Consider the following 143,597-nt stretch of genomic DNA (forward strand, 5'->3'; position numbering starts at 1 on the left):
CCTATATGAAGATTTTTGAATTACTATTATGATCTAAATAACATTATTTTTCTTTAACTGATTTTAGTTCGACCGCACTTTTAATTTTCCAAATTATTTTATACATGTGCCGGCCCTACATACTTCGTCTCGCAAAGTGCATGCCTAGACAAAGATAACGATCAGAGGTAGCGGGATCGAATCCGGCATCTCTGACCCAATGATACAGTTATTAGAACCGGAATGAGAAGCTATTTTTAGAACTGAACTTTCGTTACGTAAATTTAGGAAATACGTGAACTTTTGTACTCAACTGTTTGTAGTTCTCTGGGCGTTTCTTCGTTTCTCTTTGAAATAAATTTATTTGATAATAATGACTTGATGCATGGCATTAAGCAAAATGGGCTTAAACTAATATAGTAATTAACTTATGTAATAAACACTGCTTATGAAGTATGTATGTTATTCAATATTCTATCAGAGCCGGAGTGCTAAGTTTTTCTAACACACCTTATTAGTTTAATTCAATTGGTTTATTATACAGGTATATATTATTGTGGAATATTTGCTTTATTGATATAAGAATTTCAATAAAAGAAGGAAGTGCAAGTGCACAAGGCATTTGACACCATATAATCTCACTACCGGTGCTGTGAACATAGTCAACTTTTTTACAAAGCTTAAAACTGACTATAGATATAAATAGCAGCAGTGAGCGACTCTCAACCCTAAGGCCGTAGGTTCTATCCCGGCTGTGCACCAATGGACTTTCTTTCTATGTGCGTATTTAACATTCTCTCGAACGGGGAAGGAAAACATCGTGATTAAACCGGCTCGGCTTAGACCCAAAAAGTTGACGTATGTTTGGCACAGGTCACTGATCACTTACTTTTGCCTCTCAGATTGACAAATGATCATATAACAGATCCTGATATCTGAGGCCCAGACCTAAAAAGGTTATAGCGCCACTGACTTTATTTTATAGATATGTATATTAAAACAATTTATTTTATAAAAGTAAGATACACACTTTCTTATGTTTTGATTTGATAATAAATATCACAAATAAAACATAATAATTTACACATTTTATAAATATACATTATTATTTTCTAGCTTTCCATTTATGTCCCCATCAATGTTAATGTTTGACGAGCTTTTAATTTATTTGAAATATCTCAATAATTACCATTTACACTTTAATTAAAATATTAATTACACGCTTTTAAAAGCTAGCTAGTATTATATATTTAACTCATTTGCATAAATAATGAGTTTCATTAAATGTAATGAGAGCAGTTTTTGCTCACATTTATCGTTTTACAACCTCATTGCTACAAAGATAAACAGATTTTATTAAAGACTACCTACGCCAAGTCGTATTGTATTTTATTTACATACTATGTTTTTCGACTACTTATGTTGCAAATACATATACTTTACTGCCTCATTAAGTGGTATGTCTTTACTACTGCAGGTTCTGAGTGTAGGGTTCATCTGCATGTTATTCTTTGTGGTATACATCAGTTATCAATCGCTTAATCTCATGGTAATTTGGTCTTGTTACGCAAATCGGTCTTCGGACTTTCAGTCCAGTCAGACGAAATGGAAAATACCGGTTATATTAAAAGGCCAGTGCACCTATGTATGTAAACAAAAATAAAATAAATCAGTGGCGCTACAACCTCTTTAGGTCTTGGCCTCAGATATACAGATAATCTGTTTCATGATTATTTTTAAATCTAATAGGCAAGTAGGTGATCAGCCTACAGTGCCTTACACACGCCGTCGACTTTTAGGGTCTAAGACATGTCGGTTTCCTCACGATTTTCCTTCACCGTTCGAGCAAATGTTAAATGCGCACATAGAAAGACAGTCCATTGGTGCACAGCCAGGGATCGAACCTACGACCTCTGGTAAGAAAGTCGCACGCTGAAGCCACTACGTCAACACTGCTCTACTCTACTTTACTGTCTTTTAATACTTAAATAAAATCTCTCGCTTGGTGGTATTCTCAATATAAAGAAACCGCTCTAAATTTCGGTATAGAACTTTAATCATATATTGATTAATGCTATGTTGGTGTCATTAACAAAGCACCAGCGGTCTTCTTTTTAGCATAACATAACTTTTACATATAGTTCGTTTTATAAAGAATATATATAGGTCCTAGGTTATTGCTATTTACTTCCTTCATTATATATATATATATAATACTTTATCAATCTGTGACAAAGGATCAAATGTTACAAGTAATTGAAAATTTGTTTTGCATCAGAAGTCTGAGGATTATATTTAAAAATATGTATAAATTATACGTACTGGTTCTGCTTAACAACAACATTCTTACCTTGGAAACTTATTTAAACCGAAAATCGATACTTTTAATAAACTGTCAATCCAATAAAGGTTATTTTGTTTTCAAGTTTTTAAAATTCCTCGCAAGCCTGTAAAAATACTTATTGTTTTTCATGTATTTTTTATTCCTCAATATGGATAATTTGTCTGATGTTATCCAATGTATACTGATAACAAACGCGCTAAGCTTATGTTCTAATCGTATCTCAAGTCAAAAGCGAGCGCTATCAGTCAAACTTCATATAGACAAAGCTTGACAACTCCTGAAACTAGATTTAAATTTTATTGATGTTCTAGAACCGTCCCTATTATTAAGTATATAACAGTTATATAATCTAATCAATAAACCTACCATAATGATAATAATAAATATATAATAGTCTTTGACCACTAAGTAGAAGCATTTTTAACTATGAGATCGCCGGATAAAAATACCAAAGAAAGACAGTTATAAACACGGATTTTCACATAACAACTACGTAAGCCAGTTTTTATTTGAGGCTTGAGAACAATGTAGATATATAATTATGTATGTGAAACAGGAGCACCGAATAATAACCCGACAACACATAAGCGGAGAGCGGTTTACCATATAATAATAATTATTAACTGAATCTAATAGATAGTAAGATAATATATATCTATTTGAATACAAGATTACTGTGGAAGCTCCAGGGTCTGTAATCTTCAACAAATGGGTCGTAAAACTTGGGCTGTGCAATAATTGACTTTATGTCTATGTGCGCATTAAACCGGCTAGCCTTAGACCCAAAAAGTCAGCATGTGTCAGGCACAGGAGGCTGATCACCTACTTGCCTATCGGATTGACAAATGATCATGAAACAGATACAGAATATCTGACGCCCAGATTAAAAAAGGTTATAGCGCCACAGACTTATTTATTTTGGTTACTTGAAAAGCGATAAACATATTTAAAAAATTTGCTCTTTATCAAAACAAGGTAGAACACGTTTTAATTGTTCTCTGACATTGTAATTGTCTTTATAAAATGGTAAGTATGCGGAAGGCAAAGAAATTCAGGCAAAAAGCAATTGAATATATACTTAGACATGCAAATAATATGCGTCGTTATCAATCAATAATAACGATATGATTAAGTGTTTTAACTCGGTTTGATAACCGGTCCGATTATCCTTTAGCTAACATTATAATAATGGCGCCGTTATAACTTTATAACAATTATTTTTCGTATTTATTTTACTTACGTATCAGTCTGTCAATGAGCAGTGTTGGCCTAATGGATCAACGGGCGACCCCGGGGTCGTAGGTTCGAGCCCCGGCTGTTCACCAATGGACTGTCTCTGCGAATTTAACACTCGCTCGTACGGTAAAGGAAAACATCGTGAGGTAACCAGCTTGCCTTAGACCCAAAAATTCGGTGTGTGTCACGGAACAAATACAGAAATCGGAGGCCCAGACCTAAAAGGTTGTAGCGCCATTGGTATAGGTATGTCCCTATATGTTAATGTAAGGTTTTATATATACACTTGCAAATATACAGGAACACTGTACAATTCAAATAATTAAATAAAAGGGAGGTCCACTGGCGGCCTTCTCGCTTTCGAGCGGTCTCTTCCAGGCAACCACTAATGTATTATCTTAAACATTACCGTAAAAACATTAATTATTTATCAATGTTTTTAACAATATACATTTTAATATGGAAACGTCACGAAACCTCACCCAGCTCATCACTTGCACCAAATAAATAATTGTAAGTTTCGTGTTTCATTAACTGTTAATAACTGTACCGGACTCCGAACTTGCTACACTTTGTGACCTCACTGTTTTCCTTTTAAGACAAGATACAGTTTTGTATTAATAAGACCGAAAATGTTAGCAAAACATTTACAACTAACACACTCGGCGGATAACATAATAATAATAAATAAATCAGTGGCGCTACAACCTCTTTAGGTTAGGGCCTTAGATTCTGAATCTGTTTCATGATCATTTTTCAATCTAATAGGTAAGTAGGTGATTAGCCTCCTGTGCCTGACACACGCCGTCGACTTTTTGGGTCTAAGACATGTCGGTTTCCTCACGTTTTCCTTCACTGTTCGAGCAAATGTTAAATGCGCACATAGAAAGAAAGTCCTTGGGTCTTGGGCAAAGCCGGGGATCGAACCTACGATCTCAGGTATGAGAGTCGCACGCTGAAGCCACAAGGCCAACACTGGACAACCTAGGACAAAAATATGTTTATTAAGGAGACAATGGCCCGTAATTGTCCCTATCATTGTTTTAAGATTAGTTCGGTTAGAGGGTTAACTGCTGACAGAGCCATTTTGGACTGTCTGCAGTCCGCACCATACTATTTATAGGCAAGTAGGTATTTGTCTGTACACTGTGCTCTATTCTCACGATGGTATCCTTCACCGTATGAGGAGGAGGCAAGGGCTTAGGTTCACGCACTGAGCAGTTAATACAAAATTATCCATCTTATATTTCCAGTTGTACAGCATGTCCCACAACTGCAAATCGACATACACAGCCGCGACCACGCGTGACGCGAACAACAACACGCTGTACCATGGAGGACCCACTCCGGGGTTTGGATCCCGAGGTTACACTCCTCCCAGTGTAACCAGTAACGGAAACTATCAGGTAAAATATGAATATTTGTGTAAATAAATAATTATTTCATTTATATTTATTGTTTCGGCTTATGTCTCCTAAGCCTATTGTATTGACTACTCGGAGATACTAGGTTCCATACCCGGTAGGTATAAAAAGTAAAAGTAAGCAGAAACATTATTTGCTTTTGATTTTCTCTTTTTGAAAAAGAAATCAACTTTGACGTGGCTCACACACTGTTTGACTGTATTTTCATCAAGTATTTATATTATAAATAATAAAGTTATATCTATATTTGCAATATTTGTGAATATTTGAGCACCATGTATCTACATAATTATTTAGTTATCTCCTGCATTGTTTATTATACCAGTTTACAATAGTGTTTTTTTTATTGAAGGTGTTTTCATAAAATTTAAGTATTTTAGTAAAGTAAGTATGGAGTTTGTTGCCCATCCTTCTCCATATGAAACTACCATTTGAAAGGGGCAACTAGTCATTTTTTATTATTTTTAACTCGTAATTTTTTTCTTTTTTATTAAAAGGAAAAGATTAGACATATTTGCCTAATTGAATTAATGATTTCACTTTGACTTTGACACACCAAAAATATATGTATTTGCACCATTACTAATCTTAACGGGATATAACCGGGTTTCGAGTCTTCTACTTTGGTAGTAGAATTGTTGAGTGAGACAAAATTATCACTTCTCCTAAAATAAACACATATAAAAACTGGAGAAAAATAAGTGCGCTTATATTATATTTACAGAGATTTTACTATTTATTATCATTTAAATCTATTTTGTTACATGCCAGGAGGCAAACAGGCTAGAGGATCGATATATGTTAAGCGATACCGTTGCTTTTGGACACTCTCAATGCCAGAAGGCTCGAGAGTGCGTTGCCGGCCTATTTAACACTTTTACTATGGAAGACTTAATAACTTTCATTAAGAAGCTGTCTAATATTTTTTTTATAATGAAAAGTGTAACACCTGACAATTCCAATGATTTTCACATAATTTTCTCCTAAAATTTAGAATGAGCAAATAACCCAAGGTAATTTGAGAAAACTCACTCTTTTGAAGGTTTACGAGGTTCGAACGTAGTGCTGTAGCCCTAATGAGCGTCTCAAAGATCTCCTGAACCTTTGCCAACGGTATATGGCCCAATGAATTTTCTTTTATGTCACATGCACAGCAAAAATGTTTTGTTTCGTTAAGCGCTCCGGGCAATTTGGCGAAATGGCGCCGAATGGTTCAGTTGTAAGTAGTTTCGCTACGGGTATATATTGTGACATACTTTGTATTTCATATTGGAATACTCTCTATTTAAGGATTAATAAGGATGTTATATCCATAGATATTTATTTGGATGAGCAGTAATATAGATAAATTTATTAGAATTAAATGTTGTAATGAAAATTCAGATAATACAACTGACTAATGATCATGGATGATGGATCGAAATGACTTTTAGTTACATACAAACATGCAAAGTTAAACGCGTGTAGCCTCAATAGATCACACTCAATAATCGCAAAAATGATTACCTCCATTTTGAAATTCGGTTAAAAAAGATATTTTAATCGAGTTCCGATTAAAAGATATTTTTTTTAACTGATGCGATGTACTATATTTTTTAATTAATATGTCATAAAGCTTTGCGCGATGAGAGAATTTATATATTGAAATTATATATAGATTATTACTATTATTAGTTTATTTATTTATTTAAAGAAGAAGAAAAAAATACAAAAAATATTGTGACGATGCAACATAATAAGTCACAATTTTTCCGTCCACCAAAGCGTCGACATTAATAACAATAATGGTTACAATGTTAAGGTGGTAGGTAACAAGTCCGTATAAATAACCTTATTTTAATAAACGGACGTGAAAGACACTTTAAATTCCAAATATTGTATTTCCCAATTCAAATTCCAATAAAAATCGTGTAAAACCGAAAATTCCTTTCGATCACAGCTTTCTATAATCAATGAAATTGTATCAAAGTGTCGAAATACAAGTAAGTCGGTCATATGATGCCTTAATAGCCTCGACTTTAATACCTTACCGAAGACATTCGTGTACAACACTTACGCAAAAAGCTTTTTATATTAACGATTTTGTATTAATAATGTAACATCTTTGAAAGCTCTTAGAACCCCAACGCTAAGAGAAAGCTCTTTCATAAAGAGAAGCCATTATATGTGTGGCAAAGCACATATTTTAAACATATTTAGATGTCTAAAATTTTGTTTATTTTATTAATAGAACGCCCTTTCATTCAAATAGAAGCTATATGCTATCAAAGTTTTTTTTTATGTCCAGTTGTAGGGTAATTGTTTAATTCCCGTTCTTTAAAAAAATATTGGTTGTTTGTAAAGTAGGTTTACGATCGAGATGTTTACGTGATAACGTCTTATTGGTGATATAAGTTTTTGGGAAGTAAGGAATTAATGAAGATAACAATTTTTTCAAATTTTAAATTACATCTATCGTTTTATTCACACTTAAATTTCGGGTGTAAAATGACAAGTTTACTTATTCGACTATGATATACATTTTTCTTCATACATTCACGGAATGACTGGCAGCGCTCGAGATGAGACGGGAGATCGGTCCGTCTCTCTCTCGTTATACCTGCGATCGCGCTCGTGAGGTTTTGGTGTGACACAAGTTTCTGAACATGTCACCCGACTAAAACGATTTTAAAGACGTTATCACGTCAAAAGCTTATGTTCATCATCATCAGCCTCTTCATTCGGTCTATTCTGGACGTGGTCTTCCTCCATTTTCCTCCAGCACGCCCAGCGCTGGCCTCTCTGTATCCAGTAGGAGACAACCTCCTTGACGATGTCGACGGTCCACCTATTCGGTGGGCGGCCGCGTTTAGTTCTGCCGATGTCATCAGTTTTATTTGTTTTTTTCATTATTACTCTTTAATGTATACGTATAATATTACTACGGTTTGAAATTTGTAAATATGTGAGGCACATGTATGCTAACAATACAATTATTGACCTATACGCTGCATTGCTTAATATGTAAGTAATACTTTGTGCATATTATAGTATATGCCCATTCTTCTCCACATGAAACTACCTTTTGGAAGGGGCAACTAGAATCATCTTTATATTTTATTTAACGTTCAAAAGTGCCATTTTAGGTGGTCTAATTGGAATAAATGAATTGACTATTGAGCCTTAAAAGCTTATGTTACCAAGCTAAAATTAAAAAGTCATGATTTTGAAAAAAAGTATACATATGACGGCCCTTAAAGCTTTTACCGTCGTCTGAACAAAGTGGTGCGCGGGCGTCTGTCAGTCGCTCCACATTCAGTAATTATAACATTGTATCGGCCATTATGTCAAAAATGAGATCAACTTGGATTCAACCGGTTTGACCGCAACCAGGGCGCAAATTAAACATTTTATAGAATGCAGTTGCGTGCTTATGAACGACGAAAAGCTTATCGTTTTATTGATTGCATGCATTAGTTTGCTGTATTATAACATATACGATAAATAGCTTGAAGTATATGACTAAAGACTATTACTTACTTTTGACATATCAAAGTATCCTATTTTCCTACTCTTACTTCCACTAACAAACTATACTTTGACACAAAATCAACGAACATTAAGAAGCTGTGTAAATACACAACACCCAAGCTTCAACTTCAATCCCACACGTAGCCGGCATAACACTAATCATACCTAAAACCAGATCCGATAGGGCGCAAAAATATAACCCATTTCGGAAATAGTAGCAGTGGACCCGTTTCGATTATTGCTAGATTCTAATGGAATAACAGCGTACGACGGTGGTGTGATATATTTTACTTTTTATGATTTTTTTTTCTCATGTATAGATATGTGCTAGTAAATGTAAATCTAGAATCAATTTAACATCAGGTCTGTTGACGTTGATAATAATTAGTGTACTTGGTTACCTATATAAATAAAGGTATTTTGAGTTTGAATTCCGAGTAGAAAATCGTGTTTTGTACTGATTCTCTATCTGTATAATCATATCAAACACATATAATCTTGGCTAAATTTAACGACGAAATGTTTTTCATAATAAATTTCTTTGCTAAACAAATTCAGGCATGTATAAATAGTGATTGGAGTAAATCGCAGCCAATTAGTCTGGGGAGCAAGAAGAATAGTCTCGGTATTGAGAAAAAGTAGGTTTTACACGAAGTTCACTTATTTGCGGTGTGCCAATGCCAGTCCAATTTGTGCCAGCTTTTATTCCAAATAGGTCGGGGTTTATATGCGTATTTTCCTTAATTAATTTTTAATGAGAACTTATATAATAAGGGCTTTATTTTATACAATTGCCTTTGGACGAGAAATTATTTTTAAATCATAAACTTGATCAATAAAAAAACATTGATAAGTATCTGACCGAATCCGCTATTTCACAAGTATTTTTTTGCTTTGATATATATCTAAATTAAAAGGAGTTTTAATTTTTTTGTAAAATTGATGTTTACCGTAGCTTGTAACATATACTGTAGATTACGTATGATATGGTCAACTTTTATAAGTAATAAACCAGGAGTTTTCTCTGATATAATAAGACGAATATACTTAACACAATTAATTGTAAATTTATGGTCGTCAAAATTAATCTAAATTTACATTTATTGCCAAAAATAGGACGTTAGGAGAAATTATACGGGCTAGCTTTGGTACATGTTAACAATAATTAATTAGTCTAAAGTCTACACTATATTTCTTGCTTTTGAGGTTTGGTCACGTGACCGTTACGAGGCTATGCACGCGAAACTGTTAAAGTTCCAAAATCGGCTATTAATGTAACAAAACAAATGAATTACGTTTTTAACTCCGGTGTAGTACGAATAGAAGGTAAAGAATAGTATATATGTATGTGATTTTTTCATTTACGAGAGTAACACTAAGAATCTTAAATCTTAACTAAAGATATTAATCAGTCTTTGTCAATGTCCGCCGCCATTTGGAACATGCACCTCCTGAATGTTTAATGTTCTAACAAGAAGCATGTATTTGCAGCAGGTGACGGCCAAAGTGCTGTTCAGCAGCGTGACAGCGATCAATGACCTTAAACGGCAGGAGAAGACTGGGCGTGAGGAGCGGCGGAACCACTAGCGACATCTAGTGGCAGGTTAGATACAACCAAACTGTATCACTTTTAATAAAATATAATATGCACTATAATACTAAAAACGATTTCTGCGCCTTTGAAAACACAAAATTTTTCGGTAAAACTATCGTCACCGTGAATTTTAATACATAAATTTTTTGGGTATAATATAATACCAAAAATCTTAGGTTCGATTCCCGATGAATAGGTGGATGTAGAAGGTAGATATTGCCTTAAATAATCAATTAACCTCAGAAATATGTGACTATTTAAATTATTTTATTTTTTTACTCAAATGTTTAATAGAATACAATGTGACAGTTTGTTATCAAAATACTGATATTACTGCCATCTTTCGGTTATTTGAAAAACTTTGACAATCTTAGCATCCAATACATCTTTAAACTTACTTTAGTTCACAAATTCTACAAAAGATGGCGCTATTTTAAACAAAATCAAATTTAATAACATTTCAAATTTTCAGATACTCACATGTGATACAAAGATACAATGGAAGCTAAGGATGTGATCTCCGAAAAGAGCTATATTTAAAACTGTTATGTTATTAGAAATTGTTAAGACTAGTTATATTTTGGTAAATTTTAAATATATTTTTGTATTGTTGGTATTAAAAAGTTTGACTATAATTTAATGATAAATAACTAAAGTTGGTTAAAGAGAGAAGTATTTAGAAAGTTAAAAAAAACACATATCTGTATTAATAGCGTTTCTTTAAACAATCAAATTTAACTGGCCTGTAACTGTGTACCTACTCTTCTTGTCAAAATCGTTTTCCTCTGTAACAGTCTTTTAGGTTGTGATTCCTTACTAACCTATCTTCCGTTGTAATGTCGCGTATAGAAAACATGAAAAAAAACAAGTATTTTAGACCAGGAACCAGAGTAGTTCTTACTCGGCCAAAGCTTCAAGCTTAGACGCCAAACATTCCATTTTAATATTATCTGAACACTTTTTATTAAACAAGCCAACGGTTTCGGCTGATATTAATAATTGATACCGCTTCCCATGATTGTGCACTCACAATGCCAGAAAGCTCGCGAGTGCGTTGCCGGCCTTTTATTTTCGTGAAGGACCCTAAATCGAATTGATTGTTCATTGTTGTTGAATCTAATAAGTAAAGTTCCACATAGTGGTAGTGCGCGGCAAAAAGTGCCTCAAAAACGCTGTTATGTAACGACGGACGTCGAGGTCGAATTTCGTATTTTGCCTCGATGTCCGATGGCCAATAGTATAAAAGTTTCTTCATATCGGTTTTTTATTATATCAGTAATCACAAAGATTCTTGAAATAATTACCAAGAACGAGATGAGTAAGAACTATCGTACATACATCATAACGGAAGGCTGAAAAGTTCGTAGGCTGACATATAGATGGCGCTACTAGTATTCAAAATGATATCGAAAAAAATTTAATACTCGTCTGTTATAAGTACATAATATTTCTAATATTTGATGAATTTATTTCAAAAATTTGTTATAAGATTAGAGATAGTTAATTACGAATTTATATATATTTTAACACATTAATATACATTTACATCAATTTACCACCAATTCACGCGAAAAATTTAAGATTTTTATACGAATCCGTGCATATGTCCAAATTACATACTCAAAGAAATATGACAGTAATTTAAAACCCTTGTAAAAAGTATGCGCAATCGCAGACATTTATTATAAAGGAAAAGTAAAATAACCTTTCGAAGTCAAATTTATATGGAGAATGGAGTACTAATTTTTATAATATTAAATATAAGCTTAGTATAGACTTAATAAACCTAACTTTTGTACTTTTATATTAAAGTTATTATAACTATATTTGTTTCATTTCAAACGTATGTATTACAATATTAGTTAATAAATCCACTAGTGGCTTCTTTTGTCCCGTGTGGTTCCATCGAATGCGACGATGTGTGAGAGGAGCGGAGATATAAAAGTATTGGCAACTTTCTACATTAAGCCGTTTTTCATTTTCTAAACATTTTCAGTGTTACCCAGGTTATACAATAGCTCTCCGTTGTTTCTTGTTTAAATAATTTTTGAGAACTAGTACTAAGGTTCGTTTGTAGTTACCCTAAGCAAAGTATATGTTACTTGATACGCTTTCACGTTCATGGTTAGATTATAGGCTGAAAGTGGAAGCGATCTATTATAAAATTATATGTTCCGTTCTTTGTTTACTCAGCCATCACAAAAAATAAACTGGACAGGATTATATTAAAAATAAATAAATCAGTTGCTCTACAACCTTTTACTTCTGGACCTTTAATTAATAAATATGATGTATAATCAGTTCATTGCCTACATATTTATGTGTCTGTTTACATCACTTTTTGGATAAATGCTGTTATTCCTATTTTTTCGTCGTTTGTGACTGTGTTAATTAAAAATAAATCAGTGGGCCACAACCACTTTAGGTCTGGCTCTCAGATTTGTGTATCTGTTTCATGATCATTTGTCAATCTAATAGGCAAGATCAGTCTCCTGTGCCTGACACACGCCGTCGACTTCTAGGCCTAAGGCAGGGTTTCCTCACGATGTTTACCTTCACCATTCGAGCGAATGTTAAATACGCACAATGCACATAGAAAGAAACTCCATTGGTGCACAACCGGGGATCGAACGTACGACCTCAGGCACCTATGTCCAGAGTACATACGGAGGACATGACAAGAACCTTCTGTGCCTTACACATAACATGCCGGCATCACGATGTTTCCGCTAATTCCGCAAAATCCATTGAAATCGTGATTTAAAATTTTATTTTGAAAGTAATACTTTGTGCCTATTATAGTTGTTTTATTCTAGGAGTACATTGTCTTCACATATAATTATTTAAATAATGTATACAAAATATTGTAAACCTTTTTTAAAAAATGTGGAGATTCTTGCCCATTCTTCTCCAACCGAAACTACGTTTTGGAAGGGGCAACCAGAATCATCTTTATAATTTGACGTTCAAAAGTGCCATTTTAGGTGGTCTAATTGAAAAATAAATGATTTGACATTTGAAATGAATGTACTGAGGGTTATCTAAGAATGGCTAACCCCTAAATCAACATATTTTTATAACAAGATTTGATCTCTTAAGCAACTAATTGAATTATTAACAGTGTATTATATAATAGGTCAAATAAGTGGGTTAATATACTTCTAATGGTGTTATCAAGGTGACATTGCTATTCCTACGTGACATCACTATTAACTTTATGGCTAAGTGTCACGCAATCACTGCGTATACGCACTTATACATATCTAAAATGCCTCTAATAGGGTGGCGCAACCGCAGTTCTGAATTTCATTCATTATTTATAACATTCTGCCCACATGACACTGAGCCTTTATTGTTGTTATTATTTGTGAACATTTCACACTCGTGCGGTTAAGGAAAACATCGTGAGGCAGCATGCCTTGGACCGACAAGTCAACGGCGTGTGTGAGGCATATAATGCTCATACATGCCTATTAAAAAAGAAATGATTACGAAACAGGTACAGAAAAGACCAGAACAAGGATTGCAGCAGCGTCACTGATTTAAACAGAACAACAGAACATCAAACAACGGAAAGTTGCGTAGCTAGGCCACTTGTTGCCCTGACAGCTACCTCCTCCTTCTTCCGATTATAATGGGTAAAATTTAAGGATAGGCGTCTTGGATAGAGGAAAAAACATTGACTCGCAGCGATAAGGAGTTGACGGGTATTGCGACTGCGGATGAGTTGCTGCATCTGGCACAGGACAAGACTTAATTAAAAGAATATCGAAATTACTATTTGGTCTCTTTCTATCAAATTGCTTTAACGCTGTGATAAATAGAGACAGATGAGCACATAAACGTATAAATTACGTGAAACTTTTCTAATTACGTTTATTTCTATATATTTATTATTGAAATATATACATTTATTTTAATAAGCCACACTAAGGAAACACATTCAGAGCACAGAACATACAAAAGTACAGTATATGCATGTGCATCAATTACTAGTATGCACAACATTTAAACGGAAACATTACAATGATAAAAGAAAGAAGAAATAAACTAAATTAAGCAATACAAATCAAACTATTAGTATTTTTTCTGATATATTTTAGAAAAGCTTGTAACATATATTGTAGATAAAGCATTATGTTTGATGTGGTGAAAATCAATAAATAAATAAAAATACAGCCTTGCGATTCTGTAACTCACTTTTCGAACTCATTCATTTTATGTTTTGGCATTCTGATAAACAATAAACTAAAAGATCACTCCTTATCAGAATGCCAAATCGTATAAAGACTGCTTCACGACTGATTTGAGCGCGACCGCTACTGCGAAAACCGCTGTGAGAGTTCGAAAAGTGAGTTACAGAATCGCAAGGTAGTTTCTAATAAAATTTATGATATCGCTCTCAATTTGTTAGGATATATACAAGTAAGTCACCTATTTACAACAAGAAAGCTCGGAAGATTTTCACGTCGAATGTGTATAAATTTGATAGGGGTTAACTATGGTAGGATAATGATAAATATTGTTTCTGATTTGTCACGCATTTAAAAATAAGACGACAATATATTTCGCTACTGATTCAGAAATTACGGGTCTTAAAATTCAATTCACTTTCAAGTAACAAAAATTAAATTATTCTTATCATTCCCAATCAATACAAAAGTAGAATATACAGTTTACATATTTTGTTATATACATTTTTTTCTTGTTATCCAAATATCCTAGCTTACAAGACCATCGGAACCCCTTCACGGGTAAAGGCCTCCTCGAGCTATAAGCCCCTATAATCTATCAGCGAAACATAATACCTCGATCAATTGAATGACATAACATTAGCTCAATTACATCAGCACCATATAACACGTAACAAAATTAATTTAAACACGAAAACTAATTTAGCAGACTCACAAAAAACGACGTCATTAAAAACCACTTAAATGACGTCACGCACAAATGACAAATCGAAGCCCGAATCCTGAGGAAAATAAAAATAATTGCGATTGCATTTTTTTCGATACTTTTTTGTCAGAGGTCTTTAACCGACCGTTGAATTATATGCGGCGATATCAAATGATTTAAGATATAGCCGCCTGTTACACCGAAATGTAAAAAAAAATGTTTTTAGTATTTTCCTTTGGATGAAGAATCTTAGACAATTGTATGGTTTGGTCGAAGCATCGAGTCATTGTTTAGAAGCACGGCATCCAAAATTAAAGTAGCCATGTTGATCACCAACCTTTGAAACTAGATGGAACTAAAGGAAGTATTTTCCCTGAGTAGATGGTTATTTTAGCCCCGATGAAATGCGAAAGCGACCCCGGAGCCTGAGTAACGAGGCTGTGTTGGAAATAGTATTTGGGAGCCCTTTTAAGTACAAAATACCGTGTCATGGTTCCCAGGTCTTCCATAACAAACTTATTAGGAAATTCCATAACTATTTTTTTTTTACTGTTTTCAACACGGGTAAGTGAAGTTAGTGTATGGAAGCATGTAAGTGTAGTCTATAAATGTATTCATCAACAAAATATACTATTCTCGATAACGGTGTACCGTGTAACATACGCCCAAGTGTCCATTTTGCTACAAAACAAGCACGCAAAGTCGAGATCATCGTTCCCTCAGAGGTCTCATAACAGTACTTCTTCCATCCACCATTATGTAACCATTAGTCCTATCTCATCGCTCTCCCGGGACTCACATGGGAGTCGAATAAATTCCCAAACGATACCACGTAATATAATAATTCAGGAACAGTTATTATTAATTATAACCAGTTCGATTCGATCAGTGATCCGCAGGTTTCCGGACGAATTGAAGTTGTGTCGTCGCTTAGTGATGTTTTGATTTGATTTCAAATATGGAATTGGTCAGGTTAGTTATTATCTGTTATTGACTTTGACAGGACAAGTTGCGAGATTATCCTCTATTATCTGTGATACGTTACAAAAATTATTAATATAAATAAAATATAAACAATTTTGGAAAAAAAATTATAACGATTCGAAAAAAAATATAAATTCCGTATAAGTAAAAATAGCCTGTACAGAATGAACTCATTACTTCTAAGCAACATATTATACAATATTTGGCTTGTGTGCCCCTTAAATAGACTTCCCTGTTACCATATTAGTTAAGTAAAAACACGTAACTCTGTGCAATTTGTGTTACCTCTTTTTCACTTTCTCATTTCGTACGTATCAATTTAAAAGCCATTTTAAAATAGTACTCATCTGCATCATATTGCAACACCGTTGTAATTTGTATAATAACTACAATTTTCCTTCAATACGTGGAAGAAATCTCGTGATGGCCACTGGCTACAATCATTAGTCATAGTACCTGTACATAGTCTGATTTATTTCATGCTAGCTGTCCTATGCAAGATTTCAGTCGATTATTCCTCAATAGTTTAGATTTATGGATAAAAACAACAGAACTAAAGTACATTTTTATTTTCAGAACATATGTATTTTTAATTACAATATTACTAAGCCTATTTATTTACGGACAAACTAGTGATGCACCTGTTGAAAATACAACACATAATTGTCCCTTTACGAGAATTATAGAAGATATATTTAAAAAACATAATAAAACAAACTCAAATACCAGTCTCAAGGACGACGAATCGGCTAAGCTATTTTTAGAAGTCATTGATAACATTGATGATCATAGCTCAAATAAAATACAGGAAGATATTATCAATAGCATTATAGAATCAATAAAAAGGATAAAAGAAAATATAACAAGAGATACACAAGTTGCGCATTTGAATGAAGCCATAATATTAAATGATGGCAAGACTATTTCAAAAAACAATCATTTGATAACTGTCAACCAAATCAGAAGTGGGATAGAAGAAAAAATTGACGGAGTACCTCCCAAGAAAAGCAATGGTACTAATACGAAAAATGCGTATAATGAAAAACACACGTTTAGTAACAACACATCTGTCGGTTCTCAATACGTAGAAATTTTAACGATTGAACCTAATAATACTTTCGCAGTAAACACATCAAGTAATAATATAATAGAGGTTCTTAAACATATCATGCCTTTATTTAATAGCACTGTTAATAAACAGCTACACAGTATTACGATTATAGAAAAGAATGAAAATAAAAATCACTCCGTAACTGAAACGAAAAACACATCAACTGTCCTTGTAAAATACTGTGATAAAGATAATACAACACATAATACAGAAACAGTGAAAAATCTAAGTGACCGAAATGATTACTTGGAAGCTGATTATTACGATCTACAAGAACATGGACATAATGTGACGACAGAAGGGATAAGAGATATTCTGGAAGCGGCAGAATATGGAATGCAGAAGATGACTGAACTCTACACTGTTGTGGAACCTAAATTATACTCAATGGGTGAGCGTAACTTGACATTTGCTACTATTTTAAATGTTATAATATTCTTTTTTATTTAATTAATTAGAGACTTGGAGAGAAAACTTGACTCTACTTTTATTATTTTATAAATTGTCTAGACAATATAAAGGCAATTTAATTGACTAATTGGCAAGATTCTGAGAAGCATAAATTTATTCATTTATTTTGTCAAAACTTAATAGTTAGTCACTTTCAAGATATAAAAATTTACAAGCCGAAAACATTTTACTAAAAAGGTATTAAGGCAAAATACTTAAATACTCTACTTTTATTTCCATGAAAAACAACCTCAACATGGTAGGATTAGACAGGTGTTTACAAGCATGATACCGTCACCGGCTAGACTGATCCTGACAGTTTTGTGTCACGTAACTGAGACCGATAGAAGTAATATTTTTAATTTTGGACTTTTTGATAAAATAATGGTAAACAAATTATTTTAACCCATAAGTCATAAAAACATTGCTTTCAATAACAGTTTGTTTATACTGACAAAAAGCTTATTTATTAAAATTTAAAAACATTCATTAAATTAAATAACCATCTTAATGTATCAACTTCCACAGACTATACAGACTAAAATACATAATACAATAATAAGAAATAAAATTTCTGTATCGGAAAAAAGTCCCAAATTTTTTATTGAAATTTTATATTTTCTTAGGTTATTGGCTCGATGATAAGAGCCCCGCCCGCTATGTAGCAGCTTTTAATGCCCCATCTGAAGATCTCGAGAAGTACTCCCGATATGGTTATGCATCAGTCTTGGCCGCAGCTAAATTAAAAGAGCTAAGGTAAGCCAAATTGACTACAGTTTTCAAAACTTATTATTAAAGGACTATTTGCAAAACCAACCCAATCATAATCAAAGATTAACGAATTTAATAACGTCATCTAAGTAAAATTTTGATGTAGTTTTTAATACCGTAGTGTATCGCTGATGTCTTGTTACTCAATACGAATATACGCGATAATAACATCACATTAAAGTGTAGCTAGTGAGTCACTCCATTGTTGTGTGTCGAAAAAATAAATAAATGAATAAGCGTTTAACAAATTATCGATTTGATAAACAAATCACCAGGATTCGAATCTAAAGCATTCTAAACTATTCATTCATAAAACACTTTTTATGATTCGACCTTCAATATTTCTACACATAATAATTATTTGAACCTATTTATAACTATTTTGCATTCTAGTCATAAATCTATATTAGCAAACTATAAATCGCACGCTGTCAAATTTATTAACTTAAGACATCCGGATTGTAATGAAATAGCGGATGTAATCTAACTAAATGTTGTGGTCTTAAAGGAAGCGCGTATATATTTTTACCCTCTTTAAACCATTTTTATTAAAAATTACTAATGTTACTTGTGTTCATAGTGGTCAGGTCAGTTGTGACATATTCTGCAAACGTATTTTTCAAACTCAGGTAAATTTACTCAAGTTTATGTTTATATAGGCATTTAAAAAAAATCTCTTGTACAGATAAATATCTGCCTCATACTCCTATGCGAGGTTAGGGGACTTAAATGTTTTTGTTATTTACGTTTTAAACGTCTAATCACTAGTTATTTGTCCTTTTTAAATCTCTCTTAATGAAAACTAGTTATGTTTATAAGTTTAACCCAGATCAACATAATAAAACTCAGATTTCTATCAAATCGTAACCTTTGGATTACGGGTTATAAATGAAATACATATTCATTATTAAATATCACATAAAGGTCAAAAGGATGCGAGGACGAACGGCGGAAAATCATTTGAAATTGTAATTAGAAGTTCAATTATTGTAGGCATAGATTATTACTTCTTCGTCGTGATATCTCCGTTATTATAAAAGTCACTTGAAAAAGTATAAAGTGTATGTTTAAAAAGATTAAACAGGTAAAGGTTTTATTAATAATAATTAAATTCCAATGGTTAATTTTTTTTTTGAAAAAAAAAATATATAAGTCGAGTAATAATATACATGCATAAATATAGGAAACAAGTTGTAGTATTAAATTGTAGTACAACATTTATTTATTTGAAGTGATTTTGTCTTGCTGAGATAATATTACACAAAATGTGTTTCTTACTTATGTATGTGTTATTAGAATATAAACCAACCAACAATCAGTAGCCAACGCATAATAAACTCACTTTCGGATTTATAATATCAGAAATGAATGTGGCAACATTGCACAGGAAATGGCTCATCTGCTGACCGGTATTACCAGATTACTGCATTGATTAGAAGGGAATGCCCTACATGGCGTTTATGAAGTCATTAATGGCATGGTCACTGCCCGGGTTCATAATTAAATACAGTTACGTTCAATACTATTTGCGCATCGGTACAGAATAGGCAAGTGGACTCTCATGTTAGGTATCAGTTAGTACCTGTATGCCTTTTAAAATTAGTACGGACCTTTCTTTTCTCCAATGTAGACATATATATATTTCGACCGGCACTTGAAGTCATAGTGGTGTTCGTTCGATGTTCCTTCACCGTACCAGTGTACGTACGCGAGTGTAAAAATCTACTGCTATAGTCCAATACAGCATAGCCGGGGTTCAAACCTAGGATATCGAAGCCTCTAGGCCAACGATGCTTCGCTGGACGCATATTTTGAATATAGGAACAATACATCAGTCAATTTCACATCAAGTTTAACAAAAGAAAAGATTTAACAAACAGCCTTAGTTTGTCTGTTTTTTATAAAGATTTTATGGCCAGGTTTAATTTAGTAAACTCTAAACATAGATTATTATGATGCTGTTACAGATATAATAGAAAGATAATTATAACAACTATGGTCTAATTACACAATGTATTCAAATTATTTCCCGCGTTAATCCAAGGATACACAAAATTTAATATAATTACTGTCGATCTCTTGATAAAACAACAAAAGACAGTCCCAAGCAATGACATTGACATAACATGACAACAGCTGATTTTTAAAAAGGTAACGATACTGGACAAGATGGCCGTTATCTTATTTATACGCGAGCGTTTTGCGCGGTTATATTCATAATCAATTTTAAAACAACCTTTTGTCCTATTAATTTTAAATCTCTTTGATAAAAAAAGGGTTAAAATGATTGCTTTCTTAACAAGATTTTTTATTTTAATATCTTTTTAATCTTATGGTTCAGTAAAAGAGCTTACCAATTCTTAAAGCGCCTGCAATTGCGAGCCTTTTGGGATTGAGAGAGTCCATGGGCGGTGATATCATTTTATACCTGGAAAGCCTCTTTCCCTTTCCTTCTATAAAAAATATAAATATCTATACTTCATAATTAAGTGGAGGACATTTAAATACTAAGAAAAAACTAAAACTCATGTCAAAAAATATATATTCTATAAATAACAACATTTGTGTCGTTTAGGAATGTACCAATTGTCTAAAGCTAAATAAGCTTTGATTTGGAACTAAATATAAGTATAAACATCATTTAAAGTTTGTCATTTCATTTCTAGCAGTTATTTTGCTAATAAATATAATCGTGATCGATAAAAGTGATCCAATAGTGCAAATTTATGAGCCATGGTCTCAGATTGAAACCATTTGTTTGATCATTTTTATGTCACAGACTGACGCATGTCATCGATTATTTGTATTGAGCTATTCCGATTTCTCACGATGCTTTCCTAAGCCATACATGCGAGTGTAAGATCCATTGCTGCACACCCGGAGGGAACCTACAACCCCAGGGATGCGGGAAGTCAATTTAAATATAGGAACTATTTCAATAAATGTCACACTAGTTTTGGTTCTGACCAAAATCTATTATTCTGTCACTGATATGATAGAAAGAAAAACAAAATTAGTATGCTATAATTACGCAATGTATTAAATATATTTCTCTCGCAAGCCCAAAGATAAAAGATGTATAAATATATACATACTATATTAACTGTTTATACGAATATCGTTTCCTACATCTCGAGTATGAAACGCCTAAAGTCAGTTACGAAACACGACATTGTTGGTTGAAGGAACGATGACTGTACATAAACTTGATACTCACTCGAATACAAATTACTTGAGACCATGGGCTCTGAATTGTCGTGGAATTTGTATGCGCTTAGTTGCTGTGATTGTGAAGACATTCGGTTGTTGAAAGATGATGATGTAGTGTGGTATTAATTTCTCCAAATAGACGCACATTTGGCCCTTGCGTTAAATTAAGCTAATTAGACTAGCCTAGCTTTCCATAAGCTCAGAATCTTTCTGAGCACTGCGCAGGCTTCTCGAAGCGACCTGACTGCTGTGTGTATTTCTGTTCATGTGTCACAAGTACAAGAAATTAACATTTATGATATTAGAGTATTGAAGATCAATATTATTTACCCTAATATATACCCTAGTATGAATAGAACTTATAAAATCCTTTACATACAATATATCTAACTGTAAAACTGATCAGAAACATTCCATGAAAAATAGTTTATTTATTATAATGACAGTTAAATTAAATTAAAAAGCAATCACACAATAAAGCAACAATAATGCCTTATAATAGCTCTCATAATAAAGCCAATTCGACTTAGGGTCCTTCAAGAAAAGAGCGTATCAATTTTTAAAAGGCCTGCAACGCACTTGCGAGCCTTCTGGCAATGTGTTCATAGGGGGCGGTATTACTTAACATCATGTGAGCCTCCTGCCCGTTTGCCCCCTGTTATATAAAAAAGGGATAAGTAATTTACAGGTAATTTATTTATCTGCGTAATAATTCCAAATGTACACAAATGGGTAATTAACACTTACTTGTATGGTGTCAGGCATAAAAAGATGTTCATTTCTTGCCTAGTCAAAAAACACTTGCTATCTCAGAACTTGACCCATATATGGAAGTATGCGCTGCGTTATTCGTAATTCCAATCAAATTTTCATCGCAGTTATCAAATACATCACTCAACAAAAAAAGTATACAACAAAAATCTCACAAGTCTAGATCCGCCCAATTTATTTATCTGTTTCTTATAGTAGTTGTTTTCCTTATTTTTATTTGTTATTTTTTGATTATTATTATTTTGTGTGTTTCGTAAGTAATAAATGTTATGTCTAATGTCTATATCTATAATTTATCAAGACCGGTCATAAAATTTCTTAAAATCTAGTCATTACATATATTTATCATAACTCAAAACGAGTATAACCGCAAGCGCAGTTTCCTGTCGTCGTTACTTCCACTTTCACGGTAGAAAGCCGTGGAAGCAGACTCCACAATACATACAATTATCTAGAATCAATTTGATGTCTCCAAAATTGGAATGTTACGACAATTTGCTACTAACAACTTAGTAAACATTTTTTGTTAATGAATAAGCCGGAACAGAATGTTAAAATTAAATGTTCATATTCATATGACATCAATTATAAATAATAAAAGCCTCCAGCTTTTTTCGAAATATCTCTGCCCATGACTTTCTTTCTCCATTCGCCTCCTGCTAACGCTTCTATTACTTCTATTATGGGCACCCTCTTCTCCTTCTTCCTCTTGGTCTTTTAAATATCCTATTTCTATTTTTATATACTACATTTATTTAAAGAGTGAAAATCTCTTAGCAGAAATAATTATCGCGCGATATATATATAAGCTGATCTTTTTTGTTCTAGACGAGATCTCAAAGAAGATTATTATCTCTTTTTGCTACATAAACTAAGTAAAAATCAAGTTTTTTATAAACATTTACGCCGTCAAGTTTCCAAGAAAGTTGACGTAAGTCCTTATTAGTTATGTGGTATCGAAAGCTATAGAAAGCCACAAGAAATACTGGTTTGCTACGCGGAGTTTACTGATCATAGTAATTGGTGAACTGCAGTTAAGGAGAAAATATTATCGATAGGAATAGTGAAAACGTTATAAAGTATGGAATAGTGCGTAATCAAACGCACAAAATTGCAAGAAAATTCCTAATTAATATACATGTACACTTGCAGTAAATTTTTAGGTATTATTGCCACAAGCGACCCTAGGAGTATCTTCATGCGGTAAGGCTGGATGCTTCCGAGGAGTGTTTAGTGGGTTTACCCGGCTCAATGAGTAGCAGAGAGGATGCTGTAGCTATTTAAGTGGGGGGAATGCGCAAATACCATAGCCATGGTAAAAAAAAGTATTACTGCCAAATATTAAAGGTAAAAAAACAAAAAAAATATTTTGATTTGATGTAATTTTATCTAATATATAAAATTATTCTGTCACAATGTTCGTTTCCATACTCCTCCGAAACTATAAATAGTATATTATAATTTAATAATTTCGCGGGTTTTCTACGTTCTTATTCAATTCTATGATTAATGCCTTCCTTTCAACGTAATGTTAAAATTAATAACGACACTTCCTACACAATTATAAACGTGGATAAAATGTTACAGTAATGAAGCGTAACTGAAGTAGAATTTTGGTTTCATAATTATTTTTGTGATATTCGATTACGATGTTTTTATTGGATAACAGCTATGTTTAATATCGTTACTGAATGAGAAATATAGACTTAATCTATTTTAGTAACGATGATATTTGAAATAATAAATGTTTATTTTCATATGACATTAATAATAAATAATAAAAACCCTCCAGATTTTTCCAAATATCTCTTGACTTTCTTTTTCCAATCGCTTCCTGCTAACGCTTCTACTTCCACCACCACCACCATCCACCTTTTATTGGGGCGTCCTCTTCTACTTCTTCCTCTTGGTACCTTCCATATCCTATTCCTATTTTCATATAAATATTCTAAATTTATTTAAAGAGTGAAAATCTCTCAGCAGAAATAAATATTATACATATTTTATATATAATTATAATATTGTGACAGCGTAACTAAAGTGCAAATTTAATCAATATGTCAATGAATTTTTTATTATCAGAGTAAGATAACATTATTAACACTTATTTAACATAGTAAACTTCAATGCAACCGGAACTCAATTAAGCAGAAAGAGACAAAAGTGTGCTACAGTTACCGTGAAATGGGATTTACTATACTACAAGAAAGATTCGTAGTTTGTTTGTAACTTAAAATTTCCGAAACTACTAAACCAATATCGAATTCCTACATCATTATAATGCACAGATTATTTTTATTCTCCATTACTTAAATATATAGCTTTGTAAACACACCCTGCATTATGTAAATAAAAAGGAAAGTGCGTTGTGAAAGCAGACCTTGCACTTGAAAGGGAAACCGCGAAGCTATCGAACCAATACATTGCGCCTTCCGGTTGATTGTACGATCTTGTGTGTTTCTTATATGTATGTAAATTGTTGAAAAAGGAAGTACTTTTACAACTATACGTTAGATAATACTTTTAAATCGTTCTGGATGTTAAATTAACAGTTGAAAAACAAGACTGCTCTCATTTTGTTTTCTTTATTTATTTATTTCGTTATCCTACAGCTAACATAAATTATACATATTTAAAAACAATTATACTAAATATATAGCCAACGATGGAATGCATATATGCAAAAAGATTCAAACATTTAAAGAAAAAAATCAATTAAAAAATGTAACACCTAATTCGGCTGTGTTGTGTGATGATGTGAAAGTAGTGTCAATGTACGTGATGGTGTGTGTGTGGGGTGTGCTCATGATGCAGGTTTACGCTATGGATACTCTAAATACTCCTTTACAGCATATACAGCTTAAACAAATCAAGCCTTAAATTGCATTGTATGTAATCTTGTCTTTCTATATTTATTTAGTGACAGTAATGTATTACATAGGAATAAAATCTAAATTGATTAAAATTAAATGTTAATACATACATGTTATGAATAAAATAATCATACTATACATACAGGGCAAGATGGAGTATTTAAATATGTATGTATTTATAAATTTAATATAGATCGACTTTTTGCAACATTTCCAAACAGATTTCTCTCTATACCTTATTATATATCGTAAGTCTGATACGTTAATATAAATTCCGAGTCATCCCTTAATGTCAGTTCAACAAAGATGCTTTGTCAACACTTTATGAATGCTATCAGATGGATACACCTTTTTTCGAACGTACAGAGACAGCTCTCCCTATTGTCTCGATAACAATGCTACGTCGCTATTGTAATTAATTTAATCTTTTAGAAAATTATCTTGATATTCCATTCAAATTTTCACGTCTTGCCTAGCTAGCGTTTACATGCTCATATTGTTAGCTCATATTGTCTTAGGGGTATTTTATATACTTATAAAGATTTTTTTAAATTAACAACGCCCCAACCAAAGCAGGTGTAACTAATATTATACTCCTTCGGACTCGGTTTTGACCCACTTTTAACGGACAGATTTAATTCAAACTGCGCACCTGTCAAAGATCGATGACAATGCAATAATCCGAAAAAAAAATGAAAAAAATAAAAAAAAATTAACTAAAAAATAAATAATAGTTTAAAAAAAATTTGTTAAGATTAAAATATCGTAGAAACTAGAACTATTGTGACGCAATATAAGCAGGCAATCAATAATACCAATATCGGAATATAACAAGAAAACGATAATCATGAGAACAAACTACACTTTCCCTGAGTCTCGATATAACCCAACTTCTCACCATTGTGTATTTGAAAAACTCATAATAACCCGGTTATTTAGAAATCTTTTGTTGCTTGGAAATCGATTAATTCAATTTTAAATTACGTATTGTCGCTATTGTGTTGAGAAAAACACATTCTTATAAATAATCGCACTTATTAGGAATTGTAATTGTATTACTAACCTGTAAAGTTGTTTAATGGGAAAATATTTAACGATACATATTATTCATGCATAATAAGAGATCATGTTTTATGAGTATTATCTAATCTACCCGTTTCAGTTGTTATAAGCAATGTTTCAAAGTGTTCTAATTTATTTGCTGCCCCGCTATCTTCGTTCGCCTGAATATGATTTTTTACTTAGCCTACCTTAGTAGTTACATACATATGGAACATTTTCTATAGATACTGTTCGCTATTCCGGAATAAAACTTAAGTACTAAATAGGGCTAAATTTTAGTAAGAATACTCGATTTGATCCAGTTCTCTTCGAGTTTTGCGCATAACATATATTTTGTGATTCATTTTTATTTATATTGATATGTACTTTTACGTATCTAAGACCGAGAATTCCAAACCCGGCTATGCAGTAATGGAACTCCAATTCAACAGTGGTTGAGGAAAACTAACATAACCTCCAAAAATCGGTAGATGACAAATGATTGGACGTACGAAGAATAATGATATCTATGATATGAGGAGGAGGAGAATGATAAAAGGATAATACAGAAATCTAAGGGAAGATCAAAGGTTGTAGCGCAAATCTCAGTCAACAAATACATCCAGATTTAAACTTAAACAGCGTTTAGCGGATTTCGGGATACTATTATTATTATTAAAAAAACAGATTAAAGAAGAGATGCAAATACGCGGGCATATGTTGTATGACATATCTGTGTATAATTTCATCATTATTTTAAATGACAGTGCAAGTGAAATAGTAAATCAATCAAAGCGATGTGCTCATGCGCATCACGTGTAATGAGTTATGACGCGTTACGTCATCGCAGAAGCCGTCATAGAGAAAGGTCGACGTATACTGGGAACAATTTACTTTCATACTTAATTTTTATTAAAAAAATCTTGACTATTTTACTATTAAGAACTTAAAGAAAATTAACTCAAAATTTCTTCTAATAACTTGTACCAATTATTCGATTACTGTTCTCACCTCTGGGCTGGAACTCCTACCTCTTGACGAAGTATAGATTGAAGCGCGATTCGAATCGTCGACGACAGTCGCTTTCCGATCCCTTGGCGTCGCGTTGAGATAGGGGGTCACTCTGTATCTTCTACCACATTTACCATGGAGAGGAGTTGTTCATAATACCTACAGCTGAGTTTCTTAAAGTAGTTTTTGCCGCGCACCACCTCTATGTGGAACCAGCTGCCCACTGAAGTATTTCCGAACCAATTCAACTCAGGGTCCTTCAAATTAAATTATTATTTCCAAAATAATTTGAATAATGTTTAGCCGTACGAAACCGCTACTAATTAAAATTAAATATGTATATTTGTTTTCTATTGTATCTAAAGCCTTAAAGCTGAAAGTGTCGTTACGTTAATTGCTCATTACATCCGGTCGTGCTTTTGTTTAAGGAATAACGACTCATTCATTACAAACAAAATATGCAATCATTAGTATAACGATGGCACATGTGTAACAGCTAAGAAAATTTCTACAAAGAGGATAAGGATTTTTTTTATTTATTTGTTTGGTTAATAGAAGAAGCATAGAATCCTTCACAAGACCTTTCTTTTGCGAACTAGCGAACTGTGGAATCGACTCCCAGTAGGTACCCTCTTATATCTTCCCTGGGAGTTCAATTTTTTAAAGAAAGGTTATACTCCTCAAAAGCCGGAAACGCACCCACTATGGGTGTCCATAGGTTGCGTAGACTGCCGTTTTTGGGCGTTTCGTAGGATTGTTGCTCCCTATTCTATAAAAAATATTTAAAAACATAAAAATAAAATAAAATACGTTTATTATGGAATATAAGATATAGGTATCACTTATTCCACGTTATTAAGATCCCTACTCATCGTGCGTAGAAAACTTTCGGTTATATTAATGCGTATATATATTGTATACAGTATATACTACATTATACTGTATACTGTAAAGTAATCATAATTAATAAGTTTATATACATAAAAATTACAAGAAGACACCTAAAATAACAGAAGAATATAAAAGAACCTATAAGTCAAGTACTAACAGAATGCCCTTCCTATAATCAGATGGCGATCCGAAAAAGTCCGACCGTTCGGGCCCTGTTTTTTTAAATAAAAGCAGCATTATTTCAGTTTTAACTATTTATTCATATAACTTAATCTTGTGTAGAAACGCAATGCAATCATTTCAGGAGCATATCAAACCATTTTCAAAATCGCAACGGCCCGTGAAAGTACAAAAGTCTAGACAAATTACAATTAAGTAGAAAGCACTTAGTGTATGTCGCTTTTACTGATGTCATTCAGATGTTGTCATACTTTGGTATATATTATATTGAAATCAATTCATATAGAAATAACAATATTCTTAATCTACATAATGAATTAATAGAACAAAATATTGGTCCCTATGTACACGCTCGCTGTATTGCGATACTTGTTCGTTGAGCGAGGAAAGGGTTAAAGGTAAAAGGTACTATCTATCAGCACCAACTTAAATCTTTAATTAGCTGTGCACTTGACCCCAAGATCCACTTCTCCAAAAGGAACAAACAGCCTCAGGGGATTTTAGGTCGAAACTTAGCGCGAATCATGACGCCTGTACGTCAAAATTCAGTGCGTTTTTGATATACTTACAAGTGCAAGCGCAATATTATCTACAACGTATCCAAATCGAATTTGGTGGTGTCGGGTAAGTAATAATACCGTAAGACACAAATATATTAACCTTTCCCTTACTGTGTATTATTGAGATGAATACTGTACTTGTGTTGTCTTAAAAATGGAATGCGAAAACTAAATATATTGTATCGTTCCTTAAGCTTACATGCCGTGAGTCAAAAGGTGGACGACCTCTATTCACTTTCGCTGATCAAGTATTTTTGAACATTTACATGATGTGAATGACCTTTGGCTTCTTGAGATACGAAATTTTAACATTTTACTGACATAAGACTCTCTAATGTCTTTTAATCAATATTAAATTAACGCTGAAGCAATTCTCTCAGAAACATTTATCAAAAGTGTTGATGTACGCACTGTTCTCAGAGCGAATTCGCACAATATACACAACAACTGTTAGTTGTTGTGTATATTGTGTTACAAATAAATAAAGTTCTCAATGTATAAACTATAATCAGCCTAGAATACAAATTAATTTAAGATCATATTCGGCAGTTAGTCTTTTTATTAAATATAGGGAATAAATTGCCAGAAATATTGTTCCTGTCAAACTTCGCTAAGTCTGGGTTCTATTGCTTTTGGTATGATATAAAATATAAAATTGTAAGGCAAAAATAAATTCATTCGTTTTTTAATCAACAAAATAGAAGTTCGAAATTGAGAAACCAAACAAAAATTTATTTATTTATCTAGAGTAATATAAAGCTTTATTATTTTCTTATTTACCTATCTGTATTTTTGAAAACATGATTGTGTTTTTAGTGGCGTCGAATTCGTCACTTAGTCTAGTAAATTGGGCTTAGTCACCCAATTTATGTTTCTGACTACAAATATGATAATAGTGTCATAGTTCGTTCGTCTTGTTTCTAAATCTCACCCTTAGTCTTTTGTTTTTGACATGTCTAACGTGTCATTCTGTCAAACGTTTCTGAATTCTCAAATCTTAAGGTAAACTTAAGGTAGCTATATTAAAATGGCTACTCTCCCAAACTGGTTCTATTAAAGATTGAAAAGTATTTTTTCGTAAAGAAACTGGTCTTTTTAGTTATTTGACTTTTCATTATAATTATAACTTAGACGTATCTAGAACTTTTGATCGTCCACTTCGTTATGTTAACGGAAACTTTAAAGCCAGAGAACTTTAATGATGTACGTGGCGTAATTTTATTGTAATGTAATTGTAAGCGTACAAAATCTGATAATAATATTAATAGGAAAAAATTAACTAACAGGCAAAAGTCAATTACACGAAGAAATTCAACATTTCATTCTTGTTGTTGTTCAATGTAACAAGTTAATTTTAAATAATGTCATATAAAGGTATTCTTTGAGCATTTTTTTACAAATACCGAGTATTTTGACAGTACCAGGTTTATTTATCGTAAAAGCAGTTATGGTCCTTTCTGAACTAGCACTCCGGTTGCAAGAGAAAACCCGGTAGACTGAGGCTGCGTTGGTGGGCACAAGATAGATTACGATGGCGAAGTGTACTTGAGGAGGCTAAGGCCCTCAAGGGCTGTATTGATGATGACGATGATGAAAAGCAGTTATGGCTGTAAAAAAGTTTCTAAAACTATTATTATAAAGAAACTTGCATGTATCTACCGAGGGATCATCACGGCTGTGGGTGCATGTTGCATCATGATGTATTTCAAAAATTGTTAAGTACGCCAAACTTTCAAACTTTTTCCACTTTAACCTTCCCAGAAGTTATAGATCACATGCTTTCAAGAGGAAGGTGATTAAATTTTTAAAGGCAAGTTGTTTTTATAATGTCGAGAGTATTCAGACCATAAGTTTTGACAACAATTATAAATAAGTTAATATGACATTTGCATGTTTATTGAAGTGAAACTTCTTTAGGCGTAATTTATGAAATAATTAGTATTTTCTGCCACGTGTTTTTATTGTAAAAATAAATTGAAAAAATTAAATTTATAATTTGTATGAATTTTCGACACTTAATATTTTAATGACAATTAATTCATTAAATTCCTTTTTCCCGCCCACTAAGTCTCGGAAATCTAAAACTTTAGATTTGTATAAATCTGAACAAAACTTAAAAATTAGTTTGCCAAAGAAGTTTCACTTCTGACAAGTGTACTTTTTTATTGCTGATTGTACGGTTTTTTATAACTAATCAACTTGAATGTACCACCTTCTTTGCAAATAAACGATTTATTATAATAAAGAATAAATCCTATTTCTGTAAAGTAGGTGAAAACAAAGGAAATCCTAACAAGCGTGACAGGTCAGTTGCGAACCCACCATAAAAATATAGATTTTATTGTTTTACGTAACTCGCAACAGTTATGGACGAACAAATCGACAGACGTAATACTTGTTGTAGGGTATTGTAACTCTGACGAAAATCTTGATGGATTGCCTTTTTTTGTTACGGATATCAATTTGTCTGTGGTCTACTTAGACCTAAGGAAGCACTCGTAAGCCCTCTGGAATTTTGTGTCCTTGGCCGGCGATTGCATCAGATGAGCCTCCTGTCCGTTTGCCACTGTTCTATAAAAAAATAGTTTAGCATATAAAAATAGGTAAAATAAGTGATTATTTTGCGATTCTCTTAAATTTAACACGGGTGTTTTTAGTCTATAATTAAGAAAATACATTATAAAATCTATGTAGATAAAAATGAAAATGCCTATTTATCAAACTCAACAAAATGCGTTTTTAAACTATTTCACGGCTGTTGAGTTTAACTTTTACAAGGAAATATAACACACGCAAACATGAACATTACCAAGTTCAACAAACCTATTACTGTACAAAACTAGTTTTAATAAACTTTTTAAAATATTAAAGTCAATACATATATTGTTTATTGGTAATCATAACAATAAAATATACAGTATTTATAATTTTCTTAACCTACATAGTAAAAATTTAAATAATTAAAATTTAATAAAATTAAAATTAAAACAAATTTAAAAAGTTTGGTCCCTGTGGCAGTGTACCTTTAACACTGGCAGCATTTCCTCACTGTATTGCGATACTTATCCGTTGAGCCAGGAAAGTGCCAGCTCTGGGGTCACCGCCCACCGGTACTAGGTACTAGGCGCCAACTTAAATCTTTAATTAGCGCCGGTGCACTTGAACCCCACAGCTCAAGCATCTACTCCAAAGGGAAGAAAAGCGAAGTTGAAGGAAAGACTTTTGTGCTTGAGCCGTTTATTATTTTCCGCCTGCTCTGCGGACTGCGGCCGCCCTAATTATTTTGCTTGTCCGAGAATCCCATCCGGCCGCTTGCCATCGTCTCTTGCTAGGAAAAGTTTGCGATCTATAACGATTTTATTTAATACTTGAAGCTTATTGCCTCGCCTCAATAATCTTAAAATTTGTAGCATACAACTAAAGGATAAAAAGCTATCTAAGACATTATCGTTTAATTCTCCAACTGATTTTATTAAAGATCGTAAAAAATAACTAATATATACTATTCTAATCTTTATATAATGTATAAAGATTATACTACAGTAAATATTCAAACAAAAACGGTTTTTAGAAATCGGATGTTTCATAAAATTTAGTTAACGCTGCAAAATATTAGCAATGTTTTCAATTTAATCGTCTCTTCCAATCGATTGAACAAACAATGGGCCAATAATTTCGAAAAACAATTTGTAATAAAAGCTACTTTTGAGTAATAAATAATACGACACTGTTTTTAATACTCTGGTCACTCGTTGACCCGTGACCTTGCAATCTGTAAAGCAGAGACAACATTGGGATAGCTATCAAATTTTTAATTGTAACAAAAATTAAAATGAAACCATAACTTGTATTTAAACTTGTATTATTCCAATATAACACAGAATTTGTAATATTAAGTAAAAAAATCTAAACACAAAAACACTCAATGAAAATGTCAAGCCCATTCAATTTAAATTAATTATCACATATTGCAGTTACATTAATAGATTTAAAGCCCGGTTGTCACCTCTTACGAAACATCTCGTGGAAGTGGCAGTATTTTAGCGCTATGCGATTTTCGCGCCATTGCAGTAACTCGCGCAACATGGCGTCACGCACAGCGCGCGGCAAATTCTGCGCGCCCTAGTCAAAATAAGACTGACGATGACTTGATGACTTATGTGATATCTGTGACTGTGATGACTAAATGACTTTGACTATGACTTACAGTGACCGTTACACTATGACTGGATTGACTAAAGTTACCAAGAGGAAGGTTAGTACTGACTATTGATTTTTATGTAAATACGTTTCCCTTAAAATTTATAATATTTAAATTATAAATATTAGCAATGTTAACTTTCACATTATAAATTTTATATAAAAATTAATTGTGAAATATTGTAATACAGACTTTAAAAAAAGTGGTGTATTAATAAAAATCTAAGAATAATCACAAGAATAATTAAAAATCCTTGAACCACGCATGATCAATTTATAATTATAATATAGCCTTTATATTCCGAAACCCTGTGATGATCTGCGATCTTTAATATATCTTCACTACAGTATATCTCGGAGTTCGGTGTGCCTCTTGGCAAAGTCATTTAACCCGTTCCACTGTTCTCTATCATTTGTGACTCTTCTCCAGGTGTAGCCTGTTAATTTGTGTTTGTCCACCAATCTTTTGCATTGTCGGCCTATTCCTCGTTTTCCGTCTCTAGGGTATCATTCCGTCAATATTTTGCTCCATTTTTAATGGCGGCTCCGTAGAATTTAATCAATTTATGCTTATTTAATTCTTCTAACAGAAATTGGTCTTGGATAAAATATATTATAATATTAACAGCTAAGCTGTTTTAGATATATTTTAACTGTTCAGACTAGCAACTAAATACTCTTTACCTGGAAAAAAGTCATAGTCGACCTAAACTAGTCTAACAAACTTTAAATGTGCTAATAGGGCGATTTTATACCGCCTCAAATTCCAGATTTTTTTTTTAATCAGAAATATTAGTTATTATAACCAAATAGCTTATTAAGAAATAGGTGGTCATAGCACACGTAACATTACCTAACGTTATCCTTAACCACATATCGGGGTCGCTACCCAAGGGACCAGACATAATGCGACCTTAAGCCAATAACCTATGCAATGCCTACAACGGCAGTGAAAGTTACTTTCACTCATGTAAATATAGTGACAGGTGTATTTACGGCTTTTTAAAATAAACGACAGATGAAATGGAAATTTTTTGATAATATCTTCGGTTTTTATAGTATCGTATAGATTGTTGATAAAGATATTTTAACAAATGTTGTATTTTATATTATTTTTTTTTATACGTTCTAAAACAATGTGTATGCGTAATAAATACAAGAAAATATGACATTACAAATTTAACACACATACAAATACAAATCAATTATATTAGAACATAAGCCATATATCAAAGGAAAAAATTTAACAAACAACCACAAAATAAAAACTAAAATCATAAATTGTAATAGAATTTTTAATATCATTGTTATCGTTATTACACATTTTTGTTATTAATGGTTTAGAATCTCTTTGAATCAACCCTCGTAGGGACAAGAAAAAGACGCGCGTAACGGTCAAATGTGACGCGTAACCGAAACATGTGACGCGTAACCGAAAAATGTGACGCGTAACGAAAAAATGTTACACAAAATTTTTTTCCAACCCCGATAAAGAAGTTTCACTTCATTAAAAATAACAATAATCCCCTAAACAAAATAAACCACGAGAGAGATTAAGATCGTGATAAACAAGGTTACGATAACTTGGCAGACTGTTGTAAAACACATCAATATTTTCATCGATGTTAGTAATCATGTTGTAAGAGCGAGATAGATTATAATCGCAATTGTGTAGTATGCCTTTGGATTTGAAACTTGGCTGTATAAAGTTATAACTATGAATTACAACTTGTGTAATGTCCTTGGAAAATAAATCCAAATCAAATTGAATATATTTTTATTTTACTCTTTATGAAAAATAATTTCATACAAATATCCAATATACGTACAACAGATACTTGAAAAATTATAAGTAAAAGTAGGAATAAATAACTTAAAACCAGGCTTAATAATAGACATTTCCTACTTCCACTTCCTCAAACTTTCCCTATCGTTAAAAGCTAATCACAATCAAAACATATATTTATCTAAACACATTCGACATGAAATATGCGCTTTCACTCGCGTTTCGTAACTCATAAAAAATATGACTTGCATATTATTACGTAACTTTAGAAATTTTGTTAAAAGCTATGGTATTTGTTATTAGCGTTTGGTTATGTAATTATGTACATTATGTTAAATATACTTTATATGTAGATATTGATTAATGTGAGACGTCGAGTAAACGCGTATTGAAGTTCGTTGTATGAATAAATAGGATATCAATCTTTTAATTGATTTTAAACATTTCCAATTAATTTTCAAGTTATTTTTCGATACGCGAGTTAAGTTCGGTGGCAGCCCCACAGTCCCCGCGCCAAGCTCGACATCTATGGCGCGGGCCTGCGTAAGCGCATTTTCACCTCAATTAAAAAAAACATAACTCGCGTAATGGGGTTCAAGTAGAACACTCCAGGCCCTCTGCTTCTCAGAGAACCGGGTGAAATAACCCACTAAAACCACCTTGTGTAGTACCAACACAAAGACCGCATCAAAGCGGCATTTGGGATCACTTTCGCATTCTACAAGGATCGAATATAATGTCGACAAAATGTAGACTACATTTAGGTAGGAGACCGGTGAACCTTCTCTCCCTCAACTTCTATCTTTCAAAAGGGTTCTTATACTGCGCGCTCTCTCTTTTTCTGTAAAACAATCGCATTCCAGAATTGGCTAGTATGTTCAAGAAAACTACACATATCAATAAAACTGATTTAAACGCGACATATTAAAACGATGTGATTTTTTTCACAGTGGAGACACCCTGGAGAGTCGCACAGATGAAATCAAATTCCCAACTGCAAGTGCCCTTCGTCAGTCCCCTCTCCTCGAGCAGTGCCCACTACGCGGTCCACCTAAATGTCCACCAGCCTCCAAGAGGTATGTTGACTTTTGAAATTGTATATTAAGGTTTTAGGATCAGTGTCGGCTTCAGCGTCTGACGTTTATCTCTGAGGTAGTTCGATCAGCGGCTGTACATCAATGGACTTTCTGTGTGCATTTAACATTCGCTCGAACAGCGAAGGAAAACATCGTGAGTAAACTGGCTTGCCTTAGCCCCAAAAAGTTGACCTGTGTCAGGCGCAGGAGGCTGATCACCAACTTGTCTATCAGATTGCTAAATGATCGTGAAACAGATACAAAAATCTGAGGCCCAGACAATTTGTTAATATTATATTCTTTTTAATTATTATAAGAAATGTAATTCACCCAATAATATATATACAATAACAAAATAATCTTTGTGTGAAATCGTTCATACTTATCATGAAGGTTTTTAATCATACATTGCCAGAATATCTATAATGTTATATTTTTTCTTCAGGTACCGTACCCACGATGGCACCTGCAACAACTTAAACCGCCCAAGATGGGGCTCAACCATGACTCCAGTCCAGCGTTTCCTCCCACCAGTGTACTCCGACGGCATACAAGCCCCAAGGAGATCTGTCTTCGGCTCCCTCCTACCATCAGCCCGTGAGATCAGTGCGTTAGTGCACGAAGATCAAAACGTAGAAAACCCCGGAATTACACACTTGCTAATGCAATGGGGTCAATTTTTAGACCATGATATGGTATCGTCGTCACAATCAAGAGGGTTTAATGGATCTGTGCCAAGATGCTGCAAAGATGGTGGAAGAGATTTCATTCCTAAGGAATTTTTGGTAAGACCCACAACCTTTTTTTTATTATTGCTAAAACATTACAAAAATGTCACAGTAAGGTGCCTGGTGCCTGAAGGGGTACAAATTTCTTTAAATTCCTTATAAACTAACGTGCTGATTGCTATGCTAAGTGACGAGGCAGTAGTCATATTATAATTCTTCCCGTTTAAAATCGATCGGAACTATAACACCTAGAGTATATGCTATTAGATTCATTAAAGTTCTGTTGCATTTTACTTTAACTTCTACGTTGAACTCAGCGTAATGTAGCTTATATTCAATTCAGCAAGATGTTTATTTTCTTCCCTTTTTTTTCAGCATCCTGAATGCTTTCCTATAGCTGTACCCCTTTCGGATCCCTTTTACGGACCTCGTGGAGTGAGGTGCCTGGATTTCATCAGGTCTTCGCCGGCGCCTCAAGAAGACTGCCGAATTGGCTGGCGTGAGCAGATCAATCAGGTGTCAGCGTACATCGACGGATCTCCGCTATATGCAAGCTCAGCAAGGCAGTCCGACAAACTACGATTGTTTAGGAATGGTACGTTTATATTCACCAATCCGGTCTAGTTATTTAGCCTTCTTCCATAAAATATAAAAAATTAGCTTTATTAAGAGGAAATCCGGGGACTGGCAGCTAAATACAAAGAGCGGTTAAGCTCTCACCCGAACGAACTTGCTCGCCAACTCACCACTAGACAGTATGTGAGTCCACTAAAACGTCACCATATTCTTGAGCTAGAAGACCGGCAGTAAATCTAGGCAGAAGATGAGTAGATGCTTCCAATGGGAAGTCACTCCACAGAACAGCTTCGCTAGCCTCAGGGCTGATTGCAAATATCCGCAGAGAAAAAAAAAGGTTTATTAAGAAATAGCACAGGTAATTTCAAGTATAAAGCCAGTCTCCATCTCTGTAACTCCCAATAGTTATAGTTATTCTTTTTACTCAGTCAGTTCCCTGAAATTAGTTCAAATCCTTAAGTAAAATTGAAAATATGAACCCTAGGTATGCTTCAATACGGGCGAGTACAACAACGGCGCCCTCTACTGCCCACGGAAAGACGGGATGAGTTGTGCAGAGGCGGAGCTCTGTCTGCTGACTGCTTTAAGTCTGGTGACGCGAGGGTCAACGAGCAACCAGGCCTTGTAGCTGCTCACATTCTGTGGTTACGACAACACAACAGGTATAACTATGTTTGCACGAATGTATAATTAAATTAACCAAAACAAACAATTCAACAGTAGTTTTAGAGAGATTAAAATAGTGTTGCAATAAAAGTAATTTTAAACATAATATTTATTCTTTGTAAATGCTAAAAAATATCTTACAAGAAGATTTAATAATAATATTTTTTCAGAATGGCAACAGAACTGGCCCACTTAAATCCGCACTGGAGCGATGAGAAAATATACCAGGAGACAAGAAAAATCATTGGCGCCATGATACAACATATTACTTATCGAGAGTTTTTGCCAATTATATTAGGTATATTGTATAATTTAGTTTAACCTTCTTTAATTTGCAGGTTTCGTAATTCGAAGATAAAAGTGACAAAACGACATCATAACAAAATATGTTTCTAAGGGAATTAAATTTTAATAAATTTATTATTGTTCTAGGTCCGGAGGTGATGAATCTTTTCGAATTAGAGCCCCAGAAGAAAGGCTACTACCGTGGGTACAACCCCAAGATCAATCCAAGTCCAGCGAGTTCGTTTGCATCAGCCGCCTTCCGCTTTGGCCACTCCCTGGTTCAACCTTCCATGATTCGCTTCGACCGCTTCCACAGACCTATGGCAAATAGTATGAGTATTTTGTTTCGTTTCTTAAACGTAAAGCCAGTGGCGTAACTATAGGGTGGCTGGGCTGGCAAAATACCACGGGCCCCCGACCGAAGAGGGCCCCTGCCCAAGAGATATTATGTGAATGTGAAGCCCGATATGCTTTGGGCTAGCGTGGGGACTTCAGGCCATTCCCTCTCGCCTAAATCTCGAAGTTTCTTAAAATTAAACTGAGTAGGGACGATTTTTACTGATAGGGCCCCATCAAAAGAATTGCCACGAAAGAAGATTTGCCATGGGCCCCAGGTGGTATGGCTACGCCACTGTGTAAACCGCCTGTTTCATGGTTTTCTTTTGTTTAAATATGTTTTATTTCATTAAACGAAGTTGAAATCTGATCTAAGTACATTTTTTGGCTCTATAAAAAGAGATTTATTAATACTTGAATTTAAATAACTGCTAATTTATTTCAGATGTATCACTTCACGATGAGCACACAAACCCATCAAACATCTGGAGTATGGGAGCCGTAGACCGTCTGATGCTCGGTATGATGAACCAGCCCATACAGAAACGAGATGAATTCATCACGGAAGAACTAACCAATCACCTATTCCAAACATCACACTTCGACTTCGGTATGGATCTTGCTGCAATCAACATCCAAAGAGGGAGAGACCACGGAGTACCACCATACACGTCTTGGAGGGAGCCCTGTGGTCTATCATCTGTGGAAAACTTCGATGATCTGTCAAGAATAATGCCGGCGAGGGTTGTGCGGAAAATGAAGGCTTTATACAAGTATTTCTTTTTCTATGACACCTAAACACGTAACATAGCGAAGCATACAAATTATAACTTAGGTGATAATTATGTACACCTTTTATTCATCAGGAACGTCGAAGACATTGACCTCTTCACCGGAGGAATGTCTGAACGGCCTGTCATTGGGGGTCTGGTTGGACCAACCTTTGCGTGTATTATCGCTCAACAGTTCTCAAATTTACGTAAAGGTGATCGGTTCTGGTATGTATTTAACAATCATTTATAATATGAATTAGATCAATTATATTGTATATTACCATATAAAATTTCAGGTATGAAAATGGTGGCAGTGAATCGTCATTCACCCCAGCACAATTACAACAAATAAGACGAATGTCACTAGCACAAGTACTATGTCGTACGCTTGACACGATTGACAGCATCCAACCTTTTGTATTCCTTTCTCCTGACAACCCTGACAATAACCGAATTTCCTGCTTCAACAATCACCTGGACAATTTTGACCTCTCCGCGTGGGTAGAAATTAATTCAAATAATGAACTTAGAAAAGCTAACGAAGATCCTTCGACTACCTCTAAGCCAAAACCATCCACCTCAATCCCTATAACGACAACAAAAAAGCAAAAGATTACGCCAAATCATTCTTCTCTTAAAACACATCTGGGAAAAGACGAGACTAAAGTTAAAAAACAGACTCATGTACTTAATTTGACTGACTCAACGACTAATGACACTGATTCCCTTGAAGATGTAACTCTGAAGGGTATTGACGATAAACTTGACTTTAGAAATAAAACTAAAAGATTTAATGACGATGATATCAACACACGACGCAGTCCTAATAAACAATATGGATATAATGATAACGTGCAAACTGCACAATCTGTTGTAATCAATAACTTGCCACAAAGACCAAATAGACCGTACTTATCTGTGACTGAAAACATTGACAAATATACTTACCTCATCAATTATGTCCCAAGAACAACTCAGTCTTGGCGGCAGACGACTAGGCGAAACTATGACAGAGATGTAGTTAAAGTGACTTACCAGACTTATGACGATACTTACAGACGACCTAATAGACCATACTTTAATAGGGGTGACTTAGACCATGACTATGAATCTAGGAATAACGCACGAGTTGTTACTGGAGTTCAATCTTCAGCTAGATCCAATGACGACCTTATTACGACTCGACTAACTGATAGACCTATGACTGTGACTGAAAAAACTCCAAACTTTGACTCAACGACAGAAAACTTATACAAATTACTGACTTTTGGCTATGTAGGATCTTACAGGGGTGACTTGACAGAAAAAAATATAAGAAAGGACTTTAATGATGACAAAGTAAGTAAAGATTTTGCTACTAGTAATGAAAAGCAAGATACGGTGACTGACAATGGTGTGAATGCTGGAAAATTATCAACCTTTTTCCTATATGAATCTGCAACCCGACCCTTTAATTCCCAACGTCCAACAAGACATAACAATGACCAAATGACTCGAAATACTAAAACTAAATACTATTACGTAGACAACGTATTAAAGAAATACTCTGACAATGAAAGCCTCCCAAAAGAAAATGACTTGACTAAAAAAAACGAAACAATCAAAGAAAATATAGAAGAACGCTCCGTCCCAAACAAAATTGCTGCTTTAGATGATAAAAAGACTGACAGACCAAGAGAACGAGAAAAGAAACCGATGAATTCTGCGAAAACTCCTTCCGTGACCTTCGATATAATTCCTAGTGAGAGCAGGTAGGTGCTGCTATTTGTTTTTTATATCAATTGATAGCGGTTAAATAATGTTAGCATATCTTATCAACCTAGCCTATATTTAAATATTAAATTAAGCAGTACATTTTAGTTATCAAACCATTATTTAATATTGTCGTTTTGCGTAAAAACATCTTTTATTTATAGTCCAACCCAATGGGCGGTTTACGAAGAGAAAGAAGAGTTAATAGATCCCCTACATAACTGGATGCCGGCTGTCAAGACGGACCCACTTTCTCTTAGAGAGCTGCCACGCCCTATGGACTTCTCTGGGAAAAGACGTTTAGGAAGACAATAGAATCATTAAATGATATTTACTGAACATATTTGTAGGTATGCACAGTTTAGGTGAATATAAATTAAAGATAATGTAAATTGCGCGGCAAGAGTGTATTGTAAAATACAAGTGCTTTATAATGATGACTGACTGCAGACTGTGACAGATAACTGCAATTTTTGACTGACATGACTTATAATGGGGCTTTTAATTTTATTTGGTATATTTATAAATTTAAAGACCTCAAGTATTCCCAGACCTCTGACAAATACAATATTTTCAACTGGAGTAGGTGACTACTTAATGCTTTGATTGACGACTTATGACTAACCAATTGGGAATATATAATGACGCTTGAAGTCTTGGGAGTTGGGTAATTTGGGAGACTGACTTGACTGATCTGACTCTAATTCGACCTGAATTTTACCATAACTATAGCGACTATTATGGATGACTTACGCGACAAATAAAACTAAGTACTTTAAACCTAGTTTATAGAACAAAGACTAAAAACACTGACTATTTTACTTATGACATTTGATTTCATTTTCTTTAATAGCCTATACATAGTGATCAAACTGACTGAATAATATTAGTACCTAATATTGGAAAATATAATTTATGATTAGTGGTAACTTATACAAAGTTTTAAATTGCAATTAACATGCATTTATGTGTAACAATTACAGACTAGACTATTTGATAATAGAACCACCGAACCAAACTACTATAACTCTTCCCAATATATAAATAGTTTGTATTTAAAAAAAACAAGTTTTTTCAATAATATTTATTGAAAACTAATAATGTGTTAACAATCAGATCATATTAATTTCATTTTAACTACATAGACTTTGATTTATCTAGAACCTTAGACATATAAGTATATTCAATAAATATAATACAATAAATCACTGTATTTTTATTTTATACCTTTGGTAACATAAATATCTTAAATTATCATTAGTGTAAGTACAATTCACATAATTTAAATCTACTTACTATATATTTTGGATCAAATTAGACAAAGTATAAAAAATATTCACATGTTATATCATAGCAATATAAGACAACAAAAACATTTAGAATAAATACAGATCATGTATGTTGTACATTACAATAGATCTTTATGTAATATAAAATATAGTATCAGCCAGATTAATCTCTCTCAGGGTAATACTGCTGTAGAGACTTGCTTAGCTCTTGAGCAAGTTCAGCAGTTGCTGCACATAAAACCCTACGAGACAAAAGGTCTAGAGGTCCTCCTGCTGGATCAATGGAAACTCCACCTGCTTCTCGAACAATAATATCTCCCGCAGCTATGTCCCAAGCATGAATACCAAACTCAAAGTAGGCATCACTCCCTCCTAAAGCCACATTTGCCATATTCATAGCAGCAGAGCCTATTGTTCTGACACCATGTCCCTTCTCAACTAGAGTTCTAAAATTTTCAAACATAACTCTCAATCTTTCAGGATCACGAGAAGTCCCTGCTTCAAATGATATCAATGCTTTACTCAATTCTTTGGTTTGTGATACATGTATAGGCTTGTTATTTAAAAATGCACCATTACCCTTTTTAGCAGTAAATAATAGGTTAAGAACCGGGTTATAAATAATGCCAGCGACACATTCTTTGTTAATAGCTAGACCAACAGAAATACAGCTTTGGGGATAACCATGAATGAAGTTTAGTGTGCCATCTACGGGGTCAATAATCCACGTCGGGTCGTCACTGAGAACACACTGACCGCCTTCAGATACTGTTTCTTCTCCAATAAACTTATGGGTAGGAAAGTTTTTTGACAAACCATCCATTAGAGTCTTTTCTACATTTTTATCTACTTCAGTGACTAAATCGATATCACTGGATTTCTGTTCATAGGCTTTGCAACCATTTCTAAACTCTATTATAAGGTTTCCTGCGGATTTAACTAAATTAAGAGCTACGTCAAAGTATTCATCGATTTGGTCCGACATCGTGAATTAACTAGAAATATGTTTTAGAATACACTCCTGGGAACTCTGGTGAATGTCCTTTATATAGTGTAGTAGTATTCGTGTCAATTTAAAACCGCAAACCAAGCAATTACCGATGACTAAAGACCGCTATCACAAACGATATTTTGTATATATTTATATTTAAAAAAAACCACAATGATAATAAATTTGTAGGATACAGTCTAATATAAATAAACGATTCTTAAAACACAGATATTAAGCGAAAATTATAATAAACTGCGTAAAAACACTAATTTGCATTCTCGATTCTAGTAAAATTAATCAAATCAATCATTACAATTCACAGATTGGCGAATGTCGATTGAATAAAATTTCGATCATTGTAATTGTCAAGACACAAATCTCATTTCTCAATGCGATATGCACTAAAATATTGTGTCAACTGTCATATGTAATTTGACAGAACATAATATAGACTATAGACCAAAGTAGCACTAGGGCCCATTAGAATATCGTCTTGTTTCAGATTACAAAACACTTTATATGAGCACTTTTCTTCTACAAAGTATTTACTGTAATCGAAAACTATTTTAGTGAAAATAAATGGTTATATCGGTAGACAAGTCCTGTATTGATGATAAATCGTTGAAAAGGGATTTAATATAGTATAAGGTTATGGTAGGTCATGGTAGTTTAAATAAAACAAAAATTATTAAAAATCATGAAAAATTGTTTAATTGGCATACCAACCGATAACTTGTTACAACCTATGGCCAATTTTACAATTATCAATATTGTTAATAATTAAATATAATATTTATGTAAAATATGTTTATGCTTCAATGGTTTACTTACATTTAAATTTTATATTAATCAGAAAACTTCATAATAAAAAAGAGGTCAATAAAATTAAGACTCGGGTATAATAACGTATAAAATGCGAAGATACAAAGTTTATCGTTTGTTATACAATATTGGTTAGCGCCCGCCCGTGACGCGGACGCAGCGGCGCCACGTCGAGAACCAAAGGCCACGATATCTTTCTAACTTATCTAAATCTAAATAAAGCAAGCGGTCCTAGCGCACACTTGTAAGTGATAATACCACAATGTATAGAGTCGGCTCCGACGATCGATTCGGTTCGAGCCGATTTCCAAAACGGAAATCCTTTCCCTTAAATAGAATCATAACGCCCATCAGAAATGTTACGGGAGCATAATCCTCATCGATCGCCGAAAGCTGGCCATCGCCGATTATGTACATAGACGACGGATGGCGCCGGACTAAGGAAATTTAAAACCCACCGCGGACGCGTCGGCCGCGGCCTCGAGCCTAGATTATTTTCTAGTAAGTACAAAAGTGTTAAACGTCCACCGACGCGTCCGTTCACACCTTACAACTAGCTTTAATAATTTTATGGCAACTAAGCGCTCAGTGGATGACACTGATACTTATATACACGATGTTAGAGGTGCGTCCTCTGGCTACGATTTCAATGTCAGGTGAATAAAAAACAGTATTGTCGCAACGCCCAGTCTCGACGTCGGTCAGTAAATGCGACGCCGATCCCCTCTGCCGCTAATACTTTTACGACCGAATTATATAAAAAATTTAAACAACCACGAAAATAAGTTACTAATTGGTAACGTGCAGACAGAAATTAGTGAATTTTGTTAGAGTATAAATAAGAGAGGTTTCGATTGAGAAGTAAAACGGTTAGTAACTCAGTTTCGCGGTAAAGCTACAATATCACGCAGTAACAACCAACGCTCGACCGAGTCGAAGCGATGGAACTCGATACTTTAGGAATGTCTCGATATTAATACTGGTAGGGGTGAACCGAATCGGCTAATTTTCAATAGAAATTGTAATAGTCTAAACATTATTCAAAAATACCGTTTCGTCTATGGCAACCCTGAATTACTTCTAAAAGAGATAAAAAATTGAGCACCAGGTCACGATCAAACGAGTTTGGGGTTTACAAAATTTTCAATTCTAACGCAGAGTTGTCAAAACCTCATGTATACACAATTGTCATCGCATTTCATATTAAACAATATACAGAACACAATTTCGCTTGTCTTCAAAACTACTCGATTAAATAGTAATCGGCAAGCGACTGACACGCGACGGGCAATTTCAATCGCAGATACAGAGGCTCCCGGTTTCGCTTAAAGATACGTTTTTGATATAATTTGCATACGGACGAGCGAACAATAAATAATTTCGAAACTAACCTAACATCAAACAGACTACGCTTTTAAGCTTATAACTTTCTCAAAGACCCGGGTCTTTCTCCAAAACGATTAAATTTTAAACAGTAACATAAGGGTAGAGATGCCGCTCGTCCGAGCTCGCTCGTTTACTCGAGACTGTTGGCCGTATCGTTCACGTCGTCGAACGATTCGTCTCCGGAGGCGTGGCCCGGCGCCAGAGAGGACCTCTTCACGCGAGTGGACGAAGATGCGCCCGACAGGCCGATGGCGCCACCGCCTTGCCTTCTGAAATACAAGGAAATCTATTATAAACAAATATTAACATTTCATCGTAAAAAAGAAAGTGTTATATAGTAACAATATTGGAATTTAGTCCAGTGAAGAGTGGAGTGTCTATGAGTATAAAAGAAGTTAAAGATGAATTAGTTTAAATATATGTTCTTGATAAAAATTTATTTACTTCATGTCAATTATGTACTTGTATCATACCTTTAACTATATATATTTATTTATTCACACTTCGTTACAATTATACAAAACAAATAACAGAATACATAAAAATTATAAGGAATGCAACAGCTGCCTTATCGCTAACATCCAGGCAACCCTAGTTAGGGAAACTAAAAAAGAAATATGATGGATAAAGCAAGAAGTGCATAATCAAATTTAAAAAAAAATTATAGAATATTAATATAAGATAATTTTTTTTATTATTATTATTTATATGATTTAGCACATGGGTGCTTATAAGCCAATTCCAACAATATCACAAAACAAACAAACTACTATATCTGAAGATGGCTCAATAAGTAATTGTTATGTGTTACAATAATTATTCAATTTAAATCATAATGCATAGAAAAATGTTAAATTAAATAGGTAAAATACCTAATGTGTATAGCAGAATGAATTTGTTAAGTATATATGTGAGATAAAATGTTATTAACAAATGAATGCCAATTGTATACGAATGTAATTGACACACAATGTGAAACAGCCAATTCGCACCTACCCTTCACGTTTAGATTACATACAAACATATTAATAGCGAGTTTTGTTATTTCGCTTAGAAAGCTGAACCTTCATTCGCACTGATATCATCAAAAAGTAGATGACTTATTTTTTAAATTATTAAAAAAATCAGAAGAGTTAATACTGAATTTATTGTATTATTTTATTATTTCTAATTTTTAAGAAGTGATTCAATAATTCTGTTAGGCATAAGTTAAGAACAGTGCGAATGTTGGTACAATATCGGCTTGTTACCTCTGGGTCGTAGGGAGCTAGTCGCTATCCTCTGGCAACGATGGCCTACACAACATATTCATTTACCTTCTTATTATACATATATAAGAGCTAAAAAATATGCTATATTTTTTTAATATATAAAAAGCTATATTTTTAACGTTAAAATGTTGAAGTATTAGTTTTGTAAGAGTACTCATGTACTTAAAGGAAACATAGAAAAATCAAGATTGAAAAGGTAATGTGTGCCTATACAGTAATTCCCCCCTTATACCGCAATTTCCGTCCTCCATATAACGCGGAGATTAAATTATATTTCTGTATGAAATTTATAATGATTTGTCAAGTCTATAATTAGATTTCGACGGAGAAATTGAGACCACCATCACATAACTTATGAATTTATTTAAATAAATATTGCCACCTGATAGCTTAAAGATTTTGTCCTTACACGTTACGTTAATAGCGTAATAATATATTTGAATAATGTAATGATGTAGTGATACAACAATATAAGAATTGACTATAATGATATGGCTCAATGTAATTTTAACTTCTATTCTACCTTTTAAGATTTGCACGCCATTATGTGTGGCAGAATATGCGAACTTTAGATTGTACCACCATGATATGTTTGTACCATATTCTTGCAAATAAATTATTATTACTACATTTGACAAAACATTATAAACCTACTTGTGGAACAAATTGAATGGGTATTTCCCTACAATAACGTACCTGAGCTTGTTCCGCAGATTGCTGCACTCCCTGGCAATGGTCTCGTGGGTCTCGAGCAGGTCCTCGTACTCGCGCTGAGCTTTTCTTTTGCCGACTTTCTCACGCTGCACCTCCTCTTCGGACTCGTCCAGTTGACGCTTCAGAGCCTTTACGCGGTTGTTCATCTGAAATAATAATGACAATTATGAGAACCATTACAATTAATATTAATTATTTTATATGAAACTAGCTGGCCTGGCGAACATCGTACCGCCTAACAGTCGATTCTTTATTTTTTTTAAATACTTATTCTGCTATTCGGGACACCGATCTAGCTAAGATAAAAAAAAGAAAGTTGATAAGACAACAAATACATTATGTCAAAAAATAAAAACTTACCTTCCCGGAACCCCTCCACTAACACTTGAACTTTATGATATGGTATTAAAGTTCAAATTGCCTTTGAATATTATTACGAATATTTTGTATGGGAATATAGAAAAGTGTTGTTTTTAGACTTTTTCACTAAATTTTTTAAATTTTTCTCTCCGTAAGAACCATCCTCGTACTTCAAAGAATATTATAAAAAAAGAATTGGCCAAATCGGTCAAGCCGTTTCCATGTTATGTCGTGACAACGGAAAACGGGTTTAATTTTTATATATATATATAGATATAGATAATATAGCAACTCTTCAACTATGATGATGGCATTCCTCGCTTATCACGTAACCCAAAGAAACAATTTTTTTAAAGAAGAATACAATTGATTTATCACAAAAACCCAGAATTTCTATACCTTCTCGATCTGCTCCTTGTACTGATCAGCGTGTCTCCTTTCTTCATCCAGCTGCAGCGCCAGCTCCTTCATCTTCTTGTCCAGTTTCCGAGATGCCTTCTGCTGGGCCAATCGTTCGCGACTCTCTGCTTCCAGTTGCTCTTCTAGATTCACCACCTTCAGCTCAAGGGAGGTAATCACGCCCTGTAAAAAAAATATGCAGATTAGATTAAAGCTTCCAAATTCGACAAAAGTATCCTAAGGACAAACAGTTTGTTATTTTTGTCAAATGAGACAATTATTTTTTTAATTTTATTAGGTTGCCAACGTTCAGCACCCTGGTATATAAGAAAAATAAAATACAACATTTAATGTGACAAGCTTATAGGCAAACAAAAAAATTCACTCCTAGAGTGCCGGCAAAAGTGAAAACTTGAATATTAACATTGTGCATTGTTGATATTTTGGAATGGTTAGGGAATAATTTTGCACGAATTGCTTTAATTATCAGTATAAAAGTACTATCATTTATGTGCTAGAATACAATATTTATTTATTGCGCTATCGTACACAAACATGACAATTTATATTACATTAAATACGCCGCGTCAGCTGCTGTCTACTCTACATCGATCAGGTCACGTGTCCTGACGCGATTTTAAAAAATTTTAACCATTCCAAAAAAAGTGTACAACGCCGCTAAAGAAGTTTTTACTTCAAAAATAAAAGATATTACTAACTACAGAAGTAATAATCTAATAATGTATGTTCATACTTTCACATACATTTAGTACAAAATATGCACATTGACTACTGCTATCCCTACAAATTATAATACAATTCAGAGGCTACGTTACCTTAGTCTTGGCGCGTCCAGCAGTCTCGAGTTCGGCCAGCTTGGCCTTGAGCTCCTTGTTTTGCCTCTCCAGCACCAGCTTGCCGCTTTCCAGCTTCTGCGTAGCAGACTTCTCGGTGCCCAGCTCCATCGTCAACTGCTCGATTTGGTTCTGGAATATACGAGGTGCTTTTTAAATCCGAATCGATTAATTTACCGCAAATAATAAGTACTACTGACTTTGTTGTCAAGAATTTAATGATTTTTTGAAGTGAAACTTCTTTAAGGGCATGAAGGTAATTTTTTTACGGAACGTCACGAAGATGTGCAGCGTTATTGTCGAAGAAAAGGGAGAGAGACCGATTGAGAGAGAGAGTGAGAAGCGTGAATTACTTTATAGAAATTCTACTTTAAAACTAAAACATCGAAAAGAGAATTTATGAAATATAAGTATTATATATTTTATGCAAAATAATTTATTAACATCTTAAATCCATTAAATTCCTAACATATCTTCCTTTTCCCTCTCTCTAAGTCTCGGAAATCTAAAGTTTTAGATTTGTATAAATATGAACAAGACTTAAAAATTAGTTTGTCAAAGAAGTTTCTCTTCTGACATGTGTACTTTGTACGCACGCATTTTTAATATAGCTTATGTTTAATTTGCTAAATGCCTAGGTTATCGATGGATGATGATTCCCAGGAAACACTTTTAGTGAACATTTTTCTCGTATTAATAAATTTGGTAATTTTCAAGATATTGGTATGAAATTAAAAAGTTTAAAGTGTGAATCCAAAATAATACCTGTGATTTCCTAAGTCTGTCATTGAGTATCTCGTTGTTGGACTGTTCCTCGTCTAGATCCTCTTCGAGTGCTGCAATTCTGGCTTCGAGACGTTTCTTTTCGTCGACTAGCAGCGTCACCTGGAAAACATTTCAATCAATATTAAGACAATACGAGAATTTTATATACATTTAAAATTTGTCAGAAATGGCGCCCATAAATGAAAACGGAGAAGAAAGTGTTTCTTAATTATTTACATACAAAAAATAAATATGTACTGTGCAGAAAGAGAACTGCCATAGTTATGCGAACTCATTTATTCACAAAAAATATATACTTTTATTTATATAGTAGCTGCCCCTGCGAACTTCGTTTCGCGTTAATATATTTTTTTGTACTCTTTGGATTTGATATTGTACAAAGCTTCATGATTTTAACAAAATCAATTAATTGTTCATCATTTTCGCTCGTCCAAGTCATTGTATTAATTAAATATGCGCACCGCTACAAGCGAATAACGTTGAACTACTGTTTATCACCGCTATGACGGCCGTCATGCAAATGACAGCACCGCTATTGACGTTACGGTGATACTCAACGTTCTCTAGAAAACCTACTCCGACGTTATTTATAGATAACGTATGGGTGACGTTACCCAACGTTACATTACGGCCGTTAGTTAACGGCACCGCTTTTCTAGGAAACCGTAGCTTAACCTTCGTCCACCCTTTACCTTCGCAGCAGCAGCGGTGAGCTCGTCGTCCCGGTCGTCCCTCTCGCACTCGGCATGTCTCCGCGCCCTCTCGGCTGCGGCCAACTCCTCCGCGTGCTGCAGAGCTTCGGCCTCGAGCGCCTTCACTCGTCGCTCGGCCTCGCGCGCCTGACCGGCGCTTTCTTCGCGACCTGCGCGAGCTTCCTCCGCCTCGCGGACGGCTTCCTTGAGCTGGACCGTTAGCTTCTTCGCTTGTTTTACGGCGTCCTCTTTCACCTGCAAGAGATATTTATATCATGCTACTACACGTCACTAGAGAATATATTAATTATATATGTTCGGGGTATTATTCCTAAATTACTATATCTTAAAAAGATGCATAATGCATATACATATTTTGTAGGCTTTTTAAAAGTTACTAATTTCTAATCGCTGATTTGCTATTTCGTTAATTTTGCACGGATAAAAACGATTCTTATGTATCTATTTATCATATATATATAATAAATCATTTTAAATTTACTACCATATATCGTTCAAATATTACGTTTAAATTTATGCTTTTTTAGAAATTTTGTTTCCCCTCTCCCATTCATGTAACGTTTTACAGTAGATCCCCCTCCGCCCTAAAGTGAATCGCTTAAAAAACCTTTGTTATTTTACACGTTGTAAAGAAACGCACAAAATATTAATAACATATACAACATATTATCCCCTAATAAAGATTTTTACCTTGTTAGCCAGATGGAGCGCTTGTTCGGCGTCCTTGAGGTCTCCCTCGAGTTTCTTACGATTCGCAAGCGAAGCGGCCCTTTGCTTCCGTTCCTCTTCGAGCTCAGCTTCCAAATCGCGAAGCTGCTTCACGATGCCCCGACGTTTCTCTTCGCCTTGTTCTTCTTTCGCCTGGCAAGCAATATCAGCAATATTTATACTGCTCAATACGAAATAATTATAACATGAACTAAGCCTCCAAAAATCAGTAATTAACAAAAAATAGCATGGCAATTGCTTTTTGTAAAGCATAATAAGAGAAGAAACTTAAGCCATAATTGCAGGTTTGTTTCAGTACACATAAATGTAGGCAAAGCTGAAATTGTCTTAACAGTAAAATGACTAGAAAATTTACAAAACATAATATATATTGTATATAATTATTAGTTGGCCTTAGTAGATATTTCCGATTCCAACTTATCAGAAAGAATACCAAGCATTTTCTATAGAAAACTCTCCTGCGATCGGTCTCCTTATTTTCAAGTAGAAGATTCTTCTAAGAATATTTGGCGTATTCGTTACAATGAAGAACACAAAAACAGAAGAACAGAAACCCCATGGTCCTTGCTGAACACAACCTGGTGACAAGAGAAAACCGACAGAATCGGTAGACCGAGGCTGCTTTGGTGGGATGGAGTTGTCAAGAACCTCGGAACAATAGAGGTTTAAAAAAAATGTTTATTATGGAACATAAGATACATAATATATCACTTATTCCATGTCATTAAATTTGAATAGGTAGATTCCCTACTCATCGGCAAAGAAGACAGAGGGTGTAGGCCGAGAGAAAAAGCCGGAGTAAAAAACTCTCGGTATTTCCCTTTTAAAATAGCAAATCATCGAATAACACTTATTTTAAAACAAATATCGCAAATTAATTAGAAATAGCCTGTCTAGCATTAGTCCCAAAGTTGGAAGAAGCAAGAAGCAGATAGATTGTGATGGCGAAATATACACAAATGGCTGTACATCCATCGATGATGATGATGAATTATTAGACATAAATTTTCTTTACCTGTAAATCCCTCTCAAACTGCGTTCTCATAGCTTGCATGTTAACTTCTAGACGCAACTTGGCATCTTCTGTGAGTTGCAAATCGTCTTCTATCTCCTCGTTCTGAGCTTTCAGTTCCGCCAGCTGAGACTCCAGCGCACGCTTGGCCTTCTCCAGTTCGTGTACGTTCTTGTCGGCCGTGCCTTGGGTGTTCGCCAGTTCGTCCAACTCAGATTGTAGGAGACGTTTCGAGCGTTCCAACTCTTCAATCTGTAGAAAAATTATTTAAAAATTTAAACCTATCCTATTTTATATGTCAAAATCTACACTTTTTAGTTTTTTATTTTCGAATAATAACGTTAGTAGTAAATATTATTTATTAATCTAATATATAAAAACACCCCTCTATGATCAACCCCTATTTTTTGAATAAAATTTTTTTTTTATAAATAATATACATGGCAAAACGAAGTTTGCCGGGTCAGCTAATAGTTAATACTTCTTATATAATATATAAATAGAAATACCTTCTCGGCAGCATCATCGAGTTCCCTGGTAAGACTAAGCACGCGGGTCTCCTTGTCTCGAGCGTCCCTTTCGGCCGCATCACGCTCCGCTGCGTAACGCTCCGCTACGCTACGCTCTTCCGCCACAACCTGAAAGTAAAAAAAACAATTAGGATATACGTCGAAAGCGTATTAAGACAGAAGACGTTGGAATAATACAAAACTTGTAATTATTGTGTAGTGATTACCAACTTTAGGGCAAATAAATCAATATAAAAAAATTACCTGTATGGGGCTAACAAATATAAAAATAATTGGTCTCGTGACACAAAACGCTCACGGACGTAGAATAACTTGTAATTAATACGGTTAAACCCTAATAATGTCCTGAATTTCGTGCGAGACTATTTTTGATCGAATCATATGTGTGAATGTGTATTTGTGTAATTTATGAATGACATCAAAAGGTCGTCATAAGTACATACGTACGTCATAGGGACTGACAATACAATCTCACCTAGTGAAGCATTTTTGCTGATTAAAAAAATGATATATGTAATTTGAATTATTAAGGAATATTTAACAAAATTAAAATATTATCATAGAGCCCTTCGTCCATATATACAGATCATAGTGTCATAAAAATTAAATTAATCAAAATATAAATGACCTTATCAAAGCTCTTCTGTTTCTTCTCCAGCTCCAGCACCTTGGCTCTTTGCGCCTCAAGATCTATGTTCGTGTCTTCCAACTCAGCTTGGATTTTCTTTTTACCTGATAACACAATATTAAAATAGAATTTTAATTTTGCTTAAACATTTATTCCATTACAGACTGTTCCATGCCTCAGCGTTCAAAACAACTTGACCATGAGACCATGTTTCCTTTTGTAAAACGTTACGATGCGGGGCGGGGATTGAATTACGCGTTATTGTTAATACTATTTTCGACTTTTCAGTACTTTACATAATGGTAGCTTTTAGGTATAAAGAGTCACTAGGTGGTCACGAAACGTTTTACTATTGGGTACAGAAGCGTTACGGCGCGTTACATGGAGAGGGGGGGGGTCCAATAATCTCCGAAAATTGCGTGACGTAATACTTTGGGAGTTAGTTGTAAAAAGGATATGAAACACGTACTCTTGTCCAGCTTGTCGTTGGCCTGTCGCAACTCATCCAGCTGCCTGTGCAGGGCTTCCATGTCCTTGCTGAGCTTCTTGCGCTGCTCCTCGAGTGCCGCCGCCACCTCCGCCTCCTCTTCCGCCTTCTTCTTGGCGTCTGCCACTTGCTGGGTCAACGCTACCACCTGGAAAATTTTAAGTTGACTTTCACCATCATATCTAGATGAATGTGGCATTGCTAAGTGTGTGCAACACCTTTGCACAAAAAAAGCTAACTACAAAATACAGCCTCCTGTGCCTGACACAGCGTGGACTTTTTGGGTCTAAGGCAAGCCGCTTAACTCACGATGGTTTTCTTTATCGGCCGAGTGAATGTTAAATAGAAGATAGTCAATTGGATCGAACCTACGACCTCAAAGTCGCACGCTGAACCCACTAGGCCAACACTGCCATTCGTTAGAGTAGTAAAAGCATTTCCATGATCGTGACAAAATAAAATTACAAACCTGTTTCTCAAAGTTCCTCTTGGCCTCTTCCTCTTCCTCCAGCTGGTCTCTGGCTTGCTCTAGCTGTTGCTCCACGTTGCGCAGACGGGTTTGAAGAGCTAACTTTTGCTTCGTCTCTTCTTCTAAGAGAGCCTGTAAGACAAATTATTTTTGAAATTAAATTATATTATATCGAAAGAAACTCAAACATACATTACATACAAGATTTTTTTTTTAAATTAACATAAATAATAAAACCCGCTATGGTGCAATTTTCCTACAAAACTTGCCCCATGCCCCAACAGTCATACCTGTGCCTCAGCGTGCTGTGCCCCAGCGGTCGCAGCATGTTTAGCAGCGGCCGAAGCCTTCAACTCTGCCTGCTCCAGCTGCTGCAGAGCTTGTTCAGCTTCGCTCTGGAGTCGGATGCATTTCTCTGATACTTCAGACCTGAAAATACAATTCTTGTATTGCAACTTGATATATACTTCTTTGCAGAACTTAATAACCAGTTTACACATAGTCAGAGGCCAGTAGTTCGTCCTAGCTCCAGCTGGATCGACAGCGTAGGGGAGAACTTCCCGCAGCTGAAAGTCGGTGGAACAAGGAGCGCTGGAAGATGCTCATTTCGGAACTCAAGGCAATTTTTGAGTGGGAAATTTCTTATTTTTTACTTTTATTTAACTATTTATATATCAAAAAGATTTATTTCAAAGCTTCATAAGTCCTTTCAATAAATGGATTTTACCCGTCCTAATTATAACTCATCACAACACACAATGTTACACAAACAATACTAACCTAGTCCTCTCGACTTCTTGCAGCTTGGCGACGAGTTCCTGAAGCTGCGCCTCCGTTTGCTTCCTGCGTCTTTCTCCATCTACCCGAGCGGCACTTGCGCTCTTCAGCTCCGTCGCGAGATCTGCGTTCTCGGCTTCCAGCTGCTGCTTGGCTTTCTCGAGAGCTGGAACATTTATTTCAGGATATTTATCACAAATCATCAAAGTATAGATATGTGAAATTGCATACTGAATGATAAAATAAAAAGGTGTTTGTTCACTATAAAAATGCATTACAATGTGTAAGATTTTAAGTAATACAAGTCTTCCATAACAAACTTAATATTTTTATCCAATTACAATTTTGTTTTTAAACTGTTTACAACAAATTCGCAAAAAGCATTGCATGTGTTAGTGTGTGGCTGCATGTGAGTGAGTGTGTGAATGAAGAAAATATTAAGAAACGGAAGAGTGAATTTATTACTAATTAATTATTATATATAACTGACTGATTTTCGTAAATTATTCAATAGTATCAGCCCTGTACAGCATAATCTAATTTAAATATTAGCAACTTATCGCTGTTACCTCCTGTATTAAAGTAAAGAAGGCAAACTAGAATTAAAGGTCGGGTCTCGCAAGCAATTGCTCTCGGGCTCGCCCATGAATATTGTAAATATTACCGATGTAGCCGAGACGAAGCTCGCGAGACGCACAACATTAATGAGTAGGATTTTATTTGATGTATCTTTTTAGTCAAAAATATATTTATGACATGTAAAAAATTCACTGGCCACTATTTGCAGGAGAATAAAAATATAAAATGCCTTCAAAACTATGCTAATACTATGATAAGCAAATAAATAAATATCTACTTTTGCAGATGTTTACGTAAAATATTACAATGTATGGCCAAATCGCTTTTATCAGGAGGCGACTCCCGACACCTATGCTGCCAATAATCCCTCGTCGAAGTGAAAGTCACTTCCTCCCCCGGCCACGACTTCTCCACCTCATAATTATCATCCTTCGAAAGACCGAATGTCACATTTTTCTGTCTACGTTCCGGTTTAGCCATTGTATAAAAAAATTACATTCAAAATTTACAAGATAAATACACATAAAAGACTTTGCATAATTTGTGAAATTGTCACAATGGCGACTGCATTTCGAATAAAGAAGTATTTTGATGGCCAGTGTATACATACAGATAAAGCAAAAAATATATTACCTATGCTATATATGCAATATGCATATATACGATAGTATCTAGAAACTATGTAATATTGAACCTAGGGTTTATACAGGGCCTCCTCAGACCAGGATATCAAGTGAAAGTACTATAAATATCGTAGAAAGAATATTTTGGTGAAAGAAGACTTTATTTGAAAATGTATTACTGCATTCAATCAATTTCTAAACATTACTTGTCTCGTCTGGGAATTGAACCAACTCAAATGTGAAACAAAACACTCCTTATTTTTGTGATGCCAATCATGTGGATGGACAAAAATAATAAATCTTCTTATGTTACATAATATTTTGAAACAAAGGAACAATGGAAAAAGAGTCAAATTTCAAGAAAATTATCAATATTTAAGGTAATTTCCCTTGATATCCCATAGTCTTAGGACGCCCTGTATATGTGTTATTTATGATTAAATCACATGAAATAGTAATGTCCATAGAAAACATACTACACTTGAATAAACTGAGAATAAAGTTTGTAAGTTCAGGTGTTGTAAGAACGTTTGTCTTTTTTGAAGTTATACTTCTTTTGGCGTGTTTGGGAAAAATTATCACAAAAAACCGACACCCAAAATATCTGTTCAAACGTCGGTAACACAGTCTGGGCTGCTAGTTGGTCCTTGCTCTGTTTTATCAACCAGTTGCATTATCTGTCATGGCGCAGTGTTTTTCAGAGTCGTGTTTATTTAAACCAAAATAATGATTTCTATACGAGAAAACCCGTTCCAATGTGATAAAAAAACATAGTGTTTATTGTAAAATATCATGATTTGTACATGTTATACCGTTTTGATTGGAAGTTACCATTAAAATGCACAAGAAAAATGCAATTCAAAGAGGGAAAGATCCCTCTAAAGTGCTCGAAGAAAATTATTACACCAAAGAAGCGCAAAGAAAGCTTCTAACGCGTGTAAAGTACACACACGGGTTTTTTTAGTAGATTTTGATTAGGTTCCGCCTATATAAATATAACTGGCCGTTCTCGTATCTCCCTAGTACAGATGCAGACTTACCAGCTTTGGTCTTCTTCATCTGTTCGTGCTGCTCGTTGAGCAACTGCAGCTCTTGCGAGTGCTTGTGCCTCTGTTCCGCGATGGTCGCTTCGTGAGAAGCAGCCTCTTCTTCTAGGCTTCGCTTCAGAACTGCCACCTCTTGCTCGCGCTTCGAACGGAGCTCTTGTTGGGCTGAAATTAAGCATTATTGTAGACCCGAGATCCATGAACATATATATTTTGTATAGCTTTTATTATATTTATATTTTTTTCTACGCAGCTTAAATATTGCAATGCATACTATTTGATTAAACAATCATACCTAGTAGATTGTGTATATATGCAAAATAAATGAATATATTTAACTTTGACATACTAAGATGTTAGAAATACTTAAACGATTTTAAGGAAACACTTTTTTAACGGATTGAAGCTATGTATTATTATAAACTTATAATTATTTTACATAATTTAATTTTTTCGACGCCTCGCGTTCTTTTCGACATCAACTTCGGGGAAGTAAATACAGGTAATACAAGGTTTTCTACAGGTGTAATACTTTTTGATATTCAATACATTTCGTCTTTAGTCACCGTGACCACGCACGCTGTAAAGCACGCGAAACGTCGGAAAAAATTAAAATTATGTAAAATAATTATAAGTTTATAATAATACATAGCTTCAATTCGTTAAAAATATGTTTTCTCTAAATGTGTAAAAGTTATGTTAATAAAAGACAATATTATAAAATATTTTAATTATATTGAGAAATGTCGCAAACTGATGTGTTATTCTGTAATTCATCTGTCTTCCGGTCCACTTTCATGGGAAATAAAAAAAAATCTCACCAGCAGTCGTATCGAGCGAGTCCAACAGCTCGCTCTTAAGCGCTTCCAGCTCCTCGTTGAGGTCCCTTCGCAACTTCTCCGCCTTAGTTCGTGCATTCCTCTCCGCTTCCAGGTCGTCGTGGGCCTCCGCGAGGGCAGCCTCGGCTTCCCTCGCCCCTTTCTGCGCAGACGCACGCAGGGCGCTCTCCTCATCTGCGCGACTAATGGCCGCTGCTAGTTCCTCTTCGCGTTTTGCTAAAAATCAATATACAACATTCGTAACATAGTCCAAAATAATATACAAGTTAACTATAAATTTAAAAGTAAACTACGCTACATAATGAACCTTTAAAATTTGTTTAAATTAATGCTTTAATTTTCGTTTTATATTATTCGTTTTTTTATATTAAAACCAATATATTAAAAGATATGGATTACATATTATGTTAAAAGAGTACTAGACTGTCTATGTTTCACTTCCCCTACAGCATATATAAATATGAGAAATTTTTTGAACATATGTATATTATTGAATATTGCATAGTCCCTTTTAAAAAATACAAAATTTCTACTCACTGAGTACAATCTGCAACTCTTCAATCTGCGCCTTCTTTTCAACCAGCTGCTCCTTCACATCTTGCAACTCAGTCTCTATCTTCCGCTTGGCTCTCTCTACTTCTTGTCTCATTTGATGATCCTTTAACATAAAGTAATTCAAATTCAAAGTATTTTCAGTAATAAAATATTTAACCACTCAGTTATTTAAAAAAAACAATCCTGTCCTAACAGGTTGACCGTAAATCAACAAGAATGCATAAAACCAAATACAAATTAATGAGAAAAAATAAATTAATGTAATAAAAAATAACTTCTATACACTAACAATTAATATAACTTTAGTCAGTTCACTCAACGAAAAATGAAAAAGGTCCATTAACCTATGTATATTTTAACTAATGTAATACAGCAAATCGTATTTGCCCTTTTAAGAAGGTTAGTCTTAGCTGTGGGCACATGAAGTAACCGTCTGACACACCCAAGTCAAAATTTCAATATACCTTAAGAAGTTTCTCTTCTAATTCAGCGATGGCCGACTCTTGTTTCGTCTTCAATTTGCTCAAATGTTTCGCCTTCTCCTCTTCCTCTGCTAAGGCTTGAGACAGGTCGTTGGCACGCTCTTCCAGTAACTGAAAATCATATTATAAAATTAGAACACTACCTAACTAAATATCTTGAAATACATTATTTGCTATAAAATCATTATTTCTCTAATAAGATAAATTTTATTTGGATTTAGTCAAACAAAATTGTAAATAAATTGATATTAAGGCGTAAAATTTGCATTTTAAAATTCGGTGTCTGAATACCTTCTTTTCCTTGGAGAGTTTCTGGTTAGTGTCCTCAGTGAGAGCGAGTTCCTCTTCCAACTTCTTAAGTTTGGCATCACACTGCACTCGCTCCAATTGCAATTTCTGACGAGCGCCTTCTTCTTCTTCTAACTGCTCCTCCAGATCCTGAAAGAGCATTAAAATATGATAAGTTACTGAAAAATAATCATTATATTATAAAATTGTACATAAAAGAATTTATTTACAACTTCGTATATATTATTAAATTAACAAAGAGATGAGACAGAGCAACTCACCTGTATATTAAGCTGCAACCGCTTCTTCTCCTGCTGAAGAGCGTTACACCGCTCCTCCTCCTCCTCGATCCGGCCTTCCAAATCGTGCAGCAGCTCTTCCAACTCCTGTTTTCTGGCCGCGGCACGCGCTCGACTTTCTTCGGCCTCAGCACATAGTTCTAATTCCGCCTGAAATTCACATTTTTTATGGATATGTAAAATTAAAATAAACACGATTTTAATATTTAAAGTATTTTTATCAGAAAATTCAATTAAATTTGAGAAATGATGCTGTTATAAGATTTGTTGGTATTTTAACTTCTCTTTTGGTATCAGGTTCAGGTGTTCAGACTTCTGCTTAACTGTTACTAAACATAGTTAAAACTGACCTGCAGTTGTTCTGCAAGTTGGGTCTTCTCGGCGCTGGCCTGTTGGAACTTGGCCTCATATTCTTGACACCGAGCCATCTGGAATTCCATCTTGTCACGAATCTGACGGAGCTCGTCTTCTTTCTGGGTCAACTTCTCCTCTTGCTTCGTAACTTCCAGCAGTGGTTTGACCTGTAAATACATAACATTGATTAAAGCTATTAATTACTGGTCTGCAAAGTTTCCATTACTAGATCATTCACTAAAATACTTGCCTTTATATACAATCTCCACCATTGCCAATTTCTCAACTTCAAATATGCCGCACAATTCCTCTGGATGATTCGAATGGCGTTGAGCTGCTGCAGTCTCTTTTGGTAGTTTCTTCTCGCCAAGAATCCTCTGCAGAAAGCCTGGAAGTTCACTATTAAGTCGGTGATCTTGTAGTCCCTCTCCTCTTCCAGATGCGCAAGGACACCCGCTCTGAAGAATATCTTGGATTGTCCGACGCGGTACAGATTGTGATCGAGTTCGAGAGCTTCGATCATACGTTCGCATGCTTTCTTTCCGTCCATGAATCCCTTGGGAATGATGTTCGGGGTCAGTAGTTCGTATCGCTGACGGAATTCCTGGAACGGTATTCTGTTAGGGAAGCCCTGTCTGCAAATTCTAATTCCCTCCAACACACCGTTGCACCTGAGCTGGTCTAGAACCAGGGTTGCCTCGATTTTGCCGGCTTTCTTCTCGTGATTCGGTATGATACATCTGACGAAGTTCGGGTTGGTGTTTCGCAGCGTCGCCATAAGTTTCGTCAGTTGCTCTTTGTACAACTGGGAAACCGTTCTGAACATTCCCTTTCTCGTTCTAGCACCGAATTGCGTGTCGGTCATCGCTTGTTGCGCCATGCCCACTATTTCAGCGTCCTTCCAAATGTGGCACACGAACGGATCTTGTGATGCTTGCAACAGCGACACGACGTTTTCGTTCAAAGGATCCATGTTCTTCATCAACCATTTCGTTGCTGAATAATCGACTTTGCCAGCGTAATGAATGATCGCAAAGTCTGCGACGCCCCGGAAGTCGGTCTTCATAAACTTCGGGTGCACCGAGTGAGCAGAGACTAATTTCTCAACGAAGGTCTTGTCTGTCGCTTTCGGGAACCAACACTCTTCATCGAGAAGAGCCATTATTCCCATGGGCTTATCGATCAGGTCGATTGTCGGCTGCAAGTCGAGCCCAAAGTCGATGAATTTCCATTCAATACCTTCTCTCTGGTACTCTTCCTGTTCCAAGATGAACATAGTGTGGTTGAAGAGCTGTTGTAGCTTTTCATTTGTGTAGTTGATGCACAACTGTTCGAATGAGTTGAGTTCGAATATTTCGAAACCAGCCATATCGAGGATGCCGATGAAGGAGGCTCCTTGTCTCTTCGTCCTGTCGAGAGATCTGTTAATTCTATTGACCAGCCATCTGAACAGTCTTTCGTAGCACGCTTTACTGATGGCCTCAACAGAAAACTCCACCTGTTCTTTTGTCTGCGCTTTCGTTACAAAATCGCGACCGACTTTGATCCTCGGTTTCAGGAAAGCCTTTGTCATATCCGTGACGGATAAACCTAAAAAAAAAAGAAAGTTTTTATTATCTATTTAAAAATTAGATTATAATAAATAACGATAAATGATTACCAAGCAAATGTGCAATCTTTTGCGCAACAGTGTTATCTGGCAGTGTGGCTTGATCCGAGTTTCTTTCTTGCTTGAATTGCATCGAACCGAAAAGAAGAACGGCCGACACGATTCTAAATATCGAATTGAAGTCTTCCATGTTCATTCCCATAATGTTCATGGACTTAATAGTCGCCTGGAATTCAGCCGAATCGTCGATACCCGGTACGGGCAGAGCTCCATTTGTTAGGAAGAAGTAGCTTTTGGGGTCTTCTAGGATATATTCAGCCCGCTGCTCGGGAGTTGCTCCCGATAGGAGCTGATAGAAAATATGGAATGTTCTTTCATCTTTCGCTTGTCTGATCGCTCTCGATTTCTCTAATAAATACGTTTCTATATTCGCTCCAGCTATGTACCCTGACGCGTCAAAGTTAATTCTAATGAATTTACCCTGTAAATAAATATTTCATTAAAATTATGTTTTTAATTAACTATTTATTTATTACTATTACGATACTTACAAAACGCGATGAGTTATCGTTTTTGACTGTTTTGGCGTTACCGAAGGCTTCTAGTATAGGGTTGGCCTGTAGCAACTGTTGCTCCAATTCGCCCTGCAAAACAAAATGATGTTAGGAAATTATGATAAAATCATTAAAATTTATCAAAACCTTGTTAGACAAAATATTTAGCACACCAAGCAAAATGCATTATTATTTACGCGACACCCAAGTAATTACATTATATGATTGTACTGCGGTGTATTTACCTCAAAGGTCGGTCCATTGCTCTAAGCAGCGTGAAATTATGATAGAGGTAATGTTAAATGGTATGACGATTAGCAAGTGCCTTATGTATTTAGCCAATCTATTTTATACTCCGCCTTTAAGATCTAGCTCATGAGAAGTATACGGTTTTTTTGCAGATATAAAACAAGTTACAATATTGGAAAAACATAAATTTAAAGAAAAAACTAAAATTAATATATTCATATAGGTAACACTATGTTGGACTGTGAATTAAACTGTGCTTTTTGCAGTTAGGCCGATATTTACATTAAATAAATAAAGACAAACATAATTCATTTTATTTTTCTCCATTTCGTGTTTTGTTTGCGTGTTGTTCCGACAAGAATGTAAGTGCGTGTTCCTATTTCACCATGCCTCCTGCTGATAGAGGACAAATCTTTGTTTTTAATTTATTTCATTATTATTTATTACTTAAGATGTCATGTGGAACATGGTGCAATGGTTGCAGCTCCTTACAAACGTTGTGTAAAACAAAAAACTTGGCGATTAAAAATAGTGGCCGAGAGTTTATTCCCAGTTCTTCTCTTTCGTTCTACGCCCTTGATTTGAGAACTGGCAGTAAATGTAAAATTAGAAGTATTTAATGTATATTTCTTTTTTGGCGTTCATAAGTGTCCATTGTGTTACCTATATGAATATATGATTTTGACTTTTTGTTATTGTAATGTAAATAAAGTGTTTATTATGTTCCTTTCAATACAGCCCAGAGCCACAAAAACAAAATAGACTTTATATTAAATTTTACACATACGAAGCTATCAGATAACAGAAATTATACTTCCTCATGCATTATAGATATCCATTAAATCTACAACTATAGAAAATAGTTGTACAAAGTGAAACACGAAGCCTCTTAGCGATCGTCATCGATAAAGACCACTTCAATGAGTCAAGAACTCAAGAGACTCAACGATGCCATTGATAAATTATCGCGAGCTTAGACATACATTGTTCCCTTCTAATTAAAAAAAAACAGGAGTGTTGGCCTAGTGGCTTTAGCGTGCGATCCCAGAGGTCCTAGGTTCGATCCCCGGATGTGCACCAATGGTCTATGTGCACATTCGCTCAAACGATAAAGAAAAAAATCGTGAGAAAACCGAGTTGCCTTAGACCCAAAAAGTCGACGGAGTGTATCAGGCACGGGAGGGTGCCCATTAGATTAACAAATGATCATGAAACAGATACAGAAATTTGAGGACCAGACCTAAAAAGGTTATAGCGCCACAGATTTTTTTATATCGATTGAACGCTGTATGGAAATTAATTTAGATACATTAAAAACTGTTTTATATAATTGTATTAATAAATGTTGCGATATAATAAAACTAGCAAATTAAAATTAACATATCGAATACCATTGATTATCTGTATCATGCATAGTGGCAAACCACAATAAGCCTTAACCTTATATAATATATCGTGCACAAATAATAGAGTATAATACACAAAAGATTCTATATTGTCTATGAAAAATAGTGTTACTTACTATAATCAACTGTGGCGTCGGGACCTGAAGATCGGTTGGCAGTCCACGAAGAGTGAAAAAAGAAAAGAATATTAAATAGGTGCTCATATTCCATACATGAGAATGTTTTGTCGTAACGAAAATACTTTTATATGCAAAACATTAACATGTAAATATTGGTTGTGTGTACTAAATCTTATATACACAAGTGATAAAAATACCAAGAATAAGTCAAGACAAAGGTCTGGCAGCACACAGATTGTTTTCCATCAGAATTCCCTTAAATAGGGTCAAATGCCACCTCCGCACATGCACATGTGCACAAGTTGCTAATACATATGATACATTGCTACCATTATGACAGAAGAAATATTTGCATTGTAATTTAAAAAAGTACTTATTGTAGAAATGACAAAACCCAATAGTGAGGGCCCCAATTTCAAATGAAAAACGTATTATAACAATGTTACAATCTTAAACTAGCGAGTTTACAATGAAAATGACTTCACTTAGCAACTACACTGGTAATATCTGTTATGCTACGATAATTTGTTCCACTGTTTACTAGGTCTGAAAATTATACGGCCATTCTTTATGGAACCAATTTAGATTGATTGTTATTTATATCTTTATTAATAGAATAATTATTGCTATATACTTAAAATATATTTGGAAGCTAATAACAATTATCATTATAGCCGTTAAGGAAAATAATGGGCCCTAAAACATGACCCCGAAGAACACCATATAGTCATAATGGGTAGTTTGGTATGTGAGGCTGTCAAATGGCTAGTGTTAGATCCATATAGCTCAAAATACACGTATCAATAACGCTAGCGACCTAAAAGTGATGTAATGTACTTAGTATTTACGATAAGAGCGTACAACAAGGTCGAGGTAGTCGCTTACCCGCATACGGTAATCGAACCAATAACAATGTATGCGCTTTGAAAAAGAAAATTCCATTAGGCATGACACTTAATACACGAGGATTTTAATATCACTTTCAGCTAACACAATAGACAATCGGCAATATGAACTAGTGTCTAAACATACGACACCATTGTTACGTATACAATCAATATATATATCAGAACTCACCGCTCCAGATCCTTTAGGTTTAGAAGCGGCGACATACGCAAGGTACTGGATAACCTTTTTTGTATTCTCTGTCTTACCAGCACCTGATTCTCCAGTACACAGGATAGACTGATCTTCACGATCTGGAATTCGAGATAACTTAATAAGTGTATTTATAAAATTTTCTTTTCTACGAAATTAACAACGCCATACAGGCGGTCTTGTTTTTGATTCTATGACTTAAAAAAACTTTAGTGAAACAGATAAATCGCCAAGTCGTAATTTCACCAAGCCATACTTTGATACAATTTATTTATTATTATAGAAGTTTTTGAGACCAACAATAATTGTTATATTAGGAGACAAAAAGTATTCACAAACACAAACGTAGTTGGCATAAATTTTCCTCGTAAGTGTTTTAATTAAAATTTTCCGCTAATGCTCGTATGTGTGTTAAGATCGTACTTCCAATAAAATGTATTTGGGTTAATACCATATAAGAAATATTAAGGCGACGTGTTTTGGCAATGTTATCTTTATACATAACATTTTATAAAACAGAATAACGTAAAAAAGAACGTTATAAGCTACATTGATTGCCAATATTTTATGTGACTTATTAGCTCTGGCAGTATTTTTAATTCCCGGTTAACGTTTTTTATTTATTGCAAACTGTTCTATATGAATAAATTTAGTATTGTCAATTACAGATTAGATAAATTTTACCAATTTCAACATACTATTAATCGGGGCAAATCGGTTCTTAAGCGCGAAGCCGCTGTGGTAATAATATAAAGATTACAATTCGATATTTGGCTAAATCACTACGCGATTTAATCATGAATAAATCGTGTAAAAATAACGTCACCTCGACGTCAGTCACAAATAATCTTTGACGAATCTCATATATTGCATCATACAGTGTCAGCAAAAAAGAACTTGAAATGTTATTGTAACATAAAAAGGGCGCGGCTCAGGTGGACCGCGCCCTGTCGCCGGCGCCATTACCGAACAATTAGACAAATAGCTCCACTTAGTTCTCTAATGCATCACTGAGTGTACCGGTTCCTGGCAATGCGCTACCACCTTCAAGATCCACAATGTTTTTTGTAAAAATATGTATTTGAAACATGAAGACATTTTACGATCAGTGGCTTACTTAGGATTTTACGAGAACCGATTTGGATTTTGTTTTATAAATAAATAATCTAGTTATTATAACGATATAGAATCACCAGCGTTGTGGAACAATCTGCTCCTCAGCATAATGCTGAGCTAGGGCCAGTTACCACCATAACTTGTTCTTTAAAAAAATTGTTATTTTTTATTCTTTTTTTTTGTTATTATTATTATTATTTTGTGTGTGTGTTTCGTTAGTAATAAATGTTATGTCTAGTTCCATGTCTATGTCTATAAACAAACCCTATACAATAATGTGCTTAAATCTTCACATATTTTTTGAATCAGCCGTCCCTATAAGACTACTAAATATTATTTTTTTTTTTTTGGATAAGAAATTATTCGAACCATATATTTTTTTAAGTGTACTACCATAAATGGTATTTCGTTACAAACAGAGAATACTCATTAAAGATTAGATCCACGATCCGATCTAGGAAATAAACGTCATTTATTCTAATTAATATAATGCCATGAATATTCAGCACTCAGTAAAGCAAAAAGCCCGCCAGATACTTGATAAAAAAAAACTAAACATCTATCTCCGATTCGGTGACACTTTTCCTTCCCTTTTTGCATAGAGAAGAATTACTCAATAATAATTAAATCCTTTAAGAGTATTATATAGTTTCAGCACTGTGTTGATACGTGGCTGTATTTCGGATTTATGTAGTTTACCTTGAAGCATAGAGCGGTATGCTGTGTCAGTGATTGCAAAAACATGTGGCGGGACTTCATGCCTCTTGATGCCTTTGTATCTCTCCATAATCTTCTCGGTGTATATCGGGAGCTTCTTGTACGGGTTGACCACCACGCAGAAGAGCCCCGAGTATGTCTGAAATAGAAAACGGAAAGTTAGTATGGTCTTAAAATATTGTACAAATCCCAATCAAAATTGTTTATGCTATCGCAAAATAAAATAAAAATGTATTTATTTATTATAAACTGTGAAAGATTTGGGAACCCTTTTATGTAAATATAACCTGTGTCAGGGTTCCCAGCTCTTCCATAACTTAATAGTAAATTTCATAACAATATTATTATTACTTTTATGTAATGTGTACAGTGTAACTATGTTAGGTCTCTGGAGCATCTCCAACTCTGCGTAAGGTGTGTTCATAAGCCAGTCCTTAAACCGTATTTTTAGATTGTGAACGGTGGGTAGATATTAAGCAGCCTATTTAATTTATTATATATCACTGTCTGACCGACGACCACATCTTTTTGAATCCAGCCTACGATTACAGAAGAGCGCTCTGTGTGCTTTTAAAATTACACTTAGGACATACAGCTTCCTAACAGAATGTATCATCAACTTTATATTGTGACCTACTAGAACGTTTATTTTAACTGTCTTAGGATAAGCTAGTTATAATAAACAAAATATAATAATACGTAAAAAATCATCTCGTACATAAAACAGGATATATATGTACATATCCAATATATAGCATACAGGTCAAACAAAAGACGTCCTTTTTTAAAGTCCATTAATATAATTGAGAAAAAGTATACGTGACTCTGTCAACGTATCAATCATAAAATATCACTTCTCAATAATAGCCCCATCGCCATCTTTCGTCACGATTCGACTTCCAGCATTCTTGAATTCATTAAACTTAATTCATAATTTAGATACACTACTTATATCAATTTTAATAAAGGAGTTATTAAAGGCGAGGATATACTTCTTTAAGAACATTTCATGTATTTTACAACCTTTTTAGATCTTAGATTTATGTATCAGTTTCATGATATTTATCAATTGAATAGAGTGTGTCACACACAGACACACGCCGGTGTCTTTTTTGGGTCTAAAGCAAGCCAGTTTCCTCACGATGTTTTTCGTTCACCGTTCGAGCGAATGTTAAATGCGCTCATAGAAAGTCCATTGGTGCACAGACGTGGATCGAACCTACGACCTCAGAGATGACAGTTGCACGCTGAAGCCATGTATTAATATAATAATAGCAATATTATATTAATACATGGCTATATTACCAGCTTTTGCTTGCCTCAATAATTAATTTCGGCATAAGAACTCCCAAAACAAGAACCATATTTTCATTAGACAAACCCAAATTTCGATGTTCTTTCAATACCAGTACAGTTATTAAAACGCGGATTACGCGATAAATAATTGCAATTGCATTTAGATGGTATTCTTCCTTGAACATGCGTATATAGCTAATAGATCACTAATTAAGTCAGATTGCAAACAACTAATTAATCCAGCTTGTTGAACATGTTTTAATTGCTTTTGTCGTAAAACTTTTGAGTTGTAAACTTTATTAATATTACGATATATTTGACCCCGATATACGCAGTTACGAGAATGTGTTTAAAACAATTTATTATTAAAATATCTTTAGTATTATTAAATAAACACCGACTAACCATTCAATGTGCTTACTTATATTTGTTCACTCCTTAATTTTTAAGTGAGTTAACAGCTGTCTGAGCCCGAATTATCACTTATCTAATGCTATATATCACTGAGAATCAAACTCACCTTTGACATATTTAAAAAAATTACACGATATTCAGGACTTTTTAACTATAACGATTAAGTATCATTGTAATTTACCTATATATCTCTCAGATTAATATAGATTAAGTTATACATATCTATAACTTAATATATGAAACATGAAAAAATTATGTTTTATTAATTTAATTAAAAATCAATTCACAAGTAGTTAGACAAATACATATGTAATTCGATTTTAATATAGTTTTCCATGGCGGCAACATCAGAAGCTCTGGCAGATAGCTTATCACGACGATAAAGAGGGCAGTTATTACTCTGAATCAATTTGCGTTGCGACCTTACGCTTAGAGGGCGATCGCAATGCCTATACACAGATTATAATATAACATATTACAGAATAGTAGACAATAAACATATAGGAAATTGAATCTTTATAATGAACAATATTTTGTTCCAATGTCAAATAATTTATAAAAGATCGAAAGTTAAACTTCATGAGAACTTTTAAGAATGTTAAAGTGTAAACGTATGGCGACATAGTTTCCACGAGGCTACAACCAAATTTGGTGCGGCCTCAGCAAACCAATCTTAAACCTAATATATGTACTAAAAGCGCTAGCAATCAAATTTATTACACTCGATATTACTTCAGACATTATGAGGCAATGAAAAGTCAATTATGGAATAATTATTACTTATAAGGGCTGAGAACGGCTTTAGTTTTTAATCAGGACAGCTAATCCTAGACTGCTTGCTTATCATACAATACTAACAAAATTATCTAGTTTGATTTCGTTTTTAGATACTTAATTCAGGCAGAATAGAGAGAACAATGTTGGCTTTGTGGTTTCAGCGTGCGACTCTCGTCCCCGAGGTCATAGGTACGTCTCCCAATGGACTTTCTTTCTGTATTCGCATTTTATACGCGCTGGTACAGTAAACTACATTATAATGAAACCGCCATGACTAAGATCCAAGACGCCATGTCAGGCACAGGTCTACTTGTCTTAAAAATATGAAATCATCACGAAACAGATACATAAACCTGAGGCCTAGACCTAAAAGGTTGTAGCGCCAGTAGTTTTGAGGACAGAGATTTGCCTGTAAACAAAGAGACAGACGCAGGCATATGATTTCTTGTCCCATCTTTACACTTCTAGTATAAATGTTGATATAGTTTTACTATTACTTTTAGCATGTTCCAAAAATGTATATAAAGAGCTAACTAATGTTGGTTGGTTCGGAACAAAATAATTTATTAAGCACTTGTAATAAAGACTCTAAAAACCTATACAATAAATGAGGTTTTCATAATATGTAATCAGCTGTACCGTCACATGTAAGGTACGACTTAGTGACTCACGTTCGGAGAATGCAGTAAAATAAAACGATTCCAAATATTTTATGAACATATTTACGATGATTTTTGTGGTTACCTCACATTCGAAAACTCGCCTTTTTAAGTGCAACAAAGTTAATTAGCGATAACATGTTTTATACCCGTGTACAAGTCCAAAACTTTTTACAAACTTAATTTCCATTTAATTAATGCATTTTAGTATAGTCGTATTCAATGTTTTTTTTTAATAAAACTGAGCAAAAGGGTTCACATTTTTTAAAACGTATTACGTACAGGTGATACGGGGGAGATTTCGTATTCTGCATTAACTACCGATGATGAAACTCAGCTGCAGGTATTAACGAAAAACTAATCTAAACACTCTCCATGGTAAATGCGGTAGAAGATGCAGAGTGACCCCACATCTCTACGCGATAATAAATGAAAAACTGTACATTTATTTCATTCAAATTCAAAATCATTTAGGTAACACAACGTAGTCATGAACGTCAATAAAGAAATACATATTAAATGCTTCTTATTTTACTATTTCTGCCAGTTCTGAAATTAAGGGCGTCGAACAGATAGATACGGATAATATTTAAACTTATAACTATAACAATTTTCGTTCTTGAATTGCTTATTTTATATTGCTTTCCCAAGATAAATAAACATGATTGTAAACTAAAAACTTGATAGAACAATCTGTAAATAAATCCAGTTAATATTTTTCCGCACCCAATTCAAAAAACCGATGAGTCACATGGCTTTCTTTAAAAATTGAGAAACCAGTTGGGCGAGGTGAACAGTTAATAGCCAATAGATCCTTGACACAGTGTCGGCAGCAAAGATATCCTTACACGGAATACAACTCGAGTCATTTAAATTGCTCGATCAACTACTTATAATAAACTATAAAATTAAGAGCTATTAGCGAAGTATTTGACTAAATATTTACAAATACAGTCGACTCTCGATAATTTGACACTCGTTAATTTGAATCTCTCGATTATTGAAAAAAAAATCCGGTCCCTTGAAAAATACTTGATAAATTTTATTCAATTTAATTCAAATCAATGATAATTGGTCGCTTCGGTAATTTGAAGTTGAAAAAGTATTATCTTGCTAGCAAACATGCGATAATTTGAAATCCGGTCTTCCCTACTCTCTATAATTTGAAGCGTTTATCATGCACATACCTGTCGTTTGTTTACATACATGCACAGACTTGTCAATTGTTTACATAAATTTTAATTGTTATAATAATTGTTAATACATAATAAGAATATAGAAATAATAAGTAACAAATTTTGATCAAATTCTTATTTCCTTCAGTCGCCCCTCCCCTCGTGGTTATTCAAACACTTGTTATTTTGAACTCTTGATAATTTGAAATTTATCTCTGGTCCCTTGAGTTTCAAATTATCGAGAGTCGACTGTAACTAATTCCAGTTGCTCCTACAAGCTATCGTAGACTCCGGCAGCTGTCGTTCTAGGGTCGTTGATAACTTGCTGATCAATTAAACCATAAGGATATCTGGTGTTATTATTTAATTTAATTTTGTTTTGGTTAGCAAGGTCTTCTTCAGGTGCGATTTTTCTTTTGCAATCCAGTCAAAAGGCGCTAGAAGATTCCTTTTTCGAAAAGAACTAACCAAACATATGGCCATTTCTACATACTACATAAATATTACACATTCTTCTCTGTTACAGAAACAGAGAAACCATGGTGGCTGGTTACTATTTCTGTTGCAATCAATCAATCGTCAACTATAACGATAAAGTGCTTTTCTTACCTAGATAACAGATAATAGATAAATCTATAAGGCATCGTCTGTATATAAAACGTGTCTAAACCAATAATTACGAAGTCGCGTAGGCACGTCCCCGTCAAGCGCTCACGTATTTCCGTAAAGCTGAGTCAGCGCTCGTAGTAACATCTTCAACTGCAAGGTCGAATTTGAACATAGACATCTATAGATACAGAGAGAATAGATAACATTCTAAATAGATGACATTTATATATTGTAGGGGTTTATGTATACCACTCATTTTGTATGGCGACAGTGTGTAGCGCCGGTCGTTCTTTCCGCGCAATAATTAATATATTAGCTGCTGATAATGTTTAATTTCTGATTAATTACAAAAAGCATTGTTAAGTGCCTATCAGATACATATTCGCTGTTTTAGTAGTATTTTTGTCATGTATTTTAGAAAAGATAGCTTGTAACATATACAGTAGATACAGTATTATATATGATATGGTGAACTTTAATAAATAAATAAGTAGTCATATTAGAAGTCGTATTCCTTCCATTATAATTTAACACTACCTACACACAAAACGAGTTTCGCGCAATAAAACAATAAGTAGCGTTTAAATTATTTGGCCATGTATCGCCAGGGGCTTAGTGAAACAGAACATGTTCATTTTAACATACTGTTGTTAGGTTGCTATTCACATCAACCGCCTCATAGCTGTTAGTTTCTTCTTTGCTACTACTTATTTTTGTTAAGGTGAAAATGTCTTGACACATACGCATCTCCCGTACTAGTGGCGCTACAACCTTTTTAGGTCTGGGGGCCTCAGATTTCTGCATCTGTTTCATCATCATTTATCAATCTAATAGGCAAGAAGGTGATCAACCTCCTGCGCCTGACACACGCCGTCGGTGCACAGCCGGGGTCCAACCTACGACCTCAGGGTTGAGAGCCGCTCGCTGAAGCCACTACGCCAACATCGCTGCTGCCGCATAGTAGTTTTGATAGGTATAAATTATTAAACGTCTTATCTAAACAGCCTAATCTATTTTGATTAAAATGTTGGTCCATAATAATTTCTGATCTACTTATATTAATTTTAAAAGTACAGCGAGCAATTTCTTATAAAAACAGAGCGATTTATAAAAAAGCCATAAGTGCGGTGTAAACATATGAAACACGGCTAAAACTAAACATTACGTGTATGTACGAGGTAATCCTTATCGCTCCATAACCATACAGTACTCGATATAAACTCTATTACAATGTAATAAAGTACAAAATTAACATAACTATGAGTCAGCTGTGGTTATTTGCATTTATAGTACGCTCGCAGAATCTCCTTATTTGGTAATTTTATATAAAAGCTGCGGTTTACGTTAACGCAAATTAAATTATTATTTGTCAACAGCTCGCTTTATATTCCAATTATAACGATACACGTAAATCGGAAACCTTTTCGTTCGGCTCGTCATGCTTGAAAACGAAATGAATTTTCGAGGATTCGTACAAAAATTAATATGTTTATGTACTATTATTTTTAACGGCTTTGTTGACTTTAGCTGACAAGAAGGGGGGGGGGGGGATAAATTGCAGTAAATCTTCTTACGTAATAATTGAACTGCCCCCATCAACTTCTTGTTCTGCATTAAGAGGCTCACAGATTCGCTATAACATTTTGTTCAATCTATATAGACAAAGTCACGATTAGATTAATACTAAAACCATATAATACCAAAAGAGGCTTACTGATTAGCTTATTGAATTAGCACAGGTTAAGTAAAGTACAGACGCCCACGACTCCCAAATTAGCTGTAGTCTGCACCAACTTATTATTTGCACGAAACGATCCATAATTGCTCTGTGCCTTATAAGTTATGCCTAACAATCATTTGCTAAGTCTCAAAATAGATTTGAATCGCTATTTCATAAATTTATAAGCCATTCATTGTAACAATGAAGTGTTTCTGAACCAATACGACTTAGGGTCCTTCAAGAAGCGTACCAATTCTCAAAAAAACCGGCAGCGCACTTGCGAGCCTTCTGGCAATGTGAGTGTCCATGGCCCGTAAAATAAATTTAAATTAAAACAATTTATATTTCTGATTATATGTATTTGGTTGCAGTATATTCCTTTCCAACAATTTAGCAACCCTTTTAATATAGGAATTAATTAAAAAAGGTTATATGCAATACGACATAGACATAACATTTATTAATAACAAAACACACACACAAAAACACATGAAATAACAATTATCAAAGATTTAAAAAAAATGAGAGATAACATGTTTTTTTTTCTTTTAAAGAAGAAGGTACGTTTTAAAACGTACCAACTACCATGTACTGTGGTTGTAATTGGCCCTGGCTCAGCATTATGCTGAGAAGCAGACTGGTCCACAGCGTTGGTCATTATGTCAGAGATCACAACAGCTAGTTCGCGCCTCAGTCGCAAAAAAAAAGAATGTAATAATACGATAAGATGTAGATAGTTTATCAAGCGGAAACTATTTAAAATACCATAAATATCACCTATTAAAACAAATATTTGCTTGCTATATTCCCACAAATTACAATTAAAAAAGAACTTATAGTAAATGGAGTTTCATTAATCCAATCTCATTGATACCGCTTAGAACGCTGGCGTGGCCGATAGTTTCCTAGAATGTCACGCTTCACCTCGTGGGGGCCTCAGAATTTCTTGTTTTAAGCCTATTAACTCACTTTACATGTAAATAGAAGAGCTTTTTTATGTATCAACACTCAAAGGCAATGATTGATGATTATTCTTAACTGTGCTAAATACTTTACGTTTAACCTTAGGTGTTAACTAGTATTTAAAAAATGTTTTTTTTTTTTAATTTATTTATTTCAAAAATACCAACATATATACCAAACCAATACGATAATGTCGATAAAGAAAAAAAGCAAAGTATATAATATATATTAAATTACATAATATACTCAATATCGCTACTGTGAACTTACTCTGCGAACATATAAATAAGTCGATAGTGTCGGAGACGGCATTTAGATCTGTGCAAGACTGGTTCTGGCCGTAGGTATCGCAAACAATTTTGGCCTTTTCCGTCCCATATATCCCATAGGTTCAAAGAAACCGAGTTCTTGGTTCTTGGGTTGCTCACAATCCCCGCAAGACTTTCAGTATATAGCAGGCCCACTGTAATTTATATAAATTTACAGCTCCTTTGAATATAAATTGGTGAAATCTAAGACAAGAGACCTATTTCGATAGTAATAGGTCATTAGCCGATGGTGGAAGTTTCATATCCGCAGATAGCAATAGCTCTGATAAGCTTCTAGGCCTACTCTTCCGTGACATGAACGAAATTAAATTACATACCAGAAATTATTTTCTTATAAAGAGCATAAGTTAGCATATTATATATATCGGGTCTTTGTTAATATATCCAAACGTCTAAGAATAATAATAGATCAATAGAAGTTGGTGAAAAAGATGGGGAGAAAACTGCTAGATAGAGAGAGATTGAGCCAGTTGGAAGAGGCCTATAGGTACTCAATAAGAGGTCGTTGGAAAAAAAAATATAATTATTTACGTATAAAATTTTAAGTGTATCTTTTGTAAGTGGATGAATATTTCAAGGAATAAATGAGGCCTAATTATTATTATTATTAGATATCTTAAATCACAATGACATGAAAAACACTTGACAATTCTGTAGACGCAAATAATATTCAATCGTACCCAGACGACCGGAGATTTACATGGAAATTCACCTAACCTTATTGCATTAAAATGCTGTACGGCCTTCATAAAATGCACTTGCATATATTTTAAGCACGCAAAAATGCAAATAAATATTCACAATACTTTTTTTGCAATCGCCGGCCTTCCTTCGTGCCCTATTACGTCCGCCCTTTCCGCTGTCAAGAGAGAAATAAAAAATAAAAATGTTTCGAAAAACGCCGACGGCGCGTGACATTTTTTCAAAAAAATATTCCGACACCAACACACATTGGGAATATTATCCTTGTAAGGGTTAATAAGAGTTAATATGAACACAATTTGTTATTTCACCACTGAAAAGCCATAACAAGGTATGGTAAATCTTATCTAATTAGCCATAACAAGGTATGGTAATTCCGATTACAATTTATTCGATTGAATTATAACATATTAATATTTTATTTTTTATGTAATAGGAGGCAAACGGGCAGGCGGCTCGCAAGTGCGTTGCCGGTGCTTTCAAAAATTGGTACGCTTATTACTTGAAGGACCCTAAGTCGAATTGGTTCGGAAATACTTCTGTGGGCAGCTGGTTCCACATAGTGGTGGTGCGCGGCAAAACCTGCCTTAGAAAACGCTCAGTTGTGGAACGACGGACGTCGAGGTGATACGGATGGTATTTTGTATTTTGCCTTGACGTCCGATGATGAAACTCAGCTGCAGGTATTAGACCGAACAACTCCTCTGAACACATGTATATATGTTCTAATTCAACAAAATAAATTTAAAAAAAACAGTGTAGTCTACGAAGATCGAAACATATCTTCCAGGAGCTAATCTGAGTTCTCTCAAACAACAAATAGTCCTCCCTAATTTTAAACTCCCCTCCGACAGGTGGCGCCACCCTCACGGCAGGTGCGGCCCACTTTCAACAATCCTCTTCCAACTTTCCAACCAATTTCAGTTTGCTTATCGACATTCAAGTTTCAAAGCTTCTATTAGAGTTTCGATTGTCTGCTCTTCATCGGCCAAACTTATAAAGCTCAATCTCTGCCAATATTAAAATAACGATAGACCTAATCCCAAGGGTGAGACAAGTGTGTGAGTAATGTTTGTACATGTGTACATGTTAGGTTGTATCAAAATCAATCAGTCGTGTGATGAAAATGTGTTTTGACTGAAAAATCAGTTTATTTTTCTTTCAAAAAACATTTTGGCCAAAACTCAACATGTCCATATTGATAAACCAGCTAGGTTTGGATATCTATAGTTGTTCCCCTAACACTTGGAAATCGATTTTCGCTTAGTTTTACGACTTTTTTTCATTTCTTGTATGTTATATTTGCCTATAAGAGCTTGTCACATTAAAAAAATCTATTTTTTTTTTCAAGCAATGTATCAGTGTGGGTTGACAAGCTTTTTTAAATAAATAACTTTATTATAGTCAAATATGTCTTAAATATATTTAAAAACCATATTCTTATTAACTAGAGTACAAAGTATTTTCAACGTTCATGTCTGTATTATAACGGAATTCATTCAAACCTATTCATAAGTTTAAGTGTAAAACAATTTCTAAACATTTACGACTTAATTAGATTTAAATACATAACAATAGACAAACTGAACGTTACTCAAATGTGTAGAATTCGAAAAGGGATCACAATTTTCCGCTCCGTCGCAGGGTCTAGGTGGGTGACCTTTGACTTATGCCCCCATGGGCTAACACGAATAACAAGACAGTAGCAGTTACCGGTCTTGTTAACGAAATTATTAGACCTCAGAAGATTATATGAGATATTACGCAAGAATTTCAAATCTTTCACAAATATCTTTCAAGATGACCTCAGTTACATCGCGTCGTTGGTACACATCTCCTTTTAAAAACAGCCTTTAATGCTGTTTAACTTACATGCTAATAAATATATATATATAAGGTCAACACTTCCCTTTCCATATATCCCCTAACAAAAAATGTATGAGTGCACGAAAACGGTTGCACTGTGACTATCGGATCTCAATTATGAGGATGCAGAAAAAAATTCTTAGATTAACTAGTAAGTAATAATACATCCAAAGACTAACTACAAACAAAAAATAAAACTATTTATAATAATATATAACTGATTATTTTTCCGACCCAAATATCGGCCAATAGAATTGCACCATTCGACGTCACGTGGTACAACCTACATGGTATTATACTGATAATTTTTTGTGAAAATTTTCTCTGGTCGTTGCTTCAAGAAAAGTATTAAGTAGTTGTTTTATTCATTATGAAATTCTTATTTGTTAACTGTACATTTCGTCTCATGGTGCAATTCTATTGGCCGACATTTGGGTCGGAAAAATAATCCCCCGAATACCACACGAGCTTCAAAATTATCGGGTATTTCCCGCTCTTGTGGTATTATAACTGATTATTTATTTTGTGCTCAATGTATGAAGTTTTTGTGAGAAAATAAATAAAGGTTATTATTATATCTATAGGCAAACAGTTATTTATATAACAGCTTGTCCTTCAACAAAGGCCTCCTCTGAATTTTTCCAATCGTAAAGTTCTCTAGCGTTTCGAATCCACGTTGGACGCGCTCCCTTTTTTATTGTCCTTCCATCTTTTCTGACTACCTCTCTTTCGTTTCCGTTACGATTCTGTTCCATTTTTTACTTCTTTTCTCTCATCATATGACCCGTCCATCTCCACTTTAGTTATGCCTGTGTGTATGTCTTTAAATCTCTTATTATATATGTAATTAAACAAATGTTTTACTACTACTACTTAAACAAATTTATTATTTATAGATGAAAAATCGTATCTAAGATCAAGCCTTGCTCTCGACATCATAAATAGATTTCCTTAGCAAAAAAAACCGTGAAAAATCATGTTATCGCAATACATCGTGACGATCAGGCGCAGGTCAGTTACCTATCCGTGTCGAATCACTGCATACTTAGTCATAGTAATACGCATTAGGTATCCGCTTTGCAAAACCCATCGCATGCGTCACACCCTCAAACCTTTCACTGTAAAAAGAAAAGGCAATAGGACATATTTCTTACGCTCTTATTAGCATGTGGCTGCATGCATTGCTTTCTTGTTTTATCAACAGCAAATGCCATCTACTATGACATTTGTTAGACTCCTATTATCTGTTGTGCAAAGTCAACAGGGTACTAGACACATTCTTTAAATTTTAATCAACTATAAGCCTAGAACTATTAAGAAACAATTTAAAAAAAAAGTATTTATTCATTATAAAAATTAATTACAATGTGTAAGTTTAAGAACCCTTTTAAGTAAAAAATACCTGTGTCAGGACTCATGCTTCCCAGCTCTTCCATAACCAACTTAAAAGTAAATTCCATTATATATTTTCCTGTTCACAACACGCATGAGTGAATGTGTGAGTGAGTGAGTGCGTGTAAAGTGTAACTACACGTTATGTCTCAGGAGCATCTCCCAACTCTGCGTAAGGTGTGTTTATACGATTTCCTTTAACCGTTCAATACAATTTAACTACAGTTTAACACCGACTCAAAATCGAAGCGCATAAATTAAGGCTTTCTAAAATTTCAATTAAATTTCTGAGTCATCAAAGGCTCTTAATATGAGACCTTCTGACTCAGCCACATGCCGCAAAAGCCTGTCTCTTGGTCTGGACTTTAATAACTCAGAAATTAATTTCCATACTGTGGTATAATACATAGACTTTACTTGACAATATTTGTGCAGTCGCTTGTCGGCAAAGTTAGACGCAAAACCACTTTTGAATTAATATTGTTTTACGTGGAAGATTTTTTTTAATATGTTAATTATATAATTAAAGATATTAAAAAATATTAAAATTATATATATATATATATATATATATAAGCATTTTAACGATAGATTAAAACACTATTTAGGAAAAACATACCAAACCTAATATTCATCTAATAATAACATACCAAAACTGATATTTATTATCAGAGTAAAAAACAAAAGTTTTATATTACGAAGTGCAAATATTGAGACTTCAGTTCAGCCACAATCATTTTCCTATAAACTGATGATAAAAAATAGTATCAATCAAGATAAAGTCTTCCGAGTATAAACACTATGATTCAATGTGGCAAAAATATATAGTAAAGGGAAAACTTCTTCAGGCGCATGAGGGTACAATTTTTACGGAACGTCACGAAGATGTGCAGCGTTTTTATCGACGAAAAGGGAGAGAGCGATTGAGAGAGAGAGAGAGAGAGAAGAGCTAATTACTTTATAGAAATTATATTTTTAAAATTAACATTTTGTAAAGAGAATTTATGAAATATTAGTATCTTATATTTTATGCAAAATAATTTATTGTAATATTAAATGAAAAATTGTAAATTAAAATGCCACGTGTTTTTATTATCGAAGAAATAAATTTAAAAAGGTTAAATTTATAATTTGTATTAAGAAAGTTTCGAGATTTTTATAACATTTTAATGACAATTACATTCCTAACATATCTTCCTTTTTCCCTCCCTCTAAGTCTCGGAAATCTAAAGTTTTAGATTTGTATAAATATGAACAAGACTTAAAAATTACTTTGACATGTGTACTTTGTACGCACGCACTTCTTATGTAATAATTGTATACCTGAAACTTTACGTTAAACTATTGAATACTTGTGTATCCTAATTTCGTGAGTAGTAATAATAATTTAATTACTTTTAAATGGTGATACGTCGCAGAATAACAAAAATATTTAAAGACTTTATATTAAGTACAAGGGATAATTTTAGCGAAATACAACAATTACTGTGTAAACTGACTAAAGCCACTCGATTTACCGTCAACCTCCTTATAAGGCCGAAATTCCTTCGAAATTACTTTGGTTGAATGAAGATAAAACAAAAATTCAAAAATAATAACAATACACTGTAGAAAATCGCGAATTGATAAATCGTAATATTATACCCAATATAATATTGATGTAACTGTTTCAAAAAAAGAATATTTAGGCAAATAAGCTATCAACATAAGTTTTAATATAATTTAATATTTCTCGGAAGGCTCTACACAAAAATCACACAAGCGTGTACAGTTACCAGCTGACGTAAGCAAAACATCGCACTCTTTCGCATTACAGCCGATACGCAGAAATTTGTATTGAGGTCGGTGACTAATCATTGAAAATATTCATAAACCTTTACCTTATTGGGTTTCCAAGGGGAAATAACAATACCATTGTACTAAAATAGGTCACACATTATTTTTTGATGTTCTCAGGTCCAACTATATGTTACGCACCTCTAATAAATGCCTTTTGGAAATTTGCATTTTGCATTTAGGATCTCTGTCATTAAGTTGTGGACGCCCCCCATACTTCATACGATTGGCGACCTCTCTTACGTCTTTAAAAGTCTTCTACATAAACACTTCTTAACCATATCCTATCCTGCTTAATCGTGACTTTGTAATTCATGTATTTTATTATTCTTTTGTATTGCATTGTAATTCATGAACCATCAGATTAGCTTTTAGTTTATTTTATTATAACTTTAGATTAAGTTACTTGTAATTTTATTTTTGTTGATTTGGTTATGCACTTCTTGTACTTATTACCCTACATATTTCTTTTTTTTCATACTAGGATTGCCTGGAAGAGATCGCTTGTTAGCGATAATGCCGCCCGTTGCATCGTAAGAATTTATGTTATTTATTTTTCTTTTAGTGTAACTATTAATTACCTATAGATACAGAACACATTCCGTAATCTGAACATCCTAGGTTAGCGAATAGTCAACATTGTTTAGTTGAAGCCAACATTTAATCAATTATCTGACTATAAGCTCATTTGTGTAACATATTATTGATGTTTTTTTCAGAATGATGAAAGATGTAAATAATATCTATAGCGATCCTGTCCTTTTTGGGGTTATATTATATTTGATAGGTCAATAATAACACAGAGAGAGCTCCCTCTCTAGGACGTAGCCTAGTTTTAGAAGAGGACAGTCTCTGAATAGCAAAGAACCTGGTGTGGGTCGAGTCTCACATACCCCTGCTTATTTTTGGGGCCATGGCCAAATTCCACTTCGGATATAAAAAAAAGTTCGTAATAACATGGTATCAAGTTGTACACTTAAATAACGCCATAAACAATTTTTTGTCTATTTCGTCCTAGACAAAGGCTTTACATTTTCTCCAATAACCTTGTCAGAATCATTGGAGACCGGCCAAGTTTTGTTTGTACGTCGGTGAGTAATTGCCTATAAATCAATGTAATGTACAAACAAACAGTTTTTCAAGATGTTTAATATTTTCTTATATCTTATTGCTATTATTTTTCTATGTATATTTTTGTTTGAATCTCTGATAAGCCAAGCAATAATATTCGTACTCATTGGCGGCGCTCCACAGAACTATTCTCAAGACAATGATACATCTTTTTGCCCTAGGCGCAACAGACACCCCCATGTGTAGAGGCTGTTTAAGCGCAGAGGAATCGGTCTCCACCACCTTACCACCGTACAAAAATCCTCGGAGCAGTGAGGTCACTCCGTGAAGCCTGTGAGGTGCCCAGGCTTCTGGAAGGAGCTAGGTGGGCTTAGTAAGTCAGGGCTTTACATAACAGACCTAGGGAGAGTCTAAGGGAGGAATCTTAGTCCAACAATCTTTAACCTTCTTTTATACCATTGACGGCGCCCTAATTCATCTATACTTTATAAAATTAAAAAAATACTAATAAGCAAATGAATGTATCAATTTCCGAGTACTAGTAACTAGATAGTAAACGTCAGCAGTCCGCGAAGACAATCGCGTACAAAGTTCACGCACGCATCAGCAACGTGAAAAGCACAATAAAAAATTATTTGTAAAATATAAAATATTCAAACAAAAACCCGTCGACCGCATACAAAATACAAGTGCAATAACCCCGACGAATAACAATGCATCGTACTCAGACAGTTTTTAATGATAACGCTAATGTATCGTAATCGTCGTCCTGTATGCATTCTACTATCATTGCGTATCGCTTGAGTTTACTAATGTCTAGTTCAGCTGTATATATATTTTATGGGCCTGTATGAGCCGCTGTTTGATAACAATACAGACCTGTTGGGTAGGTTGAGTAATTGTATTCATATGGTAATTTTGCGTAATAGGCAAGTGATCAGATCATCTTCTGTGCCACACGTCATTTTGGGGCTAGGATATGGTAGTTCCCTCACGGTGTCTAATAGTAAATAGATTCCTTCCACTCATGATTCGAACCAACGGGAGGTTTAGTCGCATCTAAGGGGCCGTTCAAGTAGGGCCCTCTCGTCAGCAAACGTAAGCAAAGATTTGTAGGAATCCTCGAAAACGCAATTCGTTTTGAAGCATAGACAATGTGTGGGTAGTAGGTGAAAAAAAGTACTATTCACGTAATCACTAAATAAGAACATCAAATACCCCCCCTTATAGAGCTTACGTAATACTTGAACGGCCACTAACCACTGGACCTAAATCACTCACTCCGCTGGCTCTGCGACCCAAAAATGGTCGTGGCATCCAAAATGGTAAGCTTCCAGCGTCTCCAGTCCTGGGTCCCCTACCACTAGGTCGAATCGGCCTCATTCACCGCCCTATTTAGGTCCATGCTCTACCTACACTGCCCAAACTATATTATACACTTATCATTAGTTGATTAATGTAATTGTATGTAAGTAATTTGTCTTAAAGCATAATATTTATTACTCTGTCAATTGAATTTGTATTAACTGAGATATGTACGTAAACAAATTCGTATGATCATATTTTCTTAACAATCAATCACGTGAAACTCAAGAACATTACAAAATATACATTTGAATTTCCAAGAATTATTATGAAGCATCTTATGAATCAATATAGATTCATCAATGTTTGCTAAATACATATTAAATGATCATTTACTAGAAAAGACTACTATTAGTAACGGGAACTAACGAAAAATATATTTGGTATTTATTATTCTGAAGATATCAATGAAAAACTATGAATAGGAGTTAAAGAAAAAAGCTTAGCAAAAGCACACACAACTAATTATACTAAATACATAACAACTATGTTTAAATATAATATAATAACATTCTCCTAATTATTTAAATAGAAAATTATCATATTTTTAACGATAATGGAATCACGAAATCATGAATCATATTTAATATCGTACTATTAGTCATCATGGCGAAATCTTTATAATAAATTTATTATTAAAATTAAAAACATTGTTATGTTAAGCTTGCCATCGTTTGCCTACTATTATACCAAATCCTGTCTTCATCATCATAACTCTTAATAAGTTCTTTCATCCACGTATTAAACGAACATTTCTGCGTGTGTTTTGTTAATTTTAACTGTTATGTTAAAGATTTTTTGCGTCTAAGACATGTCAATTTCATCATAATTTCCTTCACCTAATTTAGTTTACACATAACATAGTTAGCACATAACTTAGTACTGTACAAAATGTTACAGAAAAAGCAGCCCTAACAAAACTCCGGGGGCAATGAACTCAATGTTTATGCTTAATTTTAACCATCAACATTTGCCTCTCATATCTTTTCGCGAACAATACTCAGATATTACAATTCATTACCGTTTTGTTAATACACCGTAAACTAAAATTAAGATGAATTATACGGGTAATATATTTAAGGCAGATTATTCTTGCCTATTTCTACATTAGACAAAAGGGCAAAGTAAATACTGCTGTCCATACGATAAAGATGCTTTATTGACATAAAGTACCTATTTATTTAGCTGATTCTCTCTTAAGGTTTGAAGAAGGCCGTCACCCATGTGCTCCGAAATAAGGACTGGAACTGAAGAGAACTGACACTTTTGGCCGCACACCACCACTGTGCGGAAGCAGCTACTGAAGTTTTTCGAATCAATTAGACTGACCTCATTAAAAGAGTGTACAAATTCTTAAAAGGCCAGCAACGCACTTGCGAGTACTCTGACAGTATGAAAGTCCATAGGCGGTATCACGTAACATCATATGAGCCTCCTGCCCGTTTGCTGTATAAAAGAAAAGCTCAAAACACAGAAGCATCTGGCATTTCCACTAGGTTAACAGACGTCACAAGAGTTTAATATCGGACGTAGCCTTTAAAAATATTATTCAAGTACAAAAGCAACAGATGGTTACAATTACATAGCTTTATTAACCGCGACCTCGCTGTAGATGTATTAATATTTTATTACGATTTTCATATAGTTTAGATCAAACACGTCAACTATCCCTAATGTATAATTACAAAATTATTTCATATGTAATTATAAAATTGGTTACAAATTGATTACAACATAAAAAAACTTTACATTTTTAAATACAGTCAAAACCGTTTACGACGACATCGTTTAGACTTTAGAACATACCAGTTATATTGACTAAAATCAAAGGTCCCGGCTGAATTCTATTAAATTACGTACTAAATAACAACGTCATCGGCTGTTACGACTATCGATATAAACGACCAAATACGAGTAATTCCTTCGATGTAGTTATAAAGGATTTTGACTGTATTCAAATTAAAAACATTAATTAAACTAAACAAGTAAGAATTAGAAAATTGTTTTTATACAAATTTAAGACGATAATCGCAAGGTGTCTACGAGTCCTTGTAACAATAACGCAGCGACCGTTATTATGAGTCACACACGTTATGGCCGATTTTGTTGCCTTACGTGGCATCTGCGCCTATAAGGTATTTTTGTATTCGTCATTTCGTATTACATAAAACACCAATTATAGTTTTGAATCTTAATAACTCGACAACGAGTGGTTCATACCTAAAGTTTCATTTATTCTTTGACTCAAAACGGGACATTGGTTTAATTTAGGTCAAATAATAAGTAGTCAATGAAAAAAAAAACACTTTTTTAAAGTTATTTATTTAGAATATGTTTGGCTAAAGAGTTACGAATCATAAAATATAGGTAGATACCCAAAATGTTTAGTTATATTTATATTTATCAGAAGAATAAATTTGTTTTAATATAGCTGGTGTCGATTTCAAATAAGAATGAAACTCTTGGCATGTCTTTTTTTATATTCTACTGCTTAAATTTTGCGGTTTCTGAAAAGAGGACAATTTTGCGTCCCACAGTTCATTTTGGGAACACCGGGACTCGTAATTGGAAAAAGGGGCAGTCCCGTTCAAAACGGGACGGCTGGTCACGTTATTCATACCCCACATCCATATATATAAAGAAATAAAATGTTTTTTTCATCGTACAATAACTTCTAAACTTTGCAGTTTTTCATAAAACAATTTTCTTGTATGTATCTTAATGATAGTGGTATAAAAACACATATTTCACACAAAACAATATTCATCATCGTTTGTCGTCACTTACGTCCCAAAGTTTACGACTCCTTTATATTCTTGAACATGCCTGTTAAAGAACAGCCCAGAAACAGCCGAAATGCATTTATTATTCAAACCTTATGAACAATTCCTCAAACCCATACCATAAACAATAATATCAGAGTCACAAATACTTAGTATTCATAATGTTAAATTAATTACCAAAAAAGCCTCTAATGTAAACTTTATGCAATATACATTAAGCCTAAATTGACCGGGCAATTAAGAGTATGAGATATCGCCAAATATTCCGTTACAACTAATTAGTCAACAGACGTGTTATTCAATTAACGCAAGATAAACGGTCAATGACCTTTAGCTGGACCGTGCATTTGTCAAGAAAGCATTGTTTGATTGTTAATAATCAACCTATCATCGAAAGTGTTAAGTCTAAATGCGCGCAACGAATTGTTCCAACTAAAAGCGATACGCAAACATTCAAAATAACGTCTATTGTTAAAAAATCGCGTGCCACATCCGGTATACAATCCATATCGTCATACAAACTCGTGCGACGACCTTCGCGGGAGGATACAACGCTGAGAGACCACCGTGAAGGGGGTGGGGGGGATATCGGGAGTCGACTGCCCGAAAAACCGGTCAGCTGACTTCGAACTCACAAAATTTTAAACTTTTTAATATATAAACTGTGACTGTATTCGAGCGAATGAATAAAAGCTGCCAGCCGTTCTCTTGTAAAGTAGATTTCATAGAATATTCACTGTGAAAAGCTAGGTTGGCTTTTCATTCAGAAACTGGCAATCTTTCAATAGGCCTTAAGCTACGGAAAAACTACATCTTTACAGATTTACTTGGGTATACTCAGTAATACTGTAAAGGAACTGCCTACAATCAATAATATACATCGAAACAAAGGAATGAATAAATTATATTTAAAAATGTAATTTACAGGTGTCCTAAAATTGTTTGAACGTCGTAGCCACTAACGACGTCCTTGACGCACCTACAAGAGTCTTTAGTCGCTGGATAATCTAAAACCTTGCGATCTAAACCTTTAGGTTGAGAATCAACCGTTTAAAAGCCTTATAGACATTTCTAGCTGATTTTTAAGTTTATGTAAGGCGGTTGTGTCTTGAATATTAATCTGCCATCAAAAGGCATAGTTGTTTTATACACTTGGGTTATACAATTTAATATCTTTGGTAGAGTTTATTTAAAAAACGATTGGGTAACTGGATAATTACTACCACAAAAACGGTTGTGTAATTTTAGTGTCATATCAAAACTGTCATGTAACTGAAACGAAATACAAAAGCACTCAGTGTTCAACCTTCGACCCAACCATTAAACCACGTAAAGGACAGGTAGCTAAAGACAAAACACTTTAAGTTCAAACCAATATTGCTCCAAAAGCAAATTAAAGATTGTGAAAGTTCCAAGACAATTTAAATAATTCAACAGCTTCGTTAGAGAATTCATCGTAGGACGATTTTTTTAATTGTACAGAGCCGATCGAGCTGGACCGGACCGGACGCCCCAAAACAGCAGGCATGGCAGCCTATAGACACCTATTTTAGTGGCCGCCCGCCTTCGAGGGCCTTCTTTCAGAGAAGACCCCAACTGGGAGTCGATTCCATAGCTCGCTAGTTCGCAAAAGAAAGTATCTTGTGAAACGGACCGTTTAAAACTTCCAGACATCAAGGTGATGCTGATGAAATATTTGAAATAATACGGCTCGTACGGTGTTAAAACTCTTCAGAAATACAGAAAAAATCTGTTATAACTACAAGGGACTACTCATATTTGGTCGTAAAAACCGAATGTCGTAACAGCCGATGACGTTATTAAGACCTAACACTATAGAATTCAGGCGAGACCTTTGATTTTGGTATGTTGTTCTAAACGATGTCGTCGTAAACGGTTTTGACACTTTGTAGAATACGAAAGGCGAAATGTCTCAATTTTTCTTAACATTATCTAAATTACGAGCTCTACCTAGTATTATGTACGTCAAAACTTTTCCTTTGAATATAAACGAGATATTAATGTTAATAGTGTTATCGCTATGTAGTTAATAGGCTATAAAATAACAATTACTACATAGTACATTTAATTGTATTTTGATACATTCGGAGCAAGTTTGTTGTACTAGACTTAGGGCTATGATACTTCAACTATCCAAAAGGTTTTTATGAAACATAGCATTTAGTCTAGACTAGTGTTTCCCACCGGGTGGCAATTTGATTGTTAAGGAGGGGTGTTCGGAAATGGATTAAAATTACTTGGAATTTGAATTTTAGATTATCATTATGTTTGGAAAATTTACTTACCGTGTTTCGTTTCAATAAACAATTCAATTTTTAATATTAAATATTATGTATGTTATATAAGAATTATAGAAAGCCTATGGTGAGGCCTGTGACATAAAAGGTTGGAAATACTGGTCTAGACTCTAAATCTTACCCTAGATTAGAAGTTTCTTACTTCAGACTTTTGTTACGTTATTAGGTAGATTTAATTGAACAATAGTCCGAGATTAGTAGCAACAATTTAAATCAACAACAATTCTGATCGTGGTCGACATGACCTTCGCGGTGCAGGCGATCAGGCCACGACAACCTGGACATACAATACACATTACACAATGTTTTGGTTACAATAAAATATATTTTTATATCAATAACCGTGCGTTAGCTTCTCTATATTGTTTTATTCAGTCCACAGTAATTATCGTTATCAGCCGTCTTATACACTTTGACCAATAGATTTTAATTAATAAATCAGACTAATTGAACTGTTCTAACTAAAGATTCCCGTCATCTCGTTTTGTCACATAGTGTTTATGCTAGGATGAAAAGATCTATTTAACCGTGATTTTAGTAATTATATATATATATTATTTGATATATTTTAAAACCTAGTATTGTGATTTATATTTAGTGTTTATATATTTATTTTCATTTTGTAATTGTAGAAGTCTACATTGCAATCTGTAATTTGATTTCTTAATTTAGTTATGCACTTTTCCCTTAGTATTTATTTCCTTACTAGGGTCTAGGGTTGCCTACTTAAAAATGTTACCTGAATGTCTATGAACCAAATATGTAATAAATAAATAAATGAGTACTTTAGTGACAATTCTGTAAGAGATTATTTCGTTATGAATAACATAGTAAACACAATAGAAGCTCTCTGGTCTTGAGTCTTGTATCTAAACCAAAATTTCTATCAATTGAAGCAGGAAAATATGAGAAGGAAACTAGCATGTCCAAGACCAGAATTATCTTCAATCAATTTGCGTGTTCTCATGTTGATATTTTTCACAATAGTATGTATAATTTTAATAGTCAGGTTGCAAGTCTAAATACTTACGACGTGACGTTTTTGTCATTAAATTTAATATATGTATATTGTATAGGTACTGTACATATGTAATAGTTAATATTTAGTAAACCAGCACTGAAGATGCCACTAAAATGCTGTGCACAGATGTAATTGGACTTCAGGTTTACAAATTTTGTTTTGTGTGTAATATCTTTATGTATTTAATCAATCTGTTTTCTGTCTTCAGACATTTTAAAAATCGACGGGCGTCAAAACACAGAAACTAATCCAGCGTGATTAGTGCTATGAAGAAAAGCTAAACATCTTTATATAAATAAAATCATTTTACATAAACACTCGTATCATGAACATGTAATTAACAATTAACATACTACAACCGATATTCTATCATAACAAACGCACAATATGCCAAACAATTACAATAGAATTCCTCATCAAAGACAATAGTTACATGATCGTATGAAATCACGTCAACGTAACACGGTTATTTCGTTCTCATAATAATTATGCCTTGGTATGTACTATCATCGTAATTAACTACCCGGTTCATAGCTTGAAGACCTTTTCAAATAATTACACCAAATTAAGCTATGAAAAATGAAGTACCAAGTTCCTCACAATTTCCTCAAGCAACTTGGCGATTATAAGAGAGCCAAGTTTCCCGCCAGTTCTTCCGATCTACGCCCTTATATTAGGGGACTGGTAGTAAAGTCCTTCTATTTTTAAATATTGATGTTCCAATATTAATAAATAAAATTTCATTCGATTAATTTTAGTAACTCGTGCATATATTGATACATGTGGGTAGTTTGAGAGGGTACATGCTTTGGACCACCTTTACGAAACGAAAAAATCTTAAAAATAAACTATAATTATTTTACAAACCGCATATTTAGTTTAAACATAATTTAACTTAATGTAAATGGTAATTCATCATATTTGCACTCATTTCAAAAACATCGCCCACAAAATAAAGAGACAAAGATAAAATCGTGGGCGGCAAACATAATATTATCGTGACGACAAATCTTAATTTTGTAGGTGTATTAACGAGATGAAATTTTACTGAGCAAAATCGTATTTCAAATACGCCTTTAATCTATTTTATCTAAACAATAATTACTTAGAAAATTATATAATAATAAAGCCCGCTTATTTCCAAACTTTACAGTTTAGATATGTTATATAAATTTTTCTTGTTATTCTAATATCCTAACTTCCTTCAGTAGCATTGATCGAAACCCCTTCACCGGTAAAGGCCTCCTTCAGCCTTTTTCCAAATATTTCCATGGCTTTCTTTCTCCATTCGCTTCTATACCTTTTATCCACCTTTTTTTGGGGCGCACTCTTATCTTTCTTCTCTCTTGGTTCTTTCCAGATATAACTGAACTGACCTTGTATATGTATTAAATAGTATAGGTACACACTCGTTCAATTTATATAGTTATATACAGAAATTATTATTGGTAATTTAATTATAAAATCCGAATACTGATGTATAGCAAACACTAAAAATCAACTACCAATATGTAAACGTGTTCATTACAGCGCTGTGCAACTTGTCTTATACCTTGTTAGTCCAGAAAGACGTTATCTGGAAAAGCCCAAGCTTGTCAGCATAATACCTACAGAATAGGTTTTGCAATAGATACTTGCTCTTGTTATCTCCCGTCATTCATATGACACAGTGTTTAGCCACCCAGAGATGGGTATTCACACTCAAAGTATGTCAGACGACATGATACACAAAAAAAAAAGATTTTGTATAAATACAATCGCCCGTTGATACACAAAATATATCACTTTATTAGGAAAGAAAATATGAGAAAATGGGTTAGGTTGTATCAATATTTGGTACCTCATTAGTAACATTATTGAACGTTAATTATGTTATAATTAGGGTTTTTTCACACTGCGATATGGCCAAGTACAGTTACATCAGAACGTGTCCTGCTTGACCAGATGGCATTAACTGCGACCCACTTTATGAAGGCCTCCTCCACCGATGCCCATTTAAGGCTTTAATCACTACGAGTTACGCAAGCCACTATGTATGTGAAACTTATCGTAAAACAGGACAATAATGTTGGTTTTTACGAAAATTTATGTTTCGGGTACACGCAACAAGGAATGTTGTTTGCACAATTTTCTGAAACAGATATGATACTATCGTTTGACATTGCTAAAGTATTTACAGAGTTGTCATAATTAACGCCGACTTTAAACGATATTGCAAATTAGCTTGGCATTGGAATAATATAATAAAAAATCTGGATCGCATAATCTTAATATCTCACGACCACTTAGTAAGAACAGTTTTACTGCCTTCTTAAATTGGAAATTGACAAAAATATTTACTCAATTTTATTTAACCTTTATTGACAGCTGAAGCACAAAGCTTTGTCTCGGACAGTGTTGCGACATAAATCGTGCTCAAAGAAAATCTTAAAAGCGCCAGCAATTTATCGCGATAAGAAGGTCAGTGCGGGACTTAAGGTAAGAAACGAGTTTCAAGCTGTGAGCGACCAAAATCTTGAAGTCTGAATTGACGCTGATTGCACTCCATAACAGTTTTAAATTAATCAATACTATCAATCTGCACCTAAATTTTCCATGATTTTATTTTACCCATTGCAAAATATTCCTGCGAACCTTGGCTTCGAAAACAAACCTCTAGTCTAAATTAAAAAAGCTCATAATTGCTTGCATGGCCTCTCCTACTGAGTACTTCGCAATTTTGTCTTAGGTAGATGCCGTTGGACATATGGCAGCTAAAACGTACCCATTTATGGAGTGGACATATGGAATCAAGTCGTGCTGTTACATTGACGAGGTCGTCCATACATGGTACAACGTTAGTTTTTTATATGGGACAATAGTGTTATTTGACAAATGACGGGCATATTTCAATGTGCCCGAAGCGGACAAGGAACACAATCCATAAATATAACAAAGAAAAAAGGAAAATTTGAAAAAACCAAATGGTTTGATATAAAATGAAGAAAATTATAAAAAAAATATAAACTTGTCACCCCTCTACGATCAACACAATTTTTGTAGTAGATAGTTATTTATATTGAAAAAAAATTTCCTTGATTTAATATACATGGCAGAACGACGTTTGCCGAGTCAGCTTGTATACATCTAAAATAACTTTTAAGCAATTGAACGTGAACTGAATGTACGTGAAACATGGCTGACGCACAAACCGTGCAGGCCAAGAAATGGGGAAAGAAAGAAATATAAATATAGACATACAAAATTTAACATATTTGATATTCGAAATAAACTCCAATAAAGGTCATGATGCTGCATCAGAGTAATTATCAATATCAATACATTAATAAACGTCCATTCACAAGTCATATCATTCCAATTTATTGACCACAAAGAGTCTTTTGTCTCATGTTACAAATGGAATAAAATACTTAATTATCTATGTAAAATATCATTGGACAAAGACAAACTAATTATACGGACTACTACGATAATTGGCTCACGGGATTTTGGACCTTGGTAAAATTAGATATGAATTTAAATCTAATGTAAATAATGGTAAGGTCAAGATACGGATGGGTATGTGCTTTGTTCTGCAGTTCACTGCGTTAATGACTGTAGACAGTTATAAAATTTCGTTCAGGTGTGGAAAGGACTTATTACAATAACTTGACACACGAAGACCTGTTTGAAGATGTTTGACGCCAAAACATCAGCCGATATGCAAAGCTTTTCAGCTTGAATTAGCTATTAGCTAGTATATATATATATTAGCTGCCCCCGCGAACTTTGTTTCTCCATATTGTGATTTTACTTATCCTACTTTTGTAGTACATACCAACATTGAACATTTTGCTATGCTACCGTTCGAGTATTCGGTTTTCTGACCACTTTTTAGGGTTTTCTGTGAATTTTTTCCTAAAATTAACGGTTGTGTGTATTTTTGTATGCTGTATCATAATAAAAAATTTAGGGGTGGACCACCCAAGGGGTTTGAAAGATAGATAGTAGCCGATTCTCAGACTTACTCAGAAAATTTTATAAGAATCGGTCGTATGGGAACGAACATTGTGACACGAGAATTTTTTATATTAGAAGATGTATTTTTGACACACGAAATCTTCTCGTATACCTTGTGTGAAACACACAACGATTTGAACTCCTGTGAATAAATAAGGCCATTGTCACGAACTTCTGTTTCCCGTCTTACACGAAGGTACAGATATAATCAGCAGTTGGTATTTAATACACGACCGTCACTTCACGTTCTTGTGAAACTTCTATGTATTGAAAATGGAAGACTAGCCTATAAAGAGGTTTCACAAGCTTGCTTACATAAGCTACAGAGGCAAATTAATAAATAGCAACTACAGTCTCTTAAACATTTATGAAAATTAACTCGTGTCACACGAACCTGCTTTATTATAATGGCAATGTTTAAAATAAATCGCTTTTAGAGCTTTGGTTTGGTCCCTTGGTTCAGTTTTGGTGGTATTATAAACCATCACTGAACAACTGTCACGTTTAGCCATTATTATATTTATTTTAACTCAACTTAGTATACAATATAAGCAATACATAAAAACGTTTTTCCCAAGTGCACAGCAGGTTCTTGGCAATATCAATGTAAATCGCATCAATTTAAATCAAAATCAAGGACCCAAGACTGGGTGCCGTCGGGAGCATTACTGTACCTGATTAATTTTCTTTGTTTCTCACGTCTGAAGTATCATTTACTAAAACTTATCATAGGAGATCAATTAAAGAACAGTTTTCTTTTTTTGTCGTCGTAGTTTCGGTTGTCTTAGTAATTAATCAATATCAAATTAACAAAGATTAGAAATACTTTTTCAGTCTTCTTTAACACTATATACCTATGGTCTTTGATTTTCTTATTTGGTGATTACCTCAAGAGTAATTATTACTTTTTTACACATATTACCCATACATTGTCTATGCTTGAAAACGAAATGCACTATCGATGATTCCTACAAAAAATTTATACATTTATATTTTTTAAGAGCTTTGCTTACTTTTGCTGATAAGAGGGGGGGGGGGGGGGGAGGGATACAAATTGCAATATATCTGTTATACATGAACGGCCCCTTAAAGTTTTAGTATTTTCAAAATCTATATGTTAAGAGAATAGACGTCGTATATAACTTGAAACCTCCGTAAAGTTGCGAGAAAAGTCAGTACTCATGTGTTTAGTGTTTACTCAAGTAAAATTGATCGTGAGTTCAAGAGAGTCCGAAACTATTACCTCAGATTGCATTCTTTACTTATCTCGGGCTCAATTTATTAATATTGACACATTGCACTCGCAAACGTGTTGTAAATTATTTATTATCAATGCTGCTACAACTTGCAGCAAAACTACCTAATCTTAACATAGATTTTATACATAACGTTATTTTATAATATCCGTTTTTTGTTTTACCACTGAAATTGTTACTTTGCAATATCTTAGGATAATTAAGAATCAGGTTGATTGCCCCATCCCTTTAAAATCCCTCAAAAACTCAAAAAGTTCTGCACCGATCGAGCTGAAATTTTTGTTTTTTCTTTTTTCCTTAAGTATTGCAAAATTAAACTTATATGAAATGGTTTCTTTGTTTTGTTTCTCATTTCTCAACCATTCAATCACAATGTGCCACAGCGAAGCGTGGCAGGGAACAGCTAGTAAATCATAAAATGCAAATTAGCAGTTATATAGAAAATAAACGCTTATATCGCAAGCTTCGTGCAGAACACAAAAACAATAATGAACAACATCAGAGCAAGACGCTAATATTGAACCGATTAATGACATCATCAGGCTCAAAATACCTCTGGACTATTCCGCACACAATAAAATACGTTACGTTTGAGGATATTCTCGTGACCTGGGGCCAACAACATTTCAATGGCGTCGAATTGACATAGGTGAAATTTAAACCTCTTTAAATCAATTTTGCTTTCAACCGTATATCAATTACGTCGCTATCACCTTAATTATTAAATATTTTAAAGTTATTTCCATCACTATATTGTGTACTTTTCGCGAGCATCTGTTTTCAATTAGACTACAAAGTGCAGTATTGAACGGTGCAATCGGCGCATCCTTTAGTATCCGCAGGACTAGCAAATGTTCTCCGCAGTGCGGGAGATGATACATTCCGTTCCGCAGTACACTATACACATTTTATTTTATATCGTATTCACTACAAAATCGCCCAAATTGCTACAGAGATTCTATGACTTTTAAAGTGTGTAGAACTAAATTCTAACAATAGTTTAATAAATTTTCGGTAACTCACGCTTTATCATATCGTATGAATGGTATTATACTGTTTGGTCAACGTATGCTGTCAGTTATGGTACCGGTAGCTGACAGCATACGTTGAGTTAAGAATTCGTCCTACAAGAAAGAAATTACAACTAGTCAAGATGACTTAAACTTAATTTGTATGAAAATAACACTTCGTGTCGACAAATTTAGTTTTCAACTTTCTACATACACTGTTAAGGCATCTTGTCTAAGCCCCCTGCACTGCAACCCTACCCTACACTCAAAGAGGAAAAATACGTTTAGATGAAACCACGCAAAAGCAATACAGAAGTGTCCTTTACGAACAATTTCGAGCACATCTCAAAATGCTTTATTTCCCTCACTCCTTTACGTGCATACATGCCGTATCCGTTGATGCCAACATTCTGAAAGTTTCATTTGACCCCGCCGCCTCGGTTCCGTCTGGGCCGCCCTCCGCACTCGAGGGACGTACCCTCAGTACTCCACGTCCTAACTTCAGCGATAATTGTTTGCTATATTGCGTTTAGTATCCCTAATTTTAACTCAAACTATTGATATGTCTATGTAAAACCATTTACTATTTTTCTTTATCTCTCATTGGTGTTATGATATACATGACCCATGTTGGGGTCTGGAGACTAGCTTTAAGGGATAAGAAACTTAAGGATTCAATTTATAAAGTATTGGTAAAAAAAATATATTTAAATTCCTAAGGACATGTTCGAATTTGAGACTTATGACTTCAAGAATCAAGCCCAAGATCTGATAAGCGTTATCACAACGCGTTGGGGTTTATCGTCCGCTAAACAATCGCATGCCGAGTTCCACAGATAGCCGGTTCTATTTTGATCGACCCACGCGGACCACTTGCCATTAATTATTACAAATTTCATTCATTGCTTCAGGCGTCATCAAAGTCTTATTAACAATACAATATCGTGTCACTTAATATTTAATTAATGCTGATCTAATACTATGGCAAGTGCTTCAGTGTTTTTTCTTTATATCAACACCTCAGTATGAAAACCGGGTTACGAGTTACGTGTCGTTAACTCTACTACCAATTTAGATCTACATTCATAGGTATCCCTAAATATTAACTATGGTTACTCATATAGTAATGATATTAAATGTACGCTTGATATATAAACTGTTTTTACGAGACAATTCTCTGGGCGGATATGTGTAATTTTAGCCTTTACACTGGTAACACTGCGTAAACACGTGGGCTCATTCAACTTTCTTGATTATAAGCAGTTTCTTCAAATTTAAATCACTTTGGTACTTTAAAACTAAGTTAACATAATAAGTTTTAAAGACTTAAGCGGAACATCAACATGTATTTTTAATTCAACAAGTAATAAGAGATCCAATTTAGGGAGAAATTGTTGGTGAGTTTTGTTTGTGGTATAGCAGTTTGTCTGATTAGATAAAGGCATAAATACTAACAGATATTAGTAGCTTCAAGTCACAAGATATGAGTACAGTAAAATGTCGTGTCGAATAACACCTGTATCAGCAAAATCAAAGATATTTGAAACTATATCCCACAGTAATATCCTATATATATTATCAGTAGAGCAATATTCAATTTTCTAAATCGTATAGACAAATTCATTCAGGGTTGCATATCCCAGCATTCGTGGCTAAAGAATAATTAATTAACAACGCGTTAACAAGACTAAACATCTGATTAAGTTCTGCACAAGTACCAGGGCGGGAGAACATCTGCGGAGGTTAAGCGCGGCGCATATTCGCGTGGGCCGTCACTCGTCAGCTACCCTTCCCCCCACCGTCCCGCCCGGGTCGACGACCGTTGAAGCCGATTCGGCCGACGGCGCGCCTCACCTTGACATTCATCTCGGGCACGCTTTGACCAACGCTTGAATTAACCCTCACAAATCAAAACGTTCTAATATTGAACCTTTAATTGTATATAACAAGGGCTTAGATAAGTTAAAAGCATGTAAATAGGTTTTAATCGGAAAACATTCTATCGGAGAATATGAATCAGCGTTTGCATATAACAAATGAAATTGAGATGAAACAGCCTAATTAACACCAAATCGCCCTGCCAAAGTACCGACAATAAATAAGTTATTTAGTAGAGCGTCAATAAACTCGACAACACATTGTAAGGATACAATTTACGAAACACGATTGTGGATTGTTGCCATTACCGTAATATGGTGCCATGGAAAACATTGTGAAGCATGGCCTATTGTTTCAACATGACTCATGGTGAAGAGTTATTGCTAACCCAAGACCTGACCAGAGGGAAATGCTTATAAATTGTAAGACAATATTGCACTTTCTTGAGTACCAACCAAGTACCAACTTTGTTTCCTATGTTATTATTTTAAAAACTTAAATTCATTCGGAATTTTTCATTTTACCTTTTCAGATATATGAATAAAATAATAGCCAGCATAAACAATGTTTACTACATAACTTTAATGATCCAATGAAGTAGTTGAAATTCTTATCATGCTGATAGTTATGGATACTAATGTGTCATATTTTTTTTTTCGAAAATGTAACGTTATTTTGGGCATATAGAACGCGCAGATATGTTTTAATACAATTAAGGCTACAATTTAATACAATTACACATACCCACACAATTATGGATTCAGAACTCATTTGTAATTTTTTATAAAAATTTACTCATGTTATATTTGTAGGTATGATTTTATTTTATTACATATATGTGACAATTGATGTAATATTATACATGTATGAACTAAATGAGGGGACAAAGACATGCCACCAACATGAGTCAGCCACTGATAACGCAGAAATACAATTTACTTTTACGAAGTTCAAATAAAAATGATGTATTTACCTATTATAGGGAACCATATTCCGTCAAAATAAAGAAGATAATAAACTCCAAATTAGAACTATTTAATTTACACTGTACTAAAGTACATCATTAAGTGCTTGTAAATTGCAACACAATCATCCATCAAGAGAAAATCAATTATTTCACAACCTAAAGCATAGCATACTCCATCCTAAGATTAATTGTCTTATTGAAGTACTGACAATTTATTTAAATGAATATTATACAATTATGAATGAGGCAATTAATACAATGGTTTCTTTAAAGTAGCCAATTAAATTGAACATAATGAAGTATATGCTTTTGGCCCATAGCTTAAACTGTTTTTATTTAGAAAGGTTTGTTAATGATTATCAAACTTAATTAAACCCCTGTTTCATGACAATCATTAATACATAGTTATTATTTTCCTGGTATTTTTTGTTACTAAGTTATGGTTTTGGTATCTTTCCTAGTTAATGTTACCACACCCATAATTGTATTTTTTTTTAAATTATGTCAGCTGAGACAGGTTACTTTCGCATTATAACAAAAATACTTTCAATTTAAATGTAACAATTACTTTCAGATGTTGTGAAGTCCTTTGGCCATACTAATTACAAAGCTCCCAAAGAAAATTTGCATACCTTATACAAGTGATACAATGGGCTCTTAGACCAAAAAGTTTGTTTAACCATGACATCACTTAAAACATGGCATGAATCATTCAACAAACCTGGGAAATGGCTTTTACATACAACTTACACATTAAGTCTTCATTAGACGGAGATCTTGTACTAATTATGTCCTTATGGATTATAGAAAAGTTAAGAGATACCAAAACATGTCATGTACATGTAAAACTTAAAGTAAAATTTCTTGTTCAGTGTGTTTTACAAATTATAATCTGAGACAGCTAAATAGAATTTGCATAAAAAAAATAACTTACATATATAAGTCCTGAGTAGTATCTGTCCTTGATGTTATGCAGCACCGATGCTTCATTGAGGCATGTTAGCTCAGCCATGTCCTCAACTTTGTCAAATTTAGGAGGGTTCATCTTCTGGATATCATCAATTGGCACCAGAATTCGCTTCCCGGACTCCGCGATTTCCACTTCCACTTCATCTCCGCGATCGCCTTTGATCCCTGCGGCCACAAATCCTTGGGTTTCATGCGGAACCCATACAAGCCGCTTTTGGGTCCATTCTGCCTGTGTTGCCGGGTCATTGAAACTGTTCCGATCCACCGACAGGTACCGGAGCTCCGGGTCGTTTCTATCCATATCCACCATCGCGCCCGATCACGCCGCGCGACCCTTACGATAACCTGATATCGGCACTGTATACCACATTAAACGGTCGCGCTGACCGACACTACACTCGCGTTGTTTGAAACAGCTTTATTCGTGCGCCGTAACCGCACGACACGTATAAAATGACGACTTTACAGACAGCAGTGAGCAGACCGAATGACAGCAACGGTTTACGGAGGAGGGATGGACCGGTCGACGCCCGAATTTGTGTTTGCCGAAATTATACAACGCATAAATGGACGGATAGAGAAAGTATTATAATCTAATGACTAATTAGGGAAGTATTTGTAAAATGAAGATATGAAATCCAAGTTCAATTAAATGCTCCAGAGATTATCGTCAAGAAAATTCACAATTCACAAACATCTCCGTTCTCGTTTATACTTTTTACAAACGTCAGAGCAAAATGTCACGAATCGGTTCGGTCTGTTTATTGGCTGTTTGAACATTGAAGAAATTCACAGATTACTTATCAATAATATGGAACCATAGAACTCATATAAATTAAGCAAGAGGAACCAAACTTCATTAGCAAAGCCATCCCATACTAATGAAAATAAAACAATTTATGTCTTTGTGGAGTTTTTTATTTATTCTAGGCTAGTATCGGCAAAAAAAATATCGCGCGACAATTGCCATTTTTCGTGTCGTTGCTTTATTAAAGATTTTATCCAACAGTGACAAATTTCATAAATGGCATGATGTCATTATGATATAACAAATAACTTTATCACTTACCTGACTATCTATCGCCCCATCCACACTCTCCACGAGGGGACGCGAGTTCGAGAGAGTGGACCGTGAGCTCATGCCGACGGCGAGCGAACTAACTCTTGCGTTTGCTCACTTTGTTGTTAACAAAAAAAAATATTGGTTGTTTGTAAAGTAGGTTTACGATCGAGATGTTTACGTGATAACGTCTTATTGGTGATATAAGTTTTTGGGAAGTAAGGAATTAATGAAGATAACAATTTTTTCAAATTTTAAATTACATCTATCGTTTTATTCACACTTTTGATGATAAATTTCGGGTGTAAAATGACAAGTTTACTTATTCGACTATGATATACATTTTTCTTCATACATTCACGGAATGACTGGCAGCGCTCGAGATGAGACGGGAGATCGGTCCGTCTCTCTCTCGTTATACCTGCGATCGGGCTCGTGAGGTTTTGGTGTGACACAAGTTTCTGAACATGTCACCCGACTAAAACGATTTTAAAGACGTTATCACGTCAAAAGTTCATTATACAAGTCATTCCAATCACGTCCATCTTATCGTAAATGTAGCGACTAGCGAGCAACTAAATTAAGCAAGAGTGTGGATGGCTACTGCCTACTACTCGTGCCGCTGATACTCGACGAGGCGCCTTGCGAGAGTCAGGATTCAGGAACCAGCTTCACTTGTGATGCTTTAGTGTTCTATCATAGAATATCACAGCAATCTATGATAACCTAATCTTCCTAGTCTGTCTCTGTGATCATAATTCATAGACTATAGAATATACCCGCATCGTATAAATCATAAAATACTAAAATTAAAAATAGTTATTAAGATATTTTAAGAGTATTTTTTATACTTTTACTTTATTTAAGTTTTTTAGTATTATCGTTTCATAGGTAATGACGAAATTTAATCAATTATTTATGAATTTATAAACAACTATATTTGTTAATAAAATACCCCTAATAGCCTAACCTAACTACGCGAACGGGCAGTTCCGTGACCGAGAAGCTAAACCGCCGGGGAGTTCTAGAACTGAATCTAGGACATAGGTCTGTGGGCTTAAGCCTTACACTTTACAGGAGTTCATAAAATTTTCCTCAAATATATTTACTAAAATAAAATACTGACAAATTACATCTCTTATCCATCTTCTTATCACTTACATTCGTTGCCGCCTTAGTTTTAAATACTTAGACGTCAAAACGGTAATATATAAAATAATGAAATCTATTTTGTTGGCAGTTGTTCTCTGCATTTTATCAGAGGTTGAGTAGTCTCTTAATCTTCTAAAATGGCCTACATAGTAGACTTAAGATCGGATTGCGTAACGAAACCAACTAAATCAATGAAGCATGCAATGGTTAATTCAGCATTGGGAGATGATGTATTTGGAGAAGATCCAACTGTAAACATGTTGGAGAGCAAAGTAGCAACTCTTTTAGGAAAACAGGCTGCTTTGTATGTGCCCAGTGGGACTATGTCTAACCTACTTGCTGGTGAGTTGATGAAAAGATTTATTATGAATAATGCTACTTAAGTCATGTACCCCGCTGAGCTACAGGCAGACACATGGCACATAGCTAAAACATGTTGGATATTATGTCCAAATATTAATAGTAATGTATACAACCTTTTAATTGATATTTAATTATTGTAAGAGAACCCACAAATCAATGCAATGTCTTTATTCCCATAGACAGCTATCAGTAGACAGTTATTCATGGGTGTTAAATCTACAACAAAAATAGAATAATAATATACAGTCGACTCTCGATAATTTGAAACTCAAGGGACCAGAGATAAATTTCAAATTATCAAGAGTTCAAAATAACAAGTGTTTGAATAACCACGAGGGAAAGGGGCGACTGATGGAAATAAGAATTTGATCAAAATTTGTTACTTATTATTTCTATATTCTTATTATGTATTAACAATTATTCACAAATTTTTATTTCGAAAAGAAGTCTGTAATCTTTTTTTGAGTGAGTGACAGTTATCGTTGTCCAAAAAAATTTCGACAAACAATTGACAAGTCTGTGCATGTATGTAAACAAACAACAGGTATGTGCATGATAAACGCTTCAAATTATAGAGAGTAGGGAAGACCGGATTTCAAATAATCGAATGTTGGCGAGCAAGATAATACTTTTTCATTTTCAAATTACCGAAGGGACCAATTATCATTGATTTTATTCAATTTATCGAGTATTTTTCAAGGGACCGGAAATTTTATTCAAATTATCGAGAAATTCAAATTAACGAGTGTCAAATTATCGAGAGTCGACTGTAGCTTTATAGAAATTGGTTTTGTTGATGATAAATGATACTAATATTACCACTACTAATTGGATTGATAGCTTTCTGGATAATGTAATTGACCCAATTATCTTTACATATAAGAACTAGAAATATTATAATATTTTAATAGGCAAAATATATTGACCACATTACATTTTACGGGAAAGTTATAAGGAACCAACTTCCAACCTTTGGAAGTGTTTAATTCCAGTGTGTATTGTGATTATAAACATTATTTTCAGTAATGGTGCACTGCAAAAAGCGAGGCTCAGAGGCTATTGTAGGAAATCTCTCTCACATTTACAAATATGAACAAGGTAATTGTACAGTAAGTAATTTAAATTTAATTATAATATTGTGTGTATGTGAGTATATACAATATTTTTTTTATTATCTACTAGTCATGAATTCTTTATCAAAAACCTAGAAATAAAATATTTTTATTATATTTTAAGTGCATTATCAATAGATGTAATTTGTAGATAAGTTAAGTTTTTTTTAATTTAAAATATTTAATTTATTAATGTGTATTTTTTGCATAATGTATACATGTTACTTCTAAAGTTCTTCAACCAGTTTGTCAGTGACAGGAGTAGTTAATCATTGTTTAAAAAATTACAGGAGGGGCAGCCCATCTAGCTGGTGTTTTGCTCAGTACAATACAAAACAAACCAGACGGTACCGTTGACCTATGTGAGCTTGAAAAGAAATTTCGTGGTGATGACATCCACGAACCAATCACGTCATTGGTTGCGATTGAAAACACACATAATAGCTGTGGTGGAAAGGTAAGGTGTAGATGAAGACTAAAATCCTGTTAATGTTTGCCATTATCTATGTGGGGTAAGGTTAACTATCCATGTGGGAGCCTCGATAACCTTTATAAACTTCCTACTAAGACCTCAAGAACTGCAGCCCTAGTACAAAGATACTATTTTGAAACGTATTTTCACCCCTTTTTCCAAGATGGCGGCCGAGGGATAAGGGCGCCAACTTCACAAACTTGGGTTTAAGCTTGTATTGACCCCTCCTACATATTCCATAAATAAAATTGCGTCCTCTAAAATTAATGATCAGCAAATGTAACATTTCAATGGACTAGGGACAAATTGCCATACTCTGGTTTATTAACCAAAATTTATCTCAACAATTTTCATGTTTTCTGTTTTTTATCCGATATGCCATAAACGTAGTAGAATAACTGAAAAGCGTGAATTCTACCAAAATATACCAAATAATTTTTACATAATTCTGTTGCCAGTACCTCAAAATCTACTTGCGATTAAGATAAGTGTTTGTTTGTTTTTGTTTGCCCCCCTATTCTATAAAAAAAAAAAAAAAAAAAAAAGTGTTTGATATAAACGCTCGAAACAATTATTTGCATTACAATTCATGAACTTTACACTTCTTATCGCAAAACTATTTTTATTATAGTCGCTTTATTGTAAAGTATTGTGTTGAGGGACGTATTTCCGTCGCATTTGATATTTTTATTTATAACTTTTCTGGGGTATAAATAGTATGCAACAATTGATTGTCTTCGTGGAGTTTTCAACCTGTAGGATAGTAAGTCGTTCGCCGGCGAAATAATCGTTTCTTCGTAGACAAAAAATTTACCTTTAAAATTATCAAATAAATCGCGGAAATGTGTGGAGTAGTAGGTATAGAACTATAAACCGTTCCAAAAATAAGGATTGTACGAACCCATGTGTAACTTTCAATCCCCAAAATAATTATAATCCAGTGGCGACACAATTGTAATTGGTCCAATATTTTAATTACTGATTGATTTGTTTAAGTCGTTTATTTTTGCGTTCTCAGACAGACCGATTTTTTCGATATGGTTTCTTTTACCGTATGAACATGTAGTTATTACGCCTTTAAAAAAATTATACGCCGTATTCAACGAATAGCGATTCGAATCGGACGTCAAGGCAGAATAATACACTCAGAATATACAGAATAAGAACAATACAAAATATCGTCTTTCGACGTCCGTCGTTCCACAACTGAGCGTTTTCTAAGGCATTTTTTGCCGCGCACCATCGCTATGTGGAACCAGCTACCCACTGAAGTATTTCCGAACCAATTCGACTTAGGGTCCTTCAGAAGAAAACAGCATACCAATTCTTGAAAGGCCGGTAACACACTTGCGGGCACTCTATCACTGAACATCAGGTAAGCCTCCTGCCCGTTTGCCTCCTATTACATTAAAAATACACTGCATGGTCACGGTAACAAAGATTAGTGTGACAGTATTGAGATTTCCATTCAGGTGCTTCCCTTAGAATGGGTCGACAAGTTATCAGAAATATGCAAGAAACATTCTATCCCGTTGCACATGGATGGAGCGAGAATGATGAATGCCAGTATAGCATTAAAGGAACCACCTTCGAGGCTGGTTCAGGGGTGTGACAGCATCTCCATCTGCTTCAGCAAAGGTCTCTCTGCTCCGGTTGGGTCATGTCTAGTCGGTTCTTATCATTTTATTGAACAGTAAGTTTATTTTTGATGTAAATTTTATATTACACTAGCTGATCCGGCGAACGTCGTTTTGCCATGTATATCATTTATAATAAAAAAATAGGGGTTGATCGTAAAGGGATGAAAATTAGGTGTTGTATGTATTTTTTAATCCTGTATCATAAAAAAATAAAGAATATTTTTTTTATATATAATTAAAAAAAAAATTAGGGGTGGACTTAACATTTAGGGGGATGAAAAATAGATGTTGTCCGATTCTCAGACATACCCAATATGCACACAAAATTTCATGAGAATCGGTCAAGCCGTTTCGGAGGAGTTTAACCACAAACACCGCGACACGAGAATTTTATATATTAGATTTATTTCAAGACTATTAGCCAAAGTAAACTGTTGTTTTATATGTTCGTCTGTTTCATTTATATTTTTATAGGTGATAACTATGTAATATACACCAACCAATTATTTTATCAAATATTAGACAATTATATTACCGGAAATCGAACAAGGTACTTACGAAAATGATTTAATTCTATTTTTTTAATCTGTGAATATTTTTTTTGTTTATTTAAGACTTAAATGTATAGTCTATTCAAATAATTAGGCCCAACTCTTTGTTCGTGTCGATCTTCAGATAGCGAAACTAAACGCTAACTAACTAATAGCAGTCATTTGGTTCCAAAAATAGTTTCTATGGAAAGTTTTCCGAGAGTAAAAATTGGTAATTTTATAGATTTTATGTACTCTTTTCGAATTTGCTGATGCCAAAACGTGAATTAGAGTACACTTTTCGGTGTTCGTACGCCTAAACTTTATGAAGAAATAACAAATAACTGTTTTATCGTTAAACGAGTCGGAAAGGAGATTTTATGATAAAGCATTTACTACTTTAATGACCAGGCGTCATTTTTGCAATAAAGCGGCGCGAGCGGCAAAAACAAAAAGTAGCCAAGACGAAATTCGGAAAAAGTACCTTTATCTATAAAATTAAATACTAAACTTTCCAGGTATAACTACCAAATGACTGTATTAAAACATCTAATTTATTGAGCGAGATCATATTAAATACAATAAAAATAAAGAGAATGATTTGAATGGTTCATAAATGATTTTTAGAGCTCGCCGCCTCCGCAAGATGCTTGGGGGAGGAATGCGGCAAGCGGGGGTTATAGCTGCAGCGGCGGTGGTCGCTTTGGACGAAGTCATGCCGCTCTTGGAGTTCGACCACAAGCGAGCGCAGATATTGGCTAAGAGTAAGTACTTTTAAAAAAAAATCCAGTTTTGCTTGTATGTGTTGGATATTCTAATAATAATAAATGGAAGCTAATAGGGGTAGATTCTACGCAAAGCGATTATTTTAAAACTATTTGTATGAGAGCTGTTAATAAATTCGATAAAAAAATATTGCGATAAACCAAAGCCAACAAAATAATTCCAACACGCAAAAAATTACAATATTCTTAAACCACATAGTAATTACAAAGTAATAAAGTAAATAAATAAATAAATATAGATTTACAAAGTTTGGTCCCTGTGGCACTTGTACCTTAAACGCTGGCAGCATTTCTCGCTGTAGTGCGATACATATTCGTTTAGCGAGGAAAGTACCAGTTCTGGCGTCACCGGTACTACCTACCAGGCGCAAACTTACATCTTTAATTAGTTATTAGCGCCTGTGCACTTGAAACCCACGCGACGGCCCAACTGTCACCTAATTCATATCGAGATATTCCTTTTTCATGCATAATCCAACAGGGAACAGTAAAAGTCAAAATGGATTCAATAGGTAACTAATTTTTAACTTTTTAAGTATTTGAACTTGGTTTATTTTTTTCGTAGAAGTAACTATTAGGTTGAAAAAGCTTCAGATATTTTTGGTTTAGAAATCTATGGGGTTGCGAGTTTAAAAATAAACGATTTTCTAACAGCTATTCACGGCCTGCAGCTGAAGAATTTCTTAGTAGATGTGTCAGGAGTCCATACTAACATTGTTATGGTGAATATATCTAAAGATATTCCGCTTCAGGCTGAACAGCTGGTGCAAAGATTGCAGCAGGTCTCCTTGGATGAGACGCAGGTACTTAAATTGATTATAGACATTTTATTAATCTCCACATTTATACCCACATTCACTATAATTATCATTCCAAGTCATGAAAGTGATCATAAATAAAATATAATCTTGATGTTTATTATCATTTTACAATAATATTTCAACTTAAGAGCTTGATAGAAGACTTTATATGCCATATAGTAAACTACTTTACTTATTATTATGCACTTCACACTGTGATTTCGTAATCAGATGTTACGAAGGAAAGTAGACAAGAAACTAAATATAAAGTAAAGAAGATTCTTTGTGGGTTCACCACTGCATTTTTTAAAAATAAACCCCAACGAGCCAGTGGAACGGCCATAAAAGGCAGCTACCGTAGTCAGTTAGACACCCACTTTTTAAGTAGATGTTTTGCCGGCCTATGTTTAACTCGGAGGTTGTATTGCCAAAATATTGGTTGCTTGGATGAGATCGCTCTATAGCGATAAGGCCGCCAGTTGCCCTTCTTTCGATTTAATTATGTCAATTGTATCATATTTCTATATGCAACTAAGTATTAAATAAATATGGCGATATACACGCGTTAAAAATAAGTAATTTATAGTTTATAAATGATTTATTTTTGTTAATTTTGTGTAAATTTGAAAATAGCTTATGTTTTTTAATAGGGCGACTGCAAAACATCGAACGACGAAGGCGTTATTGTAAAAGCTGTGAGTTTTTCCGATAAAATAATGCGGTTATGCTTACATGCGGACATAACTGATGAAGAATTGTGGATGGCCATCATGAAGATTACTTTTGTCTTTAAACAGTTGGACGCACATTACAGCACTAAGTAGGTTTATGAGGAAGCAGTTAAATCAACTAATCACGGACAATAATTGCTCAATATTAATTTGCCTATGTTAATAAAAAAAAAAAAAATTACTATTTTTATATGTATCCATGTTAAAAATATCCATAGAAATTTGTTTACAAAGGTAATAGCTACTTTTAGTGTGACTAGTTGCAATTATTTTATTTTGAATATCTTGACGCATTGGTTTAATTGTAAGAATTAATAACTCGAATATTGAACTAAATACTTTATTGACACATCCAATTATAATCCTAACCTGAAATGGCAATTAGCTAGTAAACATAATAATGTAATTGATCTATGTAAAAAGCATTTACTTAAGCATTTGCAGTAAATAGAAAGGACTGACGGAAAATACTTTGTGATTTTTACTTGTCTTTACCTTTATCAGTCCTTATAATCAATTACTATAATTCCATGACAACCATCATATTTTTAGAATTAAATATAAATTGTTAAATATTTTTGTGAATTATGTTTTGTCTGGATGTCATTATTGTGATGTATATATATTTGTTATGACTAATATGTTTAATAAATGTTATTATACATTTAATAGTTTTATTACACTATGTTGCAAGATACAAAATAAGATAAATTTATTCCTAAAAATAAAACTTACATAAAATTATATTTAATATAATATACAAATAATTATTATGAGATTAGGTCTTCCATACATTATTCAACTTAAACAACTAAACAAGTACATGTTAAATTTTGTGTAAACAATATGCCATAATTCTGCATTGTGGTAAAGTAATTTCATTTTATCTTATCCTATTATGCTAAGATAGCTTTCAATGTGTATTTTGCTCATTCCACACTTTAAGCAACTCATTCTTATTATTATATCCATGAGATGCAATCACATTTTTATATCCATCTCTTGTGTATGTCTTCTTATAAAAATGGAACTGCGGACAATGTACTGGTTTTATCCCAACTTTCTTAGCTACTATCGCCAAATAAATGTCATCAAACCGAAAATGCTTGACATATAAACTACCAGCATATAAGTACTTCATTGACTTATTTGTGACCACAAAAGCCCCAGCAGTCACATAAGGTGGCCATCTGTCCCATGGGTACTCATCTAGAGGAACTCTCCATTTACTTGAATGGTAACGCTGAGGTGCCGATTTAAAAACATAACCAGCAAACAACTGTCTATCTCCCTCTGACTCACTGTGGACATAATCTAATAAATTCTTTACAGAGATATACATATCATCATCTGTAAAGAGATAGTAATCAGAAGTAGAACAGTGCTCATACAACCATCTGAATGCCATCATAGTTTTTATAGTATTATTGAAATATGTGTCAAGAAAATCTATTTGTATTATATCTTTGTATTTAGCCATTTCTTCATCTATCTGATGTTGAGTCATTGACTTTGGTGATTCACCTACACCAAGGAAGAAAAGGGTTTTGATCTCTTTCCCAGGTAGAATTCCTTCTCTCCCAAATGTTTGGCGTATTGCAGATCTTTGTTCAAAGTGATTCATGGCAGACTTAACGATAATAAAAAGATCTAAACGGTCTAATGTAGAACATTTTCCTGAATTAGTCAAAAACCTGTATGGATAGTAGTTAATAGGTTTAACATTGGGCTTTTTACCAGATAAGATTTTCTCTACTATTGGTTGGACGTCAACATTAAGTGGATAATCAAAATTGTTTACATAGCTTCTGCTAAATATATAGTCACTAACACCAAAGAAGTAGTAAATGTATATTAATACACATGAACACACACACAACTGGTAATAGCGTTTTCTTCTCATTGTAAGATTTTTCAAGTTTCTGAAAAATGGACATGTAGATTAATAAGAAGCAAAATTTTTTAAAATGGAAAAAATATATAAAATCTTTTATTGCCACACATTTAACTTAGATAACAATTTTTCTTATAACAAAAGTCATGCTCTATGGCCTTAACTGGCTATAAGCCCTAACACTACGTAGATTATAAAGAATTGCAGTATATTAGTGATTTAAAAAATTATGTTTTTTTTTATTACTATACCTTTCAGCTTATAATGATGTGTCTACCGTAGAGCTAATTGAGACTGGAGGCAGGTAATGATTACGAATAAGACTGTGGAGACGAGCAACTTCACCGTCAACACTCTCCAACTCACGCACCATTTGAGTGAATTGTACTATACCTAAAAATGTTTGCTTATAAGTATTGGTGACTAGATACAGAAAAATATAAGTCTCTTTATTGTAGTAAACATTACCTTCCCTAGAACTAGTGAATCCATGACGCTTAATAGTTTCCATTTTTATTTGTACTACCATTGGAAAAACTAGTTGCATCATTTTTAACATTTCATTACCAGCAGCTTCTTTTGCTTCATCCAACTTGGATGAGTACTCAGGCGATTCCAAGGTATTAACTATCTCATCGAGAATAGCTCTCATTTGTTCCACCGAAATATTTTGGGGTGATGCCATTGCCTAAATTTCTTCATGTGATAATCTATCTAAATTGTATTGTTACAATAAAGTAAAGATTCCAAAATTTTGTGACACTGAATTAATCAGAAACTTACATAAAAGTTGTCTTCTCGATTTCGGAGAAGTACACAGAATATTACTTCTAGCGAGAAGTGTGAGCACTGAGGTCTGAGCGACAGTTTTTTTTTTTGAGTTTATGGCCTAGTAATTAGTATCTAGACCTTTAGGCCAAAGCGACAAATAATTAATAGTTTCATTCATTTTTTTTTTTTTTTTTTGGAGTTTATGGCCTGGTATCTAGACCTATAGTTTCATTCATAAATAATTAATTCACAGATGAAGATAGGGCCTAAATTACTCAGTCACAGATCTAGTAGAAGTAAATTCACAGATAACCAAGAAAAGACGCTTAATAACTGCTCTAACCATAGATGACCGATAGGACTCAGTTATGTTTCTCTGCTTTTAGTTATTATATGTTAAGTACATTTTCAACTAATATATGTATATACTTAAAATGTTTCATAATTGAAATATTTCATATTTCATAAAAAAATACACTCATAAATAATTCCTTTAAACCTTACAGTTTCATTACATACATACTCGGCAAGGTGTATTAGCTGAGAAAACACAATATAAAATATGAATCACTTTTGACACGCCATGAATCATATCCAAGTCACCCAAGGCATCTTAAAAGCTTAATCATACAATATCTTCATGCTTCATAGTTCATAATTCACCTTATGTAGCACTACCCTTATAAGGTACATTTTGTTGTTTACACTTAATTTTCATAAAAAAAATTTACCTGTTATGGCATATTGTCTTGGGGGAACCTTAAGTTGGCGGGGGGAAATTAATGTTTTGCACTTTTTTTTGGCTCTATCAACTGTTCGTTAACTGTTCTTCATTGTTCTATCAAAAAAAATTTTTGTTCGTTCTTATTTTTTTTTTTAATTATAAAAAAATTGACCCTCAATTTGGCACGAACTATAGATATTTTGATATTTTTATTTTTTTTATATATAGTTTAGAACTATTCAATAACTGTTCGTTCAAAATAAACAACTGTTCGGCTTTCATTATCCTGTAATTTAATAATAATTAACTTTTTTTTATAAATCTTAATTAAATGTTATTGCGCATGCGCAGTATCAATGCGCATAGTTCTCATAAATTATGCGCGGCCTATTTGAATTCGATTCAAAGAGACAACACAAAAATAACAGCAACAACAACAAAATCATCATCATCGCCCGGTTTTTACTTTCATTTATATTTTGTTATTTTATACAAACAAAATGAACTCTTTCTTAACATCTAAAGTCGTATTTTTTGTACTTATCCATTCTTTTAACATTCCTGATTAAATATATTGATTGAGAAAAATAGAAAAGGATTAGTCCCATGCAAACTATAGGTCTACCAGCATCTGATGGCAAAAAAAAGTTTAAAACTTAGCGATTTGCATGTGGCAACAAAAAAAATTTTAATCTGTCATCTGAAATTTCGAGGAATTGTTTTTGGTTTGGCTTCAAATTTACTTTAAAAAGTGGTGAAAATGTCGAAAAAACCTCTTCGATCGCAAGCAAGAAATATTGTTTTCAATGTTTATCAAAGAATACTTGATCAACAAGGTGCAGAACATACACAATCATCGATATTGAGCCCATGTGCAAGTGTTGAGTGGTTAGTAGGAATGACACGTCTTGATACTTTGGTTTATTGGATTTTCGTGAGTATTATATTATGTACTTATATAAACTTTGGTTTATTTCAGGGGTTTCTAATACTACCATAAGATGAATTGTTGCCGAAGGCTGATCTAATAAGGGCGTATTTAGTACGCCCGGTAAAGAGGAAAGGTGGCAAAAAAATAAACTTGGATAGATTTGATTTCGAATTGAAAAAAAAAAACTAAATATCAGATAGATGAGATTTTTAAATTACACGGCCACGAAGTTTTGAGGCTCCCACCATATCATTGTACATTAAACCCCATAGAATTAATCTGGGGACTAATGAAACAAAAACTTGCGGGTAAAAACTTCAATAGACCTGCAAGTGATATAAAACTTTTAACAGAGAAATGATTTAAGAAGCTTACTCTCAAGTAGGGATCGATGAATGGCGAAAATCTTGTGAACATGTAATAAAAATTGAAAATCAGTTCATAGAACAAGATCAGTTAATTGAGATGCAGGAGGATAGGTTTATATTAAATACTGCGTCTTCTCCTTCATATAAAGACTTTTTTATGGATGTGCAGAATTTGGAACCATTTCTAGTTCAATTCTAATAGCCTATAATTAATGAATAAACTCATGAACGGAGTAATTGGAGTTTTCATCTAAATTTCAAACCCCACATTCACCACAGTAAAATTTTCAAATATTTAGTATATTATATAATAGTTCAAATATTATCTAAACAAATAAAGAAATTGAATTATTACAATTTTATCATCGTTTGTTTTTAATTCTTACGCTTAATTATTAATAATTACATCTGACAACTAATGATAGTACCACCTACTAATACTGACCTCGATAAGTACGACAGCAAGTCAATTTGACAGACCTAGCGAACAGGCTCGCTAGGTCTGTCAAGCTGTTGGAGGCAGATAATGTGGCTGGCTTTTTGAAGTTATACTTCTTTAGGCGCGTTATGAAAAATTTATGAGAGTGAAATTTTACGATGCGCGCGCACCGTGACACAAAATTCAGTATGGGTGCCGAGCGTGCGCGAGTGAGATGGGAATAAGACAAGTAAAACGAAATAGAATATGCGTGACGTATGACCATAATGACATTTGTAGGACCTTTTAAATAAATAAAGCAGTTTTAATTATTTTTTCAAAGAAACTTAGCAATGCTTTTTCACAAAGCCCTATTGTTACTTAGTTAAAAGGTTATGAAACATAGCTAGTTATTAAATTAAATTAATAATATAATAAAATAATAAATAATAATTGTTATTAATATTAATTAATAATTGAATAATATATAATAAATATTAAATATTGTTAAATTATTAACGCTAAATATCTATTATTAATTATTTAAAAAAAATAAAGAAAGCCAAAGAAGTATAACTTCTTACGCGCGTACATAAGTACACGCACCATTTTTTTACATTAAGTATTTAAATTTGAGAAAATATACCTTTATTGATATTTTGCGTTTTAATTATTATCTAGCTATCAAACGATTTCAAAGAATTTTGTTCAAGGTTTCTAATTAGTAACTTATCTTCCTGGTACTAATAGATGATGATGATGATGATGATTTTGTTGTTGTTGCTGTTATTGTTGTGTTGTCTCTTTGAATCGAATTCAAATAGGCTGCGCATAATTTATGAGAACTATGCGCATTGATACTGCGCATGCGCAATAACATTTAATTAAGATTTATAAAAAAAAGTTAATTATTATTAAATTACAGGATAATGAAAGCCGAACAGTTGTTTATTTTGAACGAACAGTTATTGAATAGTTCTAAACTATTAGAAAAAAAAATAAAAATATCAAAATACAGTCAAAACCGGTTATAACGACATTGAAGGGACCGTATAGTTGCCGGCGTTATATCCGATAGTCGTTATAAGCAATGTCATATACACAAGTACAGTACATATGTATGTACTTAGTTATCGATCTAGAATAGGTAGGTATGGGTTATAATATGGTATGTTACTATTATAAAATGTAAACGAGTCAAAAAAGAAACAACAATATTTATTGCGAAATAATTAGGTGCAAAAGTAATCAGTCATTTTGATCTGTTTTTTTTTAACCCAGTCTCAAATATTTTTTGCATTTTACGTTTCATACTCCTCAAGGTATGAGTATCACCAGTATCAAACTGTTGGTTAAAGACAACAAATTTTTGCAAAATCGTTACAGCGTTAAGAGCCTCGGAAATCGTTGTTGACTGAAACTGTTCGTTGGGAGAAAGTGCGCAGGTAATAATATGCCTAAATATTTGTCGGCGCCTGTACCGCCGTACGCGCCTATAGCAAACAACACCTGCATCGAGCACGTCACAGCCGGTTCTTCAAGTCTCCCCACTCTCCCCACTACTGAGTCTGTCGTTATAAATGGCGGAGCGGGCCTTACGCAGGCAGTCTCGGCTCTGGCGTGGCTTGGTGCACTAGTTGTATCTTGCGAGCTTATCCCTGACTCATTACTCTAATTACTCTGTGTAAATTAGAAGTGATTAAAATAGAATTATTATTTGAAAGTTAAGTGGCATTTAATTTATTAAAATGTCTTACCCAAATCCTACATCAGAAGTGGGATATAACCACGCGACCCACATGGCAGTGACAGCAATGAAAAATGACAGCGATTGTTAGAAGCTCAGAAACAGAATTTCATGGCGTTATTGGAGACCATGAAAACCCCTCAACTTAACGAAGCGATGCATTTACCCAATTTTAATCCGCACATGGATTACCACAGCGAGCATGTGCATGGAGGAGCGAAAAATTGCAAGGGGCTTCTCTTGATACCGCCGCCCCATTTCTATTAAATTTAAATAACGCCAAACCTAAAGATGGCGAATAATAGCAAGATGAAAAAATATGACTACCGAGGAAATAGTCGTTTCGAGTGTTCTCGCACATCTTTCACAATGTGAAACGCGTGTTCAACATTTGGCGTTTACAACTGAAATTGCGTCACGTGGATCTGTGCAAAGTTGCAGCACCCCTAGGAAGGTTGAGTCACTCGGGTGAGCAGTTTTCATTTTGTTACGATTAGGGTTCAGAATGAATGAAACGATTTCTTGTAAATTTAGAGGCAGGCGGTCACACGAGACCTTGTCTTTGACTGGTATAGGATATCCTAGGGTAAATAGTACTGTGCAGATTCTCGTGTGTTGACTCGACCAAGGTTAGGGTGACATAGTGTTTAAAACAAAAAAAAAAAACGAAGAGCTTAACAAGACAAAACTTGAGTCTAAGTACAAAGGGCCGTTCAAAATATCTGAAGTCTTTGATGGTGATCGCTATCTTATTAAAGCTTTAGACTCTAAACGGACGTTCAAGTACGCCCATGATCGTTTTCGAGAAATGTCTGAAGGTCAAGTTGTGATAGATGATTGTGATGTAACGAAGTAGATGTTGAGGCTGTTGGGCCTAGTGGTAGTCAACACAATGCTTAATAGTGCTCGATGGAGGCACCGGTGTAATTCTTGATGGAGGCATTTTTGTGGGGATGATCGAGGGAGGCGTACCCCGAAGTAGTGGCTTGTGCTCGATAGAGGTACATTGCCATGGCGTTTGGTGACGCCAGTGTGTGTTGAAATTAAGCAAGGTGTTGATTCAGTTGATTTTGATTGATTCTGTTAAGATCGTGATAATGACCATAATAGACCTTCAGCATTTTCATATCGATTATTTTTATTCGCTGTTATGTGTAAAGAACTGATACTGTAAACGTGGATGTAACGTCACGTTTTTAAGGTCAGTGCTCGCGTGCGGTATTGTTCGATCGAGCTAAACTGTCGAGTGAAACCATGGCATAGGCTTTCGTCCACACATTGAGCATTGATCTATCGAGTGAGGCGCGCCGTTCGGTATCACCGAACCGTTCGAGCCAAAAGATGTCTGTGCAATAAAGGAGCGTTCGAGCCAAAAGATGTCTGTGCAACAAAGGATACGGTGGCTGTATTTAGTAAGTCTCACAGTGCTTTATAAGAAAATCAAAGAAAATTAAAAGAAAAAAAACGTAAACGGAGGTACTGGGTTAGACATTGGTTAGATCGCCGTTCTGATTACAGCCACGTAAACTTGATTGAAGAGCTACGTGCATGTCCTGAAGATTATAAAAATTATTTAAGGATGCCTCCAGAGCTATATGAAGAATTACAATAAACAATACCAGACTGACGCTCGTCTCGCGCCACTCGCAGTCACGTACACACGTTCGAGTCCGGTACCGTGTGAAAGTACTGACCTTTAGTGATTGATGATTTGTGTCATTAACATTTCTAATGATTCGTTTTATTTGGTCAGAATGACCGAGTCCGAGAATTGATGACCTGTGGATTTTCTTTTCGAGAGCACACGAGGACGTGTGATGCGGCAGGGTGACCGTGACGGCGAGGTTACGTTCATGCAATCATAGATGTCGTTATTAGCTGTCTCTTTAAGAGATGGCGTTTGAGTCAGGTCTGAGTACGGTTCGAGAGAGGGTGGAGCGGTGGTGGCCGACCACCGCAAAACTGTCTCTTTTCTCTACTGGCATGGAAGCCATTTTTAAGAAAATTGCAGATAGTTTAAATTCTCAACTGTGGATTCATCAATACCTATCAAGTTGGTGCCATTTGACCCGGATGAAACGGATTCAGACATAACCAATTGGTGCACTTTAAATGAAATAATTATTGACAAGAAGAATTTAGAAGGCGTTGATTTGATTATTGCTGGTATTCACTGTTTTAAAGGTCGCGCCGCGACATGCCTCACAATTATACAGCCTAATCAAATGACCTGGCAGAGCATTCGGGAAATATTAATTTCGAACTTTGCAAAATCAATGACTGAAGTAGAACGGAAAAAGTTCCGTCCTTTTAGAGGCGCTTGTTATGTTTATGACAAAAAAAAAGTTACCAGTCCAACATTGTTGAAGGGCTTAGGTCAGTCCAATGATGTTGCAGGGCACATGTTAAAAAAAAAAATTGGTTGCTAGTCCAGCATTGTTGAAGGGCTTATTAAGGCCGGTCCAATAATGTTGCAGGGCACAAGTAAAAAAAAAAGAGGTTGCCAGCCCAACATTATTGAAGGGCTTAAGGCCGGTCCAATAATGTTGCAGGGCACAAGTAAAAAAAAAGAGGTTGCCAGCCCAACATTATTGAAGGGCTTAAGGCCGGTCCAATAGTGTTGCAGGGCACATGATAAAAAAAGGGGTTGCCAGTCCAATATTATTGAAGGGCTAATGCCAGACCAATAATGTTGCAGGGCACATGTTAAAAAAAAAATACGGATTGTTTTAATTTTGCAGGGCTTTGAGCTAGACCAAAATTATGCAGTGGCTATGGCTACAGGGAATCTAAATTCCGGACTAGCAGAAATGACTAATTGTTTTATTTTTGCAGAGCTTTGAGCTAGACCAAAATTATGCAATGGCTATGGCTACAGGGAATGTAAATTCCGGACTAGCAGAAATGACTAATTGTTATGGTTTTGCAGGGCTTTGAACCAGACCAAAATTATGCGCCTTAATTTATGTAACTGATGTACTGTAACTTCAAGTCTCCCCACTCTCCCCACTACTGAGTCTGTCGTTATAAATGGCGGAGCGGGCCTTACGCAGGCAGTCTCGGCTCTGGCGTGGCTTGGTGCACTAGTTGTATCTTGCGAGCTTATCCCTGACTCATTACTCTAATTACTCTGTGTAAATTAGAAGTGATTAAAATAGAATTATTATTTGAAAATTAAGTGGCATTTAATTTATTAAAATGTCTTACCCAAATCCTACATATTCATTCAATGCTTATAAATAAGATTTAAAATCGTTTGTATTGTTTTGTTTTGCTGAGAAAAGAAGCGGTTGGTCGTTATAGCCGATGAATATCGATAAACTTTCGCCGTTGTAAGCGATATGTCGCTGTATCCGATGTTGTTATAAGCGGTTTGTTTACTGAATAGTTTACTAGGGATTCGGACGGGACCATACAATCTGGTTGTAATAACCGATAGGTCGTTGTAAACGATGTCGTTATAAACGGTTTTGACAGTATCTATAGTTCGTGCCAAATTGAGGGTCAATTTTTTAAATTAAAAAAAAATAATAAGAACGAACAAAAATTTTTTTTGATAGAACAATGAAGAACAGTTAACGAACAGTTGATAAAGCCAAAAAAAAGTGCAAAAAATTTATTTCCCCCCGCCAACTTAAGGTTCCCTTGTCTTGGAACTGTAAAAATCTAAGACATTTTTGACGTACGGAAGGCAAACTTACCGCTAAATCTAGTCTTTGAATCTAACCCCTAGGGGTCTAGCCATATTGGTGTCGAAAAGTATTCTACATACACTACCGCTTTTGCGTAATCGTACTGTCGAAAACGCTTCGTTCGTAGCCAAGAGGCATGTCGATACATTACCGCAAAGTCGACAGCGTAGATGCGAGCTGCTGTTCGTAGCACCTTATTCCGTCATATTGTCTCTGGGTTAAATGTATTCCTAATGTCACTTTTATAAACAAATAAAAGTTAAAACTACAATATTATTGTAAATTTGCTATAATTGCAAATTCCAATTATTGGAAGCTGCAAAAGGGACATTAGAATGTCAGCAAGGTCGGAACAATTTTCGATTTAAGTGGAATTTACGGAAGGTGCAAAGTAAATATATGAATTTTAATTGCATGTTTGAACTAATTATGGTTTGTTTCATGTTTTCTCAGAAATTTAAGGCTACAAATAAATACAATATTTTGAAATTGCATAATCGCGATATATAATAATAAGAAGTACTCATACTTTGTTATTTTTAGGATTTGACCTCACAACTAATCCGCAAAATGAAGAAGCAACATATTTTGTTACCGCTTAGAAGAAACAATAGAAATAGTACTGTGGATTGATAAAAAGAGTGAAAATAAGGTTGACTAGAAGTTGATAAAGAATAGAAGGATAGTCCAAGGAATTAAAAAACTATAGAAAAAAAACGAAGACTAGTGTGAGCACTGAAATTAGAGTTTGATTTAAGCTTTAATTAGGATTGGTGTTTGTGCTTGAACATTTTTAATGTCAATTTGTAAGCAGATTTATATAAAAGTGTAGATTTTATTAGTGATTTGCTACTAGTTGGAATTATCTCTGTTTATGTCCAACAAACAATTTCAGTTTAAGTTAGAGTCAAAGGTTGATTGTTTATAATAAATTTATACTTTTAGAAAGTGAGAATTGAAAAGCAGCAAGTACTCAATGAAATGAAAAGAGGGATTCATAAAAATTATAAAATAGAAACTTAGTCTGGTATGAAATTAAAACCCTTACTCAACCTTTGATTCCATATTGATTTACATCTTAGATATAAATTTAAGTTTGATGCTGATTTTAAGTTAATATTTATGTCAATTAACTTTTGGTTATATCAGTGATTTGCTACTAGTTAATATGTAAATGCAAAATCTGTTTAAGTAAGAAATGAATAAACATTGTATGTTATGTATTTGTCAGTTTTATTTTTGGTAATTTACCTATGTCTTCTTTAGTAGGAAAAGCCATTAAAGTGGTTAACAATATTAGTTTATTTTACAAAAATATACAGATAATCTGAATGACCCGTACCTACTAACAGTTAGGAATATTAAACCAATAGGTAGCAAAATAAAAATGTTTCAGTTATGGTTATTTTTTATTAAAATAAGGCACCAAATATCTTCCTTAACATAATGCAGTCTACATAGAAAAATAAGCATATGTAACAACTTATTAAACAATACGGACATTACTACTGAACACACACAGGTGTACCAAATTCAATGCATTACTACCTAATGTAGATGTATTCAATTATTCATATTTATATATGTAGATAATTAACTAATAAATGTAAGTGTTAATTTGCAGCAAAGTCAATATCTTGTTTGTGTGCTGTTATATACAAAAAAAAATTCAATTCATAAAACCTAATGTTAGATGTTGTGATGATTTCATAAAATTACTATGATACCTTCAGTTACTATGAATACATCCTGAGCGATTAAAAAAAACAGAGAAAAACAAACAGATTGTTTCCTTAACACAACAATTGTAAATAATAATAGTTTTTTTTTAAAGATATAATTCTTCCCAAAATTTACAAATCTAGTTTGTTTATAATAATATCTCATTAACATTCAAATTGCTGAACTTATTAAGATTAAATGTGGAAGAACATAGTTTCAGTTACTGTATCCTGTTCATGAGGTAATGTTACTTAACCAACCATTATTTCATACTCCACTTGTCTTATTTTTTACATTATTCATAAAATGCTTCATTCCCTATTTTCAGGTACATAATATAACACTTTGGTTTTTTTAATATTTTTAGTTGTCTTATTAGCTTCTCTTTTTCTGAAAAGAAAATATTTTAGTTAGTACTTTGATCAAATAGAAAACTGACAAACTAAACTAAGATTGGCCCAAGGTTTGTTCAATAGGTAACTTTAATATTAAAACTCTTTTCTTAATTCTAAACTTAAAAATATATTTAATTTGTCACTTTGCTGCTTATTGTCAATTAAAGTTTTTAATAACCAAACAATGTCAGTAACTCCCAAGGGACTTGAATTCAAACTTCTCATTCATTAACAATATTATAATAACTTCTCTAGTATATTGACTTAGTAAATAATTAAAGAAAATATCTGCTTACCATTACTTAGTATTGCTCACTAGATATTATATTTCCAAAGTTCATAAAGTATAAATCCACTTTATTTGATTAATTTAAATCAACATTATATAATTATCAGCTTCTATTATAATTACAATAAAATATATTTAGGACTTCTAATTATGTTCATTAGGGACTGCTATCTCATCTGAAATATACAAATAAAATGTACAATCATTTTACTTTGTGATTACATAATATATGCAATATTAAATGGTATATGTACCTATTTTTCAAATTAAAGAACAATTTCATGAACTTACATGCAATATAAATATCAATAAAAGATATCCAATATAACTAGGATTTACCTCTACTAATTTGCTGATTTTCTTGATATTTTCATATTTATCTGTCTCTAATATGTTATCCTCGCATTGATTCATAGAAAAACTAAAACTCTTAACTTTAAAATATTAACTCTAGTTTAAATTATTATAATTACACGAGAACGTTAAAAAAAGACAGATAACAAATTAAAACCATTTCGTTAAAACGTCCAAAATATGACATGTTTTTAAAACAGTAGCCATTAAAGATGGCAATAGTTGTACTGAATTATTGCAAACAGCAGCTTTTGAGATCACGCTAAAACATGGCGGAGAAACGCCGTTTTTTCTACACTGCCGAAACATTAATTGGCCGTTGGCTACCGAATAGCGTAAGCGTTAATGTGTGTCTTTTCGTAGCACTGTCATGGCGTCGCTTATTGTATCCCGACTCACGCCTTTAGGGCCTAGGCTACCGACTGTCGACACGAGCTGTCATTTTCATACAAATTTAGTTTTCGACTTTCTACATACACTACCGTTAAGCCATCTTGGCTAGACCCCCTAGTCTCAATTATAGTATTATTGAGAAATAATAATATAAGTTATCTGTTAAAAACTTGTCAAGTCTGTCATCTGTAGACTGTATGATAAATATACATATATATTGGCCTAAAGGTCTAGATACCAGGCCATAAACTCCAAAAAAAAAAAAAATATACATATATATTATATAGGTCATTAGTCATACTGATTGCCGAAAGCATAAACATTATGTATTATTTATCTTTTAGTTTGTTTTTTTTATAAATACTAAATCCATGAGGACACCCATAAAATTTGTAAACACTAACATATATGTTATGAGCACTAAGTTGCTCGATTGGTCCCTTAGGTAACTTTCTCTTAAAAATAAATACGAAACAGCAAAGTTGTATTACATTTTATTGAGAAAAACATAATTATATCCTTAACTATTTCAATATTATACTATCTTATCTAAATTGAATTGTAATCTAGTAATCCATCAAAGTGATGCTTTTAGCATTTCCCGTTTTTTTTGTAACTTAATAACTTCTTTTGTTAAACAAAGAAAGTGGTAATTATTTATTCATCAGCTTTTAGAGTGCTATTGCTGAAGGCAAACAATATTTATGATACATTATTTTAACAGAAATCATTATTATGGAAGATCAAGTTGAAGATATTGAATTAAGGTCAGCAACTGTACGCCGAAACCTGACTATCAAAAATAATGTAGCTCGTCAAGTTGCCATCAACTTCATGCCTTCGCGCCAAGCACCATATAGTAAGTATAAATTAAATATAGATTTACAAATAAATAGTTGGCACTGTGTAAGATACATCTTTCAACTGTACTTCCTATACACTACTTGAGAATTAATAAAGATCAAAAGGGCAAATTAAAGGCTGGAATGAATGGTATAAAAATAAAAAAAGGATTTCAACAATTTTAACAGAACCAAGACCAAAATCTCCTAACTTAATTGTAATGCCTGAGATGGTATGATTCAGTCTGAACTTTGGTACTGATGAGATAACAAGGTCTAATGAAGTTAATAGAATGCTTATTTTTTCTCTTATAATTGTAGTTGTGGTTGTCCAGTTAACATTGTGGTAAATTACAAAATGTTTTCTCCAAGTACAAGCAAATTAAATGGAGGTATGGTTAACTATTCTTCACACTAGTAAAAAATTACTTATTGGACAAAAATAATAATTTTCAAATAAAATCATTTCCTCTGCTAATCCTTTGATACTAGGAAACAAACCTATGTTTGAGGCATAGTTCTAGGAATTTTAACTGTATGGTGCAATTACTATATTTGTTCAGCAATTAAATATCTGATTAGTTTATAATTGATATCTATAAATGTTATGCTTCCATGACAGGCCACAAATCTTTTTAGGTTTTATATTCATTTAGTAAAACTAATGATTAAGTCTGAGTAAAACTATTACTGTATTGTATAGATTTTCAAATTAATGTTTATTTTTTTGTATTATCAAGATACATTACGCTTGAGGAGAGTGAACAGTGAGAACAATGCACTATTAGATGCAGTGGCATCTGATACCCCAGATGCGGCTAATAAACAAGCAGATATCATTGTGCGGGAGATGGAACTACATACTCATTTAATGCAAGATGATCCTGTGTCTGAGGAACTTAGAAGGTACCATTAATTTGAAAAATTCTAATGATTAAAACAATTTTTACCTATATATGTTCCTAGTGTTCATTACTATTATTATTTATGTGTTTGTGAGTGCAATATTTAAAATGGGCATTGTTATAAAGTTCATTCAATGTGTGGAAATGTATCTCTAGCCTTGCTAGGCATTCAGTCATTCCCATACTAATTTTAAACATCACATCACTGTTTGTTAAATTTTATATTTTTATCTAATCAGTCTTCAGCTTCTTGACTACTGTCATTCTCTCTCTTGTCTCACTAGTGTAATACATAATTACAAAAACATAATTTATAAAAAAGATTTAGTATATTTTCTTATATAAGTATAAGTCTTAATGACAAATATCTATGAGCATAATAATATTCTTTTGTAGTTATAAATTACTTCTTAATCATTGAAACTTTTACATTTTAAGGGAGGCCTTACGGGATCTTCCTCAGGGACTGACAATGAAACGAAACGTGAGAGCAAAACTTTCGGCCTCTGTCAGTTTACGCTCGAAGAGACAACCAATTTCTGTATTCAAGAGATTCAAGTACCGTCTCAGTTTTGTATGGAAACGGGTAATTTAAATATTTTGAAACTACTTAATCTTTCCTTATGATTTCCCAAGATAATGCAAAATGCACTCTTCTACATAAACACTTCTTAACCATATCCTATCCGGCTCAAATGTATTTTTCTATTCTATTGTAATTCATAAACCGTAACGTTAAATAGTTTTGGTAATTGTACAATTCTTCTATTGTTACTATTAATTTTATTTTCGTTGATTTGGTTATGCGCCTCTTGCACTTTAGCCTTCATATATATTTTTTAGTTATTTTCCTTACTAGGGTTGCCTGGAAGAGATTGCCCTTTGCATACCTATTAATTTGTTACTTGTTTTATAACTAGTAAATAAATAAACTGGTTCTTTGTTCAAGAATTAATCATAGACTATATTGTTATTATAAAATTAACTGTCATTTTTATATCACAAATGTTAATTACTAGCTTAAATATAAATGATGAACTTCGTTAGTTTCCATTGCCAGTTCTTCAGCCCTTAAAGTATTTTAGAATTTACTCCTATCTTTACAAAAAAGTGATTCATTAATAATAGCATTCTCAGACTCAGAGAATTTGCAGTTAAATTATATACAGTTTGTTATAACTTGTGTTGTGTGTATTCATATTAGTTTACACTAATAGTATCTGGTACATATGAGTTTTCACTTATGGCTATTCTTTTTAAATGCTTGCACATTGATGTAATTGGTGAATGGAGGATGTCAAATTATTCAGCCGCCCATAGACACTAACATTACCAGAGGGCTTACAAGTTACGGCCTTTGATGAATAAAATAATAATAACAATTAGACTCATACCTAGGTAAGGAGTGTTGGCCTAGTAGCTTCTGCGTGAAACTCTCATCCCTTAGGTCGTAGGTTCGATCCCTAACTGTGCACCAATGGAATTTCTTTCTATGTGCGCATTTAACATTCACTTAAATGGTGAAGGAAAACATCGTGAGGAAACCGGCTTGCCTTAGACCCAAAAAGTCGCCGGCGTGTGTCAGGCACAGGAGCCTGATCAACTACTTGCCTATTAGAATGACAAATGATCATGAAACAGATTCAGAAATCTGAGGCCCAGACCTATTTTTTTAAATTTAGAATACCTATTGGTTATTGACATAAATGAATACAATTACAGACTCGTGAACGTTTTCGTGACCTAATCTTCTCAATACAACTGTGGTATGAGCCGATACGCACCATCGAAGGCCATTTGGGTACAGCGGTCGGGTCGTACTTTCATCTTCTGCGCTGGCTTTTCAGCCTGAATCTGCTGTTGAGTGGATTGGTGGTTTGCTTTTTAGTAGTGCCTCAAGTGCTTCATGATCATAGTAACTCTACGGCTACTGATCTTCACTGGTTGGATGTCATCAGTGGTAAGGTGAGAATTAGTTATTGTTGATCAGTAACGTTCCTAGTATTTTATACTTTTAATTTAAATAATACTTCCTTAGAAAAATGATTGATGTCTTTGCGGCGTTATTAAGATTTTGATAGATAAAATCATCGATAACATTTATTACTTGATTAAACGGTTTCCCACATCACATATAATCACAAATATACAAATAAAATAACAAAAATCAAAATCATTTTCATCATATAGGTAACACAATGTACACTTATGAACGTCAAAAAATAAAAACATATTAAATGCTTCTAATTTTACATTTACTGCCAGTTCTTAAATTAAGGGCTCAGAACCGAAGAGAAGAACTGGCAATAAATGTTCCGCCACTCTTTCTAATAGCCAAGTTTTTTGTTTTACAAAATGTTTGCAACCATTCCACATGACTTTATAAGTAATTAATATTAATAAAATTAATTAAAAACAAAGATTTGTCCTATATCAGCAGGAGGCATGGTGAAATTACACAGTAACACAGAAGTTAAACAAAATATAAAATAACTATTATTATGACATTGTATGAAAAATTATTAATAAGAAGCGACCCATCCTACTTTTGCATGGGATACCCGTTACTATACTGTTGCGTTTTTCCGTGCAGTTTTCTTTCCATTTTTTATATGTGACAGATATGAGACTCAAATGATGTTAAGTGATAACGCCGCCCATAGACACTCACTTTGCTAAAAGGCTCGCAAGTGCGTTGCCAGTCTTTTAAGAATTGGTACGCTCTTTTCTTGAAGGAACTAAGTCTAATTGGTTCGGAAATACTTCAGTGGGCAGCTGGTTTCACATGCTGGTGGCAAAAACTGTCTTAAAACGCTCAGTTGTGGAACGACGGACGTTAAGGTGATACGGATGGTATTTTGTATTTTGCCTTGACGTCCGATGATGAAACTCATCTTTGGATATTAATACTAAAAACCTTCCTCAAAGTTCAAGAAAGAGTTACAAAAACACTCGAATTTGTACATCCGTTTCCGAGTTTTTCGCTTAACATATATTGCGATTCATTTTTATATATATATAAAGAAGATATAATATAGGAAAGTAAAATATACTAAAGTCATACACCAGTGTACGACATTGTAACACGCTCCAATATTTTGGTAAAGTGCTAACCAAATTAAAACAAAATCTGAAGAATGTTTTAAATAAAAGAAAGTCTTCTTCCAGGGTGGACTAGAAGATTCCCTTTTGTTCTACGGCCATTACCACGATGGTGTTATCAACGGCTCTCTTCCCCTCTCTTACAACATGCCCTTCGCGTATTTCTTCACGATGTTCTGTATCTACGTGGGGTTCTTTGTGGTGTTCTGTTACAGGTCAGTATTATTATTATTTTACTGCAATATTTATGATCTGTGTATTAGGTTACCTTTGGATTTACTTTGAATAACTAAATAAAATAACATCATTAACTAGCTGCCCCCGCGAACTTCGTTTCACCTAAATAAGTTTTTTTACTTAGTCTGGTTACTGTATGGTACTAGTACGGTTCCTGGGGCATCGGGGTGCTTTAAATAATAAAGTCAAATCATTTATTTCAATTAGACCATTTAAAATGGCACTTTTGAACGTCAAAAAAAAAAATATATAAAGAAGATTCTAGTTGCCCCTTCCAAAAGGTAGTTTCGTGTGGAGAAGAATGGGCAAGAAACTCCACACTTACTCTTTTAAAATAGGTTTACAATATTTTGTTACATTTGTTAAATAATTATATGTGAAGACAATGTACTCTTAGAATAAACTACTATACTAAAAAAGTTAGTATACATGTTCCTCACATATTTACAAATATCGAAACCGTAGAATATTAACATAAAAAAGTAATAAAAATATTAAAAAAACACAACAAAACAGTGTGTGAGATACAAAAAAATAATAATAATAATAATTACATTTGTAGCATTATAAATTTAAAAATAATAATAATAATAACAAAAATATGTTACAGCAAAAAAACAGCAACCAATTTGATTTTGTCCAGGCTCTATGATTGTCCTATGGAGCAGGACCAGCATGTTTCCAAGCATTCTTATCTTGAATATAATCATCTAATTTGTAATATGCTTGTTTACAAAGTGTACTTTTAATAAAACATTTAAATTTTCGTTCATTTAGTTTTAAAATGTCACAAGGTATTTTATTGTAACATTTCACACAGTACCCCATAAATGAATTTTGAACTTTGGCTAATCTGAAAGATGGTTGAGCTATTTTATCTTTATTTCTAGTACTAAAATTATGTCTTTCATTTATTTTACTAAAAAGATGTAGATTCTTTCTTACATACATAATACTTTCATAAATGAATTGGCAAGGTACTGTCATAATATTAATCTTTTTAAATAGTTCCCTGAGAGATTCGCAACGACGTAGATTATAAATGGCTCTGACCGCTCTCTTTTGCAAAATAAAAATGGATTCTATGTCAGCAGCCCGACCCCACAGTAAAATGCCGTAAGACATTATGCTGTGAAAGTAGCTAAAATATACCAAACGTGCAGTTTCTACATTGGTTAAATATCTTATCTTTCTAACCGCATAAACGGCTGAGCTCAGCCGCCCCGCAAGAGATGTGATATGAGGTCCCCATTGTAACTTCTCGTCTAGCGTGATGCCTAGGAAAACCGTTTGATTAATAAATTCCAGTTTTCCTTCATTCAACATTATGTCACATTCCTTACTTTTAACATTTGGCAACGTAAATCTAATACATTTAGTTTTTTTATCATTCAGTGCCAAATTGTTTACCGTAAACCAATTTTGGACCCGAAGAATAGAGTTATTCACGTCGTCACGATTTTGTGACCGTCGATCTACTTTAAAAATCAATGATGTGTCATCTGCAAATAACACCATCTTCGGTTTATTCTGAACTAATTGGGGTAAATCATTTATGTATACTAAAAAGAGGAATGGACCCAATATTGAACCTTGAGGAACGCCCATTGTAATTTCAGACCCTAACGAGTTTATGCCGTTAACCTGAACTTTAACCTGTCTGTTTTTCAAGTAAGATCTTAGTAAGTCCAGAGCTTTGTTCTTAATCCCGTAGTGATTAAGTTTCAGCAGAAGAGTCTCATGGTTTACGCAATCGAACGCCTTCGACAGATCGCAAAAGATTCCAATGGCATCTTGTGATTCCTCCCAGGCGTTAAAAATGTTCTTGATTAGGGAGACACCGGCGTCAGTTGTACAACGCCCTTTGGTGAAACCGTACTGTTGTTCATGAAAGATGGAGTTTTTATTAAAGTGACATAACATTTGATTGAGCATTAACTTCTCAAACACCTTACTGAGAGCTGGCAGAATTGACACAGGTCTATAATTATTGGGTTCTTTACTATCACCGGATTTGAACAACGGAACTACTTTACTGTGTTTCATGAGATCCGGAAAGACTCCTTGGTCTATGCTGGTGTTAAATATGAAAGCTAAATAAGGCGCAATAGTTTCGATGATAGAACTACAGACTTTTACAGACAATCCCCAAAATCTTCTGTAGATTTAATTTTAAGATCTTTAAAAGCTTTTATAACAGCCTGGGGGTTTGTATATTGAAATCGAAACTTGGGCAAAAATCGGGCATGCCCTTACATTCTTCGTAAGTAACGCAAAAGAAAGTGCGGATGATGAATTTAAAGCTTCGGTAGTTTTAAAGGGAATATTGATAAAAAAGTTTTCAAATTCCTGAGCTATTTCTGCATTTGAGTTTATTGGGCCATGTACAGTCTCTAAGTTAAATTCAGTATTACGCTGTTTTTTTTCTACCAGTTTCATTATTTATTATTTGCCAGGTAGTTTAGATGATTCGATTAATAGATGATTTTAGTTTTACTCTATATTAACGATTTGCATACAACGATAGAATATAAGCGAAATAATGAAGTGTTAATTGCTATGTATGCAACGTAACTGTTTAAAAGAATACGTACTAGTTCGTCTGGCTATATTCTCGGGGCGTAACTCCGACGATTTAGGAAATCGCCACGCTTATAAAACTAAGAAAGACTGAGTGAGAAAAATGTACAGCCTTGGCACGTACACGTTCCTTTTTGGTAGTCTCCATAAAAACTGTGGCTTCAGTGTGAGACTCAACCTTGAGGTCGTAGGTTTGAACCCGGCTGGCACCAATAGAGTTTCTGTGTATGTATGCATTTAACTTCACTCGAACGGTGAAGGAAAACATCGTGAGGAAATCGATTTGCCTTAGAAAGTCTACGGCGTGTGTCAGGCACAGGAGGCTGATCACCTAATTGCCTATTACATTGATAACGGTCGTGAATTAGATACAGAAATCTGAGGATCAGACCTAAAAAGGTTGTAGCCCCACTGGGTAGTTTTTTAAGTTGGTTTAAAAGAAAATAAGGAATTAAATCCATTCTATATTATAAAACAATAGGACGGCGTACTCGTACCGACGCAACTTCATAGAGACTTCGGGCGGACTGTCCAACGTGTTCGCGAATAAAGTGTTCTGTGGCTGGGATTTCGGCATCGTGTCTGCGCATGCCGCTTCGCTTAACGCCGCCAGTCTCGTCAACGAATTTAAGGTAAAATTAAAATAAGAAACACATTTTCATCTCAAAAATTAAGTTAAATTAAGCGCAGTTTCTTCCAGACAGTATTTGACAGTTACTTATTGTATTTTTACGGATACATTGATGAGTACAAGGTTACAATATACAAGGTATTTTTTTAAAAGCCCTCTAGCATTGAGTGCTCATGGGCGGCGGTGTCACTTAACATCAGAGGAGCCTCCTGCCCGTAGCGTAGTGTTCTATAAAAGCAGGTCGAAACTTTATAAAATATAGTTCAGGGACTTTTTTATTTTTGTAAAGTAATACATAAATAGTTTTACTATATCTATTGTTCATTAACTTACGTAAGATTCAGAGTTCTATATACCGCCCTTAGGCTGTAATCACATTGGCGTAGAGTTGTTTTTCAACTTTAACGCGCGACTATGCTCGCGTGAGTGCGCCCTGATCTAATGACTTTTATGTGTACGTGAATAGTGCTCGCTTTACGGTATTCAATTATAGAAGAATACAGAGAAGAAAGAGTAATGGAGCTGTGCTCCTCCAGTCAGCCGTCGACGCGCGCTTACTTATTTCCATAGTACAAATTTGTATCTTCATAATGGAAAAATGAACACTGTTAAATGAAAGAAACAAGAGCAACACGCATAGTATATACGTGAGAAAGATGACACGATGTCGCCTCGCCTCTGCGCTGGAGTGAGTTGAGCGAGAGTCGACTCCTTAGCGCAAGATGAGTTTGCGCAATTAAGCCGTATGGCGCAGTGCCTTGTCAGATGCTGCTCACTCCCAGTAGTCAGTACCCTTATAACGCGTTTTACGTCCCCCATATAACGCGCAGATATCTAAAGTTATATTTCTATAGTTTGAAATTTATAATGATTTGTCAAGTCAAAAACTAATTCAAATTGCGTACTTTGCGCCTTCAATTGTGTTGATATAAAAATTCGTGTTCCTAGTTTTTGAATTGTTCAAAAACCGATTTTACGAGACCACTCGTGCAACGCGATTTCCTATAACGCGGTAGACAGGACCGGGGGGTTTACTGTATTGTGTTTTTCATAAATTATATTTTTCCAGGAACTCCTAAGTGAAAAATACAAGGTCAAAGTCAAAAGATCGCTATGTATGAAAATATTCGAGTATATAGTGAACACAATAGTGTGGGTGACCGTACTGGGGAGCATGGTGGCTCTCCACTACGGTGTGTGGTCTCTCCGGGCGATGAACATGCGGACCGGGAACTGGAATCTTCTGGTCTCCTTGATATTGACCTCTGTGCTGGCGGTGTGTCCGCTGTTGTTTAATTTTCTCGTCAGGTACTTTCTTATAATTAATTTAATTTGAGTTTAATTTGACTTGTTGTATAAAAAAACTAAAACTTGTATATGTCACCGTAAAATTGTAAACACCGTTAGATTGTAATCTATCTGGCGAGATTGTAAACTGTCGAAAGATTGTGAACCTCAACGAACTGCTTACAAATTAACGTATTATTATTCGGTAGTTATATGAAATTGTTGGGAAGTAAAATTAATCTGTAATTGACCAAAGAAGTATGAATGATAACTAAGTTAGTGTAGTACAATCTACCGAATAATAATACGTTAAATTGTAAGCAGTACGCTGAGGTTCACAATCTTTCGACAGTTTATAATCTCGCGAGATAGATTACAATCTAACGGTGTTTACAATTTTACGTTAACATATACAACAACAAAAAATATATGGTTTATATGTTTTTTAAACAATTTTTGCGTTTGGTCCTATGGTAAAATATGAGACTTGTATATATTATTCAGCTATGTAGACTTAAAAATTAACTTATGATTTTGTTTAACAATTAAATTATATTTATAAAAATGAATTTATTTATAATTCAATGCCCTGTTCTAGATTGGAGTTCTACAGACCCCGTACATCATTCTATGTGACTCTGGCCAGGACCTGGTTATTGGACATCACGACGCTGGGATTGATCTTCTACTATTGGGCCAAGTCCAGTACGAAGGTATTAAAAAGTGCATTTTTTTTGCTTTAAATCTATAGAAAATTTACTTATTCTGTGTCATGAGGAGACGGAGGCTGGAGTAACTAACAAAGTACTCTAAAGTTTTCGTGATGTATAAAACGCAACGATTCATTCGCTTGACTGTGATTGGTCGGAACGATTAATCGAGTCGCGTGTCTAATCGACCAATCACAGACAAACGAAACGCGCACTTTCGTATACGAAATCCGTATTTTTTATATTTAAAAAAATAATAATTTAACATCGTCTTTTCTGACATTCATAAGTGTACTTGTTTACCTAAATGAATAAATATAATATATTTTGTTCTGTTATTCATTGTAATTTTAGTCCTAGTATTATACAATAAAAATGTTTTAGGAGTTGAAACACCAGAATTTAATATCGTTATGGTGAATTTTGTATCTAAATTTCAGTGCTGGGAGACGGTACTGGGCCAAGAGGCGTATCGCCTCGTTCTGCTGGATTCGGTGGTCTCCTTGCTGCTTCTGCCTGCGGTCGAGTTCCTTAGAATTTTGATATTTAAGTATGTTTATTATATATTGTATTATAAATTATCAAGTCTTTCAATTCAAAATGAATTGAGAGATAAAAGAAGAGAAGAAACAAGTTAAAAGTACCTTTAACCTTGGTGAATGTCATGAAAGTGAATGAAGACAGAGAGGAAGAGACATTGCGTCTCTTTGCGTATTCTACAAAGTGTACTATTTCTGAAGAGTTGTTTGGGTTGATCTCTTCTACCTCGTTTTATCACCGAGCTGTTTTAACTGAAAATTTCATCAGCATCATCTTGATGGAAGTGTTCCACAGTTCCCTTTCAGACACTATCTTTTGCGAACTGGCGAGCTGATCTCTATCTCTATCTGGGGTCTACCCTGGGACATACGATTGTTTATGTAGTGTATACTCCTCCCTCAAAGGCCGTCAACGCACCCACTAAAATAGGTGTCCATGGGCGGCGATGATTTCCTTTCCAACATAAAATTAATAAAAAAATAAAAACCGTGGTTTCGGCCTACCCTTTCGGAAAAAATGCATGAAATAAATAAATGAAAGAAATCTTACAAATGCCTTGTCATTCCAGGTTAAACCCTAAAGGCTCGGGGCCAGAGTTCAATATCGCGTACAATTCGCTGACGCTGATCTACAACCAAGCCCTGCTGTGGCTGGGCTTGCTGTTCTCGCCCTTGTTGGCCGTGGCGGTGACCATCAAGTTCTTCCTCTTGTTCTATATCAAGAGGGTCAGCGTTTTAAGGGCGTGTCGACCGGCTAGGAAGGTGATTGAATCTATTTAAAAGAACTTTAACCAATACTGAATAGTCAAAAGAAGAAGTCGGAAATTTTGTTTCGAATATTAACTTTTCCTAGTTATTTCAGTACAACAAAAGTTTAGTAATTAATTGTTAAATTATTAATTTTTCTCAAAGATCTTAAAAACATTTCGATTTTATAAATTAGTTTTACAATATTTATAGTATATTTTTTTACAGGTGTGGCGTGCTGCGCAGACGCAAACGGTTCTCTATATGTTCGTCACTCTGTCTCTCTTCACCACTCTTTTCGGAATAGGAGTCCTTTTCTTAGCGTGAGTACGAACTTTATTCTTATTCTACCGATAAACTTTAATTAAAAATTAAATAATATGTGAAACTTTTTATATGACTATTAAAAGACAATTGGGCCTCTACATATACTTATATGTTGTATTATTATATAGGAACTATGCTAGAAAAGTCGAGATCGAAATTCGCGTTTATAAGTTATTTATATTTAAATGTGTGGTATTCCCGTAAACCATAGATAATAAATCGAGACTTTTAATCTCTTTTTCTCTGTAAATATTATTGATTTTTTACACAACAAAGAATACACAAAACACGGAAATGAACCTAAAGGCTTGGGGTAATGGGCGACCTTTTTATCTCTTCCAGTTCCAGTGAATCCATACAAAGAGTACCATATACATAGTATCTTAATCATAAAGCCATAGAATATTCTTGTAGGAGCACGTCGGACGCGTGCGGTCCGTTCCGTCAGTACGCGCCCGTGATCGCTGTAATCAGCGAAGGGGTGTTGGGGCTGTCCACTCACCAAACGCTCAACGCCATCATCACCTTCATCATCAGACCCGGGGTTATCGGATTCCTCTTTGTTGCGCTTTGGTAAGATATATATTTTATATGAAACTTATAAATATGTTGCTGAAATAATTATAGGTTTATTAACTATAAAATTTAACCTAACCAAACACTAAATATACGTGATGACAAGTAATTAATAATTAATTATTAGAATTTGTTATTTCTAAAAAGCCTTAAAAACAATTATTTTAATTAAATTCGCAATTAAAACTAGAAAATTTTCTAACAGGCTCTCTAAGTTCGCGTCTTTCTCCACAGACTAACAAACTCTTAATCCTATAGTTAAAGTCAGTTTTGACACATGACAGATAACAATCGAAAAAAAATATAATTATTTCTTTACATAAATTGAAATATATATTTGATTTATTTATTTATACGTTCTAAAACAATGTATGCCTAAAAAATACAAGAAAATATTATTACAAATTTAACACACATACACATCAATTAGAACATAAGCAATCAATGAATCAAAGGAAAAATTAAACAAACAACCACAAAATAAAAACTAAAAATTAATAATAACCAAAACTAAAGATAAAAAAATAATAAATTGATTTACTGTGTGCATGTAATTTGGAGTTTTTTACTTTTACGATTAAATATTTAAGACACCATTTTGCAAGAAATTGCACAATTTGGAAGCTCTTTTTAAGAAACCTTTATTTCTCAACTATCTTTTTTACCAAAGGTTCGAGGAACGGACGAGAGGAACTGGCAATAAACTCTCCGCCACTCTTTTTAATTGCCAAGTGTTTGGTTTTACACAACGTTTGCAAGGAGCTGCAACCATTACACCATGTTCCACATGACATTTTTAAGTAATTAAACATAAAAGGCTTTTATGATTATATACCTTATTAATATAATATCCTCTATTATTTAAAACATTCCCACTGGCTCAGGAACCGTAAATTAATTGTAATTTTTCAGCGTGTCCGTGTACTTCATGCGTGCGAAGTCAATCGCCCAGCGCTCCATGGTCGACCTCTTGCGGCAGATGCTGGTGCTTCAAGCCAAGGACAAGGATTTCCTCCTGACCGCCATCGCCAAAGTCTCCAATGGGGGTAAGACCGTTTGGATATTTTAGGTTTATTTTTATTTATTCACAAAAATCCTTACATTATCCTTACAATACTAAACTTCTAATAAATATATATAAGATATACAATATCGCTACTGTGAACTCTGCAACGTCTTTGTTAATGGGGATCTGATCAACACTTTACACTTTCTTTTGCGAACTAGCGAACTGTGGAATCCCGGTGGGGGCTTACCTGGGAGATACAACCTTCATTTGTTTAAAGAAAGAGTATACTTCTCCCTCAAAGACCGGCAACGCACCCACTAAAAGATGTCCATGGGCTGATATGACTGCCTTTTTTGTTTGCCCCCCTATACTTAAAAAAAAGTTATATCTGGCCCTTGGTGAACAACCTTGGCCGTCGCCGTCGCACGTATCCCTTCGGTACTATACCGAGTTCTTGAAGAACATCTAACTTTTATTTTGATTTCTCTTCAGAATGGCTCTACAGCCCGAAGCCCGAGGAGAACGCTGACAGTCACACCTGGCGTTACTTCCACGAGGTGCGGAAACCCTCGAATGCGGGTTATCACTTCGACGGGTCCCGGCTGAGCCACGCCTTCGACAGGTCCGATAAACCCGTCAGGCCGAGGTCGGAGAGACCCCAATCGGTCAGGACCGACGGAGACACGGACAGCTCCTTCAGTTGGCAAGGGTCGAGCAATTACCTGAACGATCTGGAGAATAGGAGAATGATTTGACAGGTTTTAACTCATTTTGGAAGGTGGTGCTAGCTTTGATGGGTAGAATGTCTTCGAAAATACCAACGTATTACAATATCAGATTTCTTTGTGCTTCTCACCCTGATCGAGAACTTCTAGAGTTAAATGTAGAATAGCGTTTCGGCTCGAAGGACCAAAATGAACGGTTCCCGAGTCAATGGAAATATTCTAAATAATCGAGCATATTATTTTAATTAAGTTTATAATTTATTCATAATGAATTGCTATGTTCTGTAACGCTAAAGAGTGGCTGCGTCTGGGTATATATACTATATATACACTCTCGGAGCGTAACAACGCTTTAGGAAATCGATACGCCTAAAAAATCTTGGCGCCTACAGGCATATTATGGAAACTAAATTGTTGCGAAAGTATAAAGCATTTCTTGTAAGGTGCACTGCCGTTTTTGGGCCCCCTATCCTTTAAAAATGTTTAACCTCATTAAGATTTTTCTCAATTAAAAAAAAAATAATAATTTCAAGAGTTGTCGAACAATTTTTCTAAAATATAGCCCTCAGTAACTCAACTTAAGTTTCCAGTAATGTCAGTTAAACGTGATGCATCATCAGAAAATTCTCTAACAGGATATATCAGAATTAGATTCACGTAGTATTGTAGTATTCGTGTCGATTAGTAATTTTATGAGGCTTTTTGTAATATATAATGGTTTAGTCATGGATTTTATGCTGCCATAATTATAAAGTCCCTGTACAAAGAAACACTTTACGTTTCTACATGTATTTTTTAAATTTTTTTACTTCCCTAGTGTTTATAAAAATATTGCTTGACCCGGGCAACAAAGTCGGTTAAATCTATTACTACTGTTTTAATGTTTTATCATTTTAGACTTCCTTGGGTGGTTACTATAACTGTATTTTTTTTAGAATTTTTGCAAAACATATTAGATTGTAATTCTACCAAATTATCATAAAAGTAAATACGACAGTTTAAAAACAAAGAAAGAGTTCTGTTTCACTAAGGTCATAATATTTCCGCGAAAAGAGAGGTAATAAATTATTACGTTCTAGACATTCGTCAAAATTACCGTCGTAGTGTGCGGTTACTGTGTCGTCCGTCTGTTTGAACCGTGAAACAATTTTCCTCCTTTTATTTTTCCAGAAAAAAAAAATTGATTTTGCCATAACGACTTTGTTCCCCCCGCAAGCGATATCTAAATAATCAATTTTTGTAGACTTTTTTAATTCCAACAAAAGTACATTTAAACAACGGATAGCAATAGAACAGTTGTGATATCGAGGTGCCAAATACTTGAAAGATTATATCATATATGTGCTAAAATTTATTTACATATTAAGTATAAATAACGAAGATTGATTTTATATTATTGCGTACTATCTTTTGGTCTTCCAAAATTATTTCCATAATAACCTGTTGTAGTTATCAGTATTATTTATAAATTAGTGGTGCCTGTTTACCCAGGCCACATGTATTAATTATTGTCTTCAATTTATTATGTAATCAAAGCTTTATTTATGTATAAATTTTTGTCCTCATATTACTAACTATGTATCATAGCTAAAAATGTATGAACTGTGAACAATTATGGGATCACACAATAATCTAAGGGAACCACGTATTACATAAAACCAATAAAAGTACAGAATTTTAATAAAACATTTTTCAATAGTTTTTATAAATGGGCTGTTGGATTTCCAAATTGGACCATTCGTCTAAGTAAACTACCAATGTCGTGAATAACAAAACTGTGTACATACTCGGTCACTCCAAATAGCGATAGCTATTGCGATCACCACTTCAATGCCGAATGTTTGTCACAGAGTGAACATCGAAATTGCACACAAAAAGGTCGGAATCGGTATTGCTAATGGAAATTAAGCTAACAAGTATGAAATATACGAAAAGCTTTACATATTTAAATAGCTATTTTGTTGTCTTTTGATGTTGGATGTTGACGCGTGTCTGTGATAGGACCAGATACTGACCAATCACAATCACGCGAGACGTCTTTGTGTTTTGTGGCAAAGAAACCGTGGACTGAAAGGATGTCCATTCAAGTCAATTAAGCATAATAATTATAAAAGGTATTATTTAGTCATGACAATATTTTTGTACAATAAATTTATTATCTATTTAATGTTTTATTTCGCTTGTGATTCCCACCCTTTAATGAACTTTTCAGTTGAGGAAAATTATACTAAAAAAAACGTGTGTGTACACGCGTTAGTTCTTTGGCGTAACAAGATAAAAATCTTTTCAAAAAATTTATTCTACGTTCTTAGAAAAAACTAAAATGTTGACTATAGCTAACTTCAGGGTGTCGGTTTTTTGTGACGGTGTGCGCGTGCATCGTAAAAATTTACTCTCATCATTTTCCCTAACGCGCCAAAATAAGTATAACTTCAAAATACCTGTTTCTGTGCTACTCTTTATGTGCATGAGATTAATTTCTTCTGAAGCTAATATTATTATCAGCGTATGTAACGAGTTAGCATAGATCGTGGGTTGACTTAAATCAGTCTTTAGAGCTTTCTTAGGCTGCTAAGAAAAGTTGGGTAAACTGAATAAGATTTTGGGAATGGGTGTTCGTATGAACACAATCTTGTCTGTTTCACATCTAGTATTAATCTTCATTTTGTTGATGATCCTTCGTAAATTAGTTATTCTGTGTCAAGTTCTGTTACACAAGAAGTTATTATCATTATCCCTATCTATAAGTGCTTCTGGATTATCGGAACGCTAAGTTTAAGTGAGATTTTGTGTGCCGTGCCGATAATATTCTATCTCCTTACTTCCATGTTAGGAGTACAACCAACATATCACTGGCATCTAAGGGATAAGAACCTTTGTTTAAGACGCTCAAAATTTTATCTCTTCCTTGTATGTATATTTTAGAAAGGACCTTATTCGTTCACGAAAACATAAATATGTTTACGTCACCGGGAGTGGACAACTGTCGAAATAGACATGGGGAGAAATTGGCAATGCCAAAAAATAATCTGAAATTGTATAGAAAAGACACCTTTTGTATGGCAATCAAGGTTCATAATATAAACAGTACCTAAAACATTCAAAGATCTATTAGATCCTATTAGAGTTTTTAAAAATGGACCTACTACTTTTGGAAAAAATCTATTAATTATTATTTGCGTGAAACATTATAATAAATATTAATTTAGATTTAAATTGTACCACCATAACAATTTTGTAACATATTATTAAAAGAGTACCGAGAGTTTTTTACGCCGGCTTTTTCTCGCGGCCTACACCCTCTGTCTTCTTTGCCGATGAGTAGGGATGCCTACAAATTCAAATTTAATGACGTGGAATAAGTGATACATGTATCTTATGTTCCATAATAAACATATTTTATTTTATTTTGCAAATCAATTATTATTATTTATAAAATATTTTGTATATATGTATTTATATTATATAATATTCCCAAAGCTCTTTGATCGAATTACACTGGTTAACACAAACAAAAGCACAGTTTATGGTTGAGGGTTGCAGTTAGCACAGAACCAAATATGTTTGTTAATCTGATTTCATAATCACTTAGGAAAATAATTACAATTATAACAGCCGTTGTCAAGTTACTATGGAAACGTATTGTTTTGGACGCCAAGTCCTATCATTGAACGTATACTTCCAAAAAATGTATAATTTTATAAGTAAGGAAACAGAGGTATGTAACCATATTAAAACTTACATATTTGCTTATCTACTAGTAATATATTATATATTAAATATACAGTATTATATATTTAGATTTTTCAAAAACCTTTGGTATAAAATTAACACGGAAATCTCAAGTTGTTTCGCAGCATTGCGATTACTTATAAGAACATACAGTTGAAAATATCTCGGATTAAACAATTATTTACAGAATTATATTGATTAAATATAATAATACGAAAATATTGAGATATATTTTACCATAGTAAACAATGGCAAGTGGAGATCGAAAGAGGACACGTCCGCCTCTTACCGGGAAGAAATGTCCATCTCGGTTTGTTCCCGGACCACCACGCAAACAACCGGCATTGCCGTGGATGCCCCGCGCAGGGTACAGCAATGAACTTGACCGAGATAGCGAACTACTGAGGTCGGCCAAGAATTACTACCCCGAAGGTAAGGTACCATTGGTCTTATTCGTTTGGCTGTTAATGGTAAAGCGTAGGGGTGGGACTCGCTTGGAGGCGGGCCCCCACTCGCCTATTAATACGAAGGAATAGAAATACATAAATATATTATTAGGAAACTTCTTAAATATGGTCCACACCACATGGCACCACAAGATTAAGAAATTAATAATAAAAAGAAAATGGTATGATTTTATTGATGTGGCTGAAGCACATTCTACTGGTCCTTTTACCAAGCCCGGGCCGGGAATCATAATATTGACCTTTTGGTTGTCTGGCCTTAATAACTTGTGGACGAACGATGAACTACTGTTCCTCGAACCTAACGAGAGGATCCTCGACTACTCTAACCACTGACTGGCCTGAAGGCCCCAGTTGCTACGGTGGAGAAGTTCTATATCTCTTAGCGGCCGGAATAATTTTCGCGAGCGAGTTTCAGAGTATGACGTCATCGAAGTGTTGTAAACACAAATTGTAGGTGTCGCTACAGACTAAATTACGGAGATGGCTGATGTTAAAATGCTTATAATCTTATAAATGACTTATGAGAACATAGGTTTCGTATCGCCTTTTCGGTGATTGTAAAGTTGCGGTCATTAATTTATTACAACATAATTATTTCTAATTACATAACGTTGTTTACGTTACAAGAGCTTTGCAAATCTCTAATATACTGGGACATGATTTGCAATTTCTTAACAAATTATATTCTATAAAAAAAAGACAAATCATCTTAATAATTATACTATTTTTATGGAATAGGCGAAAGCCAAGGTGGCTGCAGTGAGTTTCCTCCGCTGATGCTTCGGAAGTCTTGGACGCGAGGAGTACCATACCGAGACAGTTATGACCATGCTAAACCTGTTGATTCTATCGGTAATTCACTAATATTTTTCAAATAAAATAGTATTTGGGTTTCTTATAAGACAAATATGCTAACAGTGATGATACCTGACATTCAGTAGCTATTTTAGCCTTTTAGTACATTTATGAGTAAGAAAGTAAGTATTTTTTTTTCAACTAAAGTGTTGACCTACAATTTATTATAGATTACTTAAAACTAATGAGTGCTTCAATCTTGGTCAGCTTTCTCTATGCCACCTTATTTTAACTCATAACTATTTGATATTATGATTAGTGTATATTTTATGCTTCCATATTAACGTGTGTAGTAGGTACTTCTTCTTCTTATAGTGCCATCTCCTTCCGAAGGTTGGCGATCATCATGGCTATTTTAATTTTGGATGCCGCGCTTCTAAACAATGACTTGGTGCTTTGACCAAACCATTGTCTCAAGTTTTTTAACCAGGACGTGCGTCTGCGGCCAGGTCTCCTTCTACCTGCCACTTTGCCTTGTAAGATTAGTTGAAGGAGCTCATATTTTTTGGAGTTGCGTAAAACGTGTCCGAAACACTCAAGTTTCCTTTTCTTAACCGTCATAAGCACTTCTTTGTTCTTCTGCATTCTGTCCAGCACGGTTGTATTTCGTATGCGGTCTGTCCAAGATATTTTAAGCATACGTCGATAAACCCACATCTCAAACGCTTCCAGTTTTTTGGACATAGTCTCTGTCAGCGTCCAAGATTCTACGCCGTAGAGCAGCACAGAGAAGACGTAACATCGCGCAATGCGAGTTCTAAGCTGTAAATTTAGGCGCTTGTCACAAAGTACTTTTTTTAGTTTTGAAAAGGCGTTCCGAGCTTGTTCAATTCTGCAGCGGATTTCGATGCTATGGTCACCCTTTTCATCAATCACTGTGCCTAGATATCGTATTTTCGAGACACGTTCCAAGGTCTGATTGTTGAGGTATATATGTTGCGTGAAAAGCTCCGGTGTTCGGCTTATTGTCATATATTTTGACTTTTGCGCATTGATGCTAATACCAAATTTAGAACTCACAGCGGCAACTGAATTGACTAAATTCTGTAGACCATCGAGGCTCTCTGCGATTAAGATCGTGTCATCAGCGTATCTCAAGTTATTCAGCAGTTTGCCATTAATTGCTATGCCATGTTGACAATTATCTAGGGCTTCTGAAAATATTGCATCGGCATACAAGTTAAATAGCAAAGGTGATAAAATGCAACCTTGACGCACACCTCTCTGAATCTCGATATATGAAGAATGTTTGCTGTTTACCCTTATATTAGCACTTTGCTTCCAATATAGGTTTTTAATGAAACAGCAATCCTTATAATCTAAGCCAATTCTCTGGAGTATTTCCATCATTTTACCATGTCGTACATTAATCAAAAGCCTTCTCATAATCGACAAAACAGACGAAAAGATCCCTGTTCATGTCCAAGCATCTCTGTATCAACACTTGATAGCCAAAGAGAGCGTCTCTCGTTCCTAAACCGCTTCGAAATCCAAATTGGGTGCAGGATAGTGTTGATTCACATTTAGAGTATATCCTATTATGTATCACTTTTAGAAAGAGTTTCAGAACATGGCTCATAAGTGAGATAGTCCGATAGTCGTTGCATTTTTTGGGATTCTTTGTTTTCGGAATAGTGATAAATGTTGACTTAAGCCAGTCAGAAGGAATGGTTCCTGAGTCGTATATACCATTAAAAAGGGTTGTGATATAATCTAAGTTACATTCCTCAATTTCCTTTATAATCTCTGTTGGTATATTATCAGCTCCGACAGCTTTCCGAGTTTTTGCTTTTGTTATGGCATAGTATATTTCACGCTTTGTAATAGATGGACCAACATCACTACACTTGAGGTTAATATTTTCTGGTCGTGAGTCACAGAAAAGTGCACTAATATAGTCTTCCCAAGTGTTAAGCATGTCATCAGTGCAGGTTGTATATTTGCCATCGTTTTTAAGAAGTGTCATTTCGCAGCGTCCTTGATATTTAGGTGTTATGAGTTCTTTTATCTTCTTATGCATACCAAAGCTGTCATACTTCCTATCTAACTCCTCAATTTCTGAACATAACTCCCCGTACCAAGATTCCTTTTCCTGTCTTATCTTTTTTCGTATGAGGATCTTTAGCGCATCGTATTTTTCTTTATCTCTTTTGTTTTCACGTCTTTTTTCCATCAAGTCTAAGATTTCATTGGTAATCCATTTGGTCTTTTTTAATCGTGGAGCTGTCACCAATATTTCGTTGCTGGTCTTAATAATAGAAGATTTAAGAAGTTGCCACATTTGTTCTGTATTAACAGGACCGTGATTATCATTATGGTTCAACTTACGCATTTCTTCATTAATTGTTCCGTGTAGTCGTTTCCTAGACTCGACGTCCCTCAACTTGTCAAAATCAATTTTTCTGGATTGAGGATGACGGCAAACTTTCTTCAATTTTACT

The 143,597-nt window shown here is 34.2% G+C and overlaps 7 protein-coding genes across 14 annotated transcripts; 3 read left to right on the plus strand and 4 right to left on the minus strand.

The window, feature by feature from the left end:
- The first annotated feature begins 15,761 nt into the window (after positions 1-15,761).
- On the plus strand, positions 15,762-42,222 carry LOC125057685. The gene is made up of 13 exons (XM_047661485.1): positions 15,762-15,958; positions 16,547-17,472; positions 18,158-18,287; positions 35,776-35,901; positions 36,347-36,686; positions 37,005-37,224; positions 37,690-37,867; positions 38,042-38,169; positions 38,304-38,486; positions 38,938-39,265; positions 39,359-39,490; positions 39,562-41,016; positions 41,182-42,222. Exons 1-13 carry the CDS (start codon positions 15,945-15,947, stop codon positions 41,330-41,332), a joined length of 4,311 nt encoding a protein of 1,436 aa, XP_047517441.1. The 5' UTR covers positions 15,762-15,944; the 3' UTR covers positions 41,333-42,222.
- LOC125057686 (inositol monophosphatase 1) lies at positions 42,214-43,673 on the minus strand. Its single transcript, XM_047661486.1, has one exon. It carries the CDS (start codon positions 43,289-43,291, stop codon positions 42,470-42,472), a length of 822 nt encoding a protein of 273 aa, XP_047517442.1. The 5' UTR covers positions 43,292-43,673; the 3' UTR covers positions 42,214-42,469.
- A 309-nt stretch (positions 43,674-43,982) lies between these two features.
- LOC125057684 (myosin heavy chain, non-muscle) lies at positions 43,983-100,278 on the minus strand. 3 transcript variants are annotated; one of them, XM_047661484.1, is made up of 30 exons: positions 99,508-100,278; positions 67,150-67,306; positions 65,314-65,435; positions 64,234-64,257; positions 62,708-62,728; positions 62,460-62,552; positions 61,960-62,389; positions 60,550-61,889; positions 60,296-60,466; positions 59,928-60,095; positions 59,650-59,796; positions 59,341-59,469; positions 58,859-58,979; positions 58,304-58,537; positions 57,477-57,647; positions 55,238-55,400; positions 54,748-54,886; positions 54,458-54,589; positions 53,971-54,136; positions 53,502-53,605; positions 52,853-52,981; positions 52,347-52,595; positions 51,293-51,463; positions 50,582-50,836; positions 49,869-49,988; positions 49,086-49,235; positions 48,250-48,432; positions 47,473-47,636; positions 46,756-46,800; positions 45,646-45,774 (listed from the first exon to the last, which is right to left on the minus strand). In XM_047661484.1, exons 1-29 carry the CDS (start codon positions 99,850-99,852, stop codon positions 46,773-46,775), a joined length of 5,826 nt encoding a protein of 1,941 aa, XP_047517440.1. In that variant the 5' UTR covers positions 99,853-100,278; the 3' UTR covers positions 45,646-45,774; positions 46,756-46,772. The 3 variants fall into 3 exon arrangements, with proteins under 3 accessions (XP_047517438.1, XP_047517439.1, XP_047517440.1); XM_047661482.1 differs by lacking the exon at positions 46,756-46,800 and having other exon boundaries at positions 43,983-45,774; positions 99,508-100,277; XM_047661483.1 differs by lacking the exons at positions 46,756-46,800; positions 62,708-62,728 and having other exon boundaries at positions 43,983-45,774; positions 99,508-100,277.
- Positions 100,279-101,135: 857 nt separating this feature from the next.
- LOC125057687 (probable low-specificity L-threonine aldolase 2) lies at positions 101,136-108,851 on the plus strand. Of its 4 annotated transcripts, none has more exons than XM_047661490.1 (8): positions 101,136-101,153; positions 101,843-102,096; positions 103,141-103,215; positions 103,520-103,686; positions 105,174-105,394; positions 106,499-106,635; positions 107,311-107,459; positions 108,107-108,851. In XM_047661490.1, the coding sequence occupies exons 2-8, from the start codon at positions 101,892-101,894 to the stop codon at positions 108,278-108,280; spliced, it is 1,128 nt and encodes a 375-aa protein (XP_047517446.1). In that variant the 5' UTR covers positions 101,136-101,153; positions 101,843-101,891; the 3' UTR covers positions 108,281-108,851. The 4 variants fall into 4 exon arrangements, with proteins under 4 accessions (XP_047517446.1, XP_047517445.1, XP_047517444.1 ...); XM_047661489.1 differs by lacking the exon at positions 101,136-101,153 and adding an exon at positions 101,432-101,493; XM_047661488.1 differs by lacking the exon at positions 101,136-101,153 and adding an exon at positions 101,510-101,649.
- Positions 108,514-110,090, minus strand: LOC125057688 (beta-1,3-galactosyltransferase brn). Its single transcript, XM_047661491.1, has one exon. It carries the CDS (start codon positions 110,088-110,090, stop codon positions 109,101-109,103), a length of 990 nt encoding a protein of 329 aa, XP_047517447.1. The 3' UTR covers positions 108,514-109,100.
- A 243-nt stretch (positions 110,091-110,333) lies between these two features.
- On the minus strand, positions 110,334-110,918 carry LOC125057689 (protein C10). Its single transcript, XM_047661492.1, has 2 exons — positions 110,550-110,918; positions 110,334-110,474 (listed from the first exon to the last, which is right to left on the minus strand). The coding sequence occupies exons 1-2, from the start codon at positions 110,764-110,766 to the stop codon at positions 110,341-110,343; spliced, it is 351 nt and encodes a 116-aa protein (XP_047517448.1). The 5' UTR covers positions 110,767-110,918; the 3' UTR covers positions 110,334-110,340.
- Positions 110,919-122,167: 11,249 nt separating this feature from the next.
- On the plus strand, positions 122,168-136,530 carry LOC125057789 (transmembrane channel-like protein 5). Of its 3 annotated transcripts, none has more exons than XM_047661683.1 (15): positions 122,168-122,330; positions 122,610-122,744; positions 123,468-123,633; positions 124,071-124,218; positions 125,355-125,597; positions 126,801-126,949; positions 130,033-130,183; positions 131,252-131,490; positions 132,068-132,182; positions 132,620-132,729; positions 133,288-133,480; positions 133,694-133,788; positions 134,207-134,365; positions 135,281-135,414; positions 135,870-136,530. In XM_047661683.1, exons 2-15 carry the CDS (start codon positions 122,621-122,623, stop codon positions 136,130-136,132), a joined length of 2,289 nt encoding a protein of 762 aa, XP_047517639.1. In that variant the 5' UTR covers positions 122,168-122,330; positions 122,610-122,620; the 3' UTR covers positions 136,133-136,530. The 3 variants fall into 3 exon arrangements, with proteins under 3 accessions (XP_047517639.1, XP_047517640.1, XP_047517641.1); XM_047661684.1 differs by lacking the exon at positions 122,168-122,330 and adding an exon at positions 122,340-122,534; XM_047661685.1 differs by lacking the exons at positions 122,168-122,330; positions 122,610-122,744 and adding an exon at positions 123,001-123,119.
- The last annotated feature ends 7,067 nt before the right edge of the window (positions 136,531-143,597 follow it).

This window comes from Pieris napi, chromosome 17 (assembly GCF_905475465.1).
Source record: "Pieris napi chromosome 17, ilPieNapi1.2, whole genome shotgun sequence".
In the NCBI taxonomy this organism is placed as follows: Eukaryota; Metazoa; Arthropoda; class Insecta; order Lepidoptera; family Pieridae; genus Pieris; species Pieris napi.

What these genes read in the sequence shown, in the direction of transcription:
- LOC125057685 (XM_047661485.1), top strand. An exon ending in CCACAGACCTATGGCAAATA is followed by an intron (nt 38,487 to 38,937) that starts GTATGAGTATTT and finishes AATTTATTTCAG; the next exon opens with ATGTATCACTTCACGATGAG. An exon ending in ATAATTCCTAGTGAGAGCAG is followed by an intron (nt 41,017 to 41,181) that starts GTAGGTGCTGCT and finishes TTTTATTTATAG; the next exon opens with TCCAACCCAATGGGCGGTTT.
- LOC125057686 (XM_047661486.1), bottom strand. Translation starts at nt 43,291, where the DNA reads ATGTCGGACCAAATCGATGAATACTTTGACGTAGCTCTTAATTTAGTT.
- LOC125057684 (XM_047661482.1), bottom strand. Translation starts at nt 99,852, where the DNA reads ATGGTGGATATGGATAGAAACGACCCGGAGCTCCGGTACCTGTCGGTG. An exon ending in CACAGCACGCTGAGGCACAG is followed by an intron (nt 54,590 to 54,747) that starts GTATGACTGTTG and finishes TTTGTCTTACAG; the next exon opens with GCTCTCTTAGAAGAAGAGAC. An exon ending in AGTTTGAGAGGGATTTACAG is followed by an intron (nt 51,464 to 52,346) that starts GTAAAGAAAATT and finishes ATTGCTTGCCAG; the next exon opens with GCGAAAGAAGAACAAGGCGA.
- LOC125057687 (XM_047661490.1), top strand. Translation starts at nt 101,892, where the DNA reads ATGGCCTACATAGTAGACTTAAGATCGGATTGCGTAACGAAACCAACT. An exon ending in ATAATAGCTGTGGTGGAAAG is followed by an intron (nt 103,687 to 105,173) that starts GTAAGGTGTAGA and finishes ATTTCCATTCAG; the next exon opens with GTGCTTCCCTTAGAATGGGT. An exon ending in AGCGCAGATATTGGCTAAGA is followed by an intron (nt 106,636 to 107,310) that starts GTAAGTACTTTT and finishes ATTTTCTAACAG; the next exon opens with CTATTCACGGCCTGCAGCTG.
- LOC125057688 (XM_047661491.1), bottom strand. Translation starts at nt 110,090, where the DNA reads ATGAGAAGAAAACGCTATTACCAGTTGTGTGTGTGTTCATGTGTATTA.
- LOC125057689 (XM_047661492.1), bottom strand. Translation starts at nt 110,766, where the DNA reads ATGGCATCACCCCAAAATATTTCGGTGGAACAAATGAGAGCTATTCTC. An exon ending in ATTCACTAGTTCTAGGGAAG is followed by an intron (nt 110,475 to 110,549) that starts GTAATGTTTACT and finishes AAACATTTTTAG; the next exon opens with GTATAGTACAATTCACTCAA.
- LOC125057789 (XM_047661683.1), top strand. Translation starts at nt 122,621, where the DNA reads ATGGAAGATCAAGTTGAAGATATTGAATTAAGGTCAGCAACTGTACGC. An exon ending in TTCGCGCCAAGCACCATATA is followed by an intron (nt 122,745 to 123,467) that starts GTAAGTATAAAT and finishes TGTATTATCAAG; the next exon opens with ATACATTACGCTTGAGGAGA. An exon ending in GGGCCAAGTCCAGTACGAAG is followed by an intron (nt 132,183 to 132,619) that starts GTATTAAAAAGT and finishes TCTAAATTTCAG; the next exon opens with TGCTGGGAGACGGTACTGGG.